Source organism: Protomyctophum bolini, assembly GCF_963924005.1.
Source record: "Protomyctophum bolini genome assembly, chromosome: 23".
In the NCBI taxonomy this organism is placed as follows: domain Eukaryota; kingdom Metazoa; phylum Chordata; class Actinopteri; order Myctophiformes; family Myctophidae; genus Protomyctophum; species Protomyctophum bolini.
Genome location: NC_137884.1, coordinates 4672581 through 4779846, shown reverse-complemented (window position 1 = coordinate 4779846; position 107266 = coordinate 4672581). Strand labels below are relative to the sequence as shown.

Here is a 107266-nt window from a genome sequence, read left to right as displayed (position 1 = left end):
AACAAAAAACTATTTATCAGAAGTTGCTGGCAACCGCCAGCCATCGGGACAGGCGCTTCAGGTCCTATGTAGTTGACTAGAGGATTCTCTTGTGGCCGTCCGACGTGTGTGTCGAAGCCGCCAGAGATGACCGAGCGTCGAGCGACGGGCCATTGGATCCAGCCTGCCGATTTACCTGCCAGTAAAAGAAGTAAGAACCTGGAGAGGGAGCATTGTCAGTGCTGAGCAGAGTTCCCTTTATGTTTGAATCCTCTTGTGTTCGGTCACGGTGGCACTGCTGCCGTGCTGTCCTATTGGCAGCACGCTGGCAGCACTGCTGCAGCTGAGCACGTGCAGGGGGACTGAGGTGCAGTCGGCAGGGCTCACGGTGGCGGAGACGGTCGGCACCGTGTCGCAAGGCGTTGCCCGGCCGCTCTCGATGTCAAACACCGGGGCTCTCCTCCTCCTTATTATCGCCTGAGTAAAAATATATTCAGAGGAGAAAAGTTGAGCAAACCTTAAGCCTCTAGGCTCAGTGAAATGGACTTTACACATCTGTACACTCTCAGAGATGGAACCCACTCAGGGACACCTTGAGATCCACTGGTGTGTTTCCAGTGAGCCAACATGCACAATTGCAGCACCCTGTCCCTGACTCTGTTTGACCAGAATGGAACAGAGCTTTAATTAGCAGCATCGGTAACACCTGTGAAGGAAGTAGGGAAGGGGTGCTGGGTAAATGGTCACGCCCCCCCTCCTACTAGTAGGATGGGATAAAGTACAGTTTCAGACCGTGACGGAGGGGCGCCGTGCCGTCTCAAGCGAACTTGAGCCACGAGAGACACCACCGAGCACGCTATAGCAGGCGAGTTGCCGTGTCGAATGTTGCGAAGTTCGCTTAGCCGACTCAGCCCCGTAAATTGGTTGCTCACATTGAGCTTGTGGATAGTCGGCGAAGAGAGTTGGTGTAGACTAGGGAAATATACAGGACCTAGAGCCCTAGGGACCCATACAACTAAGAATATAGAATTTAAGTGGTAAGCCTAATTTTGCTTTGTTACGTGACATTGTCACTCTCCAAAAGTGCTATATGTTTTAAGCGGGAAGATGATGAATACCATTTATGGCCTCACTCAACAATTAAATGATACTTCAGTTGGCTAGAATGTGTCTCATGCTCTCTGTTACGCACGCACGCATGTACGGACGCACACATGCACACACGTAACATTACAATGTCAAAATCTGAATACTATTTAACTATTCTACCTAGTTTGACTTAATTTTATTATCATCCACACCGTTGAGGAAGCCTGAAGTACAAGAGTTTCACACTACGTATAATGCTGCAGCAGTGTGTTTCTATAATGGGACAATAAAAATCCTGAACCTTGAAGGTTCTTCCCTTTTTTATTTTAGTGTTTTTATGGTTGGCTAACAACAAAGCGTGCATGTGTGCGTGCATGTGTAATAAGTGAGATAATATACCCTTGAAAATTGTATATTGAAATATAACAACCAGATCTTGGCAACCCTGAATTGGGCTCATAACGTTGGAGGTTGAAACTATAGGACACATTAAGGCAAGTAAGACAAGCTTTTCTTTTCCCCCTAAGATAAATCAAGGATTCACACTTTCTGAATTGTAGCCTTAAAATATCTACTGTACTTAAAATAGGATGTAATTATAAGTTACATGTAAGAAGGCCACTTCAGGGGAACAGTGAAAGAGTAACAATGCTGTTAAATGTGCTCTATAAATAAACTGGATTGGATACTTTCTGAAGTATGAGTGGAGTCCTCCATAGAGCTCTCAAGCGAGTCCATCACTTCCGCAATCTTCAAATGCTCCAGACGAATAGACGGAAGCATTTGGGAATTTTGGGAGCCTCCAGTGATTGATTGGGATGCCTATCAGAAAGACTGTCCTGGTTATGAGGGCAAACAAGGGCATCCAAGCTGCCGATCCCCAAAGTGTTTGATCATAATCATGTCATATGTCTCCTGGCTAATTTCCATCCTCAATGTCAGCCCTACTGTGTACTGTGTAGATGGTATCGTGTGATCATGATCTGGTTGTTAAAAAAAGATGTGAAGCCTTTTTGATCTTCGCTCTACAGATCTCGTAACCCACGGGTGATGAACTACTAATTAACGTGACGTTATGGGATGTTTTCTGACATTTTTCTGACATGCCAACTATTTTAGACTCACCTTGAATGAACTAGTATGCTGCTACTATATTTACTTGTTATTTCTTAGGGATAGGTAGGCCATCTCTCTCTCCTGAAATCCAGCACTGATGAAAAGCCTTGAAAAGAGAGTCTTACCAGCCAAAGGACGAGGACAACACAGGCTGTGACGGGTATCACAAGCAGAAACCATGCACTCCTGTTAGACCAGCTGTGTGCATCCTCCTCTTGACCTCCTGAAAAATATATAAGAAACCAATAAATAGAATAGAAAATAAATGGCAAGAAAAGAAGGTTTAGGGGTTGGGTTGATGGGGGGGGGGGGGGGGGGGGGGGAATCCAGGCCTCTCTCTTTGATACATCCCCACCTCTGGTCATTCATTCATATGTTTTTATCGGTGACCGGAAGAGTGGGCCACCTTTCTGGACGGGAACTATCCTGGTAAACCCTTCCTTCCCTTGAAAACATATCAAAAATGCAAATTCATTCAAGGGGGAGGGGTTTACCAGGCTAGACGGGAACCCCTTTTGGGGTTCTTGTTGCTGTGTACAGTAGAGCAACATAACATTTATTTATTTTTCGTAAAACTTAGGTCAGGCTTAATTGAGAAGGTGTTTTTTAAAAGGGTTTTTTTTTTTTTTTTGTGGCTTTCGCCTTTAGTTTATTTTATATTTTTTATGGAGGGACAGACAGACAGGCTGACAGGAAATGGGGAGAGAGATGGGGGGAAGAAATGCAGTAAAGGCCGTCGGGATCGGGAGTCGAACCCGTGGCACACTGCCAGACTGGATTACCAGCCAAGGTGCAGGAGTATCAAAATAAAGACTTTGGAATGTAAAGTAATGTAAAGTATCAGTACCTACTGATTTGTACTGATTTGAACATGTTTGAACATTTGACATTAAAGGCATAGTATTTCCACAATTGCTACAAATTGCTACAAAAACCTGTGGCTATAGCCAGTCATTTTTGGTATAAAAAGAAGTTGAAGGGTTTTATTTACATTTTGGGATTAGTTTTTTGCCGAATTAACATTGAGGTCAGTTTTGTCCCCTGCTTCTGGTCAGACCGAATTAAATACATGCAATTCCTTTTGAGAAATGTAGCCTGCTGTGTGATATGTTCGAGAATATCATTTTATTTCAAAAATATTGAAAATATTAGGGCTTAGAATGACCTAAAAAACAGTACCTGGTGTGTTATGTGAGTGGTGGCAGGGTGGAGGTTTACAGGGGAACCCCTCCACTCCCTGCGCTGCGGTGCTCAGCAGCTCTTTGACATAGTCAAAGTACAGGCCAGACAGCAGGTTGCCCTGTCTGTAGTGACACCTGAACACCTGCATCGCCGTTTCCTACAAGAACAAAGAATAGTTAAATGCAGATCTACAAGCTCACACGTCGCACGTCGCATCTGGATGGACTATTTCCAGCACACAACACTGTCATATGACGAACTAGAAAAAGTGCCCCTCGAGGTCTCCATACCAGGGCAGGTCAGGTTGTGGCCTCCTGGTGGCGCTATAATAGGCCAATGTGAAAAGGGTGCCATTTGCCTTGGAAGGCAATTGGATGATTTGAGGCATTATGTTAATGTGTTCCAAAAACAGGCCAATGTGAAAAGGGTGGGATATATTCCTAGTAGGAAAGTCTGTGAAAGATTTCACCTAAATTGCACGGGCAAATCCTGCAAACTTTGAAAGCCAATGTTAGCCAATTAGGATGGAATATGAAATGTCGGACAGATCCGTCTTGAACACATGACTATAGAGATAGTGATAGAAAATGTGGGGCAGAGGTTCATGTTGGCATCCAGGGAGTGTGTGTGTGCAAAATCTGGCATCGACCGGATTAACGGTGCTGGAGAATAGCTGGTAACAGACAGACGGAGTGCTAAAACATACTCTCTCCTCGTGCCTTCGGCCTGGTGGAGACAATTATAAATCTTAAAAAGCTTAAAGGGTCCATTTGGTTCCATGTGTGCATTCTCTGAGTTACAGACCCACAGTGTCCATTTGTTTCCTATATCAATCACTTCATTGCGGACCCCATGGACGGAACCCCCTCAAGGACCACTGGGGGTCTCGGAAAACCCATGTTGAGAGAACCACTGCCAAAGGGGATATTCTACTAAACCAATAAGACGCGCAAACGCGGGAAGCGAACGCAGCTGGTACATATTTGGGTTTTGGACGTATAGCTGTTTTGGGGACTCCTTATATGGTTATGGCTGAGTCATGGTGACGTAATCACTCAGCTCCATATATGGGCACAAAAGCGGGACAGACACACACACAGACAGACAGACACACACACAGACAGACATGATCTGCTAGGTCTCATAGTAAGTGCTCACTGCTTTCGCAATCACTGCGTTCGCAATCACTGTGTTCACAATGAGCTAATGAAGTTGACCGATATCTTCTGCCCCAGCTTTAAATCGAATGCACAGCTTACTAAAAGACCGCCTTTTATTTAGGCAGCTGTACTGACTAGACAAATGGCTCTTGTGTTTTATGCAATCACAACGTGACTATACTAATGTGTCACTAATAGTATGTCAAGTAAATCTACGGGAAGTGATGGTGTGACACTGTCGCAGAGACCCACCGACAACTCATAAAGTCACACAGGACGTCCGTGACTCATGGCTCAGGGACAACAGGGTCCACACAAACAGTACAAGGGGACAGTTGAAGACATATGACTGCCAGTAGACCAAACATATCACGGTACAATCATTCATTCAGCGCTCACTGTGGCCATTCACTCGTGCCCGGCAATTCGGACAGACTGCTGCTGCTGCTTTGTTGATGCTGTCGGGAAAGTCAGCAGGTGTGGAACCAACACAGCAGCCTCTCTGTTCAGCCTCTGGTCTTATCTTTAGTCTTGTATGGCCACATTGTTTTTTTGTTGTTGTTGTTTTTTGTTTAAATTGTTTGTATAATTTTTTCGTTTGCAGGGGCATCATTTGTGGTCACATGGAATGGCAATTGCCACCCCCTAGCATTCCTAACCCACAAACATGCGACATGTGACACACATGGACTTAAGATACATGTTTTCATGTCTGCGACCATACATTCAGTAATCACTTTCCACCGGAATGTTATTAGGCAAACAATCATTACATTTTCGTGCCCCCCCCCCCTTCCAAAATAGCAGATGAGTAGTACACATAGACATCCAGACATCCTGCTTTGTACCGTAACCACTTAAACCCTGAGTTGGCTTTGTACTTGGAACACGTTTTCCAGTCTACACCAAATCTCTCTGCCAAAAACAGCAGATCTCCAAGCTCTCAACAACTTGTAAGCTTGTAGATCTGCTATTTTTGGCCAATCTCCCCCCCCCAGAATATGGATGCCTGGGGTCCAAGTGGTTAATAAAAGGTTGCTAGATTGATTTCCTTCTCACAAAATAAGGTTCATGATGATGATGATGATTATGATTAGTGTTAATAACTTAAACCCTATATACTTTCCCCTAGGGATCTATCCTTGTCCCATTGGGACATCACGTGAGCTTGTAGATCGGCAACCTTTCGGCGAACAGATTTGGTACACTGGGGGGGAAAAAAGTGGGCCCCTCACAACGTGTCGTGAGCTTGTAGATCTGCTATTTTCGTGGAACGTTTGCCAATCATGACACATCCAGTATAGAAATGCCAACGCATCCCTGGTGGTTAATTATTCAAAGAAGCGAATGATGTATATCTGATTCCCCCTCAGACAGTGGATAAGACCACAAAGAGAAGCTTTTTATCTTTATCACAACAAGGTCAGACAAGCAGTTTCTATCAAGAAGCTACAGAGAGAGATGCAGAACCATCTTAAGGAGTAGTCTGCCTTCCAACTATCTCTTCCTGCAGAGTGTTTGCGACACAGAACGTCACTAACCCAAATCCTAAATGAATGTATTGTTCCACTTCCTCCTCTGCTAAGGGTAGCAGAGATGCTAAGATTATCGGCGAGACACACAAAGAGACCAGAGTTCTTTCTGGGAAAGAAAAGAGTCCTCTGGGAAGCTGCAAGTATGTTGGATTCTTCTGGACACGTTGTGTAGCAGGTGGATTTGTACAGTACGTATACGTATGTTTTATCCGTTGCTTTTGCTTATTGTTTTTCATCTATATATTCATCTATCTATCTATTTATTTAGCCCCTATTTGTGTTCTTGTTACTTGAGGATGTTACATTTTTATTCCAGATTAGCTTCTTGTTTGAAAAAAGTGTGCATATGATTTACTCTATGATCCCACGTGTCCCAGTACTACTAAACTGTTGGCATAGGACAGGGCAGTGGTTCACACATCACCCTGTTTACAGTCATGTGACTGACTGATCAGATCACACAATTACTCACGCAAGAGTGTGAGTAACAGTAATAATGCATTTGAGTCAGACAAACAATACATTAGTCAGACAAACAATACATTTCTCTCTCTCTCTCTCTCTCTCTCTCTCTCTCTCTCTCTCTAGTAGTAGTAGTTGCTCTCCACCACTGTGGAACAGTAGAATGCCGGGGGCAGCAGCTCCTATATAGCTATATGCACGCACACACGCACGCACGCCACACGCACGCAACATGCTGTGCTGCGCCCATGCCGTTAATCGTGCAGTGTGACAGGAGAGGGTGTCAGGATATGTTTAATCTCATTCAGGTGTTTTCTATATTCACATTACGGTTGTACATCTGAGGGAACTATATAATGTAGTCTATTAGGAACGGGCTAAATCATGATCAGCAGCAGCGATGTACAATCCTTCTACTGGAGGAGTTGATGCATGGCACGAGGGGGCGGGGTGGGTTGGGGTGGTGAGGTGTGTGTGTGTGTGTGTGTGTGTGTGTGTGTGTGTGTGTGGGGGGGGGGGGGGGTGGCTGGCTAAACTAAGACAAAACAATGGAACAATATGTTTCCCGCCGGATGGATGTCTGGATGGCGTGTTGGAAATCTGGGCTGAGAGACACAGCCAGGATCATCATCATCAACTCTTGCCAGCTTTTCATATTTAAAGCCAGCAAGGGTTTAATTACCAAATGATGACAGTGTCATATGGTGCCATGACTCACCAACTCCTCGTGGTTGAAGGTGAAGCGCAGGCTCTTCAGCATGGTGATGAAGACAATGATGTTGTCCTTGTTGTGGGAGATGGCTCCAAACATGTTGGCCAGCCTCTTCAGGCTCTGCTCCAGAGGGTAGATGTTCAGCACCACCCAGCACATACCGCTCTGACACGCGCACGCACGCACACACGCGCATGCACACACGCACACACACACACACACACACACACACACACACACACACACACACACACACACACACACACACACACACACACACACACACACACACACACACACACACACACACACACACACACACACACACACACACACTATTACTTTCACTGTTCAACATTTAAGCTGTGTGTATTTTAAGAGAATGTACACAACATGTGTTACCGTATCAATGTGCGATTTATATTTAAAGGTATTTATTTAGCAGATGCTCTTGGAAGACAAAATGCAAGATTAGATCTAAACGTGTCATGTGCTCCAATCCTGACTCTGACAGACACTGTCTACCCAGTAGTACCCACTGAAGTATACAGTGATCGATTGATTTTTGAATTTACAAGGAACAAAGTCTGTTGAACTGCCTCGGGTGGAGTGTTATTTCAACAGACTTTGTTACTTCGTAAATGAACTGTGAACTGACGACAAACACTATTAAACCTCAGTTACACGTAGTTATACAATGGCCTGCATGCATTGAAAATTGCAGATCTAATAAGCTCACAACTTGTAGATCAGCTCTTTCCGGGCGCACGACCCGATGCACAACAAAGTTTAAATCAGGCATTAGTGCTATCATCTTCACACTTTGCAATACAGGCCCACGGATTATGTATTGCTGTACTTTACCGCTGTCTTACAAGTTTGATTAGATTTTACTCACCACTTCTTTGGGGATGTAATTAACAGGAATCTCATAATCACTTGGAATATTCTGCTTCTGTGGAATAAATAATAATAATAATAATTGATATTGTTGCAAGCAAGGCACGTACTACACGTACACACATTGTCATGCAGACTGAGCCAAACAGCGAACAATCAAGGCAATCTTGCTTATGAAAACATAGCTCACCAACAGCGACAGCCTGCTCACATCATCTGTTATGGGCGTCCCGAACTTCCCAGAGCAAACCCCAACCGCACTCAGAAGACTTAAGAGGAGACAAGGTGCCGTCAAGATCTGACAGAAAAGAAAAGTAAACAAGAAGCAGTTTACTGCATTGATAGAGTTGTACAATATAGCCTACTACTCATACCACACACCAAAAGACACGGATGTTAACTCATTCTGGGCGGGAACCCCTTTTGGTGTTTTAAGCATTATGTTACACTTTAACTATTGAAAAATAGCAGATCTACAAGCTACGAGCTTGTAGATCTGCTATTTTTGAAAAATCGTGAAAATGTGGCGCAAATCTTTGAATATTTCAGAATGAACCTTTATAACTCAAATCTTTGCTTCTGGGGGGTCCCTGGAACAAAATATTTTCAGATGGGGGTCGCAGCCAAATACAGATAATTCTGGGGGTCCTTGACATGAAAAAGGTTGAGCACCACTGACATAGAAACTGAAAACTGTCAGGATATAGAAGTTTTTTTTTAATCGGCCTCAGGTCTAAATGCGTTATGGACATACTCCTAACCAAGACACTGGCCTTAGGGACTGTGTCCACCAATGGGGCACTGCCAAGTGGCTGCCCACCACTGCTAATAGAGTGAGTCAAATGCAGACGACACATTTTCCCCACAGGGATCAAAAAGGTATAACACAACAATGTTTGGGGCATTGTATGCATTATTAGATAGGAAAGTGTAGAGAAAGGAAACCCAAGGTCTGAGAGATGGAAGACGTGACAAGAGTCCTCACGACTCACAAGGACTATGTTCTATGCACTACTGGCTAGGCCATCAGGCATCCCCAGAACTTAACTAATTTAAGACCTATCTACGTGTATGTATAAGAACATCTATCTATAAGAACATTTGACTACATGATACCTAGCCTCCCTATACTGTCATAATAGGTGAACATTCAGTGAAAATAAGCAATTATTTTATTGCATTATCGATTCTGTTTTTGAATGGATTAGTCTGATTAACTGTTGCGATTCCCTACATCCCCGAATGACAGCAGACGTTTACCGTTGGCCCACGATGGAGCTGTGCAGCAGCAGTTCAAGGATCAAGAACAGCACAAAAGCATATTTGAGAAGGTCTGCACATAATTATTACACACAATCATTTATTAACAGAGCGGTAAAAAAAATAACGTTTCGGCTTTTTATCATTTATCTATAACCACATGAACCCTATAGCGATTCCGATTCTGGGCATGTCATAACATAATGGGACAAATACGCGAACATTCGCTGAAAATAGCCGATCTACAAGCTCACAACGTGTCGCAGCACGTTGCGTTGTGAGCTTGTAGACTACCTGTCTTGGTGATGAGATTCAGTATAAAGGGAAACAAGGCACAGGCGGGGTCCAAGTATGGAGCCCTGGAGGACCGCGGTCAACTTAAGTAGAGTTGTAAGTGGTTTGTTTTATTAGTAGTTTACTTTACTGTGCCTTTCTCAAATGCAAATGGTTCATCTCTGTCCGTGAAGAGTTGAAAGGAGAAACACCTGAACATTGCATGCCGTTATGCATTAGATGGACTGGATAATTGGTGTTTTCGTGCACTGTTTGAAAATGAAACATAGACTGATAGGTAAATATTGCTTTAAATCAGCATCCACTGCCAAGGCCTCCATAAACCATAAATTAACAAAATGTTTTTTGGATATGTATTTAAAATTTAAAAATGTAATCAAAACATTACTGCCAAATGTAGGTTTCTTCCGTAGAATTAGCTTTGGATCATGGGGAAGTGACCTGAAACTGGGTCAAATAACATAAGGGCTCCAAACTGAACTAACCTAGTTACCTGAAAATGTCACTGTACGAATGAACAAAATGATTATATATATATATTCAATGGTGACTGACATTGATAATGACAGAAAATGCATATTGTTGAGATTGAGCAGAAACTCCACATTTCAACTTTCTGTTTTATCGTGCGATATGATTTGTCATGCAAGAGTGTCATGCAAAAAGTAGTCGATTACAAGCTCAACAATCCAGAACGTGCATGGTTGTTTGTCTGGCTAATTTAATAACTACATTGGATTCGTTGGAACACAGGTTCTTTTTTGAGTGGTGCAACCACTCCTATACACAGAGCTTTGTGTGTCTCTGGGTCCCTGTGTCCCTGTGTCCGAGCACGGAAAAAGCATTTTTTTTTTGTCCCTGACCATGCATATACCGGTAGTAATGTACCACTAGTTGGGAAACAGTGCACTAAATAACCTGGTGATGTACTGTATGATGAGTCTGACACGTCAATGTTGTCAGTTAGGGATGTCGGATGTCAACAAACTTCCACAGAAAAGGGAGTTTGAATTTCAAGGGAAAGTGTACCAGATTGACCTGTTGGGTCAGGGGTCATGGGTTATTAGGAAATGTGCCCATATTATCATGCAATCGCACGTGCCTGCTCACTCATACATCATTTGCAATGAATCAGACGCGAGTTTAATATGGAAGGTTAAGAGAACAGACTAACTATGGGAAAGGAATAAATCAGTGGTTCTCAATCTTTCTTTTTTTTTTTAGCTCAGTCTGGACCACTAGCATAATTATGTTAGTTAGATAATGACTGTTAAGGGCTGTGAAGGGCTTCATTTAATTTGTTAATTTGATGTGAATTAAATCAAGCCCTTAACAGTCAATATTTCATTTCGAGCTCTTCCCCACACCCATATCCCAGTGGTCCCCAGGTCAATTCTTAGCCAGGGTGGTGGTCCCTCGTTCATAATACGTTGAAAACCCCTGATGTAAAGCATTCAACATGTATACCCTACTGTGTAGTGTTATATGTCTGAATGGGTTTCATTGTCCCAAATATCATTATCTCTATAGGTCTCATTAAAACACAGTTATATACAGTATAAGTTGCACTGCACAAATAACAAACACGTACGGATGTTATTTACAAAGTTTATCTCCGTGACGATGGGAATAAAGTAAGCTTGAACAAGTTAGAGCATTGGTTCTCAAACTTTTAAATGTCACAGACCCCAGCAGTTTGGTATATGGCATTAGGCCACATAGACCCATAACTCTGAGAGTGTACAAATGGAACCGAACAGATCCTTGTAACTATCAAAGATTTATCTGGGGACCCCTTGGAACCCCCTCTGTGTCGCCTGGGGGTCCCCGGAACCCACTTTGAGAACCACTGGGCTAGACAACAAACAAACTGACCACACACTCGCTCACTCACACACACACACACACACACACACACACACACACACACACACACACACACACACACACACACACACGCACGCACACACACACGCGCACACACAGGGGAACAATGCCCATAGACAGTCTGGTTAATTGAACATAACTATTGGCAGCGACAGTCCCCTGATGTGAGGTCCCTGGGTGCAGGCTTGTATTCATGTCCTGCCCAGAGTTCAAATTGCCACACAATGTTTAAAAGCCCAAATATTTAGTCCAAAAATACTCATTTAACCCTCGAGAGCTATAGTTCCCCCAAATCCTGTATGTAAATGAGATAAGAGGATCTCAAACAATGTCTTGGGAAGGTGACGGGAAAAAATGATAATAAATAAATAAAAGAAAGGAACCTTCCTGTTGAGTCTGTTATTTGCATCTTTTTAGTTTTATTAAAGGTTATTGGCATTATAGGCTATTATGCATGCATGCTTCCATTGACAAATGTGTACAGAAACACTTTCTGTAGCTTTTAAACTAAGTTGAGACAAAATCAGCAGGAATCAAAGAGTTGTAATGTATTTCTAATCAATGCTACAACGTATGCTTTATTCCAACTTTGAAATTGCTCCGAAACTCTAAATCAAGTGGGGTCACCAATACATTTCCCTGGAATAAAACATCACACTGGTGTGAAGTGAGGGGCGCAGCGAGGGCAGTATTTGTAGCAGCTGCTAGGGCTTTATTAAGCAACTAGTCGACTATTCAACTAGTCAACTAGTAAATCCACTAGTTGACCTTGCTGGTACCTTGCTTGACTGAAAAATAAAATAAAATAAAAACGTCCCCCCCCCCCCATAATAGGTAGTTAAACAATTAGTCGACTGATGACGTCTTACGTTGTCATTTACGGCCCTAAACGAACATTAAAGTCCATAGACTTGGCTGCCACGTGATTTTGGAAAGCCATGCATTTTAGGAATTCCTCAAAAGGATTTTAGAACCTACATCATGACGGGAGGCATCCTTTGGTTAGACATAGCATTGGTTAGACATAAGGTTGGTGAGGGGTGCGTTAAGACTATTGCTCACTACCTCTAAGTCATAGAGGATCCACTAAATCCTCACAGGTAGGTATAACTAACTATAAGCTTAGAAAAGCTTCAATCTGTAAGAGCATCATCTAAACGGGGTGCATACTTAGTTTAGACTAGTCATTGGTTAGACATGAGTTAAGGTTATAGGTTTAGGTGTGCTGCCCGTGGGAGGTTAGGTTTAGGGTGAGGGTTTGGTTGTAGTTGTAGGACTAATGACTGGTCTAACCAATGACTTGTCTAAACCAAAACCTGTCTAAACTAAGTACTGCACCCACGAATTAAAAATAAATATAAAGATAGATAGATAGATAGATAGATAGATAGATAGATATAATCATCTATCTATTCTTTCTTGTTTTTACTATTCAGCGTATGACAAAGTAGTGCCTGAGTAAGGAAGCATTGCTAAACATGAGGCTAGATTGAAATCTCTACTACAGACACTGCCACCACAACTGGACAAAAACTACAATGAAGTGACACACACAGCAAGGTGCGTCCCATCCCTTCAAATGTACCTGGTATGCAATCAAACTTCAAGGCCAATTCAAGCAATGATTAGTTTGAATTAATGAGCAGAACACAAGGTTAAGGTTCAAGTAACAGGAAATGGCGGTGAAGACCCTTTTGTCCACACACACATACACACACACATACACACACACACGTGCAACGCGCACACACATGCACGCACACACACACACACACACACACACACACACACACACACACACACACACACACACACACACACACACACACACACACACACACACACACACACACACACACACACACACACACACACACACACACACACACACACACACACACACACACACACACACACACACACACACACACACACAAATAAGACATGCACTTACTGTCTTCCTCATATGGAACAGAAATTCAAGGTTGCCCAAATCCAGTGCATGAAATTAAGTCTTTTCAGCTTCAGACGCAAAGAGGCATAACTTTGTTTGTAGCATAGAGGCGGATTAGAGAGCAATAATGCCAAACTCTGTGTGTGTATATTTGTGTGAGTGAGTGTGTGTGTTTGTGTGTGTCTCTCTCTCTCTCTGTGCGGGGTGGTGTGTGTCCCTCTAACTCTGTACAGTAGTGTAACTTAAAGATGAGGCAGGAGTCTGCCGCTCTCCCTCTCTCTCACGCTCTCCCTTTCCCTCTCTATCTCTCTCTCTCGCTGCAGAGTGCAGACAGATGAGTGGAGGTCTTTGACGTGGTGCAGGAGCCGCCTACAGGCCTAGTCATTATCTCACTCTGTGTAGCTGTGTGTGTGTGTGTGTGTGTGTGTGTGTGTGTGCGTCTTTCTCTCAGTCAGTCACTCTCTCTCTGTCTCTCACACTCACACACACTGACGAAGAGAGAGCGAAACAGAGGACAGAGTCATAGTGACATTGGTCAGAGTTTTCTCATAAACACCTACACATGAGACGTATTCACCAAACATAGAGGAGGGTTGTTCTGCTAAAAGGAATATTTCCCTTAAAACACGCCATGACTCATGGGTTGCCCGGTGGCTCAGCTAATCACGGGGGTGCCTGAGGGTGCATAGCACCCCGAGTTGCAAAATGTGCACCCTCAGTTTATGTTCTATGTAAAGTTATGAAAATATCAAAAATAACAAAAATATATTCGGAAAATATTACAATTGTCATATAGAGATAACAATAACAGCATCAAAACACGCAGTTTTACCCAGTAATATTATTTAGCCACAGCCCACAGCCAGCCTATTATCTCAATTGCTCGTTGTCGTTGCAGCAGCAGCTCCAGTCTAATTTCCCAATTTACAATCAGCAGTGTCAGTAGCCTGTTATTCAGCAGGCAGCAGTGGCACTACGGACAGAGCCGTTTAGTGATTTGAATTTTTGACCCTATAGTTACACCTCGTCCTGACTCCTGTTGTGTTTTTGTTCCAGTCGCGCAAAACAAAGCGATTCAAAGACCATGCATGGTCTTCCCTCTCCTCTGGCTGTGCCTGATCGCTCGATAACCGATACCCAGAGGTGGACAGTAACGGAGTAAATGTACTTAGTAAATACTGTACTTAAGTACAGATTCTGAGGGATTTGTACTTTACTTGAGTATTATATTTCTTTGATACTTTTACTATTTTACTATTACTCTTACTCAAGTATACATTTCCAAGACAAGTATTTGTACTCTTAAATGGTAAATGGTGCATTTATATAGCACCTTTATCCAAGGGGCTTTACATAGATTGTGCATTACATTCACTCATTCACACACACACACACAAACACACACACACACACACACACACACACACACACACACATTCACACACCGATGCCGGAGGAAACCATGCAAGGCACCAACCTGCACATCGGGAGCAATTGGGGGGGGGGGGGGGGGGGGCGGGGGGGCATGGCTGCAGGTTTCATTTTAATTAATCACACCTGAAAGAAATCATCTCATGGAAGGAGAAACTAAGACGGAGTGAGACAGGGAGAGTATGGAGTGCATACGTGTGTGTGTGTGTGTGTGTGTGTGTGTGTGTGTGTGTGTGTGTGTGTGTGTGTGTGTGTGTGTGTGTGTGTGTGCGCGCGTGTGCTTGTGCGTGCATGTGTGCGTGCGTGCGTGTGTGTGCGCAAGTACGTGTGTGTGTGTGTGTGGGTGTGTGTGCATGCATTGTGTGTATGTTTACAACAGCTCCGACATAGTAAGTTTCAATAGGATAAAAGGATCCCTTTGTTGTCTGTTCAATTAATTATGTTTTGTTTTCGAGTTGGCACCATGTTGGTCTGTACTGCTGCAGGGTTCATCTGAGGAAGCATTGGCTAAGCGTTTACTGGATTGATATAGTCGGCTAAATGCCAGCCAATAGATGATATCAAATAAAAACATTAAAATAAAGTTCCACAACAGATTCATTATTTGCTTTGTAACTTTGTGTCTGACTTAGGTTTGTGCTCAGGGTTTTCCGCTGAGCAATCATTGGTTGAGCCTTTTTAATTAATTGCAGCCTTTGCTCTGATTGGCCGCGTGCCTGGTGCTAGGTACTGTAAGGACTGTAAGGACCACATGAACACTAGCGTCCCTATTCTGACGAGAACAATTGCCAAAATTGGCAAATCTACAAGCTCACAACGCGTCACGTTTGTAGATTATTCTTTTGCTATTTTCTGCAAAGAGACTTCGGAAAAAAGAAGCGTACCTAGCGTAGAGCAATGTGGGACCCCCAGTCAACGAAGGGTTTAAGTAGTTAAAACTGTAGCCCACACACGAATTTATATTTCCATGTGGGGGGGGGGGGGGGGGGGGTGCATAAGCTAGGTCGGGAGGTAACAGGGGGTGCATGGCCAAGAGTTTGGGAACCACTGATGTAGCCCATTGGATGCGTTTGCAAAATTGTGGTGGAAAAAATGGTGAACTCGGTAGTACTCGGTAGTCCACAAATAGAGATGTTGTGTTCTGCTGCTGAATCTTCTCATGTCTCATACCGGTCCAGAACACAGCACATTAGGTTTGACCCAATTTTGGGGGGACGAAAGGGGGTTTCAAGCTGAGCCTAGCTGCGGTAATTAACTCTGCTTCGTGCTTAGTGTTGCCCTGGCAGAATTGTTGTCTCCAGTGTGGGCCGCGTCGCTGTAGAAACTGTACCTGTATACGTTGTACCTGTCTGTGTCATGATGAACACGCCGTCCGTGTTGGATCACACAAGGTCGAACACACGGCACATGGAGCTACATTTTTAAATGTGTGTTTGTGTGCATCTGGAGTCGAGACAGACAGACAGACAAGACAGACAGACAAGACAGACAAGACAGACAGACAGACAGACAGACAGACAGACAGACAGACAGACAGACAGACAGACAGACAGACAGACAGACAGACAGACAGACAGACAGACAGACAGACAGACAGACAGACAGACAGACAGACAGACAGACAGACAGACAGACCCTTTTCTTTTCTCATGATTAATCTCATGATTTTCTCATTATCAATATCAATATCAATTGGCTGGCACTTTTTGGCTACCACAAAATGGTAAATGGTGCATTTATATAGGCGCCTTATCCAAGGCTCTTTACATAGTGCATTACATTCACCCAACACACATTCATACACCGATTGCGGCGGAAGCCATGCAAGGTACCAACCAGTGCACATCTGGAGCAATTTGGGGTTCAGTGTCTTGCCCAAGGACACTTCGACAAGTGGACAGGAGCCTGGAGCCGGGATTCGAACCGCCGACCCACGGATCATTGGACGACCTGCTCTACCTCCTGAGCCCAAACAAAAAAACAAAAAGTGATTGTGCAACAACATTGTTTTCTCACTCAACAGTAAACAATTTTTTTAATAAAGCTAAAATGAAATAAAATAAAATTACTGCGTACTACATACTCACACTCATCGTGTGAGAATGTATATGTATATCATAGCATTGATAAAATGTATATAAAATATCTAAATACTGAATCAAGCAACTTAAAAAACTGTCTGGGGTTAAACACAAAAGCCAGAGTAGTTTGAAAGTGAAATATCCCTTTAAGCCCTATTTTAGTTTTGGCAGAAAATCATTTCAAATGGACGTCTGCGGCCAAATACATGATGAATGTGAGGATCCTTGACATAAAAATGTTTGAGAACCAGTGGCTTAAATGTATTCGGAATGTTTTGATGTGTTTGATGCCAAAAGTATCGTTATATACTTATCGTTATATACTTAAACTACCCAAGTAAAAGCGTTGTAATGGTTTCTACAGTAGCTTATTTAGTGGTGCCAGGCAGTGTTGTTTATGTCGACTAAGAACTATGACGAAGTGTTCGTCGACTACATTCTTTCACTGACTCACAAACTAAATCAAAACTATGCTATGATGACTAAAACTATGACTAAATATACTGTCGATTTTGAACAAATAAAAACGAGACTAAAATGTTAGGAAGGGACTAGTGGACAAGAGATCCAGTATAAGTCATTTTACACTATCTACAAGCTCACAATGTATCGCAGCGTGACGCAGCGCCACGTTGTGAGCTTGTAGATCAGCTATTTTCATCAAATGTAAAATCAGCCATTACGACGGCATCAAGGCCCGCCAAAATACATTTTAGTCGTCTAAATCACCTGTAGATTTAGTCGACAAAAATCTTATGATATTTAGTCGACTAAAACTAGACTAAACACAAAAACATTCCAGGTGACTAAAATGAGACTAAAACTAAATTAAAACGTTTCAAGAGACTATGACTAAAACTAAAATAGAAATGTGCTGCCAAAAACAAGACTGCTGCCAGGCAGGCATGTGTCTACCAGAGTGGAACTTAGCCTCTCCTTTTTTTGAGGGGTGCTAGCCCCTCCCAAACAGCTTTTGTGTACACAATATTTGCCATTGACAATGAAAGGATCAACCATACAGATGGGACAAAATAAAAATGTATTCACACAAAAAAGAAATACACAATAGAGCTTTAACACAATAGAGCTTTAACTATAGCCGTTACCCGTTGTAAGATATTTCCCCCGGCAGCGGGGGGTACTGCGCCCTGGGTGCGTTTTCGCATTTTGTATCCACTAATAAATTCATTATTAATTTATCATTTGTTAAATTGGAAAAAGGGCTTCGTTAAGACCTTATTATTATGGTCAATGCCTGTGTGAAAAGTGGGAGCGATTGGTGCAGGCGGCGAAGAGATACGGCGGCGTTTCTGACAGACAGACACACATTCAGACAGACATTGACTGAATTATAGTATGATGATATGATGATATGATATGAAATGATATGATGTGTACTTTGTTTACACCATTAAATATGTGCAGCAGGGCTCACCGCATTTCAACCGTGCAGGGTGAGGGTGCCACGTAGTTTGGTTTCCAGCCTGATTGGCTATGTTGAAACTTGTTTTGTCAATTCGAAGTGACAAAACAAATTCACGGTACGTCACGAATCAGGCTGGCAAACCAGGCTAAGGAAAGGGATCTCCTTCTGCGCCAGCGGCCAGAGTGAAACGGTGACTAGCATGCATGGCTGCAGGCGTGTGAGTTACCCGCAGGTCAGCGCTAAATATATCACAGGCTGCATGCCGTGCAGTTTGCAAAACACAAACAGTTAGCTGCCTACAGGCTGTAGAGAATGCTACTATAGAGCTCTGAAAGACAACAAGCTCTGAGGACACCCGGAGACATAGGGCAACAGGTGAGACTAGTGCAGAACCTTCTCATACGTGTAATGTGCAACGCACGCATGCATTACTAACGACTTGTCAAGAATGGACAGTATATGAGTCCAGATTGTTGACAGAACTACAGATTGTATGACTAGTCTAATTGTTGCGTTAGTTAGCAGATGAGTTACTGTAGTTACTGTGACTTGAGTGACGGGTGACGTACTGACATAAGCCTGTGCAATCATGCAAGGTCAAGGTTTCAGCCTCAGTCATAGCTGAATTGAATTCACATGAAGTCTGTGAATGGCCAACTGACATGCTCGGGAAATTGAAAGATTATGGTGAACATGGTTAACGATTGCCACGTGAGGCACAAGAAGGGAGGATAATTCTCACTATAGTATAAAATGAGTACTACAGTCGAAAAGTAATGTATAAATCAATTATACATTATGGATAATTAGTGTGGACTTAAAACAGTTTTTCGTCTCTAGTACTCATTAATGACTTTAAGGCGGTACTATATAAAAACAAATTAAATTGCCATTTAGGCCAATCTATATGGTATGTTATAATGTTTATACAATTTATATAATTGGGGTGGTTGGATTGTCTTCCTGCTCATCTATTGGGACATTTAGATCATGTCAAAAGTCACCTAGACACAGGATCTGACACGAACTTTGACATGATGGTCAAGATTCAGTTTATCCACTGAGCAACCGGTGTCTGTCTGTTGAATGGCCGAATTGCGAGCTTGTATTTAGGCTATTTTCACTTTATTGAAAGAAATTCGCCTGTAATGACTATGAATGAGTTGAAAGTGGTTAAGTCTATGGATTTATAAACCATTGAAAAGTATTAACTAGGAACGTGTGACTAAATAATTAACTACATTGGATCCATTAAAACACAGGTTTGTTTTTCCGGAAAAGTAACAGTTCTGAACATGCAAGGTCCTCAAAAAAGCTATGATTTTCATGAATGAAAAAATATATATATATATATTCAATGCTTTTATTCCCTAAATCTTTACATTTTCTAAATCTAAAGAAAAATCCATAAATAAGAAAACAAATGTTTAGGAAGTAGTGAAAATAGCCTATCTACAAGTTTGAGTCGCGAGAAGACATACAATTTCTCGTTTGGGTCACAGGCTAAAAAGAAAACGAACCAGTGCCTTACATACATCTTACATCATGTCAAGTAGCAATACCCCTGGTAGTAGTATAGGACTGCTACTGCTAGAACGACACCAGATGAATGTAATTAACACTAAATAACCGCTAAACATTTGGATTTATGTACTATTGTGACATGACATGTAGGCTAATAAAGTTATAGACGCAGTTAACACAAACTGCTGACAGGTTATGCTTCTAAAACGTGGCTTCATTTTTCATATTACGATATTCCCAGAATAGTGATGCCATAGGGTTTATGTGGTTATGAGCGGCCATAGCTGAATGGGTACAGAGGCCACCGAAAGACCAACGTTTTGTCTCCCCCACAGCGATGGGGGACGGTGAGACGGAAGGTCTTGATGAGGAGATCTTTAACTTTGCCCTCCAGGAGAGCCTACAGGACACCCACAACCCTCCATGCTCTCAAGAAGCCAACAGGTACTGTACGGCGGTATTGAGAGAGCATTTCAGATTACAGGTGAGACGCCTTGAGGGCGAGAAGTGACGAGAAATAACAGGTCTGGGAATTCCCATATTTTCTTTTCTTCAATTTCGGGCCGGGTATGGGCGTTAAATTGTGGGCTAATTAGTAAGGCCAGGCCAGGTAGATAAGTCCTTCCTGCAGAGTTAAACATTGCTGCATGTCATACCATCTCTCTCATGCCTCTCCTGTCTCTCTGTTCACTGTCTCGATCAAAATGAAAGCGCAAATGCAGAAAATATATTCCAAAACAAAACGATGTGTTCTGACAATTTCCTTCAGGTTAATGTGGCCAAAACAAATGAAATGGTCACATTCTAGACGTAGTGGAGGAGAGATCTCACTAACAAAATTACAGACAAATTACTTCACAGACATACGTTATGCTCACAGACTATGGGATTCAAAAGGTTTGAGGTTTCCCTCAGAATCCCATGAAATGAAACAGAATGTTATGAATTGAAACAGAATGCTAGGAATTGGGGGCGGCCTTTGTTGAATTGGTAGAGAGGCCGTCTGCAAAACAGAAGGTTCCCGGTTCGCCTCCCAGTTATGAGGTATCTGGGTACGGTCGCCCCTAAACCATCTGGCCGCTCGATTTTTTCCGCCGACTTCACGCCGACCGCCCGGTGCCGCGGTTCTTGTATTTTTAATTTTGTTTTACTGAGAATAAGGTTAGAAATAAGTGTAGCGTTAGGCACAGTTTTACTGGGGTGAAGTTTAGATATAGGGTTAGGTTTAACTGTTTAAGCATTATTTACTTAGGTTTCTTTAGGAATACCAGGCTGTGCAGTTCCGCCGGCTGTACGCCCGGGGCGAGTTGGTAAAGGGGCGACTCGTCTGGTTCGCCTAGGCTATGAGTGTCCTTGAGCAAAACACTTAACCGCCCTGATAGCATGCTATCAATTCAATGCTATGCATTGCATGAAACTGCACAATTGGTCTATCACCTGCACAAAAATCAATGATCAATTAAAATATGTTTCAATGTCTATTAGGAAGGAAAAGAACAGTGAAGACCACCGGAAAATAGTTGCCGCCATTGAACAAGGTAAGAGATTAAATTGCAAACATAGCAGTATTTCAAAATAAGTAAGACTCAACCTGCATAAGAATAAAAAGTGCGTATATGACCGATGCACATGTATACAACTATTTGGAGTAAAAACCAAACCTCCAATTCGCTACCCAGTAGTACCCACTATTACAATTGAAATGCGATTTCACTAATATTACAATTGAAGTGTGATTTCAAAATCAGACTGAATACTGCCTTGCCTTCAACAAGCACTTTGCAGACTATGCTGGGCATTTATTTAATAAATAATCATGGCTGGTGTTGGTGTTGATCAGGGTTTCTCAAGGGTTTCTCAACTTGTGGTCCAGGCCTTCTTTTTGAAATGGTATGCTCCAGTTACTGTATCTCTGAACAAATTAACCGGTTTAAATGGTGTGTTACTGTCAAGAGCCCAAAATATAAATTATGAAATTCAGGCCACATACTAAATGACTCCCCGTTTTGATTCCCGGCCGCCCGACCCATTTGCTACATGTCAATCCCCTGCTCTCTCTCTGGTTTTCCTGTCTCTAGACACTATAATTATTGTCAACAAAAATGCTCAATAACACCATCAAAACGTTCTCCTATGATGCCCCTAGCTCTTGGAATGGCTTCCAACACACTTTCCCTCTCTGGCAGAGTTTGATTTCTAGCCACGATGTCTCAAGCTGCAACTGTATAAATTGAATTGTATATTGTTGACATTTTGTTATGTTTCTTAATTTGTCAAGTTTGTTTTATTTGGATTTTATGGGTCTGTGACTCATATGTCCCTTCCTGTAAGGCCTGTGAATCTCGACAACTTCATTACTGAAATAAACCTCAAGCTGTCTTTTCCACAATAAATGAGACATTTTGAAATTAAATGAAATATGACCACATGCATGCTATGTAATGCATATTTATGTGTTTCTGTACACGCGTCTGTATGTTTGTGTGTTATGTTGTGGCTCCCCTCTGTGCGTGCACATGTTGCCGTGTGTGTGCGTGCGTGCGTGTGTGCGTGCCTTTCCAGGTGACGTGGACAGCCTCCTAAAGCTGTCAGGCAGAGTTTCTGCCTTCAGAGAGACAGACAGCAGGGGTTGGCTCCCACTGCACACAGCTGCTGTACAGAGGAGTCTGGACATACTGGACACAGTAGTACAAGGTAAAATGGTAAAATTTACTGTATATAGCAGGTCTGCCAAATATTTATGATGCGATAAGATTGATTTATTTGTTCTTCTTAACTCTGGCGCTTTACATAGCTCTACATACCTCTGGCGCTTTAGGCATCTCTGTGTGATGCTTAATCTTCAAATGCGCGTGCATTATATGTTGATTTGCAGTAGAATTAACATGACGTTGCAAAGCGTACATTTGACTGTTTTCATTTACTTTTTCGAAACAGTTCCACAGGGACCTTCTCATACAGTACATACCATTTCTCCATTTCACTGTGCATTGCCCTTGTGTGTGTGTGTGTGTGTGTGTGTGTGTGTGTGTGTGTATGTATGTGTGTGTGTGTGTGTGTGTGTGTGTGTGTGTGTGTGTGTGTGTGTGTGTGTGTGTGTGTGTGTGAGAGACAGAGCGAGTGAGAGAAAGATGAAATGTGTCTGATTTGCAGCGATAATGATAAATTGCCATGGGTTCTTTTACCAGCAAAGATGTTTGGAGGGATTTATATTTCCCGGTCTTTGTCTTAAAAAAGAAAAAATAAATAACAAAGGCCAGGCCCAAAACCAGTAACTACCGACCTAAAGCGACCTTTGTTGAGTGTGTGTGTGTGTGTGTGTGTGTGTGTGTGTTTGCTAAATTTGCCATTTAGCAAACGCTCTTATTCAGAGCGACTTACAATACGCAAAGTACAGACATGCAGAGAGTGCCTCAGTAAACTGGTCAAAGTACAGACATGCAGAGAGTGCCTCAGTAAACTGGTCAAAGTACAGACATGCAGAGAGTGCCTCAGTAAACTGGTCAAAGTAAAGACATGCAGAGAGTGCCTCAGTAAACTGGTCAAAGTACAGACATGCAGAGAGTGCCTCAGTAAACTGGTCAAAGTAAAGACATGCAGAGAGTGCCTCAGTAAACTGGTCAAAGTACAGACATGCAGAGAGTGCCTCAGTAAACTGGTCAAAGTACAGACATGCAGAGAGTGCCTCAGTAAACTGGTCAAAGTAAAGACATGCAGAGAGTGCCTCAGTAAACTGGTCAAAGTACAGACATGCAGAGAGTGCCTCAGTAAACTGGTCAAAGTAAAGACATGCAGAGAGTGCCTCAGTAAACTGGTCAAAGTACAGACATGCAGAGAGTGCCTCAGTAAACTGGTCAAAGTACAGACATGCAGAGAGTGCCTCAGTAAACTGGTCAAAGTAAAGACATGCAGAGAGTGCCTCAGTAAACTGGTCAAAGTAAAGACATGCAGAGAGTGCCTCAGTAAACTGGTCAAAGTAAAGACATGCAGAGAGTGCCTCAGTAAACTGGTCAAAGTAAAGACATGCAGAGAGTGCCTCAGTAAACTGGTCAAAGTAAAGACATGCAGAGAGTGCCTCAGTAAACTGGTCAAAGTAAAGACATGCAGAGAGTGCCTCAGTAAACTGGTCAAAGTAAAGACATGCAGAGAGTGCCTCAGTAAACTGGTCAAAGTAAAGACATGCAGAGAGTGCCTCAGTAAACTGGTCAAAGTAAAGACATGCAGAGAGTGCCTCAGTAAACTGGTCAAAGTAAAGACATGCAGAGAGTGCCTCAGACTCAGTAAACTGGTCACAGGTAAACCAAGACCCTAGCATCAGTCTAAAACAATACACTATGAAAATAAGAATCTGTACATTGAAACTGTATAGACAAATCCATGGAGCGGGGCCTTGTAGGCCAGGTGTGGGAAAACAATGCTGAGGTGTCAAGCTGCACTTAATGCGACACCTCAGCTATGGCTGTGCCCGTAGCACCCCTCTGTGGATTCGTCCATCGGATGAGCGAGCCTTTCCCCTGACGTGAGTTTTGTCCATAGGATGCCAGGTCGACAATGAATCTGTGTAAATAACATACCATCTAAAAAGCCTGTGTGTGTGCGTGTGTGTGTGTGTGCGTGTGGGTGCGTGCTCGTGTGCGTGTCAGTGTGGATCTCTAATGATCTGACCCTAGAGGAACTGACCTGTGATGGAGAGACAGTGCTGACCCTGGCCGTGTCCGCGGGCCTGCTGGACAACGTCAGGCTGCTTCTGCAGCGCGGAGCCTCACCTCACAGCCCCAACGACAACGACGAAACTCCACTACTGTTAGGTAAGAACAACACAGACACCAGAATGAAACTCCACTACTGTTAGGTAAGAACAACACAGACACCAGAATGAAACTCCACTACTGTTATGTAAGAACAACACAGACACCAGAATGAAACTCCACTACTGTTAGGTAAGAACAACACAGACACCAGAATGAAACTCCACTACTGTTATGTAAGAACAACACAGACACCAGAATGAAACTCCACTACTGTTATGTAAGAACAACACAGACACCAGAATGAAACTCCACTACTGTTAGGTAAGAACAACACAGACACCAGAATGAAACTCCACTACTGTTATGTAAGAACAACACAGACACCAGAATGAAACTCCACTGCTGTTATGTAAGAACAACACAGACACCAGAATGAAACTCCACTACTGTTAGGTAAGAACAACACAGACACCAGAATGAAACTCCACTACTGTTAGGTAAGAACAACACAGACACCATAATGAAACTCCACTGCTGTTAGGTAAGATAAGAACAACACAGACACCAGAATGAAACTCCACTACTGTTAGGTAAGAACAACAGACACCAGAATGAAACTCCACAGCTGTTAGGCAAGAACAACACAGACACCAGATTGAAAGAACAGTGGTGGAAAGCAAAGTACATTTACTTGACAAAATAGGTATAGTTTTGCACACTCAATAAATAATTAACATTCCAATATTGGAGCTCTGGCTCATGGACTAAGAACCAAAAAGAACTGAACCGGTTCCCATTGGGAACCAACTGGTGGAAAAGGGGTCATTGTGATATGCTATTTTCATGTTTTTTATACATTTTATACATTTGAAATGGGACATTCTGCATTCTGCAGAGTACTTTCTACTTTTGGTACTGTAAGTACCAATACGTTTGTACTTTTACTCAAGTACATTTTGAATTCCAGACTTTCACTTGTAACATTGCAGTATTGATACTTTTACTTAAGTAAAATGATTGAGTACTTTTTCCACTACTGGAAAAGAATAATGTGTGAGACATCTACTCTGACAGGATTCATATACCATGTCTGTCTGTCTGTCTGTCTGTCTGTCTGTCTGTCTGTCTGTCTGTCTAGCCGTTAGACAGAAGTTCTATGAGATGGTTGAAAGTCTCATCTTGGGCGGGGCCATCGTGGAGCAGGTGTGTGTAATCAAGACAATCAAATGGACGGCCACCCACGAAGCTGCTAAGGTGATTGTAATCACGTGACCAGCAGTGTGAATGTAATCCTACTGGTTTCGACAGTAAAATCCAGTGTTCATTTATCCATTTGTAACTCAGAGATGTATTAATGGACAGTCCCTGGCCTTACGTACCCATTTGGTTAATTTTGTACAATCGTAGTTAAATGAAAACTCCGGATTTTACAGCGTAGTGGAGCTGCATCGATTCGATTTGGACCGGAACCGATGTTCCTTTTTCACGCTTCCTTAATTCTTAATTCATTCCTTGCCTTTCCGCATGATGCCCGTCCTCTCTCCCCTCCCTGCTGTCCTCCTGTCCTGTGTGTGTGTGTGTGTGTCCAGGTGGGCAGTCCGTCCATCATGGAGCTTCTGCTGAGTCATGGAGGAAAGGTGACGTCTGCAGCCAGCCATGGAGTGACGCCTCTGCCCGTCGCTGCAGAGCACGGACACCTAGACACCATGGACGTACTGATAAAGCACGGTCAGCAGGACACATACCCACACCAATACACCATGGACATAAAAAAGTTGCTCAGTCAAATTTGTACTTGGGTTAAAGTACAACCTTACCTACGTAAATGCACAATATACTCTCTTATAATATAAATAATTAATCATTTACATTTCAAAGGAATTTCTGAATCAGATCTACAAGCTCACAAAGCATTGCATCGTGGTGCGTTGTGAGCTTGTGGATCTGCTAGATCGTCACTATTTTGTAAATGGAGCTGGTATATAGCTACTGTGGTATATAACGTACGCCTCCGTGTCTGCCACTAGGGGGTAACGTGAATGCCAGGGCTAAGAATGGAGACACGGTTCTGTACGACGCAGCCGGGGCGGGACACCTGAACTGCATCGAGCTGCTTCTCAGCCATGGAGCTGACCCCAACCTGCCCAGCAACGGCGCCCGGCTGCCCATGCACAGAGCTGCATACGAGGGCCACTATCTGTGAGTCACACTGCCCATGCACAGAGCTGCATACGAGGGCCACTATCTGTGAGTCACACTGCCCATGCACAGAGCTGCATACGAGGGCCACTATCTGTGAGTCACACTGCCCATGCACAGAGCTGCATACGAGGGCCACTATCTGTGAGTCACACTGCCCATGCACAGAGCTGCATACGAGGGCCACTATCTGTGAGTCACACTACTACTACCGTCACATTTTGCTGGGTTAGAACGGAAACAGCACAATCCTCCAAGGGAAGGGAAAATTCCCCACTATCTGTGTGACATCTTTAACCCTCTGTCATTTAAAATGTCCAGCAGAAACAGAGATTCCTTCTTCACTATTAAGCTTCAAAGATTCCTCTCTCTCCCTCCTACAGTACTCTCTCTCTCTCTCTCTCTCTCTCTCTCTCTCTCTCTCTCTCTCCCTCCTATACAGTCTCTGGCCCTCATTTATCAACCGTGCGTAGCGTACGCCAAAATATGGGTGCACGCCGAAATTGCCGACATTTTCGACATTTACCATTTCCGGCAAAGCTTGAAATTGACAACGTTCAAAACGCACGTCTGCTCTGCAGCTGGCGTACGCTTTGTCCTTGGCTGTTTTTCTGTCTTACACAAGCGGAGCAGCATTGTCTGAACTGCTGACACGCTGTCACAGGCATCTAAACATATGTTTTCACTCCTAAAATGTTAATATAAAACGGTATGTGTATATAAAGAAAAAGGGAGAGATTTCCAACTTTACAAGTAATTAAAATCGCGCAATTAAAAACAATATAACATGTTTACAATGTATTCGTTTGTGCTTAATCAAACAGTGCTTTACTGGCCTTGTTATGCAAGCGCACTTGTGAGATGATTTTGGAGCGCATGCGGTGATGCGGCATATGTGATTATGATATTATTTAAAAAAAGGCATAAATGGACTGCACGCCTTTATTTCCAAGTGACAATGACAAGCATACAGCTTGCCTATTTGTAGTAAGTACTAGCAGGCTATAGGCGTAAGGGGCTTAATCATTCACCATTTAAATAAGTGCTTAGACAGGTTTTGACAGTTTTGACAGTTCAGATAAAAGCGAGATCATTTTCGGGGGTCGGGAGGACGGGACCGCGGCGTGCGTCGCCAACACATACCAGCACACATGCAAGCGGCAAGCCTTCATCCATATGTTTGTGATTCGTTCATCAATGATCAAATCACTACATAAACGTTGATTATGACTGCCTTGACGACATGATAGCCTATCTCTCATGCAGGCATCACTGAGTCATCCACAGGACTTTAATATCACAGCAGTGCGCAGTATCACGCCTTCGCCGTCACGCCGTGCACTGCGCACAAATGGATAAAATGTATATAGGCCAGCCTACAAACTAATTCCATTCATGGCGACGCGATGTCGATGTACGTGTCATGTAGGTGCGTGCGTGGACATGACAGCAAGGCAAGCGAGGTGAGAGGAAAACAGACAGGGTAGGCCTACAACTTTATTTAATTCATGCAGGTGTTCGTTCTTTATTTATTTAACAAGACACCAGTTAGTTGGGCTTGCAAGTTGCGTGTGCTTCTGTGTGTGTGTGTGTGTGTGTGTGTGTGTGTGTGTGTGTGAGAGAGAGGTGGGTGAGGCAGCAAGGCACGGGAGAAACTTTTTTTCCTGGTTTCCATGGTTCCCACAGGTCGTATTTCATGTGTTCAGTCGCAAAAACGAGGGCGAGGCTTGATTTCATAGGGCGTGCCAGATAGATTTCAGCCGTCACATTTATTAACGTCAGAACGAAATTAAGAAAGGATCAGCTGTTTGCGATCACTTTATAAATGCCGTGGCGACGTGGGTGTACTACGAAACCTGCACTCGAATCTGTGGCAGATTTTACACTCGATTGATAAATGAGGGCCTCTCTCTCTCTGCTCTGTTAGGGAGGAGTGTGGTCCTCTCTGCAAACAGTGTGGCGTATAGCTGGGACTTAAGTGTCCTCTGCGTGTCTCCCACTCTGTGTCCGTCTGTCGGTCGGTCGGTCCGTCCTCATGTGTCTCGTCTGTCCCCCACAGAGCTCTGAGGACTCTGATACCTCTGACCGCCAAGAGATCAATCCGGGAGTCAGGACAGAGTCCGGTCCACGGTGCTGCATCCGGAACACATGCCATGTGTCTGCAGCTGCTCATAGAGAATGGATTCGATGTGAACGCCGTGCTGGACGATAAGTCCTCTGGTACACGCACGCACGCACGCACACATGCATACACGCACACACATTAATTAAACTCACGTTAATTAAACTCACTCATGTTATATCAGGGAACTATGGAGACATGAGGAGGAGTGCTCTGTTCTTTGCTGTATCGAACGGAGATGTGACCTGTGCTGAGATGCTACTGGCAGCTGGCAGCCGGACTGATCTGGATCCTATAGCATGCATACTGGTGGCCATACGAGCAGAGAGGTGTGTGTGTGTGTGTGTGTGTGTGTGTGTGTGACTGTGTGTGTGAGCTATAATTTGAGAAACAGACATGGACAATTTCCCACTGCGTGCGTGGCTGTGTGCGTGCCTCTCTCACTCTCCAGGTATGATATTGTGCGTCTCTTGCTGTCGTACGGAGCGGATGTGAACAGCTATTTCATTGGGTTCAGTAATACCACGTTCCCCACGGCCCTGCAGTACTGCCTCAGAGACCCCGTCATGCTGCGACTGCTGCTCAACCACGGATACCACGCCCACGAGTATGTTTAAAACACCTGCACCAGGTACCACGCTCACAACTCACGAGTATGTTTAAAACACCTGCACCAGGTACCACGCTCACAATTATGTTTAAAACACCTGCACCAGGTACCACGCTCACGACTCACGAGTATGTTTAAAACACCTGCACCAGGTACCACGCTCACGACTCACGAGTATGTTTAAAACACCTGCACCAGGTACCACGCTCACGACTCACAAGTATGTTTAAAACACCTGCACCAGGTACCACGCTCACAACTCACAAGTATGTTTAAAACACCTGCACCAGGTACCACGCTCACAATTATGTTGAAAACACATGCACCAGGTACCACGCTCACAAGTAGGTTTATAACTGCTACACCATAGTGTTCATTGTTTTCAGCAGATTTTGGTTTAGTCTTTTGAATAACACACCATTTATTCTTAGTCCTATTTAGTCTCCTGAAATTGTTTAGTCTTAGACGACTAAATATCAGAAACCTTAGTCTTTTAGTCTTAGTCAACAAATTAACACTTGTATACACAAGTACGCTTATAACATCTACTGATAGTCGGATACCATGCACACAAGTATATTTATAACACCTACACAAAACAGGCTGGAAGGGCACACACCAGTAGTGCTGAGGTGCTGACCATGGCGCAAAGGTATAACAATTAAAAGAGAGGTCGCACAGCTTGTAGCCATGATGCAAAGATTATTTTAAGAGGAAACCAATTATGTTGGACCTCTGTGTCAGGTCGAAATGTTTCCTATTAAAATAATCTTTTGCATCCTACAGTTAAGGATACCACTCTCACAAGTTTATAACACCTACACAGTCCATTTCACTCTGAGTGTACCAAAGTAGCCAATTTGATACACACTTGACAGTTGACACACACTTTCATGTAATGACTTTGGTCTGCACTCCACCCTCTGGTGACAGGTGTTTCCAGTGTTGTCATGGTGAAAGTGAGGAAACAGACCCTGCGTGGGTGGCATGTCATAACCAGGCCTACCAGTTCTACAGCGAGCCTGACACCATTGCAGTATGTAGATCTAATCACTGCATCCATACAGTATTATCAATGATTCTGTATTACTGTACATACAAGTAAGCCTTGCAGAGCCATGTGGCCCATTCACCATATTCACACAGCTGCCCTGTTGGGCAAGTATGACGTGAGAGCAAAATGGCCGCTGTGTGAATATAGTCAATAGGGGCAGGAGCCTATGGGCTATACCTTGCACCACCCCTTAACCCTTATCCCTAAACTAATTTGCCATTTTTTACGTTCTCGTTCTCAAAATGGCCATCCAGGGACCCATCAGGATTCCTTGAGGTGGGGTCCAAATGAACCCGTCCATTTTGGTTCCATTTGCACTCTCAGAGTTATGGGAATCCTTGAAATTAAAATGTTTGAGAACTATGGTATAGGTCATGTATTCTCTTACAAGTGTCTGGGTGCATGGGTGCGTGCTTGTGGGTGTGTGTGTGTGTGTGTAGTTCTGTGAGTTTGTGTCAGTGAAGTCGCTGGCTGACCTGATAGGTGGCTTGGTGAGGATACTGTTGGACTATGTGGGGAAGGTCCGGCTCTGTCCAGACCTCCAGCGTCTGCTAGAGAACAAACCAGAGTGGGCTGAAATATGGGACATTCTGGGTAAGAACGCATCCCCCTCACAAAACTATCAAAACATTTATTGATATACAGTATATCACAGTACACAGGTGGGACTCATTCATTGACTTGATGGACAGACCAATTAGCTTCTTACTGTACATTTCATAGCACGTATAGCACCAAACATTCTTATATTGACTTGCTAGCCTATAATGTTCTCCGTCATTCGGAAATAGCAGATTTACAAGGCCACAGCATGTCGCATTGCGAGCTTGTACTGTAGCTCCGATCGACCATTCGTCATGGATTCTTTAACTTCTCGCGTAGAATGACATGTCCAGAATATAGGGATCGATTTCTAATCGATTATTTGATAAGAAATGATCGATTTAAAAATAAATAATAAATTAAATTGATTCATTTGGTTAACTGTACATCTGTGATTCCAGGACAACCACGGTCCCTGCAGCACCTGTGCCGATTGGTTATCCGAGGTCACATGTCCCCTCGTACGCTAAACAACCCTGACGCCATGGCGGCCGTTCCCTTCCCGCCCACAGTGAAGAACTATCTAACATATCGAGAGTATGACCTCTACACTGACCTCTGCTCTTCCGCATGACCTGTGAACTGTAGATGTGGATGATATACAATTGTTTTAAACATATTTTTACTATTTGACATGGGGACTACAACACTGGTTCCCAAACTCTGGGTTGGGACCCATTTGTGGGTCGCAGACACATTGTTATGGGTCCCTTTATATTTTTTGTTTCCTACATTTCGTTTTAAATTATTTCAAAACACTTTTCTGTAGCTACAGTATAAGCTAATTGATAAGACATAAATCAACAGGAATCACAGCATTACTGTCCAATAAATAGGCATGTTTTTAAGGCTGATAATGTGTTCTTTATTTTCAAATATGCTTAATTTCATCTTTGTAATTATTGCACTATAAATGAAGTGTGGGATGCCAAACGCAAAAACAAAACAACTGAACATTCCCCCATGAATGGGTTCGTGGTACTACAGTAGGCGATCATATATTTGAGAACCACTATCCCTGCTATAGAATAATATAATACTGATGTTCTAATAATCTAATTGATGGGTTGGTTGATGGTGCACAGTAGGCTACGTATACGGTATAGACAGTGTTTCTTACACAGTGGACCAGGAACCAGGTATGTATTTAGCTTTGATAATAGCTAATGCATTTTAAACAGCTATAGTGTGATTGATTGAAGATTTTTTTTAACAGATTGGAGAACTACAGTACATTTCAAGCACAACTCAATACAAAACTGTTGGACCGTCCACGCAGTTAACAGTTTTGTATTGAGTCCACGGTGGACGACACCATAAATAAAAGCAGGCTTTCCCATAGGCCTATTGCGTGGACGACCTGCAGGGGGTGGTGCGTGACATGAAAAGGGTAATGGCGGACGGTTTATAGTGTTATTTAACACAAACGTCAAAATCCGGTAATTGGTAAAACACCGTTTTTGTATAGAGCTGCTGACTCGAGACGGGAGAGCAGCAGCAGCTCTCTCTCTCTCTCTCTCTCTCTCTCTCTCGACATCAAGTTCAGTCACACATCCAGCGTCACAGTTTCAACTAAAGACAAAACATGATGAATTGAAGCCAACTCACATTGTCCTTGTCCATTATTCGTCCACGCTTTGCAAAGTCAAATCCACTGCAGGGTGTAGCATTAGTATTTATTTAGTAGGCTGTGTTAACCATGCAGCGCTTAAGCGCTATAATGAAGAGCTGCAGCAGCAGCAAGCCAGGTAATTAACAACACCAGCCAGCTGCAAATTCTTCGGTCTTGATTGTGTGTGTGCGTGCGTGTGTGCGTGTGTGTGTGCGTGCGTGGTAGCTAGGTCAGGGGGTAACGGGGTCTATTATAAGAAACCAAACAGAACAGGAACACATGGCATAATACAGAACATCCTGAAATAACAGAAGTAGTAGTAGGCATATAGGCTGCCTAGGCCCAGTGTTGGGGAAGTTACTTTGAAAGCGTAGCTTGTAAAGCTACAAGTAGCTCACCATGGCAGTAGCTTGATCAAGCTACATAGCTACCCCTGGAGAAATGTAGCTTGTAAAGCTACAGCTACATAGGAAAAGTAGCTCAGCTACTTTTTATTTTTCAGCGTTAAATTGAGAATGTACATGCGGGAGACCCCTCCTCCCCTCTGGGAGACCCCTGCTCCCCTCTGGGAGACCCCTCCCACCCTGCTCCCCTCTGGGAGACCCCTCCTCCCCCTGCTCCCCTCTGGGAGACCCCTCCCACCCTGCTCCCCTCTGGGAGACCCCTCACACCCTGCTCCCCTTTGGGAGACCCCTCCTCACCCTGCTCTCCTCTGGGAGACCCCCACACCCTGCTCCCCTCTGGGAGACCCCTGCTCCCCTCTGGGAGACCCCTCCCACCCTGCTCCCCTCTGGGAGACCCCTCACACCCTGCTCCCCTTTGGGAGACACCTCCTCACCCTGCTCTCCTCTGGGAGACCCCCCCACCCTGCTCCCCTCTGGGAGACCCCTCCTCCCCTCTGGGAGACCCCTGCTCCCCTCTGGGAGACCCCTCCTCCCCTCTGGGAGACCCCAAATTGTAGCTTGTAACTTGAGTAGCTAAGCTACAAAAAATGACCCAAAAAGTAGCTGAGCTACTTGACGAGGTACACAAATATGAATGTAGCTAAAATACCACAAGCTACAGCAAAATGTAGCTAAGCTACGTAGCTCAGCTACATGTAGCTTAATACTCCCCAACACTGCCTAGGCCTACTGTAAATAGTATAAGTGTTCAGTGACCACAATAATAACTTCTCAAATAAAAGGCAGAGGGGCAGAGCGTGACATATATATAGCCCTGGGGCCCTGGTTAAGTATAGTATACACAGTATAGTATTCAGTGGTGTAAAGTAACGTAAAGTACAATTAGGCTACTTCGTTACTGTACTTAAGTACAAGCTTTGAGAACGGAAATCAAACCAGTGACCTTTCAGTAACGGGACAGGATCTGCCTGGTCTATTTTTTGGCCCTTAACAAAGCCCAGTCACGGTGTGCTGACAGCATAATTATGGTTTGCGAGGTTGAGTCTATGTGGGGTGCATGGGGTTGGGCTGACCTCACCGGCTTTTTGTGGATCAGCCTCTCGGAGCTGCTGCGCATCCCTAAATAAAGACCCTGCATCACCCGGGCTGGCGCTTTGCTATATGCTCCTCTCTGATCCCTCTCTTAAGGCCTAAACAACAGCTGGAGAGATTAGATAGCAGAGTGGACAGACTCATACACTACACTACACTGTCCCACTCACATACACACACTCCCCGGAGTTAGCTGGGTCTGCCTACGGCATAGATCCAGTTTAAACTGGAGTGGGTCTGGGACTTGTTGGGACAGAGGCTGATTTGAGCAGACAATTGCCCCAGAGAGGATCGAGGCATCTTGATTGGACTTTGAGGAACTCCCCGTACCTTTGGATCGTCCCAACAGCAAGGGGGAACGCTGAAACTCATTCTGTATTTTTTTCTGCACATCAACGACTCATTTTACGTGGGCTTTCTGCAGAAAAAAACAAAACAAAAAAAGTTATCGACTTATATCTCAGACAGTCCGGATTTCAATAATTTTTCTGCTGTCTCTACTTTACAATTTGCACATTCTACTTTTTGAACCGGAAAAATTCAAATTGTCCTCTTCGAACCATGGAATTTGGGTACCGGCGAGAGCTCAGTAAGTACGAAGACATCGACGAGGACGAACTCCTTGCCTCCCTCAGCCCGGAGGAGCTGGCCGAACTGGAGAAGGAGCTGGTGGACATCGACCCGGACGACAACGTCCCCATCGGCCTGAGACAGAGGGACCAGACGGACAAGACGCCCACGGGGACCTTCAGCCGAGAGGCCCTGACCAAGTACTGGGAGAGCGAGACGCAGAAACTATTGGAAGAGGAGCGAGCAGGAGGAGGAGGAGGGGGAAGTCCCAAGCCGGTCAGTGTGGGTGATAACATGGATTTGTTGTTTTGGGAAAAATGTGGGAGAAATAAGTATGTAATTCTCCCTGCAAAGATGAAATATGAGGAATGGTTTAACCATGTAATCCTCTATACTTAGTAAACTAATACTTAGTTGACCAGGCTCTGTACTTGGTCCACTCTTGTTTCCCTCTACGTCAAATCCCACGTCGGGTGAGGTTGTCGATCAGCTATTTTTGGCAAATGCTCCCCCTAGCTAAGGTTCAAGAAAAGGGAGTAACTTTAGACGAGACGAGACACTTAAAATCGTGTCAAAGGTCATGTTCAGTCGAGACACAGTTTGTAAATGTCGCATCCCAAATGTATTGTATTAACATACTCATTACATACACATTGGAAAATCAACTGACTAATTTTTAAACGTAACTGAAATCCAGGACGAGGGGGAAGAGGAGGAGTGTGTGACGGAAAGCAACAGCGAGGCAGAGGACGAGAAAGACGGAGGGAACGAGAAAGAGAAGAATACGTGCACAGGCGGGAAAGGGAAAAAGGACGAAGAAGAAGGGGAAGAAGTGGAGAGTGAGGAAGAGAGTGAGGAAGAAGAGGAAGCAGAGACAGAAGAGGAAGAGGAGGAGGAAGAGACAGAGGACAATAAAGTGAACTCCGAGCCACCAAAGGACTCTGGCCTGCCACCTGCACCGCGGGTCAGCACCCCCCAGACGCTCCTGAAGCCGCCGAGGGCGGAGCCTCAGAGGCTGCTGACTCCGCCTCCTCCGCCAGCCGACGCTAGCACCGACGGCAACCCCATCGTGGTGGACGACGCCCTGGAGCGAGTCCTTAGCAACGACCCTGAACTCACAGAGGTCAACCTCAACAACATTGATGATATCTCACAGGTAAGACAATGTTGTACCGTAATGTCTACTAAAGGCAGTGGTTCTCAAACCTTTTCATGTCAAGGATCCCCAAATGAATATGGGTTTCACAGATCTGCTCTCTGATCTCTCAATCCATGTCTGTCCATACATGATACGTGATATGTTACAGTAGTAGATATGAGTTTTATTCTCTGCAACCGTATCGCGTGCACTGGTGTCTTGAGTGTACCGGGTTTGATGAGGTCAGATCAACATATGTAATGTCAGAACAGGTCAGTTCCGTATATGGAGATCTAAGGGTGGCAGCGGGGGCAGTGTCTTGAGTGTGTACAGGGTTTGATGAGGGCCCAGGTAGGGCCGGGACTTAGTTTTCGGAACTCTAATTTCCGTCGGCTGCCGGGCGCGGCTGCACAAATAACTGGCGCGGGCCCCGTTTAGAGTTTAAATGGACAGGTGTCAGTCAAAAGGGAGACATCGAAGAACCTGGCATCCCTATTTTGGAAATGGGGCTTTTAAGTGGTAACTTATTTAATTTGTGATCTCCCCCATTTTCTTTTTTGCTGAAATGACACCTCTGGCTGAGACACCCAGGGAAGCATTCTTCAACACGACGTGGCTTGTGCCAAACCAAACAATGAAGCCTGTAAACCCCACCCACATCGCTGTGAACAATCTGCGGCTACTATTGTCCAAGTGGGATTCATTATGAAGTTGTTTGGAGTTTAAGTGCTCTCCAAGAAAACAGCCCCCCCCCCCCCCCCCCATCGTGGAGTAACTAAAATGACCTTAAAAAAAGTGAATGGAAGATCAGTGAGTTTAGAAACCACACTCACACACACACACACACACACACACACACACACACACACACAGCAACTCAAAATGTGCTCTGACAGTATATTCCTGGGAATAGGCTAGCAGTGTGTGGTAGAGTTCACACATTCTTGGAAGACTTTGTCGTACATTATTGAAAGGTCTATGAATCATAAGCCAGTCCCCAGTAGTATTATTTACAGTTGGAATGACAGTGTGTAGGAGGAAGTATTTCAGGTATACAGTGTGAGGCTCTGTCGGGTAGGATCTTAGATAGGCAATGGGGTATCCGGAGAACTCGCCAGTTTACCAACTCGCCGCGATTTAGTGCCAGACTGGATTACCAGCCAAGGTGCCTGAGCCATGGCCCAGGCTGGCAATGGTTGTTTTAATTAATTTACAACCCTCCAGTTTGTAACAAACTATGATCCAGTTAGGATTTCAAAATCTCCCATTATTATTTAATTTAACTTAATTTGTAGAGCCTTACCGATGCCAGATTTTCATCGGGGGCCATGATGGTTGCTGTTTTGGAGTGTCCTAGGCCACCGATTATGGCGATATCTTGATGAAATGTGCAATGAAAATTGTCTAATAAATTTCAAAAGATTTGATCAATGTTTCTATTTTATTTGTATGCACTCCCCTTTTGTGCGCTGCCCCTATAGCTGCCGATACGGATGACGCCCAAATAGTCAAATGAAGGCCGATATATCGACCAAACTGATATATCGGTCTTGCTCTATTCATCTGTTTATCTACCTCTGCTCCTATAGGAAACTCTGATCCGGTTCTCCGAGGCGCTGTGCTCCAACACGCACGTGAAAGTGTTCAGCTTGGCGAACACGCGAGCCGACGACCCTGTGGCGCTGGCCGTCGGCAAGATGCTGCGAGAGAACGCCTCCGTCGTCAGCCTGAACATCGAGTCCAACTACGTGACGGGGAAAGGTGTGATGGCGCTGGTCCAGGCCCTGCCAGGAAACAGCACCCTGACGGAACTACGCTTCCACAACCAGAGACACATGTGTGGAGCACAGGTCAGTTTGACACAATCATTGTCATTAGGCATTTAGCTGTCCACTTGAAGGTTCCACGGTAAATACAGTATATATAGGCCTACTGTATTTACAAATATATATATATATATATATCCATCCATCTTCAACCGCTTATCCGTAGTCGGGTCGCGGGGGCAACAACGATTCCAACAAGCCCATCCCCGTCCAAAACGGTTGAGAAATGGCCGACTGACCGTCGGACTTACCGACCGACTGTCGGACTTACCGACCGGCAGACTTACCGACCGCCGGCAATAGCAGCACCCTGACTCTGTTTGACCAGAATCGAACATAGCCTTAATGAATGAGTACATCGGTAACATGATGACAGTAAGGAAGTAGGGAAGGGGCCCGAAAGTAGTAAGCGTTATTCTGTGTGCATAAAGCCTATTGCAGCCATCCATCCATCTTCAACCGCTTATCCATAGTCAGGTCGCGAGGGCAACAGCTCCAGCAGAGAGCTCCAGACTTCCCTCACATTAGTAACTTCATTCTGGGGGACCCCGAGGCCTTCCCAGGTCAGTTTGCAGCCATTCTTTTAGTAATTGGACCTTGACCTTTCTCTGTGCGCCAGGTGGAGATGGAGATGGTGAAGCTCCTGAGAGAGAACCACACGGTGATCAAGCTGGGCTACCAGTTCCACCTGCCGGGTCCCAGGATGAGCATGACGGGCATCCTGACCAGGAACCAGGACCGCCAGAGACAGAGACGTCTGCAGGAACAGAGACAGCAGCAACAGCAGGGGGCGCCAGACGGAGCCACTAACCTGCGCACCACTGCACTGGTAAATATGTAATCAAACAGACTTGGTCCTTTAGAGAAGGATATATGCCAAGTATATTCATATACAATACTTGACAAAGACCGTGAGGTCGAAACGTTGTATTTTCAGGTCTTTCTCAAGTATATTCATATACAGTACTTGATGAAGACCATGAAACGTTGTATTTTTCTGCCTGCCTGTCGCTAAATAAAGTTTGGAGCATCTTGAAGTGAGTTGCGAGCCCCTGCTTTCTTTTTATTGTTTACCGTTTCTACAGTTTTGGCTCAGCACCAATGGAGGATGTACGTTACTTGCACCAATCACCAAGATAACCAATCATCTTGTTCCTCTCTCTCTCTCTCTTGTTCTTCACAGAAGGGAACGCACGGCTCATCTCCCCTCAACTCTCCGAAACTTGCCCGCTCTGCTCCACCCGCGAGGAAAGACACTCCTCCCGCTCCTCTCCCTCCTCCCCCGCCTCCTCCTCCTCCTCCTCCTCCACCTCCTCCACCCCCTCCCCCGGCGCCTCCCTCAAAGAAGAAGAAGAAGAATCCCACCCGGAAGATCGCAGAGGTGATCCGGGCGCACGAGGAGGAGGTGGGCACGTGGGCGCCGGCGCCCAGGGCGTCCAAGGGGAAGAAAGGGAAGAAGAAGGCCAAGAAGGAGAAGGTCCAGGAGGAGACGAGCAGCATCCTGAGGGAGTTGAAGAGCGCCCTGAGGCCCGTGGGCACGCTGGAGGAGGCCCGGGCCAGCAGGCCCTCCACCCCGCTCAGGTCCACTCACGACAGCCTGATGGACTCCATCCGCAGCAGCAGCATCAGGAGTCTACGACCGGTGAGAGGAGAGTGGGAGTGTGTGTGTGTACGTTTTCATGTCATGTCATATTTCCATGTCAAATTGGGCATTAGACTGCGGACCCCCATCTGAAACCACAGTAGGAGAAAGGGAGAGAGAGAGAGAGAGAGAGAGAGAGAGAGAGAGAGAAATATTGTGTGTACAGTTAACTAAGAGTAAAATAGATTTTTGTTCGGCTTCTTCAAACAATACAGCATCACAAGTATTAACAGTAGACCAATTAAAGGGAAAAAAGTCTAGGCTAATAAAAATAAGGCCAGTAATGATTGATGACCATGATTGTATACACTGAACATAATGAACATTGAACTGTGCATCACATGCAATTGTGATGGCAATGTACTGTAAATGTACTGTACACATGGGGAAAAACTGGCTTAAGGTGGAAAAATTGAACTGTTCTGTGCATTAGGTTCTTTTTCTTGGCTGGACCATCGACGTCTAAACATTTAAACATAGTATTAGTATCTAATTTAAGATCTGATGGAGAGAGAGAGAGAGAGAGAGAGAGAGAGAGAGAGAGAGAGAGAGAGAGAGCGCATGTGTACATCCTTTGTATGGCTTCCACGGGCGGCACATGTTACACCCACTGCCACCCGGCAGCTTTGTCCTTGAATGTTGGCAACTACTCAGGAAAAACCTCTCAGTGTGAATCAAAGAGATAAGAGAGCCATCTGGTTGGTAGTAGTGACACAATAATGAATGACAGAGGGAATTGAACAATGAGATCGGTCCTAAATTCCTACATTCCCTGGCCATTGTCAACACCATCCAAGTACATCCTCCAGAGAGGGTGGCTGCTTGGTGACCTGATTGCTGGAATAGCAGACATACTGTGTACATTACTTCTGTAAAAAAATTAATAAAATAAAAGTAAAATTAAAATTAAAATAGAACATAAGTGTTCCTATCGCGTTGTTCCACTAGTACACGCTCATGTTATGGTGGAGTCCTTGATATTAAAAAGCATGAAAACCACTGGTCTATAGGCCTCAGGATTCAGGATCAGCATCGCGGGCACAACAATCTGGCACAGATCGCGCTCTAGTTATTTTCCAGCCTGGTCTCCAGGATAATTAAAATGATGGCTGTATAACTTTTAACAAGTGCTTCAGCTACCACCGTGCCATCGGTGCCATCAGAGGTCATTATAACGTGCACGACACAAAGCCACCGGCTTGTGAGTCATCGCTGTGGTTATTGGCTCTTCTACTCTGGACCACCAACTAGAAAGTAAACATGCCAGCTAGTAAACAGATTTGTTTAAGCCTAGCTAAGCAAACACCATAGCGTTCATACAAAGTTGAACACATCTAATCCAACGGTGCACCCACGTGCCATAATTGCATTTGAGCACGCGTGTCCTGAATTTCACACTTTTATGCTCATGGCTTGAGAAAAACTGTATAACCATACAATTTACAGGTGTGGGAAACAAAGGGGTTATGTATGTTGGCCATTAGCAGCCTGGCAGAGACACAAATAGACTGACTGACTCACTCACTCACTCCTCATTGTTGAAACACATCCCTGTGCGACTGTACAGTCACGGCAGAGTCTTTGTATGGGCATTGTGACGGCCCCCCATGGGCCTTTAGTCTACTCTGGGGTTCTGTGTGGGCTGTGCCTTTAACCAGGCCATTGCAGTGCTGGATTGGAGGGTGGAGCCAGAGGTGATTAGTGGAAGGGGAGACACCTGGCCAGTGTCTTCAAAAACACTATTTATAAATTATGAGACCTGCTCTCATAATGCTTCAGATCTCCATTTCTCCACAGGCTGCAGGAGAGCTTCCTTATTCAATAGTGTTTGTTTTGGTTACAAAGCATGCCAAATTGCCAATTTAAGTTGGAAACTTTGATTTAATTAATTAATTTTTCACCTAATGTAAATAAAACATAACTGGATTGATTTGGATTGACACTTTTTGTGACGTCCTCAGAGCCAGCCATAGCAGCATACAAAAGCTGAACATAATGACAATCAGATATGAGGATGAAGGGAATCACAATGTAAACAGACTACATAACATTATACTAGCAACAGAGCCGTTCAAGTGAACCACTAGAAAGTAGGCTACAGTACAGTTAGTGGGTTTACCACAACAAACACACACAGTTTATGTTTGGATCATACTAATCCTATGTTGAATGTAATCCTCTCCTACTCCTTCCTATTCCACTGAACTGACCAATAAAAAATAGCCTAATACGAGCACCAGGCAGGTGTATAATGCACTCCTCAACTTCCAGTGGTGGGAAAAGTACTCAAATGTTTTACTTAAGTAAAAGTATCAATACCACAATGTGCAAAAGTAAATGTGCAAAAAATGTACTTGAATACAATACAAAAGTATTGGTATCAAAATGTACCAAAAGTAAAAGTACTATTTATGCAGAATGTCCCATTTCAGGTTTTCAAATGTATACAAATCTATTGAAAATAGCAGATCTACAAGCTCACAATGTGTCGCATCGTGGTTCTCAGGGAGCTCTGGTGCTGCAGCTGTTCTATCCTAACATGTAAACATTTACAGTACGTTCCCCTGGTGACCAAGGTCTAATAATAATAATAATAAACTTTATTTATAAAGCACTTTTCAAAAGAATGTTAAAAAGTGCTTTCCAATACAGAATAAAATGCAGTGCAGTAGAATAAAACAAGTAAACAGGTGAACACAAAATCAATAAATCAAGTGAAAGCCACCGTGAACAGGTGCGTTTTTAGCTGTGATTTAAAAGAACTCAGTAGGCTAATGTGTCTTAGGGCCTCTGGTAAGGCATTCCACAGCTTAGGTGGACGGGCCGAGTTAGGGCCGATTCATACTCCTATTTTACCGCTGTAGTGCCGAAATGATTTCAGCTCATCAGAAATTGTCACTAGCACCGAAGAGGCGACTTTAGGACGGTACCCGCCCCCCCCCCCCCCCGAACCTCAAATGACGTCACATTGTAGGCCGAACAGACTTTTATTCGGCTCTAAAATAGGAGTATGAATCGGCCCAAAGCCCGGTCACCCATGGTGACGAGCTGGGTAGCCGGAAACTTCCAGGAGAGCCTTGCTTGCCGATCTAAGGCTACGCGTTGGCCTATGAGGCTCCAGCATATCTTTGATATAGATGGGGGCCAAGCCATGTAGTGCCTTAAAAGTGATAATTAAAATGTAAAAATCAATCCTAAAATGAACAGGCAGCCAGTGGAGGGATGGCGATGACAGGAGTAATGTCATCGCCTTCTGGTCAGTAATCTGGCTGCTGAATTCTGTACCATTTGAAGACGGGAGATTTTTTTATTGAGTCCGGAATAGAGTGAGTTGCAGTAATCTAGGCGTGATGTGATGAAAGCATATGGAATACCTTCTGAAATAAATTATTAGATTTTTTGCTATATTGCGGAGTTGGAAGAAACAGGATTGTACAACCTTAGTCACTTGCTGATTGAATTAATGATAGACTGGAGTCGAACATCACGCCTAGATTACGGGCTACACCTTTGATGTTATTGGACAGGTTGCCAAGCTGTGACTGGAAGGCGGGGATGGAATTTGGGGGGCCAAAGAGGAGGATGTCAGATTTCGAATCATTAATGTACAACAGTCCAAACGGTCAAAAGCAAAACAACTTTTATACATTCATAGTTGCCATCAGTGGCTGGAAGGAGTTTTCTTTGATGGACAAGGGAAGGTCATTTGGGATTGGTCAGACTTAATGCCGATGTGTAACTTTATACTTCTACCTGGGCTACATCATAACCAGGAAAACATCTGTGCTACGATGGATTTATCTAAAACTGGGAGATATATCAGCCTTCTGGCGTTCAGTCACACAGTCAATCTGCCACACGAGTTGCAGTGTGTTGGTGTGTTCAACTATGTTGAACTCCACACTTGACACCTCTGCATGCATTGGCTACTCCCGTTCACGTATGTGTGAACCTTTAGACCAGCGGTTCCCAAAGTGGGGTCCGGGACGCCTAGGGGTCCTTGAGGGAGTTCCAGGTGGTCCCTATAGCTAAATGGACCCTTGTGGGTCTGTAACTCTGAGAGTGTACAAATGGAACCAAATGGACCCGTCAGAGTTAAATTAAGTTTCATCTCTGGGGTCCCAGAGATAGAAATGCCATTAAATAGGGGACTGCAGCCTAATTCATGTCAAACCAGGCCCTAGAGCCGAAAAAGTCTTCTCTTATGGGGGTCCTTGGCATGTATTTTCAAATGGGGGGTCCGCATGCAGGCTAATGAGTATCATTTTGGGGGTCCTTGACATGAAAAAGTTTGGGAACCATTGCTTTAGAGAGCTAAACGACAAGGACACCAGGTGAAGGCAATTAGGCAATCCGGGAAGCTCCGGCGCGGCTTCCCGGAGGGGGAGGACAAAGGGCTGGCGATGACCACCGCTCTGCTCTGTCAGATGTCAGATATGTCGTGCGGGGCATCTCTTAATGAGGCGGGAGTTTTATTTGGTGTCGGTGACAGTGTCGAAGGTGTGTGCACGCGTCATCATCTCATGTGGTTTGAAAACGGCACAATCTGTCAGCAGCCAACACTGTGGTATGATTACAATGCTTTTTACTGCTGCGGGGGGTGGAGGGGGGGCGGAGGGGGGTGCCAAGCACGGTGGCATGCTGGGATGTTAGAGGGGAGGTGAGAGGAAGGGGGAGGAAAAGAAAGGACAGAGATAAATGGGAGAGAGAGAGAGAGACAGAGAGACAAGATAAGTATTTGTCGCTATACTTAAACAGGAACACGCAGTGAAATGTTGATGGGACATATTCCATGCAGAGACTGTTCTAACACAAGATAATACAAATAAAACGCCAAAATAAAAAACAATTCTGTAGAAATAAAGTACTGTATACAGGAACAACGGCACAGGTAGGCTACACTACACAAATATCACTTAGCATCAGTGTCAAAATGTGCAAGAGCAGAGTGAGAGAGACAGACAGCTGAGAGGTGTATGAGAGAGGGATGACGGGAGGAGAGAAATAATGTGGATGTCAGCTGGTGCCCTCAACCGAGAACAGATTAAAAGAGAGGAGGAGAGGGATGGACGGAGAGACAAAGAGGACAACCGGGGTGAGTGAGGACATGGCACCCACCACTCCGCTCATCCATGCAGAAGAACTATTTTGGCATATAGAACCAAGAGTATGACAATTAAAGTAGATTAAATGGGCCTGCTCTCAAAAAATACGACAACAACGCTTTGATGATTTGGGGGGGAGTGGACCCCTTCCAAAAATCCCATTCTCTCCCATTTTTAGAAAAGGAGAGAATGGGTGGTCAACTCGCCTGTTGCATTTTCCCTTTTATGAGATGAACAGCAGGAGGGAATAAATGGACTGGGTGGTGGAGGGAGAAGTGCAGGTGGTTTTCTATCCCGCCGTGGGTACAGTACAGAGTACAGACTGTACTGGTCCGGGGGACCACAAGAGGAAGTTCCAGGGGGTCCCCAGCAAATTTAGTTATAGTAGCCTATTATCACTCTAACCCTATATTTTATACTAAGGCTATTCAAAAATAGCTGAAATAGCAGGAACATGTTTAAATTTAGTTTTAAATCATTTAGAAAATGTTTACGTCTGTTGGGAGTCCCTGCCGCCCAAACCATGTTCAGGTGGGGGTCCTGAAAAGTTTTAAGAACCTCAAACTTGCTATTAATGAGCTCAGACCTTCCGTTTTCATTTATTTGTTTGGGGGGGGTTTCATGGCGTGCCGGGTCGGCACGGGTCGGTCTGTGTGTGTGTGTGTGTGAGCTAATCTCGCAAACCACTGCGCCAATCAACACAAAATGCTGTATACACACTGCCACGTGTCAAAGAATGACCATTTTTAAAATAGATACATCTATCGTCTATCCATCCCCGTGTATGGTCCTTATCTAACCCTAACCTTAATGTTTTCTCTAGCCTTTGGCCATTAGTGATTGAGACCGCGTGTAACTACTTCCTATATTGCTTCAGCAGGTCTTGCTATGTTGCTTACAATGGAAAATCATCCCTGCCCTCCTATGCAGGGGTCTCCTAGCTGTGACATTCCGGCCACTTAAAGCAGTTATTTATAGGAGCGCCTCAGTGGAACTCTGATAAGTGAGATGCAACACGTTTCCACAACACGCACCAACAACAAACCTCTTAACCACTTCATCTGTTGAGATGCATGGACAGTCTGGAAGGAGATGATGAGACCGCATAATGAAGAGCTTAAAGCAAGTAACATTTCACAGCTTAAGACCTGAGGCTGATTCTACAAATGCTAAATCAGTTCTCACACTTTCAGATGCTTTGCAGCTTTAATGGGTCTCACAATGTAATCAACAGGGGTGATATGCAGTAGCCTGGGTTCCGGCCTGATTTGCTGCGTATAGTCATTAGCAGTGACTAGTGACCAGTGATTAGTGCAGTGACATTTCAAGTCATTAGCAGTGACTAGTGAGCAGTGATTAACGTAGTGACATTTCAAGTCATTAGCAGTGACTAGTGACCAGTGATTAACGTAGTGACATTTTCAGATCAGCGGAACACAGCGAATCAGGCTGGAACCCAGACTAGATATGCAGGGCATGTGTTAACAACAAAATGGGCCGTAGGCACAGCCGATTTTCAGACCCCCCATTATTACCCCCCCTCTCCATTTATTTGGCTTTTTTCAAGTTTGGATCGTTAAACTTCAGTATAGTTAACTCATTACAAGTTATGTCATTGAGTGTGACACACGTGTGCACCTACAGCCATCTCAAGGTACAGCATGTGCTGCATGTTCAGTGAGCAGTAAGCTCGGCGTGGGTCCTGGGGAGGGCAAAAAAGCACCCCATGCGTGCGTGCGTGTGTGTGTGTGTGTGTGTGTGTGTGTGACATGACAGAACATAGGCATTTGCCTATAGCTGGCTTGCCTGCATGTGCATAAAAACGGCCCTGGTGATATCTACACGCCGATCTGAGAAAATATCTGATTACTTGTCGTATTGTCAGCTTAAAAAAAAAATCCACCTGTAGACAAGTTTGCTTGGGAGCGTACCTATGTTCCCCAGGTTACCCCACTTACCCCCACAAAAAAGGTTCTATGTTACCCGCTTACCCAAAAAAGGTTCTATGTTCCCAGGGTTCTATTCCCACTCAACTAAAAAAGGTTCTATGAAAGTTGGGGAACATATAACCGTTTTTGCAGGGCGGGAGGAGTGGGGAACATAGAACCTGGGGAACATTAGCCTGGGCACCATTCCATTTCGGGTTCATGAACCGGTTCGGGAGCGGATGGTACAGTATCGCTACGTCATGTTGTAGTATTGTTTTGTAGTCGGCAATCTTCCGGAACTTCCTTTTCCCTCGAACCGATTTTTCTCAATAAAAGCTACAGGCTACGAGAGCTTTTATTGTTATTCTTCCGGTTTGAGGGAAAAGGAAGATCCGTTTTGATTGTTCCTGCCTGATGACTACAAAACAATACTATACAACATGACGTAACGATTTCATCCGCGTCTGACCGGATCATACGGCACTTTGGAACAGAGACCAGGCTTTCCTCGGAGGTGGAAAGCCTGGTGAGGCGAGGTTAGGGGAACATAGGGATGACTGTTGAAACTGACAGGTCTGTTGTGTGATGTTTCCAGGTGGAACTGCCGCAGCACCTCAGATAACGAACGGTGGACGAGGAACCTCATTGGTCAATTTGTTACCGTGGAAGTTTGGAATTTGAATAGTGGGACTATGAAGAGACAAAGAAGTTGCCAACAACGATGGCAGGACAACATGAACAAACAAAAAAAGACGAAAGAAAGAAACAAATTTGCACTGAAATAATGTCTTTACATTTAAAGAAAATAAAGCATATTTATGCTTATTAAAATGTCATAGTTTGAATTGATTATCTCTGAATTTGTTTACCATTACCTTTTCTGTGAATTTCCTTGTAAAATTGTACATATTTTGAGTTGTTTGGTGAATTGTTTTAAGTCATTAAAAATACAGCTATATGTGGCGTTTTCATTCATTCTCATCCAAATTGATTTACATGGGTATCGTACATTTGTAGTTTTAAAAAGGGTATCTTTGAAAAACAAAAAAAAAGGTCCCGCACAGTCACACTATCAGACACCAAAATGTTGCTCATTATTGGGTCGATTAGACCTTCATCGGGATAAGGATAATGAAAAACCTTTAACGATTAATATTGCAATTTCTTTTGGGACAAATCGTAGATTGACTGGCCTATAAGTAGCCTACACCCTACATGCACGAGCGTCCACACACACACACACACACAACCCTAAAGTCACACTCTTTCAAACGCAGAGGGAAACAAAATGTGGCATCGACCGGGTTAACGTTAACGGTGCCGGAGATTAGCTGTCCACAGACGGAAGGACGGACGGACGGAGTGCAAAACATACTCTCTCCAAATGCCTTCGGCCTGGTGGAGACAACAAAAAAAGACATTACTATTGCTCTACTAATAAATCACATATACACATGTGTCAGGGGAACACACACACACACACAAATGCATATTTTTAAATGTTTTTTTTTTTTTGTGGCTATCGCCTTTATTTTATATTTTTTTATGGAGGGACGGACAGTAGGCTGACAGGAAATGGGGAGGGTGACATGCAGTAAAGGCGAGTAAAGGGAGTCGAACCCGCGGCACACTGACAGACTGGATTACCAGCCAAGGTGCCTGGACCGCTGAGCCACGGCCCAGGCCCACAAATGCATCTTTGAAGGTATCGAGAACCATATGGACAGTGATGGAAACCAAACGCGAGGGTATTCACATATGAATCTTTTTATTTGAGTGTGCAATGTAAGATAGAATTACTTTAATGTCCAGCCTCGGTGGGCAGGCTTAAAGTCCTATTATAACCCAGCTGTTGTCTATAGAAACTAACATATGCATTTAAAAAAACGAAAAGAAAATCCCCAGAAAATATCTTGATTTGAGTTGAGCTATAACCTCACCAAGATACAACTTATTACTCAAGAATAAAGAGGAACTGCAAACATTAGCCTTCCTTCCATTCAACAGCTAACATTTGAATCATTTTGATTCACTACATAATTTTTGCCCCAAAGATAATGAGGGGGACAAAATAGCTTTTCATTTTTGAGTGGACCTGCTTAACCTACAGTATCAACCCCCATGTCTGCGACTAACTTTCATAATGTTGCAATATCACTTTAGCCTCATAGAAACCCATGCTGCTGGGTGGAAACATCGCAAGTCCAAATTGTTTTTAATAGAGATACAAGGTTTCTGCCCGACAGCAGAAGTGCATTTGGAATACCTACTACCTACTAATGTGCTTCATATGTGCTTGTTAACTGGCAACGCATGTCGGAGCCACCGGTGAGTCTTAACCGGCCACGTATGTGTCTTACTCTTAACTGGCAACACGTCGGAGCCACCGGTGAATCTTAACCGGCCAAGTATGTCGGACTATTGGTATGTCGGACCAACGCATGCCCCCCATGAATGTCTTCAGGTTAGTGAGCAACACTGTAGTATGGAGATTTGGTCTTAATGGGCCACTGCATTCTACTGTACAGCAAAGGTTCTCAACCTTTTCTGGATCAGTGCCCACTTGAAAATTGTGATCGTGAGTCTGACGAGCATGTTTATTTGAATAATCACTCAATTGTGTTCCAGCTTAGATCCATGGAACTAACGTAGTATATTTCCAAGTTATTATCAGTATCACAATGAAAACACACATTTCAAGGTTGTATAGAAATTAGAACAATTTAAAAATATATATATATATATTGGTTTTATATTTAGTTTTGATTTCTTTACGGCGCATCAGTGGGCTCTGGCCCACAGGTTGAGAATCACTGCTATTATGACCCATTGCAGACTTAGTGTAATAAACCCTGCACAAACTTTGCAAGTGACAGAAACAATGCACATCTTTTCATACGAACAGTTAGTCTGTTAGTGGAAGCTACTGTACAAGGAATTCTAATGAAACTCCTCTGTTTGAGGACAGCAGCTGCAGGCATCTGAAACCCAACTGTAGTGCTCAGGCGTGTACAATTCTATACGTCTTTATTTCTCAAGCTTGACATTATGGACGACCTGATTCAAACAAACGGCTGAAAAAAAAAACAAAAAAAAAAACAGAGAAAATACAAATACGATTCCCTATGAAATCAGCTTTTGAAAATGATAAAATAAAGGAACAAAAATTCACAACTGTCTGGCAGTCATAATATCAGGGGAGAGTAGTGTATTGTAGTGTGTAGATAGTTGTAAATTAAAGTATACAGTGCACTCCCCCCTGCATCGGTGCTGCAACAGGTCTATCATAACCCTTACACAGTAGTTACTATAAATGCACTTTAAAACAGAACTGCAGTAAATCTTTAACTCAAAAACTGGCCCCATTCTTGGAAAGTAGGGCTGGGCAAAATGAAATATTTTATATAGTTTTACCAAATATTTCAATATCGTGATTTATTTCAACATTTTTGTAAAAAGGTGAACTGAAAAAAGCAAGTCTACTGTATCAGCTCAGAACTCGAGAGCAACGCCTTGTGCGCATGTAGATTGGCTATTTCCGCTGTTCAACATTAACGAAAAGCATAAAATAGGGCCAGGCGACTTATGCCAGATCACGATATCAAAAATCCCAGATCAAATCTGAGGCTAGACGAAATCTATAGTCTCGGATCATGATATCGATGTATCCAAATATTGCCCGGCCCTACTGAAAAGAGAGGAAAACTTCTCTTTCTTTGAATGTGATGCAGAAAGCAGCAGAGCTTCCATATAGGTCATTGGTCCGACATACGACAACCTACCTCAAACCCTAACCTAACCATAACCGCACGCAACAGGAGCAGCGCATGTCGGACTAATGCACCGTCAGAATTACGCGCAGATCGCCTGCACGGCACCGCGCTCAATTAAGACAGATTTAATGCAGATGCGCGCATTGCGCCGACGGCCAGGTTCAGACTCAGAGCCTCGGGGCGAGTGGGGAATTCTTTCAACAAAAAGCTACATTCCAGTTCAGGATGGAGAGGACAGTTTCTCCGACGGTCTTAAAAGGCAGGGGCTAAAGCCCCTTTCATAAGCATAAGATGAACAACAGAACAAGCTGATGTTTTCAGCAGGAGAAGTAGAGACAGGAGAGCAGGTACCGGAATGCTTTTTTATTCTCCTTCGGGGGGGGGGGGGGGGGGGGGGGGGGTGACGCCGCACGATAATTGTGCTGAAAACCTTGTGCCGTCCGGTCCGCCCACCCCGCGGAACAACCCGGGGGCAACGAACGGGCCTGCCTGCACATCACCAATAAGTAGTGTAAAAATAAAGGGGGGTGTACTTCTACAACAGTAGTGTGGCTGACAGGAAGAAACCTTGCATGTAAAAAAAAAAAATTTACTTTCCAGGAAAAAAATAAAGTGGATCTAATCTCTAGTAGTCATTTAGTCACAAGCTCTTAATACTTTACATTGGTTCAATGTTTATAAAACCCACAAACTACTTTCACTTTCTGCCCAACAGTAATGAGATCTTATAGCCTATTGTTGCTGTCAGACAGAAACTTTGTATATTTCAACTTACGTTTTGTTTCTTAAATGAATTCCCTACATTGGCATACTGTATTGCACACAAAAAGTAGCAGAAATACCTCATTGCAATTAACTCAATGGAAAGTGAAAGTGTCTGTGGTGTTATATAGATATTTAACCAATGAATGAAGGTATTTACAAGAACTGGCGACTAAATAAAATTACATTGGATCCATTGGATCACAGATACATTTTTTTCCCCATTTCCTGACAGTTCTGGACATACAAGGTTTCCACCCGGAAGTGACGATATGCAAAGTACTGTATGTTGTTTTCTATGCGTGTTCTGAAGAGATACAGTCCTCATTGATGTCTGTTCTCGTGCAGCGAGTCTCATCTTTCAATTTGTGCAAAAATATAGCAAGACTCAACCTCTGGTGAGCAACATTTACATTTAGACGGCAAAAAAACAAATTGAAAGCTTAACATTTCCAAAATAAGAGCATTTTTTCTTTCCGTTCTGTTTTATGAAAATAAGGCGCACTAACTTTAGATAGATCATTTGAATAAGTAGAAAATAAAGTAGCGCGAGAGAGCAATCGGGTATGAAAATAGTGTTCTCCATTTTTTTTCCTTTTTCTCTCAAACTATACAATTCTTTTTTCTTGTCAGTTTAAAAATGTTCTCTAGAAGTCCTGTCTATACGACAGTCCTTTCTTCCATCACCGAGCAAAAAGAGAAACAAAACATTCAACTCTACAGATCAAGAGAGAACTTGATGTAAAATTGCACATGTTAATCAGGGAAGGGTGTGAGAGAGATGTAGACAGAAAGAGAGATGGCCATAAAGCCTATAGTTTGGAGCACGGTCACGAGGGAGAGACTTCGCAAATGTTGAGAATCTCAAATCAATGAGGTTTTGGCTTATCAAATATCTTATCGACAAAAGTCATGTTATAGAAATCGCACCACTGCCTCATAGGTCATTCTAATAAAGCTTTTTGACTTCTGCTCACTTTCTTGCCAACTACCGGTAAAAAAACAAGCTACATGAATTGAATGGCTTGCACGGCCCATATCGATCAATGTTGCGCATGATTTGAAGCCAACATGCTCTACCTTCGATTGCCCGCGGAAATATAAGGAAAAGTGATAGTGCCACAGATTAGAACCAATTTGTCAAAACTACCAGTAATAGAAAATGATCGATAGTGGGATCAATAAGAAATCGGATCGATACGCAGTTCAAGGGGTGAAGCGTTCCGTTGTGGTGCACACTGTGCACTGACGGCGTTGGCAGGTGTGAAGCGCGGAGTTCACACAACATTGGCGAAAACTTGGCAGACTGGGCATCAACTAAAATAGACTGCGACACCACAGCGAGTCAACCGCTCCAATGTCAGTCGAATAAACTACGAAGACCAGAAAACCAGCACTGCCCACAATCCACAAAACAGTGCGGGGCATCGACACGTCTTGGTGCATCCACGTGTGGTGGCAGCAACCTTCTGCCACAAAACGTATGACCGTGCCCTTACATTTGGTTGTGCATCGTGTTCTGCACCGATAATAGCCGATCTATGAGCTCACAGATACCCATGGTCTCTTGTCTATCTTGTATGCGATGACAAGACTTGAAATTGTTATAGGATGACCGATCCCCCTGGTCATACTCACATCCTAGTTTAAGCAGCTCCGCGGCAACGATGGAAGCATCAGCAAAAGTGGGAGGCTTGCGGCCACTTTCCTTGAAGTTTAGCAGAATGTGCGGTCCACTCGGCGCTGACCACCATCATCGCCTCCTTGCCAGCAGCGGTCAGAGTGGCAACCTGAGCCTCAGCAACACCACACTGGGATGGCGCCACAGAGAACCACGGGCAGATGACACACCATCGATCAACCATCCGTGAGCACGTACAGTAGATCGGCTATTTCCGGCGTGAGACACCGGGGCGTACAACCAAGTATAAAGAATAAGAGGGAAAGACACAAAGATTACAGTTTGAAATGAAGAGAGAGAAAGCGAGTGACCGTCCGTTACATGTAGAAAATATGAGTGGGGAGGAAAAGGAAGAGGAGAAGGACAAGGGAAAAGGAAACAAACGGTAAGATATGAGAATGACAACACATCTACAGATTAAATGAGGTATTGCACAGATTAATAAAAAAAAAGCATGAAGGCAACAAAAATGTACAGCAAGTCAACAGAACATGTACAATTATCATCTGAGATTAAGGTTTCAAAGACAGGACACGGTTTAGTGTCATTATCATCTCTATGGGATAGGAGGGGGTCAGGGAGGGAGGGAGATCGCTAGTCGTCCCATTCATCATCATCCTCAAAGTCCTCATCTTCGTCGTCATCATCATCCTCATCTGTGGAGGAGAGGGCATTTATTCATACAAACATGTCAAATTGACAGTAAAAAGAGATGGAGCAGTGTAACATTGTTAAGTTAAGTCATATAGAGCACTCTAAGGGTACACTAGACAGCTTTAAAAGAAAATAGGCAGCACCTCATTACATTTAAACATACGAGAAATGACCTAAAACGTTGCTGGTCTGAGCACTTCCTCTGGCCGAGCAGAGCAATTTTAAAAGTCACACAAATGCAGAGCTGCTCATCCGAGCGAGCAGATGTCTCTCTATGCCCCGCCATCAGCCACAGAGTGGATCACCAGTGTTCCTCCTCCTTCTCTTTAGCCTAATATTAAAGTATTAAACCCATTTATTAACCAATTACCTAATTAGACAGGAGGGAGCGTAGGGCAGCGACCACTGTCACATCTCACCATTTGTGGATAACAGTGTGTGTGAATATCTGCCACTGTCTTAGGCAGTCAATCAAAAGTGCGGGTGGCTCAGTGGTAAAGTCCCTGCCCACCACCACGGAGGTTGAGAGTTTGAATCTTTGTCGGGTGTCTACGCAAACACAATTGGCCCGTGTTCAGGGGAGGGACGCCGGGCTGGGAAGGTGATATTGGTCGTTGCATGTACTCCTACGGGCTGGGGTGGCACCTGTCAGCAGGGAGTGTTGGGCGGGAGGAGTAGCATGAAGGCCCTACGTCCTATTGGCGGTGGCTGGTGAGTCAGTAGGATACAGCAGTGACAACTAGGCATGTAACGATTCACTCAACTCACGATATGATTCGTATCACGATATGACTTTTCACGATATTAAAAAATATATATATATTTTAAAGAAGAAATAGTTTTTTTAATTTAATATAATTTATCTTCCCCCCTGAGATTTTTTATTTACCGGTAACTACATTGCAAAATAAGTAGCATTACTTTTGACAGTGCAGAAACATAATTGCCTTCCTTGATGAGCATCAACGACCATCATCACCTGGGCACAGTCACAGGCACACTCTACTCAACAGGTGCACATAATGGTGGAATATGTATCTGTGTCTCCATGTGTGCATGTGTGTTGTATGTGTACCTGAGGAGTGAATGGCCTTGCTTCTCTTCTGCATCACTTCCATCAGAGCTCCTACGATGCCCGCTGACGGAGCCGCGTTGGCGGGGGAGGATTCTTCCCCTTTCTGGAGGACACCAGAGAACACCGGTTAGCACAGGGCTTCTCATTTCATGTCAAAGAACCGCAAAATGTATATGGATCTGGTCACGGACCACCATCTGGAAATATTTTGTGGACCCCACTTTGAGATCCAATGAGTTAGTGCAAACATCAACAAGGAATCAACTCCAATGAAACCAAAGTGCTTTAACTCGGAAAAGATCGTCATCCAGTTGCCATCTTTCACAAAATGCTCCCGTCTGTGGCAAATGTGACATAGAAGGATATTAGTAGCCCAGACACAAGATCACCATTTGATAACTTAAAAATATGAAAATATGAAAATCTGTGGCTGGGCAATCATCAGAAAATATATCTATTGAAACTTTGTTTACAGCCGAAACCAATAGAAGACATACAAACAATAAAGAAAAAACATACAAAACAATTAAAAAAATACAGTTCATAAAAGTCTAAAAATCTCTCATAAAATAATCTATAAGAGGCACACATACAGTCATACCAGTGTATCCACATACCTGGGATTGGTCAACACCTTAATCACCTCATTAGGAGACCCATCAATTCTACATTAAAAACTGAACATAAGGTTTCTCAAGAGAGCCTGGAAGGTGGTTAGACCAGAGTCGCAGAATAGCTGACTAGCACTGCCACCCCTAGGCTTCTTCAGGAGAATCCTTACAGCAACACTGTAAGCCCCCTTAAGCTTGCGGAAACTCTCTTTTGTATTCACCCTTAAGGGGCTGTATACAACGGGGTGCAGTACGCTATTAATGATGTGCCCCAGATATTTGCAACTGCAGCATATGCTGGATAGTCTGCCGTGGTGGGAAATAAATAAATAATACAAATACGATATAATACAAGAGAGCGACAGTAACTTTTATTTTTGTAGAAGAGGCAAACTAATATTGTTTATGCCTGTTTATTTGTCTGTGTAAACTTGAAACATTATTGTACTGTAAAAAGGTCTCTTTTCCCTTGATGTTTATCTTTTTTTGTATCATTTCGTCAACAGCTAAAAACTAGACTAAAATGCTAGGAAGGGGACTAGTGGACAAGACAAGAGATCCAGTATATGTCATTTTACACTTGGTTGCATGCTGAAAATAGCAGATCGGCTATTTTCAGCAAGTGTAAAATCAGTCATTATGACAACATCAAGACCGGCCAAAATACATTTTAGTCGACTAAAACTAGACTAACACGAAAACATTCCAGGTGACTAAAATGTGACTAAAACTTCGAAGTAGAGCCGATGCAAAACAACGTAGTCTTATATTCAGACCAACAAATGAACAAATGATTAAGTAGACGAAAATAACAGATCAAAAAACACATTGTGATGCATTGTGAGCTTGCATATCTGTTAATTAAACTCTCTCTCTCTCTCTCTAATAATCGTTCATTAATCGTAATCGAGGCTCAAGTTTGATATAATCATTTTTACTGGCATCTTCACTGTCACCAGATGTTAACTTCATTAATTAATTCGTATAAATTGCGTGCGAGTGTGGGAGCAACAAACTTCAGAAAGCTGTGTTATCCTTTAGGGGCCAGTAAAAAGTGTTTTTGCTCGCTGTGATGACAATGTCTTCCCCGAACAATGTCATCACTGTTTATTTTGACAAAAATAGTCCATCTACTACAAGCTCAATGCGTTATGAACTTGTACATTTGACATATACTGTATATCAAGTATCGCTATTGAGATTAGATTTTTGTTCAGTAAATTGAAATTGAGGTGAAGTTCAAGTGCACAATAAAGTCGTTTGTCGAGGCGGCAGGGGAAATTCCGAGACACATAAACAGATTTTTAACTGACCGCTATGACCCCCGATCTGAAAATGTTTTGTCAGGAACCCCCAGAAGAGAAGGTTTGAATCATTTGAATCAAAATGATTCAAACTTTCAAGATTTTAAAAAATTGATCAAAAAAAATAATAATAATAATAAAAAAAAAATTGAACAGCCAACGCCGCTAAAATCTAAAATGACACGGATGCTTTCCCGGTTTTAAACGGGTCGAACCCATTTCCCCCCCCACTGAAAAACCCCACTAACAGAACTAGGGTACTGCAGTACTCACGGGCTTGAGTTTGGTGCCTTGTCTGATCTGTTCCAGGAGCGAGTCCCGTCCCCCGGAGGTGGAGGTGGGCCTCTCCTTCTGCTCCACCGTCTTGAGCTTCATGCCGTCCCTGATCTGATTCAGCAGCGCGTTCTTAACCTCGCCGCCGCCGCCCGCGCCCGGATCCGACACCACGGCGGAGGAGGAGGAGGAGGGGGGTCCCGGCGGGGGAGGGGGTCCCGGCGGGGGAGGGGGCGGCGGAGGGGGAGGCGGGGGAGGAGGAGCGCCCATGCTGGGCGGAGGAGCAGCGCCCATGCTGAGGAGCAGAGGAGCAGCAGGGGGCGGAGGAGGGGGCGGGGCCGCCGGCAGGGAGGCGTGGCTGGAGACGGGAGGGGGAGGGGGCGGGAGGGACACCCGGCTGGGAGGGGGAGGGGGCGGGGGGGCCGACACGCCCGGCCGAGAGGGGGGCGGCGGCGGGGGCGCCGAGGTGGGGGCCCGGGAGGGGGGCGGTGGGGGCGGGGCACCCCGGCCGCCACGAGCGGGGGGCGGAGGGGGAGGGGCCGAGCCGTGGTGGGGGGGCGGGGGCGGCGGGCCTCCTCTGGAGGGAGGGGGCGGCGGGGCTGGAAAGAGAGAGAGAGAGAAATGAAGGTTAATGATGTTCCAAGTACTATACCTATGTCTATTCAGAGGTTCTCAATCAATGCTTGACCAGACAGGGGCCTTGTGGGTAGAGTGTCCGCCCTGAAACTATCGCGGTTCGATTTCCGGCCAGGTCATACCAAAGACTGTAAAAATGGGACCCAATGTCTCCCTGCTTGGCGCTCAGCATCAAAGGGTTGGATTGGGGGGGTCAAATCAACTAATCAAATGATTCTCGAGCGCGCCACGGCTGCGGCTCACCGCTCCGAGAGACGGGTCAAATGCGGAGAACAAATTTCACTGCGGTAACGTGTGTGACAAATCTCTATAGGCTATAAACTATAGGCTTTTAAACTATGCTGAAAACACAAAATCAGCAGGAAGCACAGTGTTATAAATGTAATTATTTCTAATAAATATTCCTATTCAAGGTAACCAATGCATGCTTAATTTCATCCTTGAAACTAAACAAAAAATAAGTCAAGTATGGGGTTGCCAAAACATTTTTTCCAAATAAACGCCCCTTTTGGCCTCCTCAATTTTCTGTCTTCACTTTTTATCCTCAATTCCGTGCTCAGCCAATCAAATCATCGCTATGGGGAACACACACACACACACACACACACACACACACACACACACACACACACACAAAGATGTCTTTCACTGCAAACCCACACACAACAGGCATATACTGTAGGAAAAAGTCAATATTCAGCGACTTACAATTCAACCCATAAGTCATGAGTCATGACACGACACAATCTGCAACTGTAAGTGATTTATGTCCCTGTAGATGGATGGACTGTGAAATCCACTTGTAAGATGCAGAAGGTCACACCATGCTAGAGTCAACAACATGCATCTATTCTAGACCTGCTTTAAACTGCTGGTACTAATACCATTCAGTTTCCAATTTACACCAACAGGAGGCAACCTTGCACTATAACTTCTGCAGTCATCTCAGTTAGGGTGCATTGCATTGAGTTTCTGCTGCAAGCGCACTGTATATAATAATTATATCATAATAACACACATGGTTAGAGTTCACTTCACACACACAAGTGCATTTTAGGTTATTTTTTTTAATTTTTATTATTATTTCTTTGTCTTCTGAGCTCAATTGCACCCTGCACTTTTAACATTCAGTAGATTTTCTGTGGTCTGGGGGTTTCTGGCTCAAACAAGTGCTCTGATTTGCCTGTGGACTGTGATGTAACCGTCCACAAATCCCATACATGACATAACAATTTACCAGCAAGACGCCACTGTTGAGGGATTTTGCCTGTTTTCATTGCAGCTCAAAAGGCTTCAGAACACTGAGAAAACCCCAGGCCACAGAAAATCCACTGAATGTACAACGTTCAGGTTGTGTGTGTGTGTAATTGGGGTGATAAAACCTCAAATTAAAAATAAATTAAAGTCATGAAACCTTTCAGATCTTATCACAGCAGGGCCATGCATAGAGACCTACCACTCCACCTGGGAGGGCCTGAGGGACACAATGGCAACATGGATTACACTTTATCACAAAGGGATTTCTTACACACATTTTATATATTACTGTTGCTGCTGGGCAGAAACCTTTCATCTCCATATTTCATCTTATGTTTTTTCATATCGCACATTAATGCTCTTTTTACACGTCTTAGTATGACAGTGTCGCAGGAAAGGAGCGAAAATGGCTAATCTACAAGCACACGCTTTTTTTTGCTATTTTTGAACGATTACCATGTGTTGCACACAGGTTGGGGTCAAGTCCGTCTCTGGGTTTTCAACTGACCGCAACAATATTCTGTTTCAAGAGTCTGAGTCAAACTACCTGAAAACGTATTCAATAAGTGTTATATAAATAGGCAATTTCATTGACAATATGTTGATTTGAACTAGAAAGACACGATTGTTGATGCATTAACATGGGACTGAAATTACGTTATGTACAGACCGGCCTGCAGAGTCCTGGCAGGGCATTGTGTGTGTGGACGTCTAAAGTGACGTTAGAGCCACACATTCCATATTGCCCACATTCCCTTAGGAAGAAAACAGGAAGTTCATTTGCACCGTCAGTGCGGAGTCTGCGGACGCACCCAGCCAAAACAACTTCAGGAGAGCAACATTAGGAAGCACGCACACACACACACACACACACACACACACACACACACACACACACACACACACACACACACACACACACACACACACACACACACACACACACACACACACACACACACACACACACACACACACACACACACACACACACACACACACACACACACACACACACACAGAGGGTTCTAGGGGATGGAAATTGCGACCCCGTAGCTTTTACATTTTAACCAGGACTTTCTTATTTCCTCCACCTCTTTTTGCGGATTAATCTGATTTTAGATGGACAAACATAAAGGCAAACATAACTTTTTCACAAGTTCTTGTTAATAATTTCCTGTGGTTAAATATTTATAAACCCCAGACACAGATTGAACCACTTTCAGGTATTTTCTTTTCTTCAAAAATAGCCAAAATATCCGATCTACGAGCTTGAACGGCTATTATGCTACTCGGCTAATAGGTATCAATTTACGAAAAAACATATTTCAGTCAATAGATTTGCCTGGGTTAGGTATAACAACAGGAAGGCAATGCTAAATCATCTAACACCATTATCAACAGAACAGAACAACTATTCAGCGCTACAGTCAAAGGTAATGCTAAAACAATAAAAAATGGTCTTGTTTTCATTGTCCATTCTCAACCTTTTTCATTTCAAGGACTCCCAGTTTGATATGCATTTGGCCACAGACCTTTTGTTCTTCTTTAATCTCTGGGACGGGACCCCAATCTACACTATACAATTCAGTGTCATTTTAACGTATTGATCCCTGTACCTAACATTGACACCCAGTGACATAGAATATCCCCTCTGGGATGACGGGGATCAATCAATCAATACCGCTCACCTTGTCTCCGTAGCTCGTTCTTGACGGCCTCTACCCCTCCCTTCTTCTCGATGAAGTCGTAAATGACCTTAGACGTCTCCTTGTCCTTCAACTGGGCTTCAGAGATGCCACACATGTCAAACAGGTTCTTCAGCTCCGGATCCAAATTATTCAACTGCAGGGAGGGATGATTAAAGACTTGAATTTGAACACAATATACACACAAATCTACTTCACAATTACGGTTGCCAGGTTTGGGTTTTGCACATTCAGGTTACCAGATGCCTTCTGCTGGTGGAACATGTCAACTACAAGCAGAGTCTGATGAACGGGTCATTAAACTACAGTACATGGAATTTATTATTTTAGACAATATCTATTTTGATTAACCCATTGATGCCTGAGGCCGAATCTGGGAACGCCTTCTAGGGCCTGACCTAAGGTTTCTGAAAACCTTCAAATTCTGATGATTTTTTTTTTTTAATAGTTATGTTGCTACATGTATAGCAATAGCTGATGAGACACAGAGAGCGCGCCGGCATCAAGGGTAGAACAACGTATACGTTGCACCAGGCGTCAATGGGTTAATGACGCTGTCGGGCAGAAACTAGCTATGTCCAAATTATAACCTTTTCAGGAAAAAAGGAAAAACACAATACTGCCTCGTCAAAGTTGGTATGGTCACTCGATACGTTGGCATATACTTGAATGTGTCCTTATATTATCATCACTTTACCCAAATACAAATCAAGTGGGGTTGACTTTGTCATTCTAATCAATGGGGGAAAAACCACCTAACTCCTCATGGTGGATACAAAGGAGATATGAAAGCGCTTTTTGAATAACGGTACTTTTCATTGGTTCAATATTTGTAAAACCCACACAAAGACGTGAGAAGGGTGTTCAAAGATGCCAATGTAGAATTCTTCTCTCATGCAATAGCTACTGCAGATGTTTCCAAATATTTCTCGTGAGAACGGAGTAATGCAGCAAGAACGCTTCAAATGCAATCAAGAATTAGCCGAGTCTTTTGTGCTAAAATATGGTTCAAAACAACATATTAAGCCTGAACAATTGCATATTCATTTTGTGATTCATCTGTAGTTCCGCAGAAGCCTAAGGGTTGGTGAGATCAGCCTCTGACAAACACAACCATCCTCTGTTTTGAATTTAAAGTTTGGACAACACACACACACACATACACATCACACACATCACACACATCACACACATCACACACATCACACACACACACACACACACACACACACACACACACACACACACACACACACACACACACACACACACACCTTACATCAAAGCCTGTGTTAGGATCCCATCCTACGTGTCCAATGTGCCTGTAAAGGGAGAGAGAAGGAGAGATAAGTAAGAGTCCACAGAGAAGAATGCACTAATGACTAAAGCCTGGACTTAAGAACTCTCAATAATTGTATACGTGTGTGATATACATTTGTGTTCGGGAAAGGAAAGGTTTACCCAGGGTAACTGGACTAAGCTCAATAACTTGTTTACTGCCAGGCCCTGCTCATAGAACATTTCATGGTAGAGGTTCAATGCCTTGGGTAGCTCAGTCAGTACTAGAGCGCCGCCAACTGCGAAGAGCTGGTTACCACACTGCTCCGGGCAGCCCACCCCCCCGCACTAAGACTTGTAAACAAGTCCTTTTGTAACTTGTAAAACAAGTGCTTTTTCTGGTTTTATCCTCGTAGCAGTTTTTGTATTGACCCATTTACAATTGTAGTCTGTAGTTATGAATGCCTGTAGTTATATGTACATAGCCTACTTTATCCGCGGGATTCAGCATTTTAGCCAAAGCGATAATTTAAGCATAACAACAATATCATTTGAAAATGTATAGATCTCGCTTTAACAAATGGGAGCCAGCGGCAGGCTTTTTCCCCAATCGCGGTCCTTTTCATAATTCAGTGTTTCAGGCAAAGCGATGCCGGCCTAATTATTAGATTATGTTCATTCCATACCAAAACTGTGTGAGTGTGTGATTCTGATCTGTCATCTCTGCGCGTGTTGACACTATACACACGCAGAAGAACTGGGAGGCGGAGGCGCGAAGGGTGCGCTGTTCATAACCAGGTCTTCGCCCGAAAACTCAAGCATATGGCTTGGGTAACTAAAACTGGGAAATGGCGACTCTGCAATCCATCTCTCAGTGGCCAATACAGACAATAAGCCACTCTGACCCACTTATTTCTAGGTAGTATTATATAGTGTATATGAACACACTCCATCTGCTGTTATATCATCCCACTCCGGTGACCCCTTTCCTGAAAGTATGACCTGGATTATCCACACACGATCCACCACTCCACTCCAGATTATGAAAACAACAGATAGCCGGGATTTATGACTCTCAGATCAGTTTCATCAGCAGCACATGGGACCAGTGGGAGACTAGACCACTATAGGGCTGTATGTGACCTGGTTAACCTATAGAACGTTCTGTAATCTCGTGAACTCTGCGGTTGAGTTTATCGTGTTTAGACATTCATCCATCTCCGCTGCTCTCTCTCTCTCTCTCTCTCTCTCTCAAGCGCAACAACATTACCCCTGTCATCCCTATTTTCGGCACATTTTCAAAAGATTTCAAAACAAGCAGCAGTTCCTACAGAGTGTCCACCCTGAGAATGAGAGGTCAATTAGATTCCCTGGCCAGGTCACACCAAACCAAAAATGGGACCCAATGCATCCCTGCTTGGCACTTAGCATCCCTGCGACACGACATACTAGTGTTATGTCCAGGGGGTGTATGTACTGAAAACTTGTCAAAGTTTCTACAGATAAAGGCATGCCCAAAATTGGGAACACCAGGCAATACACAAATCTGGCTCTTTCTTTCTCTCCGGTGGCGTGACTCACTGGAAGTTGCTGGGCGTTCCGATGTCCGCCTTGGTCAGTTTCTTCTTGGTCTTCTTCACCTTCTTCTCCTTCTTGGGGAAGGGCGAGTGCACAATGTTGTTCACCTGAGAGTTGTTGTGGTAACGTGGCGCGTTGTTGATCTCCGGGTTCTTGATGTCCACGGTCGCCATGGGCAACGCAGGGCCTTGACAGATAGAGAGAGAGAGAGAGAGAGAGGGGGAGAGAGAGAGAGAGAGAAGAGGAGAAAGTTAAGCACTGCAGTATACACCAGCGCCAAGTGATATTGTTTTAGTACCAATTTTTATTCAAAGCTCTATATTCATCGAGTAATCATTGCTATAGTTTGTTCAGCAACAGCGGTTTCCCAGTCTCTCCAGCTGTTAAATAAACAGAAAATAATGTTTCAGGTGGGTTGCTAATTTCATCCAATCAGGAGAGAGTACCCATTATCAGCTTCATTTTAATAGTGTTCTAGTTCTAGTAATAGTGTTTGGTCTTCTCCTTTCTAAATCATTACTTCCTGTATCCTCTATAAAGGGCAAAACCTGCTACTGAACCATAGAGCAGGGGTGCCCAAAAGGTAGATCGTGATCTACCAGTAAATCACAAAGGCTGTTCAGGTAGATCACATTTTTAGCAAAAGGCCGATGCACACCTCAGAAGGCTAGTGACAGGTGCGCAGGGCAATAGAGCATACATTAAAAAGGGTATCTTTGAAAAACAAAGAAAAGGTCCCGCACTTGCCAAAATGTTGCTCTTTATTAGGTTGACGTTTCGGTCAATTAGACCTTCATCAGGACTGACAAGATTGTCTGTCCGGATGAAGGTCAAAATATATAATACAAAATAAACTATTTTTGACATCCGACACTTGAATTAAGGTGACTTAATTGATTGACATTAAAAAGTCAGCTCAAACCCACAATGCAATACGTGCACACAAAGTCACAAACCTCAGTAGTAGCATAAAGGTTATTTATAAAAGAAAACCCCTACCAATTCAATATCCCTCCCTCTATTTCCAATTCCAAGTGTGTTTGTCTCATATGCAACGCCAGCGCCGGTATTTCAAAGCCCCCTCAGGTACATTTTTAAACTATTTTGGTGGGTAGATCTTGTTGAGCTGGTCGGATTGAAAGTAGCTCTCAAGTAAGAAATGCGTGGCCACCCCTGCCTGCCATAGAGCAATGATTACTATTAAAAAATAGAGCTATTTATAATTTAACACGTAACAGAGTGTTTTTGTGCATTCACAGGTTGATATTTCTAGAAATCATTATGTACAGTAATGACAAATGTTCAAATGAAAATGAAAGAAGACATTTTTAGCTGGTTATTAGCATGGCTGCTATATAAAACCAGCATTCGTCGAATGCATGAGGCACTGGACAAGGCACGAGGACAAAGTCAGTATTCCTGTGCAGTCAGTGTCCAAGTCTATGTTTTAATTACGGTACTTTTTAAACCACTTAAACCCTATTTACTGGAGTCTCCCGAGGGGTCTATGCTAGGTGACCTATAGTCTAGTCCTCCACAAAATCTCTTCACTGAAGATAGTCGCTCTACAAGCTCACTGTGCATCGCGTTGCGGCACTCTGTGAGCTTGTAGATCAGCTATTTTCGGGGGAGCGTTTTCCACCGAATAAGGACGCTAGGTTAAGTGGTTAATTTATATTCTGTCGTCAAGAAAGCACCACATTCCATTCATCTCTATGCAGGCCAATAAACCACCACAGTGTCAGCAATAGCAACATATGGCAAAAAGCCTGACACGCACATACAAGCTGTCACCACAGCCCATGTGGAGGACAATTCATTCACACGCACGGCGCACGCACACACACACACCCCCCCCCAGACCGGAGCTCATCGATGGAGAATGAACATCAATCCAAATATGTACTATAAATTATTTTAAGATTTGAATGACGTGGCTGCCTACCTCACTGGGAATACCATACATTTTCAGCATGGGTGTGCTCAGAGAGACCGTCAGTGTGGAACTACAATGCACCTCCTATGTATGTTACAGTACATGTTGTTAAGTCTGTCAATGTGTTCATGTTGCTGCTGCTGCTTGGTTGGAAAAGTGAATAAGACTACTTATCTAAAACCAAACCAACGTTTTAAAAAATGTTAAGTAAAAAAAAAAAAAATCTGGGTCATACACTGTAGTTTGATGTAATTTCTTCATTCATCACAGCACAGTGAAAATAAACGGTAAATAAAATAAATAGTAATTTGGGGTTGAAGCAAAAACACAATCCGATTACAATAGGATAACCTGCTTTTTTTTTTTTTTAAAGCAGATTTTTAAGCTGCATTTCCTTGGAAACCCTGTTCATTATCCTCATCTACAGTGCAAACATACTGTATGACTCTTACTACAACCATTCTTAGGCCTTTGTCTCTCTCAGAGATAGCATCATGAGGAAGCGACCTGTGACAGGCCTTTGTGTACATACTGTACTGCCAACCTTTTTGTCTGCATTTGTTGTTTGTATACCTGATTGCAAAAAAAAGAAATCCTATTGAGGAAAATAAATCATATGTTCTCCTAGGACTATAACTATCGACTTTCTTCTTAGAGATTCTCAATTACTTTTCCGATGCATTTTGAAGCGTGTTTTTGGGGCAACATTTTTTGCCATTGATTTTTTTTCCACAATCTACTACTTAATCGATTAGTCACTTAAAGAAGCATTCAGTGATTTGGGTGATTTGAAGAAAAAAAAACCCGGTCCGCACCAGTAACAAGATGTGCACATGCACACACTACAGTGGACACACACACACACACCAAGGCCCGTCCCGCTCGATCATGATTGGCGGGAGGCCCCTCTCTATCTTGATTGGATGAAGGCTGGGCCACCTAGCCAAAAATGAAACCTAAGGTTTATTTTACCCCAGGGGTTAACTGGAGACAGGGAGGAACTCCTATGGTCAGAACGCTTTATAGTAGGGAGGATTATCACTACAAAACAAAAATAGAAGAGAACATATCCGATCTACAGTACATGTACACAACGAGGAGCGATGAGAACTTGCAGGTGTTTACTTCCTTGTCTGTTGGTTTGTCTGCGTCCAGCTCTGCCGTTTTCCCTACTTTTAGACATTTGTCATGTCATATAATCAATTCAATCTATTAGTGCGATTAACCATCGCACACCCCTATACGGTTACCTTTCTTAATCTCCCTAAATGGACTTCTGGGACACTTGGGACTTTTCCTGGGTGACGGCGAGGCCGAGCGGCTGCGCTGCCTTCTCATCCAGGTGCCCCCGACACGCCCCTCGCCGCCTGGCCCGCGGCAGGATGTCCTGTCGTCACCCAGCAAGATCTTCCCCACCGCACTGTCCTGGCAGAGGGAGAGGCAGGCTGCGGGGTGAGCGAAGGGAGCGAACAGCTCCTCCTGTGGGAGAACCAGGCAGTGAAGGGTAGACAGGCAGCCGTGTCCGACGGCTCCTACTACTACCCCACCCAATGCTCTGCCGTCGCCCGACGCCTCGTCAGAGGGCGCCGACAGGAAGGTGGTGCAGAACATCATGGTGGTGAGAGCAAGGTGTAGGTGAGAAGTCAAAAGTCCGAATCAGAGGCAGTGGGATGTCACTTGCCCAGACAAAGGGTCTTTGACGCAAAATAGTTCAGTGTCCGAGGTGATGATGTATAGGATCTGAATTTAGGCTTCCGATTGGTTTGCTAATACGCGAGATGTGATGTAATCACCCTCCCTGCCATTCAGCGAGGTCGACCGGCCTATGACATCAGACACGTCCGACGCAGTCCTGGAATGGACTGCGAGTCGAGTGCTCACATCCAGAGACTAATCCAAGCCTTCCTCTTATCGATGGCATAGAAGTCAAATCCAGCTGATTTCCATGGATGGATTGATCAATTCCGTTGATTGGTTCATCCGTCCACGAAAAGAGGGGAGAAAGCAACAATCACGTTGACTTTGTGTGCTTTTGACACAAAGCCTTCCACAGTTGATCGATTGATCCGTTGATTGACGACTCTTCTTGAACTCAAGACTCCGGCCAGGGCGTCCAAAAACAATCACAACAATGACACTAAAAGGAACACATCGAAACAATTCTCTTCAATTCTTAGATTTTTCTAAAATCTGTGAGAATGGAGATACAGGCCTGCCCGCTTCCATCAGTCGTCATTTCACACGTTCTTTGCTCGTTTGATCTCTCTTTTCAACCATCCGTCTGTTCTGTGTGACCGTCTGCCCTTCATTCACTCCCTCTCTTTCTCGTCAAGGGCCTCCATCGTTGCCTCTTGTAACTTTGTTGCGTTGCCTGTTCATTAGTTTCCCTTCTGCATTGGACGACTGATCCGTCTGTCTGAAGTCTCTCACAAATAGATTCTATAACGCTCCTTTTCCATCTCAGCAGGGTACATTATCATGAAGTCACCATGATCCGATTGGCTTGCCGCTGCGAGACATCACCCACCGCTGCCCGTCTCTCCTCCCCTTCCCTCCAAAAACATGTGCACGCCTACGCCTACACGTGCTCATACATACATACACACTTGCTGGAGCCCTAATCCCGGAAAAAAAGTAATTGGTGGTCTGGGATTTACGTAACCATTAAAACCCATCCATGTTTAATCCCATGGTTCTAATCTCAACCCCTGTGGGGTTATGACACAGGATGAATGGGAGATGGGGAAAAGGCCAGATAAGGTGAAAGGGAGCAAATTATGCAATCGCAACTCTCATCGATGCTGGTGCTGCAGTGAGGAAGTGGGAAACATTACAAACAAACAACACAGGTCAACGTGACATGACAGGTTAAGCACCTGCAGTGATTATTAGCTGCTGCCAACTAGTGGTACGGTATGTGGACGTACAGGATGAGGCTGAATAATTGACAAGGCTGATTGAAGGCTGCGATACTATGCAATATTACCACTACTACTACAAATAATAATATATATATTTAAACATATATAAGGCCGCCACTGTGTGACGGAGTTTAAAAAAAAAGATACGGTCAGACAGACAATCGGCATTAGAAAAAAAAACACGTAAAACACGTCAACAGCAGGGAATGAGTTTAAAGTATGAGTGAATGGACTGTGAAGGACTGAAACTACCTTACATAATAAGGGACCCACATTCTTCCCTGGACTGAATGGTCCGTAACATAATGAATGTAGACAACTGAAATGTAACAACTATTATTGAACTGTGATGCCCATCATGACTTGCTTGTGTTTTGTGTTCTAATATATATATATATATATATATATATATATATATATATATATATATTTGCCTGGGTGAAAACTAGGAAGAGAGAGCATTGTGGTTCTAATTTCTGAGATGTGTGAATGCAATACTGGGGCAGAACTATGCCTAGTACAGAGGATAGAAGAACTAGTCCACGATTTAAAAAAAAGACAGGGATGGCCTTTTTAAATCAACTAATTAAAAATGTAAACAAGACTTCTCTTGTTTACATTTTTAACAGAGCCCAAAACGCACACACACACACACACACACACACACACACACGCTCACATGCACGTACACAAACAGTATGACCACTTTGTACAACAGTTAAACGAATCAATTTAATCAGAATAGATGGGCTATTTCCACAGGACACCGCTTAAGTGTTTACACAGACTCAAATAATTAGTCGAATATAATTTGATGTTTTTTCACATCGACTTGTTGATATATTATATACTGTATATACTCTACCTGTATATAAGACAAATTTCCCTTGTGGACAATAAAGTTTACCTTGACCTTGACCTTGGTTATTTGATCAATTGAAAAAGTTATCGATGGAACAATTGCTAAGACAATATTCTACAGTTGCAGCCCTTGGTACCATCTTCCACCGGGCGATTCTAACCACTTCCAGTCATAAGACAACGACGGTACTGTACGTGTCTCTTTATACCAGCAAACTGTGTGTCTACATACTACAACGTCCAGACACTGACCTGACTAAATCACATAAACAACCATTAGCAGGGACACTCATTAGCAGGAACAATAACGGTTCAGGATGTGAGGGAACGCGCCCAGAGACGAGTTTAGTTAGAAGTCAACAGGACAATGACGCCAATGCTAAAATAGCCTGTCAACACGGCCAGTGAGTGCTCTGTGGATTATTAAAAGGAATTTAAAACACAATCATTCCCAGGATTCCTTCAAAATAGGAGCTCTGGGGTGCCGGAAAGACATGGGTGCTTTTACTCTGAATGCAGGCAACTTATTTGACACCAACTATTGATGGAAATCATCAGGCGCAGGCAGAAAGACACGATGTTTTAAATTTCCACTTTCAACCTGTGTCCTGTAATGATGTCCTTCGTGCACTACAAACTATTGACACCAGGAAGTCGACTGGAGGACGGACTCAATCCTATTTTTCTTAAACTTGCTGCACCCTTAATATTTGAACAAATAACCCATATATTTAATCTCTCTCTATCAAGCACATTCCACATCTCTTGGAAAACGGCCCGTGTAAACCCCCTGCTTAAAGGAGGAGATAGAGGCGATTTAAATAACTACAGACCAATCTCCAAGCTATCTTGTTCAGCTAAAATGATGGAATTCCTGGAAAACAACCAGGACCCGCATCAATCCGGCTTTAGAGAGAAACACAGCACAATCTCAGCCACCACCTTAGTTATAAATGATTTAGCATCAGCCCTAGATACACAAATGCACTGTGCTGCTATATTTGTAGATTTATCAAAAGCTTTTGATACTGTCCATCATTCCCTTGTCATTCTGTTGCAGAGATTACACAGTATTGGTTTTGACACAAATGTCTGCAGTTGTTTCCAAAGCTACCTGTCTGAAAGACATCAATGTGTGAAAACGGAAAATAACCAGTCTGAATTTTTAACCATTTCAAAAGGTGTCCCACAAGGATCAATACAGGGCCCAATCCTTTTTAGTATTTACCGTATATAAATAATATCACCTCATCTTTAAATAACTGTAGCTGTCATCTCTATGCAGATGACAGTCATTTATTGTACGGCACACTCTATACAAGGTGCAATAGAAAACCTACAACGTTCTTTTAACATCCTCCAGGATGCCCTTATTGGTCTCAGATTGATGCTGAACATCAGCAAAACAAAATTCATGTTGTTATCCAGAGCCAAAAATATCTCCTATAATGACATTCGCATATCTTCTATGAATGGACCTGATATCTTGCTATTTGGATTGACCTGATATCTTGCTATTTGGATTGATGAGAGACTTACTTTTAAACACCATGTAGAGGTCCTTGCTCTTAAATTGCGAATTAGCTTTTTGTATAGAAATAAAGCCAGCTTTCCTGTCATTAGCAGAAAGAGGGTATAGTTGAGGCAGTGTTACTGCCTTGGATTATGGAGACATAATCTATAGACATGCAGCAGCCTCCACTCTTAAATCCCTAGACTCTGTTTACCACTCATCAATTAGATTTATTAGGGGCGATAGCTATGGTAATGCTAAATTAGTATGGGGGGAGGACTTACTACCATTGACCACTACAACAGTAGCATTCTCGATATTCTCCAAGGATGGTCCCCCGTGGGGACCCCAGACAAAGTAAACAACAGTACAGCAACTACATAGATGGACTGGAGGACCGTCCTTCATTCAAATGTGCTGTAGCTCTGCAGTACGCCTCGTCACTTCATTTAAGTTCCAAGTCCAAGCGCCGGGTTCGAACTGGCAACCTTGCGGTTACCATCCAGCAACTCTACCCCTGAGCCACCGCTGCCCCATAAATAAATGAGCTATAGTCTCGATTACAAATTTAGGTTGACAATTAATTGTCACAAATAATTGTGATTAATGATAGTTTTTTTTGCATTGAACATTGGAACGTTACAATTTGTATTTCTGTTTGCCTTTTAGGCTTTTTTCCCCATTAAACATGGAAACGATAGGCGATTAGGCGATTATGTAATAATTGTGACAGGCCTACCACAAAAGCAATACATTCTAATTCTGCTTTATCAGCAGCAGGAAAACAATTCCACACAACTTGAAGATAGAGTAGAACAGAAAGTAAAACAATGGGGTAAGTGGATAATTTCTTTGAGTACAATAATGTGGATATTCTTTTCCATGTGGCCTTGTGTTGTGGTTTGACTTTTAAAATGCAGAAGAGAGTGCGCAACACTTAACACACTGACATAGTGACTTTGCACATGCCAAGTGTGTGTGTGTGTGTGTGTGTGTGTGTGTGTGTGTGTGTGTGTGTGTGTGTGTAGGCGCGTGCATGTGTAAAGCAGACCAAATGCACATGACATCAGAGACTGTAACCGTACCATGTTCTGCATGTTGTGTGTGAAACATCTTTAGTGAGTAATACAGGGTTATGGTATCACACTAGTCGCCCTGATGGCAGTGTACAGCGAATGGAATAAGATAATCCTGCATAAGAGAGATTCTATACCTCTTGGGGGCCTCTGAGAGCCGAGAGTGGAAGATGGGGAAGAGGAGGAGAGGGGCAGGCGAACAGGGAGAGAGAGAGAAAGGAGAGAGGAGGGAGAGGCAGGAGAAGAGAGGGAGAGCGAGAGACAAGGAACATCGAAGACAGTAGAGAATTAATAGAAAGTGAAAGACGGAGTGGCAAAAAGAACAATCGAAATGGGAAAGAGGCAAGAAAAGAAGAGAGAAAGTACGACAGAAAGGAAGGAGAGAGAGAGGTCTGTCTGTCTGCGCTCAGCCAATCAGAGGCAGGGTTACATTACATATTGTTGCTGTCGGTCAGAAAACGTATTATCTCCCAGCTTCAAAGTTTGTTGTGTAAATTAACGTCCTAGATAACCATACAAGAGTGTTGATCAAAACTAGTGAAAATAGCAGATCTACAACAATTCGCGACGTGAGGCGTTTTATGAACTCGTAGATCGTCAGTTTTGGACATACAGGGCTACGTATATCTTGCGCCATTTTTTACCATTTTAAAAAACCTTTTAAAATAGTTCAAGTAGCCGATCTACAAACTCACAATGTCTCGATGTAGATCGGCTAGTTGAACCCTTTAAAAATGATTTTCAAAATAGTAAAAAATATGGCGAATACATTTAGGGATAAACTAGATGGAGCACATAAGGTTTCCACATGACAGCAACCATATGTTTCCACTCTACAGATGAACCCTTGTGTGAGCAACACTGCAGGACAACAGGAATGAAGGCTTTGCTCACACACAGCTCACAGATCATCACACAGAGAATAAGCAGCACAGACATTGTTATGGACACAACCTTCTCTATAATCTGATCAGATTAAACTACTTCCATAATCTCAAATCCCCAAAAGTCGATCCCTTCCAGTGGACTTTATAATTTATAACTTGCAACTCACTCATGGCATCAATTCACACACAGATTTGTGGATGTGCACATTTTGTCCATTTGTATATATATGGGTGATTTTATTTTATAAATAATTAATCCTTCCCATTAAGTCTGTTTCATTTATTTTTGAAAAGCATTACAGCATTTTTTTTTCTTTTTTTAATAAATGTTATATTAAGGGAACAGATATAGGCTGTAAATGCTATGCTTCCATTCGCAAATGTACACAGAAAGACCTTTCTGTTTTAAACTACGTTGATAACCGACACTAAATCAGCAGGAATCACAGTATTGTACATTTATTTTCTAGTAAATATTCCTATTCAAGGCCACCACCAGTCCTGCTTTAGTTCTAAATGCTAGTTTAGTTCTAACGTTGAATATGTTCCCCATATATTTGGAGCACACGCCGAAGTATTTGCAGCTTTGATTTCACGAAAATCAGCGAGAAAATAGTCCCATGGGTTGTTGTTGAAGAGAAAAACATGCCGCCATTACGATGCGAAACAAGAACAGCCTCCACAGCATGTTGTAGTCCAAACAAACCCCCCCCCCTTCACTTGCATTGAGCTCATTTTCCCAGAAGCCCTAGCAGCCCAGAGCATGGGTTGATTTCCGGTTTCGTCATCGTAACGTGACGGCCTCGTCACCAAGTCCGCAACAAATCGACTCTTTATTTTATAATTATTTAAAAACGGCAAATTAAACACATTAAACAAATAGCGGGTTTAGTGTATTAAGCGTGGTGGAACCATGGATTAAATAATTTAAAGCTCTCAAAGTGTTAAGATCCCTTACACACTTCTGAACATGATTTGTGGTCTTCATTAGGGCTGATACATAATGTTATATGATAGATGTAGAAGTATAGTGTTGCTGTAGGGCAGAAACCTCATATCTTAAAATATATCAACTATTTATGTTTTTGGTTTGTTGTTTGTAACTTAAAGTAGCTATGAGCAATAATATGTAAAAAAATAAATAATAATAATGACCTTTATTTATTTTTTCTTGGTATTCAGACAGCCAGCAATGAGTAAAACACTCCCCCAAAAATCTCTATGACACATCTAGGGGCCACAATCTGCATTCAAAGATGTTACTAGAAGTAGAAGCCTTGTCATTGGTCGAAAAAAACCCAGGTCGAAATGACTAACCAATCAGGAAGTAGACAGGCAAATCGACAAATGACAAAGCTTCTAGGAAAATCAGATTGTGGCCCCCTAGATGCGTCACAGAGACAAAAAAGGTAATTAAAACGTTGACATACTATTGCTTATAGCAGCTTTAATAACCCACTGCACCATACGACCGAGTAACATGAAGGTAGCGACGCCACTGAGAGCTTGTAGATCGGCTGTTTAAAACATTAAACCCCAACCTAACCATGACCGCAAGCACGGGAGCAGCGCGTGTTCGCCGACCTTAATCCGGTCGTTTTCCGCATGTCAGACTATTGGCGGGTCGGACCCTGTACGGACCCCCATACTTTACTTGTGTATTTCCCAATACTTCCATTAACACTAAATTACTCTTCATGTGACTACCACGCTCTGACTGTAGGTGCGCAAAGGTTTTTGAGATGTAATTGCTAGCGGTCCAGGCACCTAGGCTGGTAATCCGGCCTGACAGCGTGTCGCGGGTTCGAGTCCCAAGCCCGACGACCTTTGCTGCGTGTCTCCCCTCCCCCCCCCCCCCCCCATCTCTCTCCCCCTTTCCTGTCAAACTACTGTAAATCAATAAAGGCAAAAAGGCCAAATTTAAATAATAAAAAATAGCCGATCTACAAGCTCACAATGCATCGCAATGTGAGCTTGTAGATCTTTTTTGTATACATTTGAATTTTTTTCTGCATAATGAACCTGGCTAGCATCAGTCTAGAAATAATAGTATAAAAACGAACCATTTGTACACTGACCCAATAGCATATCTAAATAACATGCCATCTAAATTAACCCATTTAGACCCGAGGCCGATCTTTTTTTTTTTAAAGGCTTCTAAATCAGACAGTTTTCTGTCAGCGGTGCTCAAACAATTTCATGTCAAGGACCACAAAAATGATATGCAATTGGCCGCCGACCCCATCTAAAAATATGTTGTTCCGGGGACCCCCCAGAAGCAAGGATAGGAGTTTAAAAAAGCTCTGTTTTACATGTTCAAAGATTTGCGCCGCATTTTCCAGATTTTTCAAAAATAGCAGATCTACAAGCTCGTAGCGCGGCACGGACAATAGCAGATCTTGTAGATCTGCTTGTACATCTGCTACAGTATGTTCCCGTATGGTCGTCAACATTACGAGGTTTCTACCCGACAGCAACGATGGTATAGGATGCATGTATATAAAATAATGATATTATATTTTATTGTATTAGATTAGAGATATATAGAGATATTGATGAACGTACCATTTGGAGGGTCGTGTCTCTTCTCTGTGAACACACACAGGTCATAGAATCGTTAAATGGTGTAGTTTGCTGCCGATGCTCGTGTTATCGAGGAAAAGGAAATGTGTGTGAGTGTGCGGGGGGTCGAAGGTCGTACGACAGAGAGAGAGAGAGAGGAGACAAGAAAGAAAAAGGTAGATTTTTCAAGCGAAGGGAGACATCGGCGACATTGTGGTGCAAGCGGCGAGAGACAGAGTTGGTGGGCGGTTATTAGTTTGTTGGGTAGAGTGAATGAGCACACACACACACACACACACAGAGTGCCTCTCTTCCAGTAAGATAGGTTACACCCGCCCCCTTATAAAAGAACTCATCCTCCATGACTGGATGCGATTAGATAGACACACAGCTGGTTAATAAGATGTTGGGTTACTCTGCAGTCTGCACCACCAGTGGACCCCCCAACCCCCCCCCCCCCCCCACCCACACACATACACACACACACACACACACACACACACACACACACACACACACACACACACACACACACACACAATACTGATGGCTTGAGTTTCATCATGGCTGAGAGCAAAGGAGTAGCAACCTTATAGCCGAGACTGGCAGCCCATCACAAAGGGCTGAGAGAGAGAGAGAGAGAGAGAGAGAGAGAGAGAGGGGGGGGGGGGGGGGGGGGGCAGGAGAAAGACAGAGAGAGTCTCTAGAATAGATAACGATGTAATCTGTGCTCTCAGGAAGAGACCCTCAGCAGAGGAGGAGTTTGGTCGGTCTTAAATCAAGAGAACGTGAGAGGGAAGAGTAAAGTAGTGAACAGTAATTACAGCGTTATGAGTTATTTGTGGCGGCATATAGAGATGTGCAAATGACATTTCATTGATTGGTTAGTCATGGGTGCGGACGGCGGAGATGAAGGTTTAGGACCATGTGTCCAAAATATTCACAGGCTAGCACAATTCTTCATTAATAGACACACTACGGCTACAGTGTAATGCTTTTTTTTTTCATTGAATGGTTTCAATTGATGACACCTCAGTTCATAGTAACAATTATAAAAACATAATTGTAGTTTCTCAGCAAAGTAACTCTGCTGTTTTATTTGAATTAACGACTTGAACCCTCTAGTGAGTGGAGACTTAGTAAACTGGAACAGAGTTGCCTCTGTACTTTTTCCACCATCTATAACAAATCTGATTTCCACTAAAATAGCCGATCCAGAAGCTCACAGGATCTGCTATTTGTGACAAATGTTGAACCCGACATTGTTCACTTCGTCGAATAAAACGACGACAATGTTCGTCGACCACCGATTTTAACAACTAATTAAAGACTAAGCTATGATGACTAAACCTCAGACTAAAACTAAACAAAATACTAAAATGTTAGGGAGGGACTAGTGGAGCACAGATCCAGTAGAACTAAAGGACAAGTCATTTTATGTTTGGTTTGGTTACACTCAGGTGTTTTGCTCTGAAAATAGCCGATCTACAAGCTCACAAGGCGGTTGTAGATCGGGTTGTATTTTCAGCATGCAACCAAGTGGAAAATCAGCCATTACGACGGCATCAAGGCCCGCCATGATACATTTTTAGTCGACTAAATCAACTGTAGATTTAGTAGACAAAAATCTTATATTTTGTTGACTAGAACTAGATTAAAAGTTTCACATCAGATGACTAAAACGTAACACTAAAACTGAATTTCATTCAAAAGACTTATGACTAAAACTAAATCAAAATTTGCTGTCAAAATCAACACCGTTGCACCTGGAATAATGGGGGAGCTGAGGTGAAGCATCGTAGGATATCACCTCTATTCATAATCATTGCACATCTTACAGGCTACATCCACCAGTGACCATGATTTAATCTTTGATTAAATTAAATTGAAGAAATAACTTACTTTTACTTAATTTGTTATTTTGATAATTAAATCAACTTTGATAAAGTGTCTGGGGGACCGGCGCGGCGGCGCAAAGATTATCAAGCGTTCATGGTTGATAATCTTTGCGCCTAACTATAAATCTTGCATCTACTGTAACTATAAATGCACCAAGTCTCTGTGTGTGTGTGTGTGTGTGTGTGTGTGTGTGTGTGCCGTTGTAATCCACGTAACTCGAAAAACGTTCGCCCCACAAACTTCAAATTCGGCAGACGCGTTTCACACAGGGGGGGCAGTCAGACAGATATTTCGTGAAGCCACTAAGGAAATCGGGACTTCCTGAAAGTTCATATAATGGCCTGTTGTGGCGCTGTCATTGGGCCCAAAACAAAACCATAGCTCCATAGAGGCCCATGTACTGTATTTGGGCCCAACTTCACCTAGACTGTATTACCTTAATAAACATGGTCTGCATGTTTAAAGTCTCATTTCTCATGTCATAATATTCTTTTTGGAAAATGATGGTCCCATAACGTTGCGTATGTTCTGAGGGGCGTGGCTACCGTTACAGTCTATGGACGGGAGCCACCCCCCGTTCAGTCAAAATAAAAACCAACAAAGAGTAAGGGGTGAAGTCCCGCCTCGTTGTCTGGGCCAGCCAATGGCCAGCTGGGCCCAAACGGAGCCAGCCAATGGCCAGCTGGGCTCAAACGGATCTAGAAATATGGCGACTTACAGTGCAAGGAATTACAGGCTTCATTTTACGTCCATGTTAGACCCGGGGAACACTTTGTCCATATTTTTTTTACAGTCTATGGTTCCACACCCCCACAGGGAGTGCAGTGCCCAGTGTCGAGTCGGTCGGACACACGGTTGTCCAGAACCGCCCCAAAAGGCCTCCGCCCAGGCTCAGGACAGGGCCCCTGCCCAGTGTCCATATATGGAGCTGGTCTTGTTCTGACATCATTCTGACGTCTGCATAGACTCGATATTTGGGCATAAAAGGGACATAATATCTGGGTGGGGCATGCATTTGCAACTTACATCGTTCCAAGTACAGCAGTGCCTGCTGTAGAGGCTCCAACGGGCACCGCTCTAGTTAACCCACAGGCAGTAGATATGTGTGTAGTAGACAGGTGAGATACACAGGCAGGTAGGCACAGGGTAGGGAGCTAGGTAGGTACAGTGAGGTTTAGGTAAATACATTGTAGGATATGTAGTTACAGGGTAGGGGAATGTGGGTAGATACATGGTATGTTAGGTAGGTACAGGCTAGGCAGGTAGTTGGTACAGGGTGGGTGGGTGGGTGGGTAGGTAGGTAGGTAGGTAGTTGGTACAGGGTGGGTGGGAAGGTAGGTAGGTAGTTGGTACAGGGTAGGTAGGTAGGTAGGTAGTTGGTACAGGGTGGGTGGGAAGGTAGGTAGGTAGTTGGTACAGGGTGGGTGGGTAGGTAGGTAGTTGGTACAGGGTAGGTAGGTAGATAGGTAGGTAGGTACTTATTACAGAATATGGTGTTCAGGTAAGTAGATAGGTAGTAGGGCTGGGCAATATGTCAAAATACTGATTTCCAACTTGTACTTGTCTGACAAGGTATGTGCTGATTATGATATGATGTGATATGATGTGATATTTTCTATTCAAATAAGTTCAATAGCTCTGTGTTCTGCAGTGATAAGTGACTCACCGCTCACCCGGACACATGTCTATGAGTACGAATAGGCCTTTAAACGTTTTAACAAAACCTAATCTAACCTAATTTAATATTACGTACACTACGTAAGAGATTTTAAATTGTTGGTTTTCTGATACATTCGGTTAATTGCCCAGCCCTAGCATAGGTAAAGGGTAGGCAGGTAGGTACAGTAGTTACAGGGTAGTGAAGGTGTGTAGGTAGGTAGGTAGGTAGACGGGGGTAGGTGTATACTAAGATATGTGGTTAGGTAGGCAGGTTAGGCAGATAGAACTGTTTGACAGTAGGTCAATATGTACCACTTTTCCTTTGTCTTCTCCCCATTAGTTCTGAAATGGCTCCTCTGAAACGCTTGGCTTCCTCCTCATTGGCAAAGTTCAGACCCACCTGCGTATTCTGCGTGGACGTACGCACACGCACACACACACACACACACACACACACACACACACACACACACACACACACACACACACACACACACACACACACACACACACACACACACACACACACACACACACACACACACACACACACACACACACACACACACACACACACACAAATAATAAAACAAAATTATAATAGAGAAAACAAAACATTTAAATTAAATTACTGACACGCATCAAACAAACCCCCAATATGCCGTTAGACAGAGGCATTAAAACCACACAGACGGGTACAACGGGTAACTCTGACAATGGGTAAAAGTATTGCACAACCGGGGTGGCTGTGCAATAGTTTTCGCTCCAGACGTGTGTGTGGTCCCCGATGAGTAGGTTTAAAATATCCTTTAAAAAAAACATCCTCGGTTATCCAGTTTAACATGACCTACAGTACGTCTTTTGTGCCATGTTGACGGCGAGTGGTTCCTCTGCTCTTATTACATGCAGGAGTGCCTCCCTGTAGCATTAGCCAACATCCAAGGTGTTTGTGGCGCAAGCAAAGGCTCTAGCCATGTGAAAGGCCTCAAATATGAGATAAACGCCACCTTCTGCTTTCTGCCAGCTCGTTAGCTGATCAGATATATATTTTTAATTAAAATAGCCAATTCTCTCCTTGCCCTCTCGACAGAGAATCTATTATATTTTTATTTTGTTATTTATGCATTTCTACCAATTTTTGGGGGGCTTTTTATTTAGAGTGACAGAAAACTGGGAGACAGTAGGGGAGTGACAGCTAATGGTCCAGCCAGTCCAGGGAATCAAATAGAGGACTAATGACTTGTACACTTATTTATATATTTATTAGCTTTTTACCCCTTTTTCTCCTCAATTTAGTCGTTCTGGCAGTTAATTATTCATCTCGGAGAGAGACCACTAAATAAAGCTGATCAACAAAAGCATTTCAGCGAAATTCAATCCAACAAGCAGCCGACTGAACAGCAGCAATACTCACATCGCCAGCAAACGTCAGGAAGTAAGATTTGGGTGCATTCACAGAGAAGTTGTTGTACAGCTCCTGTTCAAACGTGGTCTTCCCATCCTGTGGACAATCAGCAAAAACAACATGGTAACTTAATGCAACAGCTAATCAAACTAATTGATTAAAATATAGATTTTAATACAATAATTGATTTCCAAAAATAGTGAAAATAGCCGATCTACAAGCTCACAAATGCTTCATGTTATACGCTTGTAGATTTTCAATATTCTTTCAAAAATATTGAAAATAGCCAAGGGTATAATAAAATAGGACTTAAGTGTAAATCAGACTAATCAATTTAGATATTCAAATTCTTTCCCATGGTATTATTAGAAACACTTCTCAATCATTTGATTTATAGAAAGAGTAGTCAGCAGAATAATTGCCAGGAAGATAATGTTGCAGCCCTGATAGAAGTATACATACAGTACATACACTCTGTATATCATTCACATTTAGACAACAGAGTAGCTAGCATGCAGCATGCTGCAGCTGCAGCTATGAGCTGATGATCAGACAGACAGGTGACCACTGTCTCCAACATACTCTAGTCTCACATAAATAGATGAGCAGAGATCTAACAAACGAACAAACCTACTGCATAGGAAACCAACCCTGATGGCGCAACTGGACTGCTCTAATACAATGGCCATCCTAAAGTCTTTGCATTGGTTCTGTGATGTTGTTCTTTTTTTTTTACACATAATCTCTCAAGGCAAATTCAGAGTTCTGCAGTGGAATCTGTCGGCAACCGCCATTACAACATGTAGAGTTGTTATTAGGAGTGAAAACAAGGGAGCACGACCGAATGAGGAGGGCTGACGGAGAGAGAACGGGTCGACATCTGGTCTCTACACGGCGAATTTGGCGGTGACCCCAGAGGCAAAATCAAAAGCAAAAGATTTAGTTTTTCTCGTTGGTTCCCAGATTGGACTACACTAATCATAATGAATGAATTAATCAATATTCAACAACAACAACAGTAAAGAGTCCTTGGCCTGTTCTTGTTCCATAAGTGTCAGGCAGCAGTGCACCACAACCATCCTTGGTGCACTGTGCACGGTGCACTGTGCACCACAACCACCATGGTGCACTGTGCACGGTGCACTGTGCACCACAACCACCATGGTGCACTGTGCACGGTGCACTGTGCACCACAACCACCATGGTGCACTGTGCACGGTGCACTGTGCACCACAACCACCATGGTGCACTGTGCACGGTGCACTGTGCACCACAACCACCACGGTGCACTGTGCAGCAGTGCACCACAACCACCACGGTGCACTGTGCAGCAGTGCACCACAACCACCACGGTGCACTGTGCACGGTGCACTGTGCAGCAGTGCACCACAACCACCGTGGTGCACTGTGCACGGTGCACTGTGCAGCAGTGCACCACAACCACCACGGTGCACTGTGCACGGTGCACTGTGCAGCAGTGCACCACAACCACCACGGTGCACTGTGCACGGTGCACTGTGCAGCAGTGTACCACAACCACCGTGGTGCACTGTGCACGGTGCACTGTGCAGCAGTGCACCACAACCACACCACGGTGCACTGTGCACGGTGCACGGTGCAGCAGTGCACCACAACCACACCACGGTGCACTCACGAATGTCTGGCATGAACTGACCTTGATGTCGAGGACCCTGATGAAGTAGGAGCGCATGGGGTTGTCTTTGACCAGACAGGCCACCCCGCAGCAGCGCTTGGTCCACGCAGCCGTCCTCTCTGCCAGGAATACCTGGACAATTGCAGACGACAGGGTCTGGATGGATAGAGGGGGAAACACACAGTCAACACATGGTCTATTCGCAGCTCTGACCATAATGGTGTAAACTGATTTTCGGATTAATTGTTTTGTTTCATTTCACAATCTTTAATATCCATGAATTAAGTAAGTTCAATGGGATGAGTACCGGTAATTTAATGTAATTGTTATCACAATTGAAAAGCATTTTTCAAGACTTTTTCAAAAAAATACCATGACACACACCACAGTGTGTGCAGCTGCATGCCCACTAAACAGACCCACACATTGTAGAGTGTAGACTAATCACTGGCGACAGCTTAAGTGACTGGCAATGATATGAGTTAGTCAGAATGTAAGGGTTCTCAACTTCACCTTAACCTGGGTAAAACAAAACAACCCCCACCGTGTGACCTGAGGTCTAAATATTACACACACACACACACACACCAACTCTGGGTCAAACTCATCGTGTTCTCACTTTGTCTGACAAGACAGACAGACAGAGCAGAAAGAATACACCATAAACTGGAAGTACCATGTCATTTAGGAAAGAAATGCGAAAATAGCCAATTTACAAGCTCAACAACAGCTCAAGAACCACACAAGGACTAGCGCCTGCTGCCTTGTTGTTTCTCCTTTATTTGCCGATGGGTTCTCAGATTGCCTGTTCATTGGCTATCTGACATTTTTGCACTACACCATTGTATGACAAAACATATAAAATTGTGCTTAAGCGATTAATCAAACTAATCAATTTAGTCAATTATTACAAAAACCTATATTTGTTTTGCATTGATATGTTAATAACTTAATATATACGGAAGTGATGTGAGGAAAAACATTCTCGTTTTAAGATAAAGTATGATATAACATATGATAACTTCTAACGTCATAGGTACGTTGTTAAAACCAAATTCCTTTTTTCCCCTGATTTGGCATAAATATGCTTCCATAAAACATTTTTTAAGCAAAATAAAGTAAACACATCCCCATTGTTCGCAAACACAAGAATCAATAGTTGCAGCCCGAAATTAGAACTTGGAAAAAAAAGTCTCCTTCCGTCACACTGACATACAGCAAAGAAATAAACTAATAAAGTGAAAGGACAGAAGTATTCTTGTTAAAGTACACAGCAGAGTTAATTTAATCGAGAATGTGCAAACTGACCCATAAAAGATCCACACAAAAGGGCAGTAATGTGGCCCTTAAGCAAGCCACTGAATGCTCCAGGGCAACCATGTACTACGATTTATCTCACATGCAAGCATGCATAATACTGCCGCTTGGCAAGCAGAAAACTTCTGTATCCATAATTAATGCTCTTCTTTCTTCATGAATAATTATGGCATAATAATTATTAATTATTATGCCCTATTTTATACTTCATCGTATTAAAGTCTCTCTCACACAAAAGTAGCGAAAATAGCAAAGCACCACGATGCAATGCTTTGTGAGCTTGTAGATCGGCTATTAGTATTTTCACAACTGTTAAAACATCAAGACCTGAGGCCAATTCTACAAATGCCTTCTAAATCAGTAGTTCTCAAACTTTTTCGTAATTTAAAATTGATCAATTAACAATTCAAAGATGAAAAAATGTTAGAAAATAGCACATGTACAAGCTGCGTGGTACAAAATGAGGTGCTGTGAGCTTGTAGAGCTGCTATTTTAAATATTTAACGAAAGAAAAAAAGACAAGAGATTGTGAAATAATATATTCTTTTACATTTCCTGGAAAGTTTTGTGTGTGTCAGTGTGCGTGCGTGTGTGTGTGTGGATGCGGCAGGAATGTGACATAACTCTCATTTTAATGGTCCAGCAGGACAAAAATGACATAATTGATTTACATGTTCCAAAACTACCGCATCACAAAAGTCCACTGGCGAAGGGTTGCCATGGTGACTTCGGAATGTCTGACTCGCAGGAATAACGTTGTGATGTCAACGGTTCTCTTCGTCTTGAGAACCAAATTGAATCAGTGTCTCTCTCTCTTTCTCTCTCTCTCTCTCTCTGCGGTCTATAAATGCTCTACTGTTGGACTTCCTGCCCTGGCCAGCCTCCTTCTCACCAGTGAAAGAAATAAATTATACTCATGTTTGGGGTCATTTTAAGTTTTCACATCTACTCAGGCTTTTTTGAGCACTCCTGACAGTTTTTATGGTGCGTGATCGTATTTATATATTTGACGTTCATTCTATCAGACATACCCCCTTTCCTGTGTAAAATAAATTTAAAAAAAGGAAATGAAGAGACACAGAAAGGAAAGTCGCCACTCACCAGAACCAAGGGCGTGTGTTTTCAAATGGAGTTTGAAGTTACAAAGGGTTGTTTGTGAGTGTATAGATCAGCTATATTCGAGAAAGACATTTGGTTGAGAGGAAAATACCTACTGAGTGCCCTGGATGACCCCAGTTAAGTGGTTAGGATGTAAATGGTAAATTTATATAGTGCCTTTATCCAAGGCGCTTTACATAAAGTGTGCATTACATTCACACACACATTCATACACCGATGGCGGCAGGAAACCATGCAAGGCACCAACCAGCACATCAGGAGCAATTAGGGGTTCAGTGTCTTGCTCAAGGACACTTAACTCTGAGGGAGCCCGGGTTCGAACATGCAGCCACTCTACCCCTGAGCCACCGCCGCGCCAGGATGCAAACCTAACTCGGCCTATAAAGTATTTCCGATTCTGAAGAGGAGGAGCGCTATTACATATTCATAGCTGACCTCTCAGGTCATCTGGGGCAGGTCTGTTTTCTGTTCCCAGAGTCTAAACCAAACGTGACGAAGCAGCGTTCAGTTTTGTATGCACTACATATCTGGAACAAACTGCCAGAAAACTGCAGGTCTGCTGCTACAACTCTAAGTTAGTTCTTTTAGAACAAAGACACAAACACATTTGAATCCTCACACAGTCACACAGGCTTGGGCCCTGTCACCTAATGTAAGAAGCCAATGAATGAGTAATATAGAACCGCAGCAGAACACCAAAAGAATACCATTACCAAGCATAGTGTGTAGAAATATGCACACATTCTGTCATTACAAGTCTGTTATTACTACTGGAATATAGAGCTACCGGTAGTTAACATTTTTTTAAATTTGAATAAGAAATATTACTTCACACCCCTTTTAAAAGACAAAGCAACATTAGCTTTTAAAAGACAAAGCAACATTAGCCTTTAAAAGACAAAGCAACATTAGTCCGAATGTTGCTCCTGGATAATTTCAAGGTCCCGCCCCATAATGACATACCTGTAAGGAACGACAATACAAGTAAATTACAAGTTGTGGTTAAAGAGGCCCCGAGACTGGAGGAGGTTCAATGTTTACACAGACACCAGCTTAACTAGGAGTCTTAACTAGCTGTCTTTGATATGGAGCCGAGATCACAGTGAAACAGCAAGCGGCGAGGCTCAAAGGGTCTGCCTCAGACTGACAACAGTAGGGGGGTGACTGTGCACATGCACGCACAGTCGCACACACACACACAGACACACACGGTCCAATTAAGATCAGAGACTTCCCACTCCCCGGGTTTTACAGGTAGCCGCAGGTCAGACGACCTGCTTCACAGCATAAAAGAGGCTGATCAAACACACACAGCCTGCTAACAGGAAACTGTGTACTGGCTGGCTCCAGAGGGATTTGGATCCTAAAGCACCTCACCACGCCCCCCTCAATCAATAAAAACCGAATGATGCTCTTTTCTTATGTTCAAGTAATGCTGTGTGCGTGTGTGATGGAGAAGTAAGACTTCTGAATGTAATACGGTACAGAAACTCAGCCTAGGGATTAGAATATACAGTACAGTACAGTACCAGTCTAATGCTGGTAAATCCTTCATTGGCAGGTACATACGTAGTCAACCTGGTATTTTGGGAAAGCAGGCATTATGTCTTCACTGTCGGATGGAAATCTTGTATGTTCAAAATGGTTACTGTTCAGAAAGTGTTCCAATGGATGCATTCATTGCATTGTAGTAGTGATTTAGTCATAATGCTCTTCGTAGTACTTTTCAGTGATTCATTCAATATAATAAAACCCACAGACAATCATACATTGTTGAAATGGTCAACAACGATGACCAGATGTGGAGATTGAAAAAAGTTAATGGGGCAACCACACTTTTGCACAATTTTCTGAAATTGAACCGTTCTAGACTAGTTCATAAATATTTTGACTAACAAGCCACTATATTGTCTAGAGACACTGAGCAATCTTCTGAGAATCACTGTTTAAGTGCATGTTGCGCAACCTCTTTTTCTAACTAAGTAAACATATATATATATACATATATACATATCTTCTTTGTGATATGAGCCAAATATGAGTATTTTGCACTCTTTGACTTGAAGTCTGTTCAACCTTATGCAACCATGTTCATATCTTTTGGAAGAGGTTTTTCAGTATGTTCATTGCACTGACATTTCCTACTGCATGTTGAATCGCAACTTATTTTCTAACACAGACCAACAGGAATGTTTTGTACCTTGCTGCTTTAGCATGGAATAAACCCAAGATAAGTGTAGTTTCTGTAGATAAGAATGGAGTTGATTACTTATACCCAGTTGATTACTTATAGCCCAGCATGATCACTCCTTTCATAATGATTCCTTCACTCTCTCTCTCTCTCTCTCCACCTGAACAAATGATGGCTGTGCATGCTGTACTCCACGGTGCTATCCTATAGTTGGTCCATATAGGAACTAGAAGCTAGTTAACTGGGTTACACACCCCCAGGGCTTTATGGCTGACCACACTGGCTACTGGCTAGTGGCTAGCATGAATGACTGAGTACTATGTTCTTATTTGATGACACAGACATGCACAACATTCACCATGGTAAATTCCACTTAATATTATGAATATTCATTCATATATTAGGGCAAATGAATTTGCCAATAGATGTACTGCGTATGTTCTTGTATTCACTGTTAGGCTGTTCTTATTGGCATAATTTGAGCTAATTTGAGCCCTGTTCTTGACCTTTATGCTTAACTGCTGCTGAATTTCCTTCTCGGATCAATAAAGGTTTATCTTATCTACTAAAGTACATTGCAGTAAGAATTCTTTCTACCGCGGCGACCTGATAGCAGAGTACTGAGTAGATGGCGTGCATGCCACGTGGGCTCTAATACCTGACAGCGAGTGCCCGGTTCACATGTCACTCCTCCCTCTGTGTTTCTTGTCTATCACTTCACTGAATGCGTCTGAATAAAGCATACATTTTTTTTTAGGTCAGATCCTGATTTTGGAGAGTCCTTAACCCATTTTGACCTGAGATCAGATTCAAAAAATGTCTTCTACATCCTGACAGTTTTCTGAAAAATCTACGTTTCTATGTCAGTCGTTCTTCGACTTTTCAAAAATAGCAGACGTACAAGCTGATATGAGCTATGAGCTTGTAGATCTGCTATTTTTCAATAGCTAAAGCATAACATAATGCTAACACCAAACATTGGAGCCCAATGTTTTGACTGAAAGATTACGTTTTCTCAACATGTGACTGTGAGCTTGTAGATTTGCTGTACCGCCAAATGCTTAAAGCTTATTATGACATGTCTAAAATAGGGAGGCTAGGATTCATGTGGTTAAAGTTCCTGCCAGAACAAACAAAGAGGTAGGAGCGAACACCAATAGTGGGGAGGTGCCGACCACGGGATAATAATGTCCCCTTCTAAAGTTTCTGCCAAACAATGGAACCCATAAATGTAATGATATTATATGTCTCCTCTATCCCAGATTAACTTCATTTCACAATAATGATACGAGTTCTGAATGGGGGTGCAGGAACAGTTAACAAGTTAAGCAAATAGACAATAGATTAAATAATGTATTAACAAAATAAATATTGAAAATAGCACATTTACAAGATCACAACACGTCGCGTAACGTTGTGAACAGGTTGATCGGCTATTCTCGTAAACACTGTTGTGACGAAGCATAGCATAGGGCTTAAATGGTTAATCCATTCGTTGGTATATATTTTAAAACAAAATACACACACACACACACACGCACACAGTATATTGATTGTTAGATTAATCGAAAGAGTTACATAGAATAATCAGTAAGAAAATAATGGCTAGTTGCTGCCCTAGCTATGAAGCAGGTGAATGTAGTCATGAAGTCCCCTGAAATGACCCTGGATCCTGTGTCTTTGTGACCTCATGGCTGTCTCTCAGCTCTGTGGTTTCTAATTGTAATTGAGATCACAGTGGTCCTTGAACAATTTAAAACAAAAGTTTGTGAGCCAACAATTGTATAGCAGTCCGAGCTCCGACAGTGTGATAAACCGGTTCCAAATGTGATGGAACCGAATAACTCCCGGATACCTGGCCAGATACCCAGCCAGCACTGCTCTTACCTTGATGCCCTTCAAAGTTCAAACATAATGAAATGGGGGGGGGGGGGGGGGGGGGGACGACATAAACCATAAACTAATCTTCAATAAAGAATTAGACGGTAGATCAAAGGGAGTCTACCAGCACACCTCAGCCTAATACGGCTAGTCCACTGCGTCACCGGAGGGACAACAGTTGCAGAAGGGATATACAGTACTGGAGCAGCCTCGACAGTTAAGCCTTTGAAGTCATGTCTTGTGCTAGCACCTGAATAAAAGGCTTAAACTGTCCGAGCTGCTCCAGTGACCCATCCCTTCTGCAAATGGAATTAGACCATTTAGCAGTCAGTGCTGCACTGTGGTGGTTCATGTCCCCGTTATGGGACCGACTGCTTCTGACAGCAGCGCTGTGTCCACATGACATCATCAAAGCCGGACATGAACTTGCTGTTTTCCTTGTCATTTCATTGTGTCATGGTTTCTATCTTGCACTCTCTCTGTCCGTTTGACAGTCTGACTATCCATCGAAAGAATATCACACAATAACATGCTCTTGGCCAACAAAGGCACTCGCTCTCGTTGCCATTCTCTCACACACGTTGCCAGATAAACTTGCTCCTTTCATATACGTGTGCACAAATGCAAGGACACAGACCCCATTGACTCACACCCTGAGAAGCTCTCTTTCTGAAGTCTCTCTGTCCCAACCACCAGCCTAACAGTAACACTCACTTTTACCCCTCAGTTAACTCAGAGAGAGTAAGGTTGCACTGCGACACATTGTCAGCATGTACATTTGCTATATTTGCAGAATGTTTGCTTGTTATCACATGCCCAGAATGGGGACGCTATAGGGTTCATGTGGTCAAAACGATTGTTGGACTAGAGTGGACAGCCCAGGAAAGCTGCATGGGGAGAGCTAGCAGGAAGAGCAAATAAAGGGAGGCTGCAAGAGTACAAAGTATTCGAAGTGGGCCCCCAAATAATTGAATGATAACGATAATATAACATTAATATTACTTTACGAATGTAATGACATTTTTTCTTTGAAACCTTGAAATTTGGTTTTCATTGTAATACTGAATTAAAAAAATGCACACGCCCAACCCAGCTGTTAAAAGGTTTTTTCCATAAATCAGTGCTATTGAACACCATTTACGTCTGTGTGTTGTTTTGAAAATAACCAATGGAAAGTAGTAAAGAAACTCATTGGACAAAACGCCAACTCCATTGGACCCTCAAACTGTCTGCTAAAACAGCTAACACCACCACCTCTCTCCTTCTCATGCAAGTAATTGACAATATCTAATGTCACAACACCAACTTTGATGAGGCAGTATGGCATCGTTTAAAAACAATAAGGTTTTATTAATTTCCTTAAAAATGTTTATTTTTAATTTCTTGAAAAATGAACATTTTGGAGTTATGAGGTATCCTCCGGACAGCAGAGATATCACTCTACTCTTATCAGGAATATTTGAAATAACGGAGCAGTGTGTCTTGCTCTTTCTATTTCTATCTTCTTCCCTTGCCTGAAAACTACAAATGACGGGCACATTTTTCACCCACTTTTGTAAACCTGTAAAACTTTCATTTTGACAATAAAGGAGAAACAAGCGGACTATGCAAAGCGGAGCAGCCAGGCCAGGGCAAAATGAAGTCGATGAAAAAGGCAAAGCATGAAAAAAATAATGGATGAGGAGTTGAGGACAATAAAAAGAGAGAAGTGATAAAAAAGAGGTTAGTAGAAAGAAAAGAAGATAAAAATAAGAGAAGAAAGACAGTAGAAGAAATAGCAAGGGGAGAAAAGAAGGGAAGAGAAGGATGAGGGGACAGAAAATGGGGATGATTGAAGGAGAATAGCGGAAAAATAGGAGTCATGTTCCGCTTGCTCCAGGAGGTCGACCACGAGACTTCCTGTTGGAGGGGACTGCTGATCAGGCAGTCTGCCCGTGCGCCCGCACGCATGCACACACACACACACACACACACACACACACACACACTAGTGAAAGAAAAGACACACACACGTGCATACACACACACACACACACACACACGAGAAAGAAAACACACACACTTGGACCGCATCCAGCTTCTGCCCGGTCAGCCTCAGAGTACTGCTGATGCAGAAAACAACACAAGGAATACCAATGAACATTACTCTCCGTGTGCATGCATGCGTGCATGTCAGGAGCAGCGCACAGGTTGAACTACTTATGTGCGATTCCAAATTCATGATTCACATTTGTGTCAGTATCACAGGCGTTATTATTCCACACAACTCTCTCTCTCTCATATGACCCAATCTTATTACTATCCAACTATACAACAATAACACACAGTAGCAATAAATCACAATACGTTGTTTTAAGTTTGATTCCATTCTATGCCCAGGAGGTGTTCTGAAATCCAGGGCAACCTCACGTGTAGGCCATTTCCTCTGGAATATCACAATACAAGAATGCGAGAAGAGCTATATCATTCAGGAATATAATCGATATGAATATTGAATGACTTAATCAGAATTCATCTGATCAAATGGTAAATGGTAAATGGTGCATTTATATAGCGCCTTTATCCAAGGCGCTTTACATAGATTGTGCATTACATTCACCCATTCATACACCGATGGCAGCGGAAACCATGCAAGGCACCAACTAGCACATCGGGAGCAATTAGGGGTTCAGTGTCTTGCTCAAGGACACTTCGACAGTAACTCTGGGGGAGCCCGGGTTTGAACTGGCAACCTTGCGGTTCCCATCCAGGCACTCTACCCCTGAGCCACCGCCGCCCCGATCATTCCAGAGTCCCAGTGCCTGGGATATTACATAACGTGATATGGTAAATGGTACATTTATATAGCGCTTTACAGAGATTGTGCATCACATTCACCCATTCACACACACACACATTCATACACCGATGCCGGAGTGAACCATGCAAGGCACCAACCCGCACATCGGGAGAAATGAGGGGTTCAGAGTCTTGCTCAAGGACACTTCGACACCAACTCTGGGGGAGCCCGGGTTCGAACTGGGAAGCTTGCAGTTCCCATGCGGTCACTCTAGCCCTGTGGCCACTGCGGCCCCCGATATCATCACTAGGGCTGCAACTATCGATTAATTGATTAGCTTAGCAATCAATTATTCTATGGACTTTCTTTTTTAGAATAATAGAATAATCAAAAAGCTTAAGTGATGAGCCACTGAAAAGTTGATCTTCTCCAGAAGCCCTTAAACAGAAGATGGAAGACAGTCAGAGATGTTAACGAAACAATGATTGATATAAGCCATAAGCTTACTTTCATATAACACACCACCATACGCACTCCTGTAAGTCTCCGCCACAAATCAACTTTTTTTTACGCATAACATAAGGGCCGTAAAAGTGTTGAAGAGCTCTATATTGTGATAGTACTCATTGCTGACTATACAGCTATATCAGAATATAGTGATTTAACCTTTTAACAAAAACATGTTGTTTTAACCAAAATATGCCTTTGTGTCCCGGTTTGACTCCCAGGCGGCAGAACTGTTTCTTGTGTCAAGTGTCTGCTCTCCGTATGCCTTTCCTATCTCTCTCAATTACTGTCTAAAAGAATAATATTCAAAGAAGTCCATTTCCTTTCATCATAATTGATTGTGATTGTATTGATGCACAATTGAATTGATTATTATTATTATACAAAACGGACGCAAAGGAAGGGGTCAAGGACCCAAAACACAGAGAGGAAAGAGCAGAGTGATCTTAGATGGTCCATGTGCTGTCAAGAAAATCAAGTAAATAGAACAACACATGGCAAAGTAATTATATGCATACATCAAGTAGACTTTCCAAGTACATCTGTGCAGGAAGACGAAACTGATATAGTAGTAGTAGTAGTACCCAAGGCCTGGGCCATGGCTCAGTGGTCCAGGCACCTTGGCTGGCAATCCAGTCTGGCAGTGTGCTGCGGGTTGGACTCCCAATCCCGACGGCCATTGCCCCTTGGGCCCTTACTGCATGTCTTCCCCCCCATCTCTCTCTCCATTTCCTGTCAGCCTACTGTCCCTCCATATATAAAAATAAAGGCGATAACGATCAGAGATCTCTGCCTACTCAATACTGATAGTCTGCCTGGTGAATGGCCTAAAACCAGGTGAAAACAATTCAGGGTGTAGGTTAAGGTTCGTTCGCCCAATCCATGACTTTGGATACCGGTAAATACATCCGAGACGGAGCCACAGTTAGCTCCAGTACACAGAGATGAATCATTTTCACTTTCATAGCCGAAAAGGTATTAAAAAACAATATACCTTGATATAATACATACCCGGTATTCATATTGTTAATGTTGAGTTCATTATACTAAACAACTTGAGAAAGCCCGAAGGGGCGAAACTTTGTTTGTTAGGTTGAAATAAAGAAGTCGGGGAGCAGACTTATAATGTGTGCGGACATTCCATTTTCTTCTTCATTTGATCTTTTTTGGGTCCATCACCGTTTTTAAAAACTGTGGCGATGTGCATATCTTTATTCCTTTTTTTATTTTTATTTTTATTTTTTTTACATATTTATATCCACATAATGTAATATGAATTGCGCCATTCCAATCCTGGGCCGCAATGGAACATTACAGTAAAATATTCAGCCTTACAGAATCATCCAGGTCCATTTTTTACGATCTGTGTTAAATTAACATTTTACTGTGAGTGAACGAACACCAACAAAGAGTAAGACCTTTGCTCATCGTCCCACACACACACACACACACACACACACACACACACACACACACACACACACACACACACAAAGAATAAACCAAAGGTAAATTAAACTCCTCATGGTCAGACTGAGCTCAGTGCACTATGCACAGATGAAATAAGACCGAAGCCACAGTGAGATCAGGGATGACAGCTTATTTCTACATTTTCTGCTTTAACAACAAGGCTACGTATGAAACTCAGTCAGACAGGAAATCACTGGTTGGCATTCTAATTAGATTTGGAAGAGGAGACACACAATGCCAGTCTCTTCCCATCTCTCACACATGCACACACGCATGCACATACTAACCATACGTATGAAGACAACATTTTTTAGAACCGCAATATTATGAATGCCATTTTTAACCTTAACGCTGAATATAACCAACCTTCAAACTCTGTGAACTTGTACATCTACTGTATTTGGTGTGAGGACAAGGAAGGAAAATGTTCTATTTCTCAAATTCTACTATACTACTAAGTGTAGTAATACAAGTACACCAACAAACTCTGTGTCTTCCTCATCATGCCACTCACTCTCTCTGCCACCTCTCTCGTTATATTGTCTCTCTCTCTGGGTATGTTTCACTCTTTCTGTATGTCTCTTACTCACACTATCTGTGTGCCGGTCACTGTCTCAGCCTGTCTCACATAATGTCTCCCAATTTCTATGGTAAGATTAAGACGAACAACGAAGAATGATCGATCCTCTTCCCCATGCCTATCGTATGACCCTAGATTAATGAGGCACTACTCTACGCTCTATGCATTTGATTACTGTGTTTACCTTGCTCAGAGTGTGCGTTGCATGTGCCGTGAGCTTGTAGATCAGCTATTTTTGCATGACCCCTGCTGTACAACAAAGTATTACGCCTCAAGTGGTTACTCACACTAGTCAATTTACTCAATCACCTTAAGAATCTATCTCTAGCTATGATGAATAGCTTGGAATGTCCCTGCTATCACTCGGTGACTGTCATGATGTCAAGAATACCTGAGAAGACATGTCACTCTGGATGTTTAAACAGGTGCCCAGGCACAGAGACACACCTTAAGACTGCTTGTGTGTGTACTGTGTGTGTGTGTGTGTGTGTGTGTGTGTGTGTGTGTGTGTGTGTGTGTGTGTGTGTGTGTGTGTGTGTGTGTGTGTGTGTGTGAGTGACATAAAATGTAAAGTGTGTGAGAGAGGAATAACTGCAAAGGTTTCAAGTCAACATTCAATGGATTCTGGAATTGCCACAGTAAGAGAAAATGCAACGGAAAAGAGACAAGTCCACACATGGCATGACAGTACAAGACACACGCACACCTGAGAAACTCAGGATTGACAGGAGGAAAGAGGTGAGGTTCCCCCATGATTGGCCCCAATGAGACTTAAAGAGGAAGTGGCAAGTCTACTTCCCTAGCCTCGGTACCCAGGCTTTCATTTTCGTCAGCTCAAAAACTACTTCCCTAACACGGAAGGACTTTGCCGCTGGTGCCCACCACAAAGGTGAGACTATAGGGAAGTAACATGAGAAGTAGCCAGGTGAAAGTATACACACTCTGACTTTGGTTGCGCGACACGACAGGCAGCATGCATGCATGCGTGGCATTGCGTGAGCACGCGCACAAGGCTGCACTTGTCTGTGTCAACTCATTACACCAAGTAAAGTAACTACAGGTATTTATTTTTAAACAATGAAACAGACTTAGTATTACACACACACACACACAGCCAGCCATAGAGGGAAATCTGATTAAGCCACGTACTTGCTGCTATGCAAATAGGTTGAACAAGCAGTCAATTTAAAACTGATCTTAACAGACAGGGAAGAATACATGCTTCGTCCAGCCTTTGACATTTTGTCTTATCTGGAGCATTGTATCAATAACCAGGGCTTCTGCATCATCTCGCTCAGGGACATTTTGCGAGGACAAATGGCTGCAGTGGGAATTTAACCAGGGACCTCTCTCGTCTGGGAAACATTCTAGGACAGTTACTGGTTCTAAAAGTGGGGTCCAGACTAGAGAGGTCCTTGAAGGGGTTCCAGCGGGTCCCCAGCAAAATGAGGAAAACTGTTCAGTCAATTTAGCCGCAGCGGCATTATTATTCTATTTCATATTATTAACAAACTAATTTGGCAAATGCCTTTTTGGCCAACATGAAGTAGGCCTACTGTTGGAGAAACAGAATACAGTCAGACAGAGACAAAAAAGATGTTGTGGATAAACCAGCAAGGCTTTGACTAAAAATTCTCCCCAAAAAGTTGCCATGTTCATGACTACCAAGGGCAGATTCACACTATAGTCGCAGGTGCGCACTCAGGATCACGTAGCAGATGTTGTGGTACTAGTGTGAATGCTGCGTACCGTTCCCGGGAGCGGATCACCCAACCATTCCCGGGACCGCATGGAGGGAGGCGTCTCGGCACCGATTCAAGTGTACTCGGATACGGATCGCTGCAATGTGAAAGCATTGAATACAGTTGAATGAAGTGTACTCGGGTGTGGAAGAATCATGGCCAGCGGGGACCAGGCAATCGTATTCGGGAACAGTTTGAATCAAACGGACTCCCCCAAAAAGTTGCCATGTTCATGACTACTAACAGTACGTTTTAACAGCGGGCAAAAGCCAGACGAATTTTCCGAAGGTGCATTATTTGGGACCCGGCAACTACCGCGATAGTAGGCGAACAGGCAATGGTCGAAAAGTGGGCAAGGGAACGTCGCCCGAAAAGATACAAATAATTCATCTTTACGGGTGATACTGGGCGATTAGGCGATGTGTCGGCTGATGCTCGCCCGCTGTTAAAACATACTGTAACTGTAAGGGCAGATTCACACTATAGTCGCAGGTGCACACTCAGGACCACTTGGCAGATGTTGTGGTAGTGTGAATGCTGCGTACTGTTCCCGGGAGCGGCTCAACCAATCATTCCCGGGACCAATTGGAGGTAGTCTCGGGACCGATTGAAATGTACTCGGATACGGATCGCTGCAATGTGAAAGCATTGAATACAGTTGAATGAAGTGTACTCGGGTGTGGAAGAATCAAGGCCAATGTGAATCATGACCTGCGGGGACCAGGCAATCGTATTCGGGAACAGTTTGAATCAAACTGACTCAGTGTAAATCTGCCTTAAGTAGTTAACCACTTACTTTCTAGTCTAGTACAGAATAATATACGGGTAAATCAATATCCTACTCGTGTGAACGAGAAGCGTTTACATTGACAATGAAAACTGAATTCTAAATGCTTCATGTAATGCCCTGTCAAATAGGTCTACAGCTAAGTGAATCGTGACACTGCGATACTAATCACGATCTGTCATGTTATGCAGTGGTGGGGATGTTTTAATGGGTTCTGATCACACTGGGGGCTGATGTGATTCCCACTAACAAATAACCACCACTAATACAATACTTATGGTTGACCGGGTACGGCGGGTACCCAGGGTCAACTTGACCCTGGGTCCCCGGAACCCCAGGGCTGTACACTATATTCCGCTAGAATTTCCCTCTACTACGACCAAGTCTTTAAGGTAAAATAACACGCTTAACGATCTACTATTTTCGCCGAATTCAAGTGGTTACATTACAGTCAAGTCGACACACAAACTGGTGTGACACATAATGCTTCAGAAAACAGTCAAGGGAGGTTCGGTTGTGAGTTATGTAACGCCAATGCCAGCGCGAAATATCATTCCTTTCCCCTCCTCTCTCCCTGTTGATGGATTTAACAGCTCAGATTTAAACAGCACAGAAGGAAGAAGCACAGACTCCAACTGAACTGACAACTCCCACAGCAACAGCAAAACAATCATGGCTGACAGCTGCATATCAGGTTTTTGGAGAGTGAAATTCTGGTTTCCTCCGGGAGTGTGCTCAGGTGTGTGGTGGACTGTGGAGAGAGATTAGCAACAGGAGAGTAACAGGGACTGGTGAGAGACAGGCCTCGCGGCCGGGGCAAAACAAAGTTTAGTATTCTTGCTCCAAAATGTCACCAACTGACCAATTTATACCCCGTCGTACGACGGCGTCGCCCGTCGAAAAGAACAGATCTACCAGATGTGTAGTAGATCCGCTGTCAAGCTTTCCTCGTTGATACACAACAATCATTCCCCAAATTCTTAACCGCTTGTGCTGTTCTCTTAGAGACGTAGAGCAACAAAGTAACCAAATGAGAAATGACGCACAAGAAACAAAACATTACTGACACACACACACACACGCAAGAAGCAGACAAACTTACGATGCATTTCCTTCCTAGGTGGTTGAACAGACATTCGTTCTCATGGGGTGTCATGAGCATGGAGCCCACGTTACCCCCTCGCCGCTGGAGCGGTGGGTGTCCGCTCATTATTCACTCGTTATCTACAACAAAACAATGCAATACTCGGCGTGTCCCGGGGAAATATCACCGAAGGCAGACGATAAACAAGTCCAGGGTACTTCTGGCATCCGTGTGGCCTTCCTTCAGCCGAACATTTAAGATTCACACACAGATTGAGATTCGGGTCAGGGTTTTTTAAATTTTCCGAACGTCAGGGCGGCTGACGACGAGCACAAAGAGATGTGCCACTTTCTCCCCCCCTCCGTTTAGAAGCAGGTCAAACGACGCAGAGACGTCTTTCTGGAAGACGACAAAACCAAAAACTTTTTTTTTCTTTCCTGGGAACTCTCCTCAACCACATACACTATGCCAGAGCCACAGCCAGTCCCCATCCAATCCAACATGGCAGTGGACGGACCGGTGTTGCCAGATATTGCGAGAGAAACAAGCAACCAGGTAAAGGAAACCCACGAAAACTAACCTCGCTTCACCAGGCTTTCCATACGAAAACAATCCCAAAAGACTAGGCTACACAAGTACACATGTGACATGAGCACTTTATAAACCAATATATCTCTACTATTTTCAAAGATTTGGGGGGAAAAAAGTAAAAGAAACAATTTTAATCTATGATTTTAACAACACCAAACTTGTGTGGTGGTGGACTGGTCCCACTGGTCCTCCTATCCCTCCCTGGCACAATATTGTCAGATGGGGGTCCAAGTCCATGGACAAGAAATGGAGGGAACCTTGACATGGAAGTGTTTGAGAACCACTGATTTAAACGGACATATATAATTATGTATGTAATTATTATTTCAAGCAAGTCTAAACAAGCAACCATGCCCTATACATCTTCAATGTTTACTTCACCTGTAGGCCTACTGTATATTTACAATCGACTTTACAGAAACCAAAACGTATAAGCGGACATGGCAACACTGTAGACCGAACCGACCCAATCCTACAGGATAGGGGAGGTGGGCACCACACTTCGCCTGACGTTGTCTTTCACACCGAACAAGATATCAATTCTTGGAGTTACAAACAACGGGAGTAGGGTTCGGATCGTATACAAAAGTACAGTTCAACAAACGTCACGTAAAACGAGTTGTTTTAATATGGGTGCGCTCGCTAACACCCCATTGGTGTGGAGATGGTACGGTCGCGTTCGCCCGTGGTTTTCCTGCCAGGAATGTACGCATGCGCAGTATGAACCAGATACGTGTTTATACTTTGCCGTACGACGGTGTCGCCAGCCTGTAAATCTGCTGTACTTTTAACCTCGCCTCACCAGGCTTTGATAATGAGTTATCAAACTGCAGACCAAATCCTGATACCTTTAAACCTGAACACCTGCTACTAACTAGGTGATATAATAATAATAATAATAATAATAATAATAATAATAATAATAATAATAATAATAACAATAATAATAATAATAATAATAATAATAATAATAATAATATAATCACAATAATATATCAATGTGTCAATGTGGGCTAATATTGTTCACTTTAATGCAATCTTATTTTTAATGTTCTGCAACTTCCATCTTCTGTAGCTAATATTTTGGAAGAATGTAGGTCTCCTATTGTTTAAATCTGGCATGAATTGTTTTGTCTACAATACTTTTTTAAATAGCATCTCTACAACCTCACAAAAGCTTGTAGCTATTTTTACTATTCATCTTTTAACACATTTTGGAAATGAAACCTTCAACTTGATTTTCTTTTTGATATTCTTCAGCCTAGCTGGCATAATAGATTTACTGGATTGCAAAAAATAATTACAAAATAATTACAAAAAATAATACCAGTATACGGCTCTCCTCAGTAAAACGCTTGCACAATGTAATGGTCCTGTTATTGTAATAAACTGTAAATGTATAAATACCTCGGAAAATCACATCTGCTCCAGTTAATCCATAATAGCCTGCCTGAGGGGGGTGTTTAGTACATTCACAATTCTTGCCATTTTGTCTTGGATCAGTTATTTCTCAACCAGAGGGTTGAAAGCCAAATGATTATTAAATGATTAAACCCACAACCCACTATGTGTAGTGCAGGGTTTTCTACAGGGTCACGGCAGCAGGCAAAGAGCATTTAACAAAACTGTGTCATAACCCTGGTGTCCCTATTTGGGGCGCATCATATGATGCCTAATATTATAGGCAAGCATTTTTAAAGATTTGGGAAAATCTTTAGAAATGTCAAAAAGGTTCTGAAATAGCAAACATAGATGATATACAAGCTCACGCTTCACAACACACATCATTATAACTGTCTGGCTAATACTACTGGAACTTGACCTTGTTGTCAGGTCTTCAGTGTTGTTTTCATTGACTGACTAAAACTATCGGTTTTTACTGACAAAAACTAAATAATATAAACTAAGTAATATATTGACAATTTAGTCAACACATAACAACTAGACTATAGGGATGGACTAGTGGAGACAATATCCAGTAGAACTAAAAGACTTGTGCTTGTGTGTTGCGCTCTAAAGAATAGCGGATCTACAAGCTCACAGGATGCAACCAAGTGTATAAAATCTGCCATTACAACGCCATCAAGGCCTGCCAAAATACATTTTAGTCGACAAAATCAACTGTAGATTTACTAGACTAAAACTAAAACATTTCAGATGACTAAAATATGACTAAAACTAAATGACATTTTATTGCAAAAGATTATGACAAAAAAATTGCTCGCATGGTCTCCATTTGAGAAGCACTGACAGATACAAGAGATTACATCACGTTCTACATTACACTAATCCAAATAGCAAGGACTATATTGTGTCACTAAATATTATATTACATATTTTAACAACGTGCCTCAGGGCTGATTGGAGTCAACTATAGTTGTAAGCAATCTGGATGCTTCACGTTGTTCTTTTATTTTTTATATTCTATTTTCGCCAAATGTTCTATAGTTTTGCCAAAGGTTATATTGTTGCCACATGTGTCCTATTATGACATGGTCAGAATAGGGTCACTAAAGCTTCATGTGTTAAGACCTGACACAACACACTGTGACACACACACATATCACCTGATACAATACACACACACACACACACACACACACACACACACACACAAATTGCCGATCTACAATTTGAGCAAAAGTACTGAGTTACTTAACCAAGTAAAAAGTAACTAAGCTGAGGAAAAAGTACTAATGTGTGTAAAAAGTAACACAATACCCATTATTACAGTAATAACATACACAAATCAAACAACACTTAATTGTTATCAAGCTGATGTCTAGAGTCTAAAGTCTACCTTGAGAAAAAAATGAAGGGGCTCAGTTTTAGTTGAGTGTCACTTCAGACAATCAGTCAAAAACAAAGATACAAGAGAACATTTTGAATGTAAAATCAACACTGTTATAACTTGCATTTAGACTAGTGACTGTTTCATGAAGAAAAGACAAGGGTAGTCACAATAATAGCATGCTGAAGTGCTGCAAGGCACCCACATCTCTGATTGCAGGGATACATTCTAGTACAAATATTCATAACCATGATAACCAAAGCCAAAATTAATGTTTCGGAATCACACTGCTAGAGCCGTAAAAATCCTTTCTTATCGGGGGCACTGCAGGCATATGTTTTCAAATGGGGGTCCGCAGCCTAATAAATGTCAATTTGATCACTGATCTAGTTGTCAGGGATGCCCTATAGCCCTAGCCCCACCTCCACAAATACAGACAGTTATATAATGCTTAGTTGAGCCCTCACCACACATCTTCCTAAGTATGTTTTACTTGTAAAGTACTGCATGTGTGTGTTTATGTTTGCCTCGGAAAGCTATGCAACCCATGCATGTGCAGTCGTGTGTGCCATTGCGTCTGTACAGTATGTCGTGTCATTATGTGTGGAGAGTGTGTACCATAGTTACCGTACCGTACGTACATGTTGTTCATGTATGTTCGTTTTCCTGAGCCCCAGGCTGTCCCTGACATCCTTCCATCCCAGCAGGGTCACTTTGAGGGGAGAAGGACACACTGTTATGTAGCTCCAGCCTCCCACAGGAAATGTATTTATGGATGACAAGTTGACAACGTTTCGACCCCTTATGGGTCTTCGTCAGGTATCCTTGTTTTCTTCATATCTCTATTATTTTCCCTTCTTGAAAACTGCAAATGATGGGAGCTTGTACGGCAATGAATTTCCACCCACATTTGTATACCAGTTGTATACCAAAAAAATATATATATATATATATGTTTTTTTGTTCCGGCTTTCGCCTTTATTTTATATTATTTTTTATAGAGGGACCAGTAGGCTGACAGGAAATGGGGGAGAGAGATTGGGGGGTGACATGCAGTAAAGGCCTTCGGGATCGGGAGTCGAACCCATGGCACACTGCCTGGACCGCTGAGCCACGGCCCAGGCCATGTGAAAATAAAGTTGAAGTTCAATGGTGGACAAAGTACTTTAAAATGTTAGTTTCATTTATAAGAATAAAAGTATTGGCAGTCATTAAAATATACTTTTACTAAAGTAAAAGTACTCAAATTGACCAAAATGTTTTGGATGTTTTCAAACATATAGCCAATACAAGCTCACAACAGCTGACGTTGTGCGCTTCTACATTGGCTATTTTCAAATATCTGATGTATAAAATAGGGTATTTCAAACCTCTAGTCTAGATTAGAACAAAAGCCAAATCAAATATGATGTCAAATCTTAAGTAAAAATGAACTTTACATTTTTACTTCGCATTTAATTTGTGTACTCATCCCAGTAGTCATTCAGTTGTGAAAACAGACAATTAGAAAAGAGTATAGGTTATTTATTGATTGATTGAATTAACAGGCTTTGAGCCAAGCCACTACACTACGGTGGTCAGAATCGGTATTGGCAGATGTGAACCTGCAAATAGAATCAGATATCGGTCATAATCGTGCACCCCTAGTATTTTGTTTACTGTATCTTGTCATATAAATCTGAATCTGCAGTGTAAAGAGTAGAATATTTGACTAAGATGTAGTGGAGTAGAAGTATTAGATAATAAAAAACTGGAAATACTCAATTAAGGCAAAACAGTACACGTAGTTTGACTTGATACAGTGAGAGTAGACTTAGGCTATAGCTGCATGCGTTGTCCTGCATAGGGAGAGAGTTTAACTTCTTTGTCAGACTTGAAAAACCAGAGAAACTGGCACCTGAGCCAAGAAGCCTCAGGAAAACTCGACCATACCCTGACGGATCCACAGTTACTTATGTTCCTCCCTGAGTAGCTCACACAGTGTTATGTGTGACAACAGCCCTCCTACTCCATTTGCCACTGTCATGCTGTGTCTGTGTGTGTGTTGTGTGTGCGTGCGTGCGTGTGTGTGTGTGTGTGTGTGTGTGTGTGTGTGTGTGAACCTAAAAGAGAGTAACACAGATGCACTTCAAGGCACTCACACACAGCGAAACAGATGCCCGCTCAGCCAGCTGGCCCTGGATCTGGAACACAAATAAAGTCACCAGATTGGAGATTCTGACTTTCAATTGTACATATTTAGTTTTGATTATATTGTTCCACTTTTTCTCATGCCAATAAAGCCCATTCCATAGGTTCCTGCTAGGTGGATCTTTAGAGTAATCTATGTGGAATTGAATTTAACTGAATTGAAATGGAATTAAATTGGAACACCCATGAGTCTGGTGCAGACCGGAACGGATATGGAGAGAATGAGTGAGAGAGTACGGTAAGCAAGTGTGTGTGTGTGTGTGTGTGTGTGTGTGTGTGTGTGTGTGTGTGTGTGTGTGTGTGTGCATTCGTGCGTGCGTGCGTGTGTGAGAGAGAGGGAGAGTATACAGCCTCGCAGTAATAGAGAGATGGCGAGTGTTGGCAAGTGTCAAGAGAGTGGGTGTTGGGTGGGTCTTAGAGAAAGTGAGAGAGAGAAACAGAGAGTGGACTGTCAGAGACAGGGGGCAGGTCATCCAGGTGGTATGTAGACTAGGTACAGCACCCACCCACCACAACGGAGCCCCAGGTACAATACCCAGCTGCAGTGCTTCTTCAGGCACTTCTGAGTGGGCCAGCTGTAGTATAGCTGTATAGCTTATTTTGTCCCAATGCATTCGGCCCAAGGTGCTCCAGATGGTCTATGACACTATTCCACAATCTCCGAATGCTATATAGAGTCTGGAACTATAGCGCCCCTGAGCTGAGTAAGGAAACTGCCATTTCCGTTCACGAAAATATATTTTAAAAATATCTTTACATTTTATTTAAAGATACGAAACGATACGAAACTTTCACTCAGGATAGCTCTTCCGTTGGTCCAGACTGTATGATGAAGCATTTGGACATTTCCGAGAGTTAATGGCAAGCGAGCTCTTCCAGTGTGTATTGGGCATTGAGCTACATGGGTCTAGGCCTAGGGCAGGGGTCGTACCTTTGGTGACGAAGTCATTAGATGGTGGGCCAGAATATAAACATTGGTTAATTTAAGAACTGGAATTTTGACTGACCAGCTTATATGCAAATGTTGTTGCTATAAAAGTTAATAAAGATTTGTGTGGCATAACTGCATACTGTACATACTGATAGAACTGCGTGTGTAATCAAATGTTACAGGTGCTGATAGAAGTGAGGTAATCATTTTGTGCATCCTTGAATGTTGTAGCCTACAAAGGGGAATTAGTTCATTAACAAAATCATAGACAGACAGACTGTCTAAACAGAGATAAACAAGCTCTTTCATTGTATAGCAACTCAAGGTCTTCTTAGAAACAGCTCATTTTTCCAGGTGTTTTTTGCCTAAAACTGGGCATATGGCTGGGAGAGACTTCCCAGCAGGTGCTTCTGTTCACTTTTCTTATTTAGATAAGTGAATTGGATCTTTCTTGATATCCATCATGTAATGAATTAGGGAACATTGCATTAAAAAGCAGCAAAGAAAATATGATATAGTGGCTGGTGACATGCAAAGATTTGGTCTGGTGCATACAAAAATACAAATACGAAAATGACAAAATGTACTCTCCGTTTATATTCAAACAAACCAATAACTTTCTTGCAGTCCTGATTTGATTTGATTTGAAAATTGTATCCATGTACTCAGGCCCAGGCCACACTATCTTTTGATAGTGAAGTCCACGTGAAGTCCATCCAGCTGCCTCACGCGTTGCAACAGAGTGTGGTGACAGCCGAAGGTTTGACCTTTAACAATCACTTTGACCCTCACCGTGCTCTGAGCTGCGCTTCCTGAAAATGGAACACTGTTTCAGGGAGACACATTTGGAGGTAGTACCAAACCTACTGTACATTTCATCGCTGTCAAGCATGACATTTCTTAACTCTGTATTCAACCTTTTAGTTTTTTTCCCGCAGATTTAGGCCCTTCTTGATCACACTACACGTAACACAAAAGCATCAAAAGTAAGAGATCGGCAAGCTCGAAAACGTGGTGCGAAGTGTGGAGCGTGTAGATCTACTTTTTCTATTTTCGAATTTGAATCCTGAAAAGTCACGGCTTTGGAGGTTTTGTGGTTTCAATCCCAGAGACGATTTACATCCATTTCAGGTTAGTTCTGAGCTTTGGCTCAGAACACACACACACACACACACACACACACACACACACACACACACACACACACACACACACACACACACACACACACACACTCAAAATGAGTCACTGACAGACAGACAGCTCGGTAAAATAATGTGTGTCTGTTAACTCTCTCAGGTCCAAACGTCCCAAGTCAATAGCAGACCTACAAGCTCACTGGTACGTCGTACGCGACGCCCAGTGAGCTTGTAGGAGCAGTATAGGAGTGGCCTGCTGCTCTCAACCAACGCTCCCTTTGGTCGTTTTCAGGATGATTGACGTGTCCCTCACCCTAATTTGGAGCTCTGGCTCATGGACTTCCGACTTATTTTGGTATTTCCATTAACACCTGAATGCAGCCTGACTACTGACCATAAACCAACCAGAATCTCAACTGAGAATACAGGTTCTGTTTCAAAGAGTAGAGATTAACTCTGGGCTCTACATCATAAAAGGAGATCAGACCCTCCTCATAATCCACAAACACTCCCACTTTCTGAGAGCTCCTCTCTTACAGGGAGAGAGAGAGAGGAGTACTAGAGTCAACAGCAGCCTTCCTCAACCATATAGTCCAGTAACCATTGTTGGGTCTCGTATAGATTCTTCCCTTCCTGTTGATGAACTCTCTGGCCACTCCTATTGCCCAGGCAGTCTTCCCTACAACCTGGACCTCAAAGTAAAACCTTCCTGAGGAGAAGCTTTGTTTTTCTAAGACACTGAAACATGTAGAGAATCTCTCTTTGTTGTTTGGCAGATTCTTCCATACGTTTCCATGACTCACTTGTTTTCCATCCTCAGGCAGGATGAGTTCGCAGTGTGCTGTATCAGGGTCCAGCGTTACATCCACAGCATAGTGCTGAAATCTCCTCAACTCAGAATCACACAGTTTCTCCATCTTTCTCTTGGTAGGGTGTGAGGGCCACATATGATGGCCACACAAAGTTGGTAAAGCATGGTGGAAACATGTCTTTTTCGGTTTATATTTATTTTCAGCACTACTACATTCTACATGCATAAAGGACTACACACAACACAACCGGTTGAATGACACACTATTTATTACAATTGTGGTGATAAAGTTATTTAATGTTTTTGTTTTGAGTACTGGAGTTTAAATGGCTGGTCACGGAAAGAAGGGCCAGCTGCTTCAGATTGGTTTATAAGGAGCTAGGTAATTGGACTGCACCATGTCCCCTTTGCAATGGGTTTGGGCAGGGATTTATGTTTGAATTTATAATGATTTTGAAGAAATGCATTTTGATATTTCATTTTAATTATGTTTCTTTTGTTTATGATTTAGTGACGTGTTGTAGTGGATTATGTTGTAGTGATTTGTAGTACAGGGGCCTGTTTCACGAAACTTGGATTGGAGATAAACCGGGATTTAACACATATCCTGGTTTAATATATCCTGGATCAGCGATTAACCGGTTTCATGAAAGCTGGTTAATCTTGCCAGATTAATTTAACCAGTTAACCTGGATATGTTGAGGCTTGATTCGGTTTCATGTGATGCTACATTAGTTACCATGGAAACTAATGCTTTGGAGTTAGCCTGCTCCGGACCAGGCTAACAGCCAGGTTTAACCTAATCCTGATGTCTTTACTGTTCATTAAGCAGTCAAACTGATCACAAACCAGACTTATTCAATCAGACTTATTCAATTATTATGGGTTTATGTTGCCTTATTTATTTGTATCGGTCTGCATTAAAGGACTAATTTAAGCACTATATAAAATCAAATAACCAAAATATATAGGCTGCACAACATCATGACAGCTTGTGAGCTTGTAGATCAGCTGCTTTTGGTGATTGTTCCTGGCCCCCGTCTGGACATCAACTCCTTTCCCCAATTAAGGTAGCAGGAGGGAGTTATGGCCAAATATCCCAATGCGACAATATCATTATGCTTACAATATTAGGAATTCTGTTTTAAGTTAATATAGTTAATAAACTCTGTTAGGTCACAGTCTCACTCTCAAGTCCTCCTCCTGTCCAGCAAGTGGAAGAATGCTCCGGGGTCCCCTCCCTATCGGTCCTCTCCTTCCTCTTCCTTGTGGGACGTCAGCAGCCTTCCCTTAATTGGGGTGACACATATTTGTATGTGTATTATATTCCCTGCTCTAGTTTTCTTTACAGTGGAGGAAAAAGTACTCTTTACTACTAAGTAAATGTAGCATATTGTGAGCATATTGTGAGCTTGTAGATCGGCTATTTTCAAATGGGCTGGACCTAATGGATGTTTTGCAAAATCTACAAAGTAACTAGTAGCAACTAAAGTTTTCAAATAATTGAAAACAATATTTGTCTCTGAAATGTAGTGGAGTAGAAGTAAAAGTATATATTTATATTTAGCTTCTGTTAAACTCAAACAAAGACATAACCTCCAATGCTTTGTCCTTTAGCAAGTTAGGGCAGCCTTGTCTTAATGATGTTCAGATTACCACTGCCCTCTTGTGGCCATTGCTGGGCTGTTACAATAAGGAACTTGCAGAAATCATTATATTCTCATGATAAAGTGATCTGTGCTCG

At 43.2% G+C, this 107266-nt stretch overlaps 3 protein-coding genes across 5 annotated transcripts; 2 read left to right on the top strand and 1 right to left on the bottom strand.

The window, feature by feature from the left end:
- Window positions 1-18759: 18759 nt before the first annotated feature.
- asb15b (ankyrin repeat and SOCS box containing 15b) lies at window positions 18760-32089 on the top strand. Its single transcript, XM_080757394.1, has 14 exons — window positions 18760-18843; window positions 20328-20436; window positions 21478-21530; window positions 22555-22686; window positions 24636-24800; window positions 25882-25997; window positions 26333-26471; window positions 26771-26942; window positions 29002-29162; window positions 29249-29393; window positions 29516-29671; window positions 30608-30710; window positions 31169-31322; window positions 31733-32089. The coding sequence occupies exons 2-14, from the start codon at window positions 20330-20332 to the stop codon at window positions 31903-31905; spliced, it is 1776 nt and encodes a 591-aa protein (XP_080613520.1). The 5' UTR covers window positions 18760-18843; window positions 20328-20329; the 3' UTR covers window positions 31906-32089.
- A 1126-nt stretch (window positions 32090-33215) lies between these two features.
- On the top strand, window positions 33216-47606 carry lmod2b (leiomodin 2 (cardiac) b). The gene is made up of 7 exons (XM_080756916.1): window positions 33216-33256; window positions 34047-35285; window positions 35707-36165; window positions 37737-37997; window positions 38593-38802; window positions 39157-39615; window positions 47244-47606. The coding sequence occupies exons 2-7, from the start codon at window positions 35001-35003 to the stop codon at window positions 47268-47270; spliced, it is 1701 nt and encodes a 566-aa protein (XP_080613042.1). The 5' UTR covers window positions 33216-33256; window positions 34047-35000; the 3' UTR covers window positions 47271-47606.
- A 940-nt stretch (window positions 47607-48546) lies between these two features.
- Window positions 48547-97537, bottom strand: LOC308311278 (actin nucleation-promoting factor WASL-like). 3 transcript variants are annotated; one of them, XR_013963619.1, is made up of 12 exons: window positions 97088-97537; window positions 81634-81768; window positions 79968-80054; window positions 78866-78962; window positions 74999-75022; window positions 63243-63426; window positions 61663-61705; window positions 60366-60519; window positions 56782-57380; window positions 54594-54696; window positions 50903-53520; window positions 48547-50843 (listed from the first exon to the last, which is right to left on the bottom strand). XR_013963619.1 is itself a non-coding variant. In XM_080757927.1 (11 exons), exons 1-11 carry the CDS (start codon window positions 97193-97195, stop codon window positions 53459-53461), a joined length of 1596 nt encoding a protein of 531 aa, XP_080614053.1. In that variant the 5' UTR covers window positions 97196-97537; the 3' UTR covers window positions 48547-53458. The 3 variants fall into 3 exon arrangements, 2 of the variants coding, with proteins under 2 accessions (XP_080614053.1, XP_080614054.1); XM_080757927.1 differs by having other exon boundaries at window positions 48547-53520; XM_080757928.1 differs by lacking the exon at window positions 74999-75022 and having other exon boundaries at window positions 48547-53520.
- Between the last annotated feature and the right edge of the window lie 9729 nt (window positions 97538-107266).

Excerpts from the sequence above, each read along its gene's own strand:
- asb15b (XM_080757394.1), top strand. The coding sequence starts at position 20,330 with ATGGGGGACGGTGAGACGGAAGGTCTTGATGAGGAGATCTTTAACTTT. Across the intron at positions 26,943-29,001 it reads GCATACGAGGGCCACTATCT|AGCTCTGAGGACTCTGATAC; the intron begins GTGAGTCACACT and ends TGTCCCCCACAG. Across the intron at positions 29,394-29,515 it reads GTGGCCATACGAGCAGAGAG|GTATGATATTGTGCGTCTCT; the intron begins GTGTGTGTGTGT and ends CTCACTCTCCAG.
- lmod2b (XM_080756916.1), top strand. The coding sequence starts at position 35,001 with ATGGAATTTGGGTACCGGCGAGAGCTCAGTAAGTACGAAGACATCGAC. Across the intron at positions 35,286-35,706 it reads GAGGGGGAAGTCCCAAGCCG|GACGAGGGGGAAGAGGAGGA; the intron begins GTCAGTGTGGGT and ends ACTGAAATCCAG. Across the intron at positions 38,803-39,156 it reads ACCTGCGCACCACTGCACTG|AAGGGAACGCACGGCTCATC; the intron begins GTAAATATGTAA and ends TGTTCTTCACAG.
- LOC308311278 (XM_080757927.1), bottom strand. The coding sequence starts at position 97,195 with ATGAGCGGACACCCACCGCTCCAGCGGCGAGGGGGTAACGTGGGCTCC. Across the intron at positions 81,769-97,087 it reads ACCTAGGAAGGAAATGCATC|ACCCTGTCGTCTGCAATTGT; the intron begins GTAAGTTTGTCT and ends CTATCCATCCAG. Across the intron at positions 54,697-56,781 it reads AAGGCACCAAACTCAAGCCC|AAAGGGGAAGAATCCTCCCC; the intron begins GTGAGTACTGCA and ends GGTGTCCTCCAG.